At 35.7% G+C, this 134,264-nt stretch overlaps 2 protein-coding genes across 4 annotated transcripts; both read right to left on the bottom strand.

Moving 5' to 3' along the window:
• Positions 1-29,018: 29,018 nt before the first annotated feature.
• LOC123531013 (saposin-like protein 11) lies at positions 29,019-35,222 on the bottom strand. The gene is made up of 2 exons (XM_053518123.1): positions 34,814-35,222; positions 29,019-29,353 (listed from the first exon to the last, which is right to left on the bottom strand). The coding sequence occupies exons 1-2, from the start codon at positions 35,220-35,222 to the stop codon at positions 29,019-29,021; spliced, it is 744 nt and encodes a 247-aa protein (XP_053374098.1).
• A 13,462-nt stretch (positions 35,223-48,684) lies between these two features.
• LOC123531632 (kinesin heavy chain-like) lies at positions 48,685-116,908 on the bottom strand. Of its 3 annotated transcripts, XM_045312766.2 has the most exons (26): positions 116,458-116,908; positions 114,705-114,731; positions 107,005-107,025; positions 105,679-105,766; positions 101,449-101,627; positions 98,857-98,905; positions 97,063-97,118; positions 93,776-93,863; positions 90,884-91,008; positions 88,887-88,991; positions 87,834-87,982; positions 87,017-87,165; positions 86,003-86,187; positions 85,371-85,481; positions 82,564-82,728; positions 76,517-76,666; positions 63,551-63,742; positions 62,507-62,624; positions 61,556-61,718; positions 60,794-60,956; positions 60,533-60,604; positions 59,781-59,897; positions 59,304-59,440; positions 55,020-55,099; positions 54,347-54,479; positions 48,685-53,521 (listed from the first exon to the last, which is right to left on the bottom strand). In XM_045312766.2, exons 1-25 carry the CDS (start codon positions 116,590-116,592, stop codon positions 54,349-54,351), a joined length of 2,955 nt encoding a protein of 984 aa, XP_045168701.2. In that variant the 5' UTR covers positions 116,593-116,908; the 3' UTR covers positions 48,685-53,521; positions 54,347-54,348. The 3 variants fall into 3 exon arrangements, with proteins under 3 accessions (XP_045168701.2, XP_053373488.1, XP_045168703.2); XM_053517513.1 differs by lacking the exon at positions 107,005-107,025; XM_045312768.2 differs by lacking the exons at positions 107,005-107,025; positions 114,705-114,731.
• Between the last annotated feature and the right edge of the window lie 17,356 nt (positions 116,909-134,264).

Genomic DNA, 134,264 nt, shown 5'->3' with positions numbered 1-134,264 from the left:
AATATGAGCTTTTTTGTTTTGTTTTAATCAAGTCGCCACAGAACAACGAAACCCTTACACTATCCTAGCTTTAGTTTTACATAACGTTCTGGGTAATCTTGGTAACGTAGGCTTCATAATATATGTTCATTTCATGTATGTAATGCTGTATAAAAAAAGACCGAGTAGGTGCTTTGCAATGCCACTAAGCATGATTTATGCATTAGCTAGGTAAAATAATATACAAGATATGAAATTGTATAGGTGACATTTAAAACCTAGGTAACGTATGTTTGATTCTTAGATATTCTAATGTTCTTTGTTTCTTTAGGATGAAAGTCGAAAGTATTCAGTCTGCGAACGTACTGTACCAAAGCTGTAAGTTAATTATCTATATCTTAACTTTGTCTGAAGCAGAAACCACGAACAAATGCTAATCTTTACAGTGATGCTGAAAAAGACATCATTGTTTTACTTTAGTTTGTCGACGTCCTACAATTCAGTAAAGTAGCATAATTAAGTGCAACAAAACTTATTACGGTCATGCGTGCATGTTCAGTAAACATGTTGTATTCAAATACAAATGCGATCGTTGGTGTGTTTTCAATCTTGCTAGTTCTCCAAGGTGAAAACTTTGAGTTGCGACAATAACGTATGCTACATTTTATTAACTTAATTCACTAAAAATCAAAATTATACAACAAGTTAGCTTATTTTGACATTAACAATAAGAGGAAACTATTGATACCCCAAACTGTTCTGAATGGAACATTAACTGACTCGATTTATTGAGAAACAGCGTCTGATTTATATGTGTTACATTTGTACGCACGTTGTTTATAATCTAAACTGATTGCAAAATATTATATATTCTCAAGACAATACATTAAAGTATGAATCTTAACACAATTGTTTTATGATATCTAATTAAAAAGTACAGATATATTGATAATTTTATTAATTATTAAAACTTGCGAAAATGTAGCTAGGGTGGATGGGGGTATTTTAACCCCTAAAGTTTGGAAAAATAATAGTTTCAAAGAAAGAGAATTCTGCATTTCTCGTACACCAGGTTTACTAAAATAAGTATGATTTTGTTTGACATACGGTAGAAAGCCGCACCCGCGGAATGAATGTATTTATGGCTGAAGTAGATAAACCTTAACTTAATTTCTGGGTTACGAAATCGAAAAACTAACAGACCATTAAAGATCGGGGTGAAGTGAGCAGTTAGCAGTTGCAGCAGTTCAGCAGTTAACTGCTGTAACTGCTGACAGTTGTAGCAGTTAACTGCTGTAACTGCTGCATCTGCTAACTGCCAACTTCCTGCTGGTCCATTAAAGGTAAAAGTGATGAAAGTTGACAGTCGATCTAGCAGTTTTCAATGTTTCACTCTTCTGTTGTACAGTGGTGGCATCACCAGTTATGATAACTTTATCTGTCAAGTTATTCAGTCAATCTTTTTTCAGTATATCATATAAAGTTTTAAAAATACAGCTAAACAAATATCTTACATTGTTGAAACAAATTATGCTTTAAACGTAACTAAATACATTACATACTGTTCATACAGTAATGTAGCCATTAATAACACATTTAGATAGTAACATTCTTGGCCGCATAAATATCAGTGTAAAAAAAGTGAAATTTTCATTTCTCAGTATTTCGATGCAAATCGTGTATAGTTACCATCATGGAATCACAATAGGAAACGGTAACATACTGGAGTTTTTATCAGTAGTAAGTACTCCATTTGAAATTTAGCTGTTTTAAGTAACAATTTTGCTGAAAAACTACAACCAATTTTACTACATAGTAAACAATCCACAGTATACGCTCGCATCTGAGACCTCACAGGACTTCGTTATGAAATCAAAAATGGCGTCGAAAAATCAAGGACCTCCGACGACACGGCATATACCAATTCCATTTTATCGAGTTATTTGACTGCATTAACGTTTTTCAATGTATGTTTCTTAGTACAATATATTTAACGAATGTCTGTAAAATTTAGTGCAATATAAACTCTCTTTTAAAAAGTGGTTATTCATCAATCAGCTGTGTCTATCTGTGTAATGAAGGTGGCTGCTTTCAGTGTTACAATCCATCGGCTGTGTATTACAACTTGTAAATTATTCAATTAACATATAGTTGATTATAAACAATGATTTACATTGTAGACATTCAGTAAAGGCTTGGATATTATTTTTGTTGGTTTGCTTCTATCATATCATAACAAACAATGGTAGAAACCAAATCAATGTGTCCTAGCGTTAAATGTGCAATGGTAAGACTCTTTGACGGGCTGTAGATCCAGATTGGAATATCGGGCTTGATGGTTGCTGTTTCGGCGGTAATGAGACTGATGAGTTTCTGCGTAAACAGCTACCCGAGAGCATGACCTTCCCATCTGCACTTACAACTAGTGAAAAAAATCGTGTTGAACAGAATAATAGTAATAATGAAATCAAACGGAATACTTTTTTTATAGCACTGTTTTCTTACAATAAGTCTTGCATAATAAAAAGGCGATAAATTTACGTCGATATACATCATGACTTTTCGAAGGCAAACAATAACTTGAGATTCTTGTTTTGTTTTATATTCTCTGCAATGCAGCGTTATGTTTGTTATGAATCGAGAAATATGCTTTTAGGAACAAAGTAATTGTCAATGTATTTGATTTAATCCAGTTTTGTGTGCAAAAAATATCTGCTACATATATGTAGTTCATTATACGTCATTTACGACACGATAGTCATCTTACACCCCCGGAGTAAGGTGCAGTTTTCCAGCACAGATAAAACGCACTGGTAACTCCCGTTTGGTGTGCAAGAAATTGTAATTCTATATTTATATATTGTCTTCATTTTGATCGAAACCCCTTGCGCCTTCGGAAGATCGATGTTTTATTACATGCTATAATGTATGTAGAACTCATATAAACATGAATAAAGCGTTCTTATAATTAATATTCTTCCACTTCTACAACAGCAGCATTCAGAAATTTCTGTTACAGATCTGTTACAAACAACATTTGTTGCCATAGTTACTCCAATGAAGTATTCAGCTAAAGCCATGCCTTTAGCTTAAGTTGACAACTACACTATATAAATATCATCAACCCTTCGATTTCTATTTAAACCATGTACTCACTATAATTGATAAGATGGCAACAATATATATTTTGTTTCTATTGTTGATATTTCATTCGCGATTTTCGGGTGTATCAGGAAATGGTTTTTTGACAAATATCTCTTTATTGAATTTGAACAGTTCAGAATTGCTTACAGTAATGATAAGGGAGCAAATTCGGATTTGTCCGTATATAGCTCTTTGTACATCACCAAATACTTCAGTGTTTTCATCATGGTTTAGTTACTCATCACCATGTTGCCAGAAGTGTTCGTGTGATTACACTTGTGTCCAGGAAGGTTCATGTTGCCCTGATTTCAATGAAGAACATTCCACAAGAACAGCACTACCAGCGGAAAATACATCGCAACCCGTTATTTCTGATGTAAATAGCACAGCTTCATCCAGAACATTGTGCATGAAGACACAACACGGTTCTTTCCTTAGCACAGGTGGCTTTATGATGGTTGCATCGTGTCCGTTCAAGTTTAAAGACAAAGACGTGAAAAGGAAGTGTGAAATGAAATTTGATTACTCAAGTATCTTCGGCATACATGATCATACACCCGTAACTGATATCGTAACAGGTCTCACATTTAAAAACCGTTTCTGTAAGTTATGTAACAAAGGCAATAACATATCCGTTGCATTTTGGAACGTATGGCTTAGATGTAAAGGTAGTGTCAGGTTTGCTTTCCAAGACTATCCTAGAAACAGTATGTTCGAATTCGCTAGAACGGCACTGTTAGACCCAGCAAAACTGTGTAGTATCGCTTTTGACTTTGAAAATACGATGATTGTCTCAAATGCGACACCAATTCCTTGTAAAACGGACAATATCATTGATACATGCGATGAAAATAATCCAAACGACGTTTTACAAACATTATGTTCAAAATACCTATGGCCAATTAAGGTAAGACAGAATATTAACAATCGCATATACAAAAATTACGCATGCATGCTTTGCAACGGAGTCGAGTTTAAAGAATATTGTCCCGTGTTCAACTATGGAAAAGAAAAGGCATACGCAATACTATTGGCATCTTCTGTCGACAAAACACAACACATGCCAATTATTGATTCAGACGACAATAAAGACACTTCTGTGCACCACAGAGGCCAGGTTATTGAGCGATTCTTTCCAAACGACGCTGGAGAAGTTCACTGTCGAAAAGGATTCGTTTATGATAGCAAAAAGGTAATTTGTTCTTCTTATGATCCGATAATATTTTTGAAACAAAGGTCTCGATTCGGCAGAAATATTTGCAGGGGAACCTATTAGATTCATAGGTTTGGCAACAAATAGTATTGCCCTCAAACATGCATAACAATTTACATCTTTATAAAGTGATAAAATATATAATGTTTCCGTACATTTTATAATAACTTACTCTTCCCACTATTCAATGGTATCAAAATACCGGTTCCGTAGCATCTGTCAATGAGGAAAGTTCAGATTTTGAATACATTTTCAGTATTTGCTTTTATCAAGCAACCGACCAATTAAAATTGATCTAAGCAGTACCTTATTTTCAAAGTGATGACAGATTATTACGGGTACCAGTACACTTGGAGGTATATTAGTCTATATGTCCTGCAGGAGATTTTCTTGGATTAAAAAGAATGCTACTACCTATGAGGCTCATTCATAATATAATGCTTGATTATCAGTTTCAATCTTAAATTCAGTTTACTTGTAGCCATATCTAAACATCATGACTAAGTATTTAACCGAAAGTGCCATTAAAAATAAAACGTATGAGTGGACTCTCTAGCAGCACGGAGCACAGCATACACAGCCGGTGCCACATCTCGTATAGTAGGCTAGTAAAAACAGTAATGGAAAGATATATTGAAGAGACTCGCTTCTAATACCTGTTCACATCTAATTATATGCAAGACATAAAAATGGGGATGGGGTAAAAAGGGGACGGAGAAATGTTAGGTAAAAAAATGCATAAAAGTTAAGGGGTGAAGCTGACTGGAAAGTAGCATACGAGGCAATGTACATAAAAACCGAAAAAGCCGGAATAATAGAAGAAATGTTCACTGTACTCATTGTACTCGCTAAAAAGGACCAAGCAAACCATTATTAACTTTAAAACAAATAACACTTAACAAAAATTGAATAATTTATCTACATTTTTAGGGGTACCGTTTTTTCGATTTTTTTTTGTGAAAAATATCTCATTTTGCCTGTTATATTTGAAAAGGTCATTTTTTTTGTCCCGCTTTCTACAGAGTCTAAAATAAAATAGGACCAATCAGAATTTCAAAGGGAAATAAATAGAAATTTCGTGAAATAAGGAAGCAAGTTATTTGGGGAAATCGTTTTATTAAAGATAAGGGAAAATGTTTAATATTTAAAGACTGGATAGATTCCGAAATTATCTTTATCGATGATCTATTTCTGAATCAAGGGAAATCGATGTCAACCGATTATTTCAAAATCTAATTTGTAAACACAATTAGATAGTTGAATTTAACATAATTAAAAAAGCAATACCTAAAACATGGAAAGAAACATTATTCGCACGAGTCACGCAACACACGAGTTAAAACAGAATCAACTTTGTTTGTTGAAGGATACAAGTTGTTGAAAGATATTAGAAATAAAGATATATATAATATTTTTCTAAAAAGAATATTCGAACGCCCATATCTTAGTTATTGGGAACAAAGGTTTGGACATATGACTAAGTGGGATTCTTTTTATTATGTCCTGAACAAAATTATTTTTGACACTAAAATCAAACAATTTAAGTATAAATTTATCAATTGTATTATCGCCACAAACTTAAATCTTTTTACTTGGAAAGTTAATGAAAACCCTTTATGTTACCACTGTAATAATGTAGAAGATTATGAGCATGTTTTCCTTAATTGCAGCTATCTTTCAGATTTTTGGCTAAAGATATCTGAGGTTTTTAAAATATGTAATATCTCGAAATCCTTTAAAAATCTAGAATATTTAGTTATCGGATACAAAATTGAACTAAAAGAATATCAAAGTATTAACTTAATACTTAGTATAATAGCCTATTGTATATATAAAACTTATTTTTTTGAGTGATCGAAGAAGGAAATCTCTTAATATGATTAGAACATTATATGAGCCGTGCCATGAGAAAACCAACATAGTGGGTTTGCGACCAGCATGGATCCAGACCAGCCTGCGCATCCGCGCAGTCTGGTCAGGCTCCATGCTGTTCGCTTTTAAAGCCTATTGGAATTGGAGAAACTGTTAGCGAACAGCATGGATCCTGACCAGACTGCGCGGATGCGCAGGCTGGTCTGGATCCATGCTGGTCGCAAAGCCACTATGTTGGTTTTCCCATGGCACGGCTCAATTATTTTGATTTACTTGTTGCAAGCAAGTACCTTGAGAATATTAAGGGTATCAACGTCAAACAACCAATTTTTAACAAATTTATTCGTACCTTGAACAATTCATTTTGATAACAATAGACATGTAATACATGTATGAAAGAATGACTAACGTTGTATAATTATGCACTTTATATTTCTGAAAACATATTTCTTTGTTATACATGTTTTTCAATTGTTATGCACTAGTTTATAAATAAACGGATTGTCTTTTGACAATTCCAAAGAGAAAAAAAAATATTTAAAAAAAAATATTCATAATATCCGAAAAAAATTAAACTTTAATTTGTGGGGTACCGAATTTTTTATTTCCAAATAGGCCCTTTTCTATTTAAGTAATTTTATCCTTCTTTGTTTATAAAGGCAAGTTTATCGATTTTCCGATAGATCGATGTTACTAAAAGTTCGTAATGCGAAACTGACATTACGCAAGTTGAAAACAGGGGCACCGCCGTCAGTAGTCTGTGCAATAGACGCTGGGAGTTTAATTAAGCGGGTTATGGGCACACCAACCTCACACTTTTACTCTATTTTCAACAAGTTAGACAAAACAGTGTAATTACAATACATCCCGCTGAGATAAGCTTTACAAGTAATGACAAAATACCAAACTGTTTAAAATAGACATACAAATAAGGTCTATTCGACGTATAAGTAGACCAATGTATCAAGTAACTTGTCTAATGACAGAAAACCAAGAGCGTATGGTTTCAGGGTACGACTAAACAAGTTGCAAGACTAAAAAGCAACTCCATCCGTTCTTTTTCTCTAAGATTTAGGAGAAACACATTGGACACTTTAGTCATTCCGCCATAAAATATGGAAGCGTAGTGACCCTTTACAATTTGGGCATTGTATGCTCTTTTAATAATTTTTCTAATAGTTGATGCAAACATTTCATCAAAACAAGCATTATATATAATATTTCATAGTTTACAAACTACATCTCTCACAGTATGCGGGCTGTGTGAGGCCATTTTAAGCAATGGGCTTCTCAGAGTCACTTGCTTTAGTTAGGCTAAATCCGGAGACACTCGATGAAAGCCTTTAGATTTGAACCGCCACATGCGCATGAAGAAAGTAGTCCTTGGTTAACAAAAAGGAAACAGCGGTAAGCATTTGCAATATCAGCTGGAAAACAGATTTGAAGTGAAATAACTTATACAATAGAAATCACTTAAGAGAAATTGGCTGTTAAAATATTGTAATTACAGAATTTTAAAACAAATTGTCTTCCTACGCGTAAGCGACCTTCAGATCAACGAATGAAATCATGCCTATCACGTGTGAACTGTATTGGGCAATGCTAAAAAGCAGACACTATGACGCGATAGAAAGATAGCAATCGCTGATTGGCTGAGTCAGTGTATATATCGATGTAAACGTCACGCAGAGCTTCCTTTTATTTACTGGCGCCGCGGAGTCTCTAATGGAGTTGGGAATTGTTTTGCTAAAGGGAGTGACTCAGTGAGCGGTCATTTAACATATGCTAGTTGTCGAACCTATTTCGTTAGTACGTACTAATAAAAGCTCATACGAAAGGCTCTTTAAGGATAACATGGTGTAATAGGCCTCAATTTCACCAATTGGTACATACAATTTTACAATGTAAGCTTTAAAAATGTCAAACTATAGAAATAAGGTGCATATTGACAAGTTATATAGTGACAGAAGGTCTCAAAAATTTTCTTTAGATTACCTCCCCTGATAATTTTGGTTTTTCGTGAGTTATCTCCCCTGAAAACTAGAAAAAAAATGATTTTCTCCTTTTCCCTACGGAGAATTTTAGATTTCTTTTTGTCATTTGTATCAGAATCATATAATGCACCTTTCTACAGCAAAATTTTCTTGAAACTCAAGTTTAGATTCTCATAATCAAAGAAATTATATATTTCCCATAGGCATCAATGTTAACTTCAATACCGATTATCACCCCCAAAAAATGATAAAATTTGAAAAATCTCTCGGTGAAATGTTCTAAATTTTGTATGTCTTTAAAGTGACCAAATTTCATTTAAATATTACCATCCAGTTACAAGATATGAAATATGGCTATTACACCATGTAAGAAATGATCATTTACGTATTTATTATAGATGTTAAAATATAGTTCCGGTGTCGCAGTTTTGATGATGTTATGCAATATTTAGAAACAATTAACGACTCGTCCCTTAAAAAGGAATGGTCTATTTCTCAAAAGAAGGTAGTAACTTGGATGAATATTTTAACTAGACTGTCAGCATAAATATTTTCATTTCCACCATATTGAACGATTATAATGTACCATCAGATAATATTTTGTCATTACTTCGCAAAAAGTAAGTAAAACGGATAAACTGTTCGGTATTGCGTTGTAAAACAGAGTATTACCTGTTTTCGTATGTTCTTCTCTGTTTTCCTGTATTGATTACGTTGATTTGATAATATTTTGTGAATTTCTTACTGTTGTTTTTAAAAGATGAAACTTAACTTGTTTCTCCTTTAATTACATGGCGCATTGATGTTTACATCAATGCTTTTCTTGTATATCTTTTTTGTTGGCTGCTATTGTAGATCTATACATTAAGACTTAGATCTATTTCATTATGAAATTGAATTTACAAAGGAGTTTTCTGTATAAACCAAATATACATTGTTTTGCATTAATAAAGAAAGAAACCCACAGTACAGTTTCCTTACCCCAATTAGCTATACTTAATTACAATGCTATTATCAGTACTAATACCTGCGTAGATAGAGAATGGTTTGTAGGTTACATTCTACCAATTCAATTCCTTATTTATTTCATATTAATAACAAAACATTCAGACCTCATTTTCAGCACTTTAGAGCATTTCAATGATATGAAAACCATATATGGTCATTTAGTATAACATGTCTTCTTATCAAAAATAGAAAAATATTGACATGTTATGTTGTATATAAGAAAAATAATCTGTTCTGAGAAACAGCACCCTCTAAAAATGCCCCCATGAAAACAGCCGTTTAGCAATTACGCGTAGGTAGACATTTTTCGCAAAGAATAAAACTTATTCCAGGAAATTTACAATGAAAATGGTCTAGATCTATTCTCAATACAATAAGCAATAAACATAAACCAAAAATTTAACTGTCACCTCCTCATGTCACTCATTATACCAGATTTCATCCATAGCATGGAACTACATTTTGGACTACTTCACATATAACACTGAGTAGTCACTTCCGGTTTGGTGTAATCCGTCCTTAAAGATAGAGAATGGTTTGTAGTAAATTACCAGTAGATACACCGAGTTGTGTATTGTTTAAAGATTAAGACAATTTTCTATGAGCATTCAATACCAAGGTTTATATTGTGCTACATTTCTCTTAGGGAAAGCCTGGCTATTTTAGATTAGTATTCGCGCGGTTGATCACGGTATTAAGGTTAAAGGTCAGTAATTCAAATCCTTCTTTGTTTCATATAAAAAAACGACAACTTCATGTCGTCTTTACGTATCTTTAGAGAACATCACTTTTTCCTACACCAATTTTTCATGAAAGTTCTATCACAAATTAACGAAAAAATGAAAAGAAAATAGGGGGTTGAATAGTTCCTAGTGGAATGCCAGTCAGTTGTGGTCTGCTACCCTAAAAATGGCGCATATTTGCTCTCCTCCGCGCAATAAACACCTACTTCCGGTTTCGATCTGCAAAACTTGCCATGTGGGTTGTATGAACATGAAAACCGTCTCATTTCATGCAGAATGTATTCTAGTAGCGAAAAGGTGTGATTAAAGCACTCGTTCTACACGAATTTGCGCAGAAAATGGGAAAATTAGGATCTATTTATTATGGACTTCTTCTACACCACGGAATTACATTTGCGACCGAATTACTGACCTTATTCCTTAAGGTTTAGGAGTATATCTCCAAAACACAGAAATATTTTATAAACGAACAACATCGTGACCAATATTTTACCTGACCATTATATAGAGATGGTATTTTACTATTTTATTGACCTGTCAAAACATGTTTCTGGCTTTCATGTTAATTATATATAGGCGTGAACAAAATATAATGAAAGCCGGGAACAAATTTTGACAGGTCAAATAAATTGTACAATATCTACCCAAGAAAATTTAAGGGGAACAACTCTGAATTGACCAATAAACTGAAGCCAACATAATACATTGGTCAAAAGTGAAAGAAAAATTCAATAGGTCCTTTTAGCAACAACTGATCAGGCAGACAAAATATGACCTACATTTGTTTAAATCTTATTGTATTCAATATACAACATGCACACATTTTTCTCATGGCTTACAATGACAGTTATTTTATAAGTTGTAGTAAGGCCCTGATAGAAAGTTTAGTAGTGCATGAAAATAAAGTAAAATAATGCATAAATTCCATTAAAGAAATTTTACGACATTAAGAAACGTTATTAAGTTTTGATCTTAATTATAACTCTGTCGAGCTATATTTTTAAATCATCTCCCTTTATTATATTTTATCATGATTATTATGCTTGTTCGAAGCATTACAAATTCTCTAAGGGATTTTGTTGGAACTTTACACAATGAAAGGGAACATTATACAGCAATTAAAGTTTCCATGAACAATAACGCTGTCCTGTTTTTTTTTGTTTTTTTTTGTTTTTTTAAATTTATTTATCTTTTAATTATCTTCCATCATAATTTGTATAAAAGTTGTCATCTCTTGTCTGTAGTTTAACGCAGAAAGTTCGCAGGGGAAATTATTAATACTGTATACAAAGACAGGACCTTAAAGGACACCGAGGTGTGAAGGAACCTTAATCCACCTTCGTTTCAGAACTATCACCTATGGTTATATGTTATGCTTTTCTGGAACTTGAAAACTAATCAAGAGATTAAGTTGGTAATTCATGTGACAATAGAGGACCTCTCAGCTGCTGTAATTTCCAATTGCTTGTAGTGACATATGGCATAATCAACATGTTATACATGAAGTTGTGCTATCCACCAACATTATGTATACCATCTTGTTTGTTCCACTCCAATACTAGTCATTATATTGACAAATCAAGGTGCTGTCCAACTGATATGAACCTCTTGCTGCCAGCACTTTCAGTGCTTTGATTAAGTAAAGGTCCGACGCAAGAAGCTAGACGAATTCCAGAAAGTCATTAAAAAAGAGGTGAAAAAAGAGCAGATTAACACTCAAGTAGGGGAATTGAAATCCAGACTAGAGACGTCGGAACAAGCAGTGGAAAGCCTGAAGAATATAGTTTCTGATATGGAAATTTCTATGGAAAAAATGAGTGACGCTAATGTCAATATTATGAACGAGAATAAGAAAATACGTGAACAGCTTCAAGAACGTGAAACTATCCTGCGAAAACAGTCAGAGCAACTCAATGGCTTGGAGCAATATACACGCAGAAATTCAATTCGAATCTATGGTATTGAGGATACGGACATGAAGGAGACACCTCTAGAAACAACCAAGAAGGTTGTGAAGTTGGTTAAAGAGAAACTTAATATTAAGATTTCAATTGCAGATGTAGATATTTCACACAGAATGGGAAGATTTTCTAAGGATGGTAATAGACCAGTTATCTGTAAATTTCTGTCTCGGCATGCCAAACAAGATGTTGTTAAAGCACGAAAGCTTCTTAAAGGGTCTCATATCATTATTAGAGAAGATCTAACGTTGCAAAACGCTAAATTATTGGAAAAAACAAGCACGTCAGATCTTGTTCAAACTGCATGGTCTGACGAGGGAAAAATAATTGCCTTGCTGAAAGACGGTAGAAAGATCGTGGTCGATTCAACCACTGACATCAGACAATTTTCAACTCATGAACATTCAGGGTGTTAGCTGAAAGAAATGAACAGTAAAGACTGACATATATATATATATTTTTTTTTTCTTGACATGTGCTCCTCCACGTGTCTTTGTTTTTGTTTATACTTTAAATTATGCATGACATGTAAATATCCGGGTAATCCTGGTTTTTAATTGGTCCATACCATAACTACGGTATCACGTGTGGTCTTTCGTTATGTTACGAGAATCATGTAACCTCGCTTTCAATCTAAAATGGCAGCGCCCATGTATTGGTAACAATTGCACAATATCATGCAGTTTTGAGTATTTTCATTTACGGTACGTTATTTGTTCTTAATATGAATTAAGGCACTGCCTAGCATGGGGATTTATCTTTTATATATCTACTGAGGAAGAAATATTCAACACTCAAAAGAAAGTGAAACTTCGCTCTAAACAGTGAAGTTTACATTTAGTGTCATCATACCTTTTACAGCAAATATCATACTTTGCAAAATTTATGGGAAGCCGTGACGGTGACGTCATTCACCGCGTTCTCGCACTGGCTTTAGGATTTTTTGTTTGTTTTTTTGCACTCCACGCAGAAACTTGGCGGCCTTTACACTTTCTCACTGTTTGAAAGTGATTTTAAGTTGCATGTACAGTTTTCATTACGAAAAAGAATCATGTTGGCGCGGTTTACGAATTTCTGTGACTGATTCGGTGTGCTCGGATGTTCTTGCAGACAACCAGTCTGCGTTTTGTACATAAACCGGAACCGGAAAACATCGAAAAAATTGTCTCAGTATATGCAGACAACAAAGACGAATAACTATATACGGACGTTACCGTCTCGGGGATTTTCATCCCCGGCGCTTCGCCTATCCCCTATTATTCTGCAGTTGAGCTATTTAGGAACAGGTCAAACAAATGAAAAGACATTGCCTTGCACTAATATAAATCTGTATATATAAGCTATGTTTAGAAACAGCGAGGACTGTTCAATTTGTAAACATCTATTCTATGTTTAGATTTCATTAGAGATTTAAATCATTATAGTTTTCTAGAATTGGTAAATGTTACAAAATAAGTGCCATGGGCAACCTGTAACTAACAGTAACACTAGATAGAAATGAACATTTTCTTTTTTTTTGTTATGTTTTGTTAAGTTTACTGCACCCCTACCACCAGGTTATTATCTTTCATATATATATGCAAGTGATGTACAGTACTGTTAAGAATGGCATTACAAGGTTGGCCTTTTTAGCTTGTCTGGCAACTTTAGCTTCTTCAGCCAGATGTGAGGGTTTCTACATGCGACAGCTCTTAAGACTTAATACAATCATTATATTTTTCCATGTTTTATTACTACTACACTCCACTTATGTCAAATCTCTATTTATGTCAAAGAATGCGGTCCTTTGTGGTAAATTTTGCTGTTTCAGATGTAGGCCTATGTCCATGGTAGAAAGATTATGTCAAGCTCTAGAAGGAAATTTTTCATGTCTACTGCTTGTAAACTGTATGTAAAAAGACATTTTGAAGAAGTTCCAAGGTATGCTTTATAGAAGTTATAGTTCATTTCTAGTTTTTCCTTGAATTATCTTATTATGTTATATTGAATACATGATCCTCATCTCAAACTGTTAACGCCTTGTTCAGTTTAAAGAGGGGACCAATCCAACTGTAGTTTTAAAACCTATACTTGTAAACTTTGTTATTGTTTTTTTTTTCTTATTAAATTTTGACATGTATTAAAAAAAAATAACAAATAATAAAATATGAATGGGTTCATAGTACCTGTCATGTAAGTTAAGCTCCACTATCTCTTCAACAGATATTTCTTTTTGCTTTTTCTTGAATGGAAAGTCTACACATCAAATTATACCATTCTGTTGGTGGACTGGTTAGGGGTTTTTGTTTTCAACAGCAAAGTTTCTTTCATTTCAGCCATTCAGTTGCTCATAGACAAATGTTAGTAAAATGTTGCTTGAGACATGGTCTTATAAAAAATGCAAATGAATAAATCTAATATTATTTCGATTATTTCAATGAATGTACAAGGTTTGGGCGACAAAGGTAAAAGGAAAGATGTTATTAATTTGTTAAAAAGTAAAAAGTATGATATATGTATGCTCCAGGATACACATTTCACTCAAGCAGAGGAAAAGTACATAAGATCACAATGGGGATATGAGAGTTATTTTAGCTGTTATAATAGTCAATCTAGAGGTGTGGTTATCTTTGTGAATAACACTTTTGAATTTAAATTACTGGGTACAGAAAAAGATAATGATGGAAATCTGCTGATTTTAAATTGTAAAATCTGTGATAAACAAATAACCCTGATTAATATATATGGTCCAAATCGAGACTGTCCAACATTTTATGAAAGTTTATATGAGAAAATGTCTAAATATGAAGATAATAGTCTCTTCATTCTTTCGGGTGATTTTAACTTGATTTTAAATCCAGATATGGATGCATATAACTACAAAAATCTAAATAACTCCAATGCTCGAAATATAGTTCTTAAAATTATGGCAGATTTTAATTTGATTGATTGCTGGAGAGAAAATAATATAGAGAAAAAAGAGTATACATGGTTTAGAAGAAACCCTATAAAAAAGGCAAGATTAGATTTTTTTTCTTATATCCGATCGACTGTACACCGAAATTGAGAGGACAAAAGTTTTGACAGGTTATCGCACAGATCATTCTTTAATTTATATCTCGTTAGAGTTTGGCAAGTTCCAAAAGGGTGTATCATATTGGAAGTTTAATAATTCATTATTAAAAGACTCTGTGTATGTAAATGAAGTGAAAAACACTATAAGAGAAATTAAATCTCAATATGCTACAGATATACCAAATAGATATAATAATGAAATAAATGAAGTTCCCCTTCAAGACATTAAGTTTAGTATAAATGACCAGTTATTTTTTGAATGTTTACTTCTTGCTATAAGAGGTAGAACGATTTTGTATTCATCCCACAAAAAGAAGGAAGAATTGGACAAAGAGAACAGATTACTTAAAGAGATTGAATTATTGGAAAAACAGCAAATGATAGATTTTAATAATATTGATATAAAAAAACAAGAACTTGTCGAATTAAGAAAGAAAAAAATGGCAGGTGTCTTTGTTCGCTCAAAAGCAAAATGGATTCAGGAAGGAGAAAACCCCACTAGTTACTTTTGTAATCTTGAAAACAGAAACTATATCTCTAAATTTATGTGCTCACTCACTACAGAAGCTGGTAAATGCCTGATTTCTCAACAAGAAATTCTAAATGAAACTAAATTCCATTATGAAAAGTTATATAAAGTAAAAGTACCTAGATTAACCCAAAATGAAAAAGACTCAATTGAAGGGGATATTTCATATACTGAAATGCTAAATAGCCTTAAAAGGATGAAAAATAATACTAGCCCAGGTAATGACGGCTTTACTGTAGTTTTTTAAAAAAATTTGGAATGATATTGGAATGTTCCTGGTTAGATCTGTGAATCATGCCTTTTCAACAGGAGAACTCTCAGTGACCCAAAAACAAGGAGTAATAACTTGTATTCCTAAAGGAAATAAAGATAAAACTTTACTGAAAAATTGGAGACCTATATCACTCTTAAATGTTTCTTATAAATTAGCCTCATCCTCAATAGCATTTAGAATAAAAAATACTTTGAATAATATCATAAATGAAGACCAAACTGGATTCATACCAGGAAGACTTATGGCTACAAATATAAGATTACTATATGACATTTTGCTTCATACTGAAAAATATGATGTTCCGGGATTGTTATTATTGATTGATTTTGCTGCAGCTTTCGATACCGTTTCATGGAAATTTATGTTTGAAGTATTAGAATATTTTAATTTTGGTCCTACAATTAGAAGGTGGATTAAGCTTTTTTACAACAATATTGAATCATGTGTAATTGTTAATGGACATATGTCTGAGTGGTTCTTCTTGCAGAGAGGTTGTCGTCAAGGAGATGCTTTGTCGCCCTATCTTTTCATTTATGTGCAGAAATTTTAGCTATCCTTATAAGGAATAATCCAAAAATAAAAGGAATAAAAATTAATGGTTCAGAAAATTTAATTTTACAATATGCAGATGACACAAGTCTTACACTTAATGGATCTAAAGAGTCCCTTTTTAATACAATGTTAGTTTTAAAATTCTATGGAAAGATATCAGGCCTTAATATTAATACTGATAAAACAAAAGTCATATGGTTTGGTTCTCGGAGAAACAGTCAACTGGTAATGTGCCCTGAGTTCAATCTCTTTTGGGGAAGTAATGAGTTCACATTATTGGGGGTAAAATTTTCCATAAATCTTAATGAGACAGTTAACTTAAACTATAATGAAAAAATTGAAGAAATCAAAACTTTACTGTCAAGCTGGTCAAAAAGAGTTATCTCACCTATGGGTAAACTAGTAGTTATTAAGAGCCTAGCCTTAGCAAAACTTAACCATTTGATATTACGGATTCAAAACCCCTCACAAGAAAAAATTACTCTTTTACAAAATATGTTTTATAAATTTTTATGGAATAATGGCAGTGATAAAGTTAAAAGAAACATAATTTCTCAAGAATATAGATTTGGAGAACTCAAAATGATTGACCTGAAAAGTTTCATGCATAGTTTAAAAGCAACATGGCTTAGAAGACTTCTAACAATGAATAATAAATTTAGTAATTTAGTAGAATTTATTTGTCCTGCTTTAAAATATATTTATATAAATGGAACAGATTTTACCAAAAGCCTTTTACATCAAGATTTAAACCCTTTTTGGAAAGATGTGATACATAGTTATCACATTCTCTTGTGTAAGGTAATCCCTACCACTGGAAAAGCATACGCCTTAATAAATTTATGGAACAATCCAGATATAAGGGTTGGAGGCTCTAGTGTTTTTTATAAAAGATGGCAGACAGCTGGTGTTATTTTTATAGGTGATCTACTTAATGCACAAGATGAGTTTTACACATATAGAGAATTTTGCAATACTTTTAATGCTAGAACAAACTTTCTTGAGTATAATGGCCTTATCGCATCAATTAGACATTTTTTGGAAAGTAAGGGTGTTCATAATATACGAAAAACTTGCAATCCAGTCATGCCTACCTGTCTGTCAATTATTACAAAAGACAGTAAAGGATGTAAAAATATTTACAAATATTTTAGATCAAAAGAGGAGTTTCCAAAATCACTGCAAAAATGGAAAGATGACTTTTATAACAATATAGGTATTGTGCTTGATGAAATAAAATATGACAGAGTTTTCAGGATTACCAAAGACTCTAAACTTCACTGGCTGCAGTATAGAATTAATCATAGGATATTAGCTACAAACCATCTATTGAAAAAAAATGAACATTTCTCAGGATGAGACATGTAGCTTCTGTAAAAATGAGCAAGAAACTTTAATTCATCTTTTTTGGAAATGTGATGTAATCAAACAATTCTGGTCACAATTATTGACATATATAAATAGTAGTTGTAATACAAACATAGTAGAATTGAGTGCCTCAGATATATTATTTGGCAGTGATAAATATGACAGAATAATGAATATGCTCCTTCTTTCAGCCAAGCAGTTTTTATACTACAATAGAGTTAAGGGTCAAATACCATTATTAGAAGTGTTCAAAAGACAAATAGTTTTGTTTTACCAGACCGAAAAATATACGGCCTCTCAAGTACTTAACTTGACAAAATTTCAAACAGACTGGGAAAAATATTAAAATTTAGTAGAATAAACGTACTGTATTATAAGTAAAATTTATCTTACAGCAACTGTTAAACATTGATTTTGTTTAACCTCCAATTACCATGCTGAAGTTAGATTAGGTTGGTCCATCCTTGGATTTTTCTCTTGCTGACACTTAGTTGAGTTTTGTTTTGTCTTTTGTGTGTATAAGTAACCCTCAGGACAGTCCACAGGCAGTGTCTTTTCTTGGAAAATCATCAATATAATACAATATACTATATATATTATGTATAAGTATAAACAGGGTTCCGACTTCCACTTTGTCTCTTATTTTTAAACTGTTTCCTACAATCCTCGAATCTACATGCAATGACTATATAGTTGCTTGGGATACACACTTTTAAACCTTTTTTCTTTTTTGGAACCCTGTAGACACTGAATAAGGAAGTAAGACAGTTTGGTTCACACTTAGGCATTTTTGTACTTTTTTCTTTCTTTTTTCTTGGCAGAGGCCCTTTTTTCCTTTTCTTTCTCTGTTTGGGACCTCTTGTTCTCTAATGAGAGGCTTATAGACTAAGAGAAATAATAAGACTGGCTTAAAATTATATAATTGACATACATTTTGGTCTGTTTTATGAAAGATAAATAAGCTGCTTGATAATACCTCTCTCTCTATTAAAAAATCCCCTGTTTCTAAGATTGAAAATTTTTAGAACTATTTTGTAAGATTAATCCTTTTGAACAAGGCAGTAAATATATTGATTAACCTATGTGAACTAGGTATTGTAGTTAAACTGATTTATAAATCATTGTGAACTAGGTATTGAATAGTTTGATAACATTGTTACTACACTAAGTATATACTATGCTCTGAAATTTGTTTAACTTATATCTATGTTTATATTATGTCTGTAAGATGTGATGCGGGATGGGTCCCCGACCCCATCACATCATGGACGGGGATAATAAATGGGCCCCTTGTGGGCTGAAATTAAAAAAAAAAAAAAAAAAAAGTAAAGGTCCGACGATCTGTGGTAAGATTCAATGACAGCCTTCATAGTTTGTGAAAGCGGTAAACCTGTTGCAACAGTGTTTGTATTAATTAAAACGATTCCTTTATCTTTGAGCAAGCTCATGTAAAACGAATATGTTGTGGCGTATAAACTACCGTATGATGTTGTTTACCGGCAAGGTTGGGAAATTAACAACATTGTCTCTTTCATCATATATTACTGTTTCTTGATTACCATTAACAACTGCAAATATTAGTTCAAACATGATGCTTTTAAATCTGAGATGTTAGCTTAAATGTTAAATGAAACATTGAAATTAATTCTAATGAACAAAAATTTGTCAAACTTGTGCACGCTATTTGTTAATTGTTCATGTGTCTTTCATAGTTTGTGAAAGCGGTAAATCTGTTGGAACAGTGTTTGTATTAATTAAAACGATTCCTTTATCTTTGAGCAAGCTCATGTAAAACGAATATGTTGTGGTGTATAAACTACTGTATGATGTTGTTCACCGGCAAGGTTGGGAAATTAACAACATTGTCTCTTTCATCATATATTACTGTTTCTTGATTACCATTGACAACTGCAAATATTAGTTCAAACATGATGCTTTTAAATCTGAGATGTTAGCTTAAATGTTAAATGAAACATTGTAATTAATTCTAATGAACAAAAATTTGTCAAACTTGTGCACGCTATTTATTAATTGTTCATGTGTCTTCATTTATTTTTTAGGTTTCGTGTCGTCTTGTACTGTGCCCTTTGTACTTCTTTGTATCAAACGGAGAATGTGTTCCAATGTTTGGCGTCATGAGAGGGTTAGTATACCAAGTGTTACTACAGGCTGATGTGCACTTCGCCGTACAAGGAGGAAGTCAAAAGAAAGTCGAAAATGCTCTTACAGCTAGTCTTGACAAACTTTTTCTTGACCGTTTAGGTGATGGACAATATGATTTTTTTCTCTGGAAAAGCAACGCATTGCAACGAAGTGGTGTATATCAGCTGTTTATGATAACCGTGGCTATATCTGGTAACTTCGAGCAGGGAAGATATATATCTCTTTTGAAATCTATTAACAGCATTGTGTTTTTTAAGGAGCAGCTGAATATTTCTATCCAAACTGGTAAGAATGCTGTACCTTTAAACATTTCCATCCGTTTTAATACTTCAGCCTCCCTATATGCGGACTGGAAACCACGTGGTCGATATAGCAGCTTTCATCTGCTAAAATCAAACAACAAAACAGGAAACCTAAAGATAAAAGGCAATAGTACTGCATTTTATATATCACCAATGACGCTATGCTACAGGGTGTCCCTTTTAGATAATGAAGTAGAAAAGCTTGGCAGATATGATATCTCCATTTCAAGTAGAATATTATCTAACTCAAACTTTGAGCGTGTGACCCACAAAGGAAAGAAAATAAACCTTGTTTGCTTAGACCATGCATTAAACCATATTCCGGAAACTGTCAGTTACATTTTTCTCGATGATAGTGAGACAAACTATAGATTCATATCAAGGCCAAAATCCAATAACCGGATAGATCAGTTTGGCATCAGTGATATTAAAACCGAAGATGAAAAAAGAATCCTACTTGAGAGATCTTCAGTGGCAACACTTGTCTCCATAGTATTTGTCACGTTTGTCATCATGGTCAGAATCGTAATAAAACGGCTTACAGCAGGAACGAGAAATACCAGTACAGCTGAGGAAACCGGGACAGGCATGGAACTAGGAAATAGAATCTCATGGGATGAAGGATCAGATATCGATGCAGAAGTAATAAATAAAGCTATCAATGAAACAGAAGCAGCAGCTAATTGTGTCAGAATAACTGGAAATGAAGAGGAAAACATAACTGAGTTTAATGGCAGAAACAGACCAGCCTGTTAAAAGATCACATGTACCTGGATCTTAACCGATTTACTACTTGCTCAAGTTACCGTACACGCAGAGCAAATTACAAATACTAATAGTTTCCTCTGTTATGTGCTCTTTGCATTTGGTAAACATAGAAAAATGATAGCTAGGGTAGACTTTTAATACCTTCTTACCTATAAAACACATCTATTCGGTTCAACGGTTTGTAAATTTGCACGCAGATAACACAAAGAAAAAGACCTGCCCTATTGGTAAATCGCGCAGTTATTGGATATTGGCGCTTAATAGTTACCTTTATCATTGATAGACAATCCGACAACTACGAGAAATCGAAGATGAGGATTGATTATGACATCTAATCTATGACAAATTAAAATTTGCAGAAGTACTGGAATACAGTGCTTTCGGGTACATGTATATGGTTATAGTTGATATGTTGATATTTTTTGTATTCAGACTTTAATTATTGAATAAAGTTTAGGGTCCTACTTTTTTCGAATTTGTCCCTAAAAAGTCGAATTCGTCCCGGGGTGGTCGAATTTGTCCTTTGTTTATATAATGTGCTCCTGAGTTAGAGTTATCGAACTTTTGTGGCAGGGTTTTGTGTTTATATGTATGGGGAGATAATTGTGACGTAATACTGCAGTTATCTACCTTTTATCTTATACTACATTTGTATTTACAGTACAAACACCCCTTGAAAATGACCAAAAATTCCAAATTTACTCTAATTTTAGGATTTTTACCAGTTTATGATACAAGATATTCTCATCAAATTTATTGTGAATAAAAGTAAATCAATTATACTTTAGACATAAAAAAGTAAAACATACTAACCCTGAAATTCTAGTTGGAAACCCCACAGCTCAAACTTGATACCTATGTTCGTGTAGTGTAATGTCAAGGTTCTTTGTATTCTGTGTTTATATTTGGATATTTCTTTCAGAGATTTAAGATTTTAAAAATCATACAAAAACTTTATATTTCATGAATTATAAAAGTCGGACAAGATTGTCAAATCTTCAGTAGCTTAAGGGTATGAACATGTACACATAAGTGAATTCTTTTCTACGTATTCTTTTTAGTGGACAGGAAGTTAGATAATGTGTCTGCTGTGTTTTCCTGTATTGTCCAATTTAAACTCAATGTACACTGTGATTAGAGTGGAACAGTCCAGGTGACGGGCTAGGGACATGGTCCCGTTCCCAGGAGCTGAATATCAAAAATATCCAATCATTGTTAAAACCTAGGCTGAAGTACATTTATAATAAAGAAATGTTGTTAATAGAGTTGTAAACAGAACTGTTGTGCATTGCTCTCCGTAAGAAATAAAAATGTTAGAACTGTCATAATGGTGTTGTGTTTTAAAGACAAACTTCAGGTGCAGGTGAACTATGCTACACTCGGTCCTTTTCTTCAAATTAAGTAGGTCAAAGGTCAGTTATCTGTAAAGATAAGTGTGCACGTGCATATATTTCTGTGATCAGCTCGAAAAGATGAAAAAAAATGTATAACATGACCCGTTCCTAGAAAAAAAAATGACCCCCCCCAAAAAGCCCTTTGTGACATTTTTCGAAAGAAAAAATGTCTCCGATTTTGTTTATTTTCGCGGGAAATTGTATTTAATTCATTAACAGATCAATATTGGGGTATTAATGGGGGTAGGGAAGGGTATTTTTTGAAATTTAGAAAAGAAACAAAAACAAAAATATCCAATGTTTGGGGTCATATTTAGGACCATTTATGACATTAATGATGTAAGTTTTATATAACTTAAAGTTTATTTGTTTAATATTGCAGCTTTCGAATAGCTTTAAAGGCATATCTATTTCGTTATCCTTCAAGTTGATTATTAATGAAAATAGATAGTATTAGAGATACACCACATGGTCGTCTTATGATTCATGTAATCAGGTTTTCATTATTTTATCCATAAATAAACTTAACTATCACTGTCTAATAATATTTTGTTTTGATGTCCTTTCTTTTTCCGCATACCATCATGTTTGTATGAAAATATCTCAAAAACATACTAGTATATGGATATGTTGGTAGCTGTCTTACTACTTATAAGTCCGTACAACGCTATCAGACCTCAGAATATGACCAAACTTGTTAGATGCGATAGAGAGCTGGCCAAGACTAAGTTGGTCCAACCCAGGAAACGAGAATTGCTCCAATAGTGCAGTTGGACTAAATGAAGAAAGTACTTTAACCCCCAGATTGCTAAGACTGCTCAGAAAGGTTCATATTTTGAAAATATTACCGGTGTTAGACCTATGACCTTGACCCCTAGCCGGCCGGGTCCGAACCCGACTTGCCTGTTTCCTTTAGGTATTGGTTTGTTCTTTTCAATAAAGTATCATTTATTAAAATCTGACATCAGGTAATGAAGATATGATAATCAGACATCCCACCCCTGTATTTAATACATTAAAAAAAAAATTTTTTTTCACGGAATATAGTACATTTTGAGAGGTTCCCCGACAAAACCGCCGGCGATAAAATATACAGAATATATATCTGTTTAGACAATATATTTAATCAATTTTTAAAAGATACTTAAATAAAAGATATTGTGTTTGTGACATTCTACAAAAAATTGAAATTGATGCCAAACACGGACTCTTTCAGTACGGAAAAGTACGGTAATACAGGGTTTAGCCTAAATTAAATGGTTTGTTTGAGGTTACATTCTACCAATTCAATTCCTTATTTATTTCATATCAATAACAAAACATTCAGACCTCATTTTCAGCACTTTAGAGCATTTCAATGATATGAAAACCATATATGGTCATTTAGTATAACATGTCTTCTTATCAAAAATAGAAAAATATTGACATGTAATATTGTATATAAGAAAAATAATCTGATCTGAGAAACATCACCCTCTAAAAATGCCCCCATGAAAACAGCCGTTTAGCAGTTACGCGTAGGTAGACATTTTTCACAAAGAATAAAACTTATTCCAAGAAATTTACAATGAAAATGGTCTAGATCTATTCTCAATACTATAAGCAATAAACATAAGCCAAAAATTTAACTGTCACCTCCTCATGTCACTCATTATACCAGATTTCATCCATAGCATGGAACTACATTTTGGACTACTTCACATGTAACACTGAGTAGTCACTTCCGGTTTGGTGTAATCCGTCCTTAAAGGAAAATTTTTCATACTCAAAATGTGTTATTTTCACTTAAATTGTACCAGTAACCTAAATGCATGAAAAAATACCAGTTTCAGTTTGATACAATCAATTTTCAAGGTTTTATGGCTTTTTCAGTAACGTATGCTAGCGCGGCAAATTTCCTGGAAAAAAGCTGTCGCGACATCATTTTTGACCACTTTTCCTTGCTTGAGCTTATTTTTGCCATATTTTATCAAGTTTTACCATAAACTGCACTCAAATCACACACTGTTACTGTAAAATATACCCAAACTCACCCCTGACACCTAAAACTTACCAATATTTAGTCAATAAATATGCATTTTTTGAAAAAAATACACCCAAAACAGTGATTTTGAAATATTTTTAGTTTTTCTTCTTTTTCTCTGCTAAATTGCACTGAAATTGTCATTTTCTATCATAATCTGGCCAAACTAGCCTATTTACAGCCACATCTAAACAATTTTCAATTTTTATCCCTGCAAAACTTATAGGTTACATTCTACCAATTCAATTCCTTATTTATTTCATATTAATAACAAAACATTCAGACCTCATTTTCAGCACTTTAGAGCATTTCAATGATATGAAAACCATATATGGTCATTTAGTATAACATGTCTTCTTATCAAAAATAGAAAAATATTGACATGTTATGTTGTATATAAGAAAAATAATCTGATCTGAAAAACATCACCCTCTAAAAATGCCCCCATGAAAACAGCCGTTTAGCAGTTACGCGAAATATTTTTAGTTTTTTTTTCTTTTTCTCTGCTAAATTGCACTGAAATTGTCATTTTCTATCATAATCTGGCCAAACTAGCCTATTTACAGCCACATCTAAACAAGTTTCAATTTTTACCCCTGCAAAACTTATAGGTTACATTCTACCAATTCAATTCCTTATTTATTTCATATTAATAACAAAACATTCAGACCTCATTTTCAGCACTTTAGAGCATTTCAATGATATGAAAACCATATATGGTCATTTAGTATAACATGTCTTCTTATCAAAAATAGAAAAATATTGACATGTTATGTTGTATATAAGAAAAATAATCTGATCTGAGAAACATCACCCTCTAAAAATGCCCCCATGAAAACAGCCGTTTAGCAGTTACGCGTAGGTAGACATTTTTCGCAAAGAATAAAACTTATTCCAAGATATTTACAATGAAAATGGTCTAGATCTATTCTCAATACTATAAGCAATAAACATAAGCCAAAAATTTAACTGTCACCTCCTCATGTCACTCATTATACCAGATTTCATCCATAGCATGGAACTACATTTTGGACTACTTCACATGTAACACTGAGTAGTCACTTCCGGTTTGGTGTAATCCGTCCTTGATAAAGGTGCGGGGATTGTAATGGCTTTTTCTAGCCCCAAAACTTGAAAAAAATTAAAATCAGCGGGAAAAAACAAGCAAGCATTTAGCTTTAGTGGTCACTACCTAAACTAAATTAAATATATTTCGGAAAAGAAAATGAATTTTCTGTTTCTACGAGAACGGTCTAAAATTGCTAGAGATGGTATTTTAAGCTATTTTTATGTATAATTTTGGCGTATTTGGTGAAATTTACATACCTCCGCAAAACAGAACCAACGCAATTTTCAAAGTAGATCTGCGCATTTTATGATCTTTAATACATATTTTTAGCAATTTTGGTATTCTCTCTCTCTCTCTCTCTCTCTCTCTCTCTCTCTCTCTGCGTGTGTGGAAGCGTGTGTGTGTGCGTACATGCGTGCATGTTCTGGGTGTTTTCTCGCCCTGGTTGCTCAATGCTTGTATTAGTAGAGGATGAATTTTGCACCCTGACTAAGTATGTATGTATGTAAAGCACTTTCGTAGGTGTTTATCATGGTAAAATATATATAAAACATGATTGCCGGAGATAAGAATAGAAAATTCTTCAAACAATTGCTGGTCTGATCTTGAAATTATAAAAAAGATGTTCCTTGGTTGGGGTGAGATAATCTTCAGTCGGGATTGCTACCAGTTCATTTATAATTTTGTAGACAGAAAATCAAGACTGCACCATACTCGATTATGTAGCATTTCTGTGACACTTTGCGACTAAAGACAGACAGGCCAGCACGCTACCCTTTTTACCACTTTTATTTGGTATATTTAGCTTTGGGTGTATGTCGGCCATGTTTACGCCAGGCTGAGAAGTTATTTTCCAACTGGTCTGTCTAGTCTGGTTAGCCGTGGGTTTAAGATATTTTGAAATGACCTTCCTAGGAAAGAAACCAAATGTTTGATTAGCCTTTATGCGATTGCCCCACGCTAAGGTATTTTGCTAAGGTAACTGCAGGAAACATTGCCAAGGTCGCTAGAGCAAAGATCAGAACATCATTTAGAGCTTAAGGAGTTTCATGTGATCTTTTTAGCTCACCTGAGCACAGTGTTCAAGGTGAGCTATCGTAATCACTTTGTGTCTGTCGTCAATAATTTGACTGTTAACATTCTATAGATAACAGTTTTGGCACACTCACAATGAAACTCGGTCAGATTGTTACCCTAAGTAAAACCTCGCAAAAATTATCACTGGGTCATCTTGGATCAAAAACTAGGTCACTAGAACAATTAATAAGAAAATTTTTAAAACTCTAGAGGATACTTTTTCTACATAACCTTCATAAAACTTTGTCAGAATATTTGTTTTTATAAAATCTAAACCAGCTTTGAAACTGGGATCTTAAACTAGGTCAGATCATAGGAAAACCTTGTAAAAATTCTAGAGGCCACATTTTCTTGATTGTCATAAATCTTTGTTAGAATGTTTGTCTGTGTGAAATACTGGTCAAGTTCAAAATTGGGTTACCTGATATTAAAAAGCTCAAATCATAGAATATAAATAAACATTCTAGAAGCAACATTTCTACTAATAAGCTTTAATAATGTGGCAGTTGAGTCCAATAAGCCCGGGGGTGTTCAAAGATAATCCGTCACAAATCTATTGTAAAGCAATTATTGGATTTACCTGTATTGGAAAATAAACGGCGTCGATTGTGTTGAGGTCAACGGCCACATTATCAAAGTTTATTAGTACTTGATCTTCTTAAACCTTTGTCAGAATGTTTGTCTCTAGGACACTTTAAAACTGTCTTACCTGAGGTCGGAAACTAGGTCACAGTGTTAATTTATGGGAAAACCTTTCTAGAAAATTGTCATAATGTTTTTCTCAGTGAAATCTAGGTCAGTTTCAAAACTGAGTTACCTGAGGTCTTAAACTAGGTCACCAGGTCTATTGTAGTAAAACATTATTAGCAATCCGAGGTGAGAGTTTCTACTTGATCGTCATAAATCTTTGTCAGAATGTTTGTCTGTATTGTAGGTAAATTTAAAACTTGGATACCGGAGGTCTAAACTAGGTCTCTAGGTCAAATCATAGAAAAAACCTTCCTAAAGTCCCGTCTACATACTCCAAGAAGAACTTGTAGGGCTCACAAATCACTAAATAATTTATCTCTTGTTCAAGCCATTAGTGTGCTGCAATATTTCTTGAACTTTGAACACACATTAATTTTAAATGGAGGGAAGTCATGGCAGGTAAATAAAAAAGACGGCCAGCCGAAATTATACAAAGGGTTTATAAAGATCAAATATTTAGACATTCAAAAAATGAATCATCAGTGAAAACATTAATTGAGAAAAACTCTAGTTGAAGTGATACATATCCAGATGAAGAACAAAGCTACTTAAAAGATATTATTTCAGGATAATAGGAAATATGATAAAACAGTCGTATTTTGTTAATATGTGACCTTGTGAGAAACATTATTGATAACGTGAAAATACTTTTTGAGAACACCGAACTTGCTGATGTTACTTTTACACTGGAGTACTTATAATTCTATTATTGAATTACATAAACTTGGCTTTTGAGCATGTCATTCAATTAAAACATCATTTTTTTTCTGCTGTCCATACTGCCATGTTTAAGATCTCAATACAAATTTAATGAAAAAAAAATGTAAACAAATACTATACTGGGCAGGTGCTCCTCATCAAAAACCCTTTATCAGAGCATTTGACAGGACAACCATCCAAGAAAAATAGGATGAGTTCTAAACGCTACAAGATCTTGTAGCCGAAAATTATCTGGAAACTGCCACTCAAAAAGACACTAATGGGGGACACAATGTACTGTCTAAACTATACAAGTTGCTGTGATTTATATCTTGTTCAAGTTTTCTTGAATAATGTAGACGAGCCTTAACACTAGAGGTCAAATTCTTCTACCTTAAATCTTTCAAATTAACAGAATGATCGTGCTTATGAAATCTAGGTCAAGTTCAATAGTAGGATATATGAGGTCATAATCTAGGTCACTAGGTTAAATCATAGAAAAACGAAATTAACACTCAAAAGGTCACATTTCTGACCTCATTTGCATGATGCTTGATCAGAATGTTTTTCTGTTTTCAGTCTAAGATAATTTATATCTTGGTCACATGGGAGAAAAATTAGGTCACACGGTCAAATCATTGTTCATATCACTTTTACTGATGATGAAATGTTGAACTTTATTCTAGCTTTCTGCCTTTAATGTCTAAGACACACTCTGCTAAGTCATTAGATTTCTGCATAGCGCTGCCATTTACAATCATTGATATTTCATCTGTCATATCCGTAGACGTTCCAGTATCGTGAATACTTGGTAAGTGGCATGATACTTTGATCTGTGAGCACAATACTTGTTAGGAGATGAATATTGGTATATAGATCTTGAATACTTGGTATAGTGGCACTGGAATACTTGGTATAGTGAGCCTGAATACTTGGTATACTGAGCACTGGAATACTTGGTAAGTGAGCACTGAATACTGAATACTTGGTATAGTGAGCCTGGAATACTTGGTATAGTGAGCACTGGAATACTTGATATAGTGAGCATGGAATACTTGGTATAGTGAGCACTAGAATACTTGTTAGTGAGCACTGGAATACTTGGTATATGAGCTCTGAATACTTGGTATAGTGAGCACTGGAATACTTGTATAGTGAGCATGGAATACTTGGTATAGTGAGCACTGGAATACTTGGAATAAGTGAGCACTGGAATACTGGTACTGGTAAGTGAGCACTGGAATACTTGGTATAATGAGCACTGGAATACTTGGTATAGTGAGCACTGGAATACTTGGTATAGTGAGCACTGGAATACTTGGTATAATGAGCACTGGAATACTTGGTATAATGAGCACTGGAATACTTGGTATAGTGAGCACTGGAATACTTGGTATAATGAGCACAGATGTAAACGCTATAAATTAAAAATGCTTCCTTAATACAACGAAACATGCTCAATTGTAAAATGTAAAATATAAGAGTATAATTGTCATTGTTTTCAATGAGGAAGAGAAAAGTAAGACAATGGAAATTAGGTAAACCAAACGTAAATAAATCCGAATCGTATATTCATTTAGGTGTCTACTGTGACAAGTACATGACCCTTAACGGGAACACCAATGAAGCTTGTTCTAAAATACGAGAAAAAAAATCTCCGGTATGGCAAATGTAGGTGTATGTAAAAATGGAAAGAGTACACCGTCAGTGCATCAAATTTATGCAGACATTGCCGCGGTATACGGACGAATATAACGCCCTCACTCTTGAACAAGAGATTGACATACGAAAGCTGTTGTTTCTAGGCCAAATTTGTAATTTAGACGGGAATTCAAACGGGATCCAAACACTATTTGCTACCCTTCTCGTGCAATTCCTAAACAAACCTAGTAAGATCCTAGGTTATATGCCGGATATTTACCACATACTCAGCAAACTTTCAGAACAGGTCAAAGGTGTGGGGACTATAATGGCTGTTTTTAGCCCCATCTCGGAACTTCAAGAATTTGAACCGAATAACATAGACCAAGACATTTTTTGCTATAATACGAAACATTTAATTCAATACCTGAAAGATGGTTACCATGGCAACTAGTCTACATTAACACCTGAAAATTGCAATTTTGCACAAATTCCTTTGTTTTTGTAGCATATATGTAAATAATTTAGGAAAAAGTTTAATAATACCTTTATTTTAGTGTCGAAATGATTGATTCAATGTTAACTTCCTTCCGTCACTATGGCAACCGAATGTTAAAACTGTCAACAGTAGCATGATAACGATATTAATACATACCCAAATTAACTGTTGTCCATTGTAATATAACTTTAATCCCCACTATGAACTAGACATCAGATGGAACCATGCAAACCTGCTGGAAAAAACTGATCATTTTAATTTGCACGTTGTTAGTTGTTGAAAACGATGGGCATGTTGATTTAAACACTAAGCAGTTTGTCGCCTAGAGCCCTAGGTGCGTATACACCTGGATATCGTTGATTAAAAATTTAACAGCCTCCGCATGCAAGACAGGGAGAGAGATCCAAACAACATACATTTATATGAAATCCGTTATTTACATGTAGGAAAAAATAACCATGCTCATGTTTTAATTTGAGCGCTATTGGTAAAGGGTCAAAAATTTGTGTGAAATTACTTTAAAATCTGTCAAGTTTATTAAACGGTTATGGCGGTCGTGTGGTTTTGGCAAATCGATTCATTTCAACAATCTTTTAGCCTCCCAAAGAACATTTCTATCCAAATGGTTACTTCGTTTGTTGAATTTAACATCACGCTGACACGATGATAGGTTACATGGCGGCTTTATAGCTTTATGTGGTGGGAGAAGACCCCCATGTGCCCCCTCCGTGCATTATTTTATCACGGACGGACACCTGAATAGTCACCGACCTTTCGTCCTCCACTTTTGATCTATGTGGGAAAATCGGCGGTTACCTTCGGAGAACAGGTTTGCACTGGCACAGAATCCAGGTGGTTAGGTTAACTGCCCTCTGTTACAAATTTGATGTATTTGTATCCCCAACCGGATGGGTTTGTGGTGAGAAATGACAAAGAATATATCCGGCCAAAGCTTAAGGATAGTACTAAGAAGCAAATAATTCCATTAGTCAGGACCAACTTAACAGAAAACGAATGATTAAATGTACATGATAAATGTATGTTAAGTTGATCCTGACTAATGAAATCATTTTGAATGGAATATGTTTAATGTAATACGCTTAGCTTTTAGAACAACTTCACATGTTGATAAATATTCGTGGAAGGTTTGAAAACAAGAGGGTCATGATCACCCTGAATCGCTCACCTGAGTATATTGAACCACATGTTTCAAATGGCAAACTGATGCTAAAATATTAGAAAGTAGATCAGTAGGTCACATTTATGGTCACTGAAAGACAGTTTAAAGATTGGTGTGCTAAACTGTACATGTCATCCAAATTTCAAGGCTGGATCTTAAACTACAGTGGTCACAAGCAAAAGTTTACGCACGGACACACGGACGACACAGACCTACTGACCTAATTTTTGACCGCAGTTTTTCGAACTTGAGCTAGATATCATCAAGATGAATATTCAGACCAACTTTCAGACAGATCCCATGAAAAATATCGCCTCTAGAGAGGTCACAAGGTTTTTCTATTATTTGACCTACTGACCTAGTTTTTGAGGGCAGTTGACCCAGTTTCGAACTTAAACTAGGTATCATCAAAGTGAACATTCTGACCAATTTTCATGAAGATCCATTGAAAAGTATGGCCTCTAGAGAGGTCACAAGGTTTTTCTATTTTTAGACCTACTGACATAGTTTTTAACCGCAAGTGACCCAGTTTCGAACTTGACCTAGATATCATCAAGGTGAACATTCTGACCAATTTTCATGAAGATCCATTGAAAAATATGGCCTCTAGAGAGGTCACAATGTTTTTCTATTTTCACTTAAATTGTACCAGTAACCTAAATGCATGAAAAAATACCAGTTTCAGTTTGATACAATAAATTTTCAAGGTTTTGTGGCTTTTTCAGTAACGTATGCTAGTGCGCCAAATTTCCTGGAAAAAAGCTGTCGCGACATCATTTTTGACCACTTTTCCTTGCTTGAGCTTATTTTTGCCATATTTTATCAAGTTTTACCATAAACTGCACTCAAATCACACACTGTTACTGTAAAATATACCAAAACTCACCCCTGACACCTAAAACTTACCAATATTTAGTCAATAATATGCATTTTTTGAAAAAAATACACCCAAACAGTGATTTTGAAATATTTTTAGTTTTTCTTCTTTTTCTCTGCTAAATTGCACTGAAATTGTCATTTTTTATCATAATCTGGCCAAACTAGCCTATTTACAGCCACATCTAAACAAGTTTCAATTTTTACCCCTGCAAAACTTATAGGTTACATTCTACCAATTCAATTCCTTATTTATTTCATATTAATAACAAAACATTCAGACCTCATATGGTCATTTAGTATAACATGTCTTCTTATCAAAAATAGAAAAAATATTGACATGTTATGTTGTATATAAGAAAAATAATCTGATCTGAGAAACACCACCCTCTAAAAATGCCCCCATGAAAACAGCCGTTTAGCAGTTACGCGTAGGTAGACAATCCCCGCACCTTTATCAAGGACGGATTACACCAAACCGGAAGTGACTACTCAGTGTTACCAGGGCGAGAAAACACCCAGAAACTGGGATCTTAAACTAGGTCACTAGGTCAGATCATAGGAAAACCTTGTAAAAATTCTAGAGGCCACATTTTCTTGATTGTCATAAATCTTTGTTAGAATGTTTGTCTGTGTGAAATACTGGTCAAGTTCAAAATTGGGTTACCTGATATTAAAAAGCTCAAATCATAGAATATAAATAAACATTCTAGAAGCAACATTTCTACTAATAAGCTTTGATAATGTGGCAGTTGAGTCCAATAAGCCCGGGGGTGTTCAAAGATAATCCGTCACAAATCTATTGTAAAGCAATTATTGGATTTACCTGTATTGGAAAATAAACGGCGTCGATTGTGTTGAGGTCAACGGCCACATTATCAAAGTTTATTAGTACTTGATCTTCATAAACCTTTGTCAGAATGTTTGTCTCTAGGACACTTTAAAACTGTCTTACCTGAGGTCGGAAACTAGGTCACAGTGTTAATTTATGGGAAAACCTTTCTAGAAAATTGTCATAATGTTTTTCTCAGTGAAATCTAGGTCAGTTTCAAAACTGAGTTACCTGAGGTCTTAAACTAGGTCACCAGGTCTATTGTAGTAAAACATTATTAGCAATCCGAGGTGACAGTTTCTACTTGATCGTCATAAATCTTTGTCAGAATGTTTGTCTGTATTGTAGGTAAATTTAAAACTTGGATACCGGAGGTCTAAACTAGGTCTCTAGGTCAAATCATAGAAAAAACCTTCCTAAAGTCCCGTCTACATACTCCAAGAAGATCTTGTAGGGCCCACAAATCACTAAATAATTTATCTCTTGTTCAAGCCATTAGTGTGCTGCAATATTTCTTGAACTTGGAACACACATTAATTTTAAATGGAGGGAAGTCATGACAGGTAAATAAAAAAGACGGCCAGCCGAAATGATACAAAGTGTTTATAAAGATCAAATATTTAGACATTCAAAAAATGAATCATCAGTGAAAACATTAATTGAGAAAAACTCTAGTTGAAGTGATACATATCCAGATGAAGAACAAAGCTACTTAAAAGATATTATTTCAGGAAATATGATAAAACAGTCGTATTTTGTTAATATGTGACCTTGTGAGAAACATTATTGATAATGTGAAAATACTTTTTGAGAACACCGAACTTGCTGATGTTACTTTTACACTGGAGTACTTATAATTCTATTATTGAATTACATAAACTTGGCTTTTGAGCATGTCATTCAATTAAAACATCTTTTTTTCTGCTGTCCATACTGCCATGTTTAAGATCTCAATACAAATTTAATGAAAAAAAAAATGTAAACAAAATACTATACTGGGCAGGTGCTCCTCATCAAAAACCCTTTATCAGAGCATTTGACAGGACAACCATCCAAGAAAAGTAGGATGAGTTCTAAACGCTACAAGATCTTGTAGCCGAAAATTATCTGGAAACTGCCACTCAAAAAGACACTAATGGGGGACACAATGTACTGTCTAAACTATACAAGTTGCTGTGATTTATATCTTGTGCAAGTTTTCTTGAATAATGTAGACGAGCCTTAACACTAGAGGTCAAATTCTTCTACCTTAAATCTTTCAAATTATCAGAATGATCGTGCTTATGAAATCTAGGTCAAGTTCAATAGTAGGATATATGAGGTCATAATCTAGGTCACTAGGTTAAATCATAGAAAAACGAAATTAACACTCAAAAGGTCACATTTCTGACCTCATTTGCATGATGCTTGATCAGAATGTTTTTCTGTTTTCAGTCTAAGATAATTTATATCTTGGTCACATGGGAGAAAAATTAGGTCACACGGTCAAATCATTGTTCATATCACTTTTACTGATGATGAAATGTTGAACTTTATTCTAGCTTTCTGCCTTTAATGTCTAAGACACACTCAGTTGTCTAAGTCATTAAGAGCAGTAAGACATTTCTCATGCATATGCCGCTGCGTCCATTTATCATATCATGTAATAGTTCGATCTTGGTCATTTTCTAAGAAAAGTTCTCAGTATCGTGGAATACTTGGTATAGTGAGCACTAGAATACTTGGTATAGTGAGCACTGGAATACGTGGTATAATGAGCACTTGAATACTTGGTATAGTGAGCACTGGAATACTTGGTATACTGAGCACTGGAATACTTGGTATACTGAGCACTGGAATACTGGAATACTTGGTATAGTGAGCTCTGGAATACTTGGTATAGTGAGCACTGGAATACTTGATATAGTGAGCAGTGGAATACTTGGTATAGTGAGCACTAGAATACTTGGTATAGTGAGCACTGGAATACTTGGTATAATGAGCACTTGAATACTTGGTATAGTGAGCACTGGAATACTTGGTATAGTGAGCACTGGAATACTTGGTATAGTGAGCACTGGAATACTTGGAATAATGAGCACTGGAATACTGGAATACTTGGTATAGTGAGCACTGGAATACTTGGTATAATGAGCACTGGAATACTTGGTATAGTGAGCACTGGAATACTTGGTATAGTGAGCACTGGAATACTTGGTATAATGAGCACAGATGTAAACGCTATAAATTAAAAATGCTTCCTTAATACAACGAAACATGCTCAATTGTAAAATGTAAAATATAAGAGTATAATTGTCATTGTTTTCAATGAGGAAGAGAAAAGTAAGACAATGGAAATTAGGTAAACCAAACGTAAATAAATCCGAATCGTATATTCATTTAGGTGTCTACTGTGACAAGTACATGACCCTTAACGGGAACACCAATGAAGCTTGTTCTAAAATACGAGAAAAAAAATCTCCGGTATGGCAAATGTAGGTGTATGTAAAAATGGAAAGAGTACACCGTCAGTGCATCAAATTTATGCAGACATTGCCGCGGTATACGGACGGATATAACGCCCTCACTCTTGAACAAGAGATTGACATACGAAAGCTGTTGTTTCTAGGCCAAATTTGTAATTTAGACGGGAATTCAAACGGGATCCAAACACTATTTGCTACCCTTCTCGTGCAATTCCTAAACAAACCTAGTAAGATCCTAGGTTATATGCCGGATATTTACCACATACTCAGCAAACTTTCAGAACAGGTCAAAGGTGTGGGGACTATAATGGCTGTTTTAGCCCCATCTCGGAACTTCAAGAATTTGAACCGAATAACATAGACCAAGACATTTTTTGCTATTATACGAAACATTTAATTCAATACCTGAAAGATGGTTACCATGGCAACTAGTCTACATTAACACCTGAAAATTGCAATTTTGCACAAATTCATTTGTTTTTGTAGCATGTATGTAAATAATTTAGGAAAAAGTTTAATAATACCTTTATTTTAGTGTCGAAATGATTGATTCAATGTTAACTTCCTTCCGTCACTATGGCAACCGAATGTTAAAACTGTCAATAGTAGCATGATAACGATATTAATACATACCCAAATTAACTGTTGTCCATTGTAATATAACTTTAATCCCCACTATGAACTAGACATCAGATGGAACCATGCAAACCTGCTGGAAAAAACTGATTAATTTGCACGTTGTTAGTTGTTGAAAACGATGAGCATGTTGATTTAAACACTAAGCAGTTTGTCGCCTAGAGCCCTAGGTGCGTATACACCTGGATATCGTTGATTAAAAATTTAACAGCCTCCGCATGCAAGACAGGGAGAGAGATCAAAACAACATACATTTATATGAAATCCATTATTTACATGCAGGAAAAAATAGCCATGCCCATGTTTTAATTTGCGCGCTATTGGTAGAGGGTCAAAAATTTTCGTGAAGTTACTTTAAAATCTGTCAAGTTTATTAAACGGTTATGGCGGTCGTGTGGCTATGGCAAACTGATTCATTTCAACAATCTTTTAGCCTCCCAAAGAACATTTCTATCCAAATGGTTACTTCGTTTGTTGGGTTTAACATCACGCTGACACGATGATAGGTTACATGGCGACTTTATAGCTTTATGTGGTGGGAGAAGACCCCATGTGCCCCCTCCGTGCATTATTTTATCACGGACGGACACCTGAATAGTCACCGACCTTTCGTCCTCCACTTTTGATCTATGTGGGAAAATCGGCGGTTACCTTCGGAGAACAGGTTTGCACTGGCACAGAATCCACGTGGTTAGGTTAACTGCCCGCTGTTACAAATTTGATGTATTTGTATCCCCCGCCGGATGGGTTTGTGGTGAGAAATGACAAAGAAATATATCCGGCCAAAGCTTAAGGATAGTACTAAGAAGCAAATAATTCCATTAGTCAGAACCAACTTAACAGAAAACGAATGATTAAATGTACATGATAAGTTAGGTTGATCCTGACTAATGAAATCATTTTAAATGGAATATGTTTACTGTAATAGTCTTAGCTTTTAGAACAACTTCACATGTTGATAAATATTCGTGGAAGGTTTGAAAACAAGAGGGTCATGATGACCATGAATCGCCCACATGAGTATATTTAACCACATGTTTCAAATGGCAAACTGATGCTAAAATATTAGATAGTAGATCAATAGGTCATATTTATGGTCACTGAAAGACAGTTTAAAGATTGGTGTGCAAAACTGCATATGTCATCCAAATTTCAAGGCTGGATCTTAAACTAGAGTGGTCACAAGCAAAAGTTTAAGCACGGACACAGACCTACTGACCTAGTTTTTGACCTCAGTTGACCCAGATTCGAACTTGACCTAGATATCATCAAGATGAATATTCAGACCAACTTTCATACAGATCCCATTAAAAAATATCGCCTCTAGAGAGGTTACAAGGTTTTTCTATTATTTGAACTACTAACCTAGTTTTTGGGTAGTTGGCCCAGTTTCTAACTTGAACTAGGTATCATCAAAGTAAACATTCTGACCAATTTTCATGAAGATCCATTGAAATGTATGGACTCTAGAGAGGTCACAAGGTTTTTCTATTTTTTAGACCTACTGACCTAGTTTTTGACCGCACGTAACCCAGTTTCGAATTTCATCTATATATCATCAAGCTGAACGTTATGACCAATTTTCATGAAGATCCATTGAAAAGTATGGACTCTAGAGAGGTCACAAGACTATTGTTTGAACTACTGACCTAGATTTTGACCGCACGTGACCCAGTTTCGAACTTGACCTAGATACCAACAAGGTGAACATTACGACTAATTTTCATGAAGATCCATTGAAAAGTATGGACTCTAGAGAAGTCACATGTTTTTCTATTTCTAGACCTACTGACCTAGTTTTTGACCGCACATGTTTACCTTGGTATCATTAAGGTGAACATTATGACCAATTTTCATGAAGATCCATTTTAAATATGGCCTCTTGGGAGGTCACAAGGTTTTTCCATTATTTGACCTACTGACCGTTTCAAACTTGACCTAGATATCATCAGGGTGAACATTCTGACCAATTTTCATGAAGATCCATTGAAAAGTATGGCATCTAGAGAGGTCACCAGGTTTCTCTGCTTTTAGACCTACTGACCTAGTTTTTGACCGCACGTGACCCAGTTTCGAACTTGACCTAGATATCATCAAGGTGAACATTCTGACAAATTTTCATGAAGATCTATTGAAAATATGGCCTCTAGAGAGGTCACAAGGTTTTTCTATTATTTGACCTACTGACCTAGTTTTGACCGCACGTGACCCAGTTTCAAACTAGACCTAGATATCATCAAGGTGAACATTCTGACCAACTTTCATAAAGATCCCATGAAATATGTGACCTCTAGAGTGGTCACAAGCAAACGTTTACGCACGGACGAACAACAGATGCCATGTGATCACAAAAGCTCACCTTGTCACTTTGTGTTTGGTGAGCTAAAAAGGAATGAACATTTTTTTGTTGTTGGAGAGGGTGTGTGACAGGGCGAGGGTACAAAACTTCATGTTGATAATAGAAAAAAATAACCGTAAGACAGCGTGCTCCACTATTCGGTGATTTGACAGTAAAATGAATAATGTGTCTCAATAAATCTACTTGGTTTAAACAATATTTTATTCATATATGTGTCGCGCCATGAGATTTTTGGCCCAAATATTCAGCTCAGAGATGTATATATGCTGTTACGGACCTCTGATAGCAATGGAAAATAATCAGAAAGTAAAACCAGCGTCAGCCAGAACACCTGCACCCCCCTCTCCCACTCCCAGAAAAATTTTACCCCCCTTCTCCATTCCACAACTGGGTTACCTCTAATTACCCTCCTCCCCATCAACTACCTTTCTTCTCTCCCTGCCCCATTGTTATTTGAAATACACCCTTCCCCCTCCCTCGTTTCTTTTATCTGTAAATTACCCCCCTCCGATATCTTCAAAATAAGGGGAGGGGGGGGGGGGAGGGGCGCTGGGGGTTGGGGGCTGTCAGGAAGCTAACTTTTTTCCATAACAGTTTTCACTCTTATTTCTGATCAGTGTATCAGTATGAAAGACCAGTATGCAAAATGTCACAACCTTCTCCATATTTATGTAGTGACTTGCAGGAACAGTTGTATCACATCTTTTGTCAGTTTAAATAAATTATTTCTTATTCATGTCAAACTCACTTTAATTATAAAAGTACAAAGAATAGTAGTTTGTTTTTATTTTGTATAGAACAGATGCTCAGTAGTTTTTCATGTAAACTTGCATTCAGTTCACTTGACCATGATTGCTGGATTCCTCACCAGCTACATAATGTTCTTTACAAGTTACAAACAACTTCTACACATTAAATGAATATATTTTAAACTTTAAAGACGTTTTGTTAAGAAAGTCATGCTTTTGATTGAAACATATTTACACTTTTAATATAAATCTTTGTGTTCTATGCTTTACTCATCTTTATCTCACATTTTAGCTTTTTTAAAAAGTATTTTTAATTTTACAGATCAACTATTAACCCACTGCTAACCCATCAACTACTGAGGAACATCTGGCATACTGCTATGACCTTGAACAAAAAAAGTAATTCTCAAGGCATGCCTACATACCACATGTTGGAAGAGTTTGTGGGTTTGTAATTTTCTTCATTTTTGCAGTTTTTCTATTGTAAGAAAGATAGATAAATCTTAAAAATATATACAAAAAATAAATTCCTCTTAAAATAAGTACAAGTAAGTTAAATACATCTTAAAATATCATACACATAAATGACCTGATTGTATTAATAGCATTTTGAAAGAAATCATTACTAACAGATTTATTAAACAAACATATCTAGCATATTGAGAGAGTGGGGAAATATATGCATAATAATTGAATATTATCATACATGTATTTTTCCAAGAAACTTGCAGAATTTGAGTATTAACCCTTAGCCTGCTGGGGACAGATGATTCTGCCTTTGCGATCAGTGCAGACCAAGATCAGCCTGCACATCTGTGCAGTCTGATCATGGTCTGCACTGTTCGCTATTCAGTCTGTAAATTTTCAGTAAACACCCCTTCAAATGATAAATGGTACTGTCCAAATTCAAAGATGGACCTGTCCATTATAGAAATTTAGCAGGGTAAGGGTTAATTTAGTTAGACTGAATTGTCTAGTATGTCAGAAGATTAGCTAGCTTTTATATTCTTGAAAATTAAAAGATTGACGGATGGATGGATGGATACTTATTAGTCTTGCTTTTATGTAGATTACACAAAAAGACACTTTTATTTTTAAAAAATGCTTCACAGTATTCTATTCTGTAACTTTCTATTTAAAGTTACTAATACTTATGTGTTTTTGTTTTGCAGAATGGCTGAAGGATTAAAGAATTTCCAGAAAAATAAAATTCATTATGAATTTGTGAATGCAAATGAAACCCAAAGAACTAACATATTTGCTGACCATCCAGTTGAAAGTATGCCAATGGAATAAAGTGCAACTGTCACAGAAGTGCACAAAATAATGCCATGTTTTCTGCAAAAGTTCATCAAGCTGATTCAAACTACAAATAGGAGTCTGTCAAGAAAAAAGTAAAACTAACTGAACTGTCACAGTTCAACTGTGAGAAATGTTTGGTAAAAGTATGTTTTGTTGCCAGAACAGCAGTGAAGTGGTTAGAGTAAAACTGTCTTAATTGTTTAAGCAATACAGAATATATATTTTTTAAAACTTCTCCATGTATAAAATATCTTGAGTGCTTTTCTTTATTTAAATAACCATACAGTTTTAAGAAGTTTGACAATAAATGGCTAACGCTACTTTTATTTTTATAAGAAAATAATGCATTGTTGCCATGGTATTAAACATTAATCTGACTATAATTATTGTAAAACATCTTTCATGTTTATATGTTCTATTTGTCAAAAAAATTAATGTAAGGCCATATTCTTTTCTAAGTAATAACTGCATCAACAAAACATTGTTATCTTTGAATCTGCGTTAAACTAGCAGAGTTGTAACTGTGTTGTATGTATCAGAAAATTGTGTATATCCGAAGCAGTGTCAAATCAGTTTACATGTACATGAAATGAAGTTTTCTTACTTTTGAATATGAAAGTAGACAGCTTTCGATGAAGATAGTATTTTGAAAAACACTTTTAACATACTTAATTTATTTCAAGAACTTGATAAAAATGGTACTTTTGGTTAGAAAAAAACATCATTGTTGCCATGGTAATGAGTCACTGATCAGTATGACATCAGTACTACTACTTTGAGCAAAATCAGTTTATAATACTTCTAATAATTATATCTTTTTGCCTGATTTTCTGTCTTAACAGTTACAAAGAAATATGCCAATGAGTCAAGTGTTCTAACAACAAGGTTAATGTCCTAGTTTTGTCATGCTATCTTACTCGATATCCAGTAAATCTATTTTTGTACAATAGAAATCCATAAGATTTTTGAAACAAGAGGACCATGATGGTCCTGAATTGCTCACCTATCCCCACATGACCCAGTGTTGAACTGAGTATGACGTCGTTATTTCTATTATTTGACATAGTGACCTAGTTTTTGAGCACATGTGACCTAGATATCATCAAGATAAAAAATTCTGACCAATTTTCATGAAGATCCATTGAAAAATATGACCTCTAGAGAGGTCACAAGGTTTTTCTATTATTTGACCTAATGACCTAGTTTTTGAAGGCACGTGAACCACTTTTAAACTTGACCTAGATATCATCAAGGTGAACATTCTCACCAATTTTCATGAAGATCTCGTGAAAAATATGGCCTCTAGAGAGGTCACAAGGTTTTTCTATTTTTCGACCTACTGACCTAGTTTTTGACCGCACATGACCCAGTTACGAACCTGACCTAGATATCATCAAGCTGAACATTCTCACCAGTTTTCATGAAGATCCATTGAGAAATATGGCCTCTAGAGAGGTCACAAGGTTTTTCTATTTTCAGACCTACTGACCTAGTTTTTGATGGCACGTGACCCAGTTTCGAACCTGACCTAGATATCATCAAGGTGAACATTCTGACCAATATTCATGAAGATCTCATGAAAAATATGGCCTCTAGAGAGGTCACAAGGTTTTTCTATTTTTAGATCTACTGACCTAGTTCTTAACCCCACGTGACCCAGTTTCGAACTTGATCTAGATATCATCAAGGTAAACATTCTGACCAATTTTCCTGAAGATCCATTGAAAAATATGGCCTCTAGAGAGGTCACAAGGTTTTTCTATTTTTAGACCTACTGACCTAGTTTTTGACCGCACGTGACCCAGTTTCCAACTTGACCTAGATATCATCAAGCTGAACATTCTGACCAATTTTCATGAAGATCCATTGAGAAATATGGCCTCTAGAGAGGTCACAAGGTTTTTCTATTTTTAGACCTACTGACCTAGTTTTTGATCCCACATGACCCAGTATCGAACTTGACCTAGATATCATCAAGGTGAACATTCTCACCAATATTCATGAAGATCTCATGAAAAATATGGCCTCCAGAGAGGTCACAAGGTTTTTCTATTTTAAGATCTACTGACCTAGTTTTTACCCCCACGTGACCCAGTTTCAAACTTGACCTAGATATCATCAAGCTGAACATTCTGACCAATTTTCATGAAGATCCATTGAGAAATATGGCCTCTAGAGAGGTCACAAGGTTTTTCTATTTTTAGACCTAATGACCTAGTTTTTGACCCCACGTGACCCAGTTTCGAACTTGACCTAGATATCATCAAGATGAACATTCTGACCAATATTCATGAAGATCTCATGAAAAATATGGCCTCTAGAGAGGTCACAAGGTTTTTCCATTTTTAGACCTACTGACCTACTTTTTGACCCCATGTGACCCAGTTTCGAACTTGATCTAGATATCATCAAGGTGAACATTCTGACCAATTTTCATGAAGATCTTGTGAAATACATGGCCTCTAGAGAGGTCACAAGGTTTTTCTATTTTTAGACCAACTGACCTAGTTTTTGACCGCACGTGACCCAGTTTCGAACTTGACCTAGATATCATCAAGGTGAACATTCTGACCAACTTTCATAAAGATCCCATGAAAAATGTGACCTCTAGAGTGGTCACAAGCAAAAGTTTACGGACGCACGCACGCACGGACGGACGACGGACGCCGCGCGATCACAAAAGCTCACCTTGTCACTTTGTGACAGGTGAGCTAAAAAAAAACTGTTATCTTTAAAATTGTCTGTACACTAGAAAATGTTGATATTTTAACTTCACTTACTAGATTTAATTAATTTTGGCTAGATTTATCAAGGAACTATTAAAATTGGATTTAACAACTGTGTTGCCATGGCAACAGTTTTTGAGGAAAATAATTTGTGCTAATATGATAGAAAAAGACAGAAAGAAATAAATTTAATAAAGTGTATGTTATATTTGATATTTCATAATGTATCTTCTTTTCATATTATTTAAGAAGGAAATTGCTTAAGATATTCTGCCTCTATTTTGATTCAGTTAGACGAAAATATGGTGTCCGAAAAGTGGTAATTTCTCCATACAATGGCTGATTTCTATTGTCAAATTGCAGATTTTTACTTTGAACAGGACAATCTGTCAGATTAGCTGAAAAACCCATTTTCGACCAAAATCACATTTGGGCCAAAAATCTCATGTCCTGACACATGTATTTACAACATGAAATGTTACATAATTACAACATGAAGGATTGAGTAGAAAGCCAAGCTTATTTGAAACTCTCTCTTTGACATTTTAAGTTTCAAGTCTTTATCCTATATCGCATTAAAGTTATATCAAGAAAGCGAAGATTGCAAAAAAACTTTAAGTACAAAAGTACTTAATATTTTTCAAAAATACAATTAGAGCTTTCGAAAAAATTTAACATGAAAATAATTCCAAGTATAACAACTTTGTGACCTTGACCTTGGGTATATTGGGCCCAGCCCCTGCACATACTTTTTTTGTATGCTGAACAATATTTATGTGAACTTACAGTAAGATATAGGCAATAGCAACAAAGATATGACAGAAAAACAAAGGTCGCCAAAAAACTTTAACCTTAAAAATAACCTAAGTATAACACATTGGTGAACTTGACCTTGGGTATAATGGGCCCAGTCCCTGTACATACGTTGTTTGTATGCTGGACAATGTTTATGTAAAGTTACAGTAAAATATAAGCAATTATGAGTAACAAAGTTATGACAGAAAAACAAGGGTTGCCAAAAAACTTTAACCTTAAAAACAACTAAGTATAACACATTGGTGACCTTGACCTTAGGTATAATGGGCTCAGCCCCTACACATACTTTGTTTGTATGCTGGACAATGTTTATGTAAAGTTACAGTAAGATATAAGCAATAGTATCAAAGATAAGACAGAACAAGAGCTGTCAGTGGACAGCGCGCTCAACTATTTTTAGTGCTTGATAGTATAATATAAGCAATGAGTAAAACTTTAACATTACAATAAGCATATTCTAAGTTGAAAAGGGACCATAATTCAGTCAAAATGCTTGATAGAGTTGCCTCCTCCTTTTTACAGACTGGGGTCATGATGGTAAACAAGTATGCAAAATATGAAAGCAATACCTCAATGCACTTTGAAAATATTTGGGGTGGTATGCAAACTTTAACATTTATTCTAAGTAGAAAAGGGGCCATTATTCAGTCAAAATGCTTGATAGAGTTGCCTCCTTCTTTTTACAGACTGGGGTCATGATGGTAAACAAGTATGCAAAATATGAAAGCAATACCTCAATGGACTTTGAAAAAATACCCAAACTTTAACATTTATTCTAAGTTGAAAAGGGGCCATAATTCAGTCAAAATGCTTGATAGAGTTGCCTCCTCCTTTTTAGCTCAACTATTTGAAGAATAGGGGAGCTATCCTACTCGCCCCAGCGTAGGCGTGAGCGTTAGCCTGAGCATCACACAAATGTTAGAGTTGCCTCCTTCTTTTTACAGACTGGGGTCATGATGGTTAAATAGTATGCAAAATATGAAAGCAATATCTCAATGGACTTTGAAAAAACTATAACATTTATTCTAAGTTGAAACGGGGCCATAATTCGGTCAAAATGCTTGATAGAGTTGCCTCCTCCTTTTTACAGACTGGGGCCATGATGATAAACAAGCATGCAAAATATGAAAGCAATATCTCAATGGATTTTGAAAATATTTGGGGTGGTACGCAAACTTTAACATTTGTGTGACGCTCATGCTAACGCTCATGGCAGGGCGAGAAGGATAGCTCCCCTATTCTTCAAATAGTTGAGCTAAAATCAAAGGTTGCCGAAAAACTTTAACCAAGAAAGGTCATGCCGACGCCGAAAAATTGTTGTTGTTGTTGGGGGGGGGGTGAAGGTGTTCAAGATCAGGGTGGTAGGCCTGACTTGGTGGAGGAGCAAAGTCGAGGTGGGGTTGGGGGTACAACTTTTGATAAATATTCACGGAAGGTTTAAGGTTAAAACAAGAGCTGTCACTAATGGTGACAAATGCCCCACAGCAGTGCCTTGACCTTTGACCCTAACATCCATCAGTAGGGGTCGTGTACTCAATAAGTACTATCAGCATGTGAAGTTTGAAGGTCCTGGGTGCAGTGGTTCGTGAGTAAAGTGCCTTCATGCAAAAAGTTGATGAACGAACAACTAACAAAGGGATGGACAGTTGAAAACTAATATGCCTTTTTTGGGGGCAAAAAAAAGAACAAGAGCTGTCCATAAGACAGCGCGCTCGACTTTTCTCAGTGCTTGACTCTGAATTAGAGCTTAGCCAGTAAAAAAAATCCAATTTAAAAATTCTGTCAAAATTATAATCAGAGATATGGGAATTGTGTCTCCTGGTGTAGACTTTGATAGAAAATAACTATTTAGAGTTTCAAGTCAAATGCTTTAATAGTAACAGAAATATTTGACCTTTAACAAATAATTTTAAGTTTAAAAAGAGGCATAATTCTGTCAAAATTTAATCAGCGTTATGGGGACTGTGTCTCCTGGTGTAGACTGTGATGGTAAATAAGTATTTTAAGTTTAGAGTCAAAAGCTTTGATAGTAACAGAGATACAAGTATTTGACTATATCGAAATATTTAACCAAAAATACTAAGTTAACAAGAGCTGTCTCCATAGGATGACACATGCCCCCGATGGCACTTTGAATGAATAGTTATGGCCGATGTTAGAGTTTAGGACCTTTGACCTACGGAGCTGGGTCTTGCGCGCGACACGTCGTCTTACTGTGCCACACATTCATGCGTAGTTATTTTAAAATCCATGCATGAATGACAAAGATATGGACCGGACACGCCTATCAATGCACTATCATGAAATATGACCTTTAACGTCTAAGTGTGACCTTGACCTTTGAGCTACAGACCTGGGTCATGCACACGACACATCATCTTACTGTGCCACACATTTATGCGGTTACTTGAAAATCCATCCATGGATGTCAAAGATATGGACCGGACACGCCCATCAATGCACTATCACGAAAAATGACCTTTAACGTCTAAGTGTGACCTTGACCTTTGAGCTACGAACCTGGGTCTTGCACGCTACACGTCGTCTTACTGTGGTACACATTCATGCCAAGTTATTTGAAAATCCATCCATGGATGACAAAGATATGGACCGGACATGCCCATCAATGCACTATCCTTTAACGTCTAAGTGTGACCTTGACCTTTGAGCTACAGACCTGGCTCTTGCGCATGACACGTCGTCTTACTGTGGTACACATTCATGCCAGGTTATTTGAAAATCCATCCATGGATGACAAAGATATGGACCGGACACGCCCATCAATGCACTATTCTTTAACGTCTGTGACCTTGACCTTTGAGCTACGGACCTGGCTCTTGCGCGTGACATGTCGTCTTACTGTGGTACACATTCATGCCAAGTTATTTGAAAATCCATCCATGGATGACAAAGATATGGACCGGACACGCCCATCAGTGCACTATCCTTTAACGTCTAAGTGTGACCTTGACCTTTGAGCTATGGACCTGGGTCTTGCGCGCGACACGTCGTCTTACTGTGGTACGCATTCATGCCATTTAATTTGAAAATCCATCCATGGATGCCAAAGATATGGACCGGACACAAAAATTGCGGACAGACCGACAGTTCAAAAACTATATGCCTCCCTTTGGGGGCATAAAAAGGGGCATAATTCTGTCAAAATTCAAATCAGAGTTATGGGAATTGTGTCTCCTGGTGTAGACTTTGATTGTAAACAACTATTTTGAGTTTCAAATAAAAAGCTTCATTAGTAACAAGCTTTTCCTTTGATTTGACCTGGTGACATAGTTTTTGAACCCAGATGACCCAGCATCGAACTCGTCCAAGATTTTATTGAGGGTAACATTCTGACCAAATTTCATTAAGATTGGGCAAAAATTGTGACCTCTAGAGTGTTAACAAGCTTTTCCTTTGATTTGACCTGGTGATCTAGTTTTTGACCCCAGATGACCCAATATTGAACTCATCCAAGATTTTATTGAGGGTAACATTCTGACCAAGTTTCATTAAGATTGGGCCAAAATTGTAACCTCTATAGAGTGTCAACAGTCAAATTGTTGATGCCGCCGACTGACGACGGACACAGGGCGATCACAAAAGCTCACCTTGAGCACTTTGTGCTCAGGTGAGCTAAAAAGAAAGAATTGTGGGGTGGGGGAGGGGCCAGGTGTGGGTACATAACTTCACACTTCACATGTTGATAATAAATGTTCATGGAAAAAAATAAAAGAAGTTTAATAAAATTCTACCAATTGTACAAATATGTGGCTTTTTAAACAATTAAAGGGCAATAACTGAAGTTACTAAAGAGATCCTGACGAAATTGTGTGTGCACTACCACATTATGGTGATTTAAATTCAATTTAAGTTTCATAGTTCTAGGTCAAATAACATGTCAAAAATATTGAAGCAGAAATTGCCATATTTGTAGTACCCTATTAGTTAACACTAGAAACTACTAAGGGCCATAACTCTGGTGTTACTTGGACAATCTGACCGAACTTGACTGGCTGCATTTCCTTTAAGTGGTGAACATGGAACTTAAGTTTAATTTAAATATTCCAAACCACTTCCTAGATATGGCTCTGGACGGATGCAAAGATAGACAACGTAAAAACTATATCCCTCCGCTTTTGTCGAGTGATAGTAACTGTTAAAAGCGGAGTTAAACCAAAAACAAAACTTTTTGTCACTAACAGAAGAGGGGCCTCCATGGTCAAGTGGTTAATGCCACTGAATTCAAATCACTTGCTCTCACCGATACGAGTTTGAATTCTAAAATTCTCACAACAGTAATATGAGAAATAACCACACCCCTTTATGACCATGTAATTTCGTCATTACGGATCTGAATCATTTAATCTATGATAGCAAACAAACGAACGGGAATTCCAAGTTTCGTCCATACAACAATACTCAGAGAAAATATTGAGAGACAACAGGTGACCACAAAAGCTCCACTTGTGAAAGTGCTACGGTGAGCTAAAAATGTATTTTGTCTTCATCTTTGTGCTATACATTTCATATAAACCTAAAATTGTTGTGATGTTTTACAGAATCTTAAGAGGTTTATCAAACACAGAGTGGAAACAAGGCCAAGTTTTCAAAAAACAACTTTTTCCGGGATCAGGGATTTGAAGCTTATTAATGAAACAAAATAAGTGTGAAGATTTCACTTTAGCATCTTTATTCAAGTGAATGACACAGCTGTAGAAACCCAGCAAAATGCAACATAATTTATAAGCATCCTATTACATAGTTTAAAACAAGGACAGATGCACAACACACAAAATACATGCTTATTAGAAATAACAATCTTTCTTAAAAACATGATTAAAAATTGGAGTAAAGTATTTTAAACATGAGACAATATTACTCATTCAAACATTTTACAAGCTTATTTTGTCAACAATATTACCCACCCCTCGATTTGAATTCGCCTTTCAATAACGTTTTTTCTCCTCAAAACCTCACAATTTTTTCCAGAACCTCACAATAACATAAGCCTCTGATAAATTATTCACTACTATGACTATTAAGTAACTCTATGTACTAGGCGCATGTCCTTTAATTTGCATATTTTGGAGTAAAAAACACAAGCAAAATATTTTTGCCTTCTGATTAATCAAATCATTCACTGAATGCGTGTATTGTTTGTACATCTGCTTTATTAAATATTAGGTCTCTTTAGAAAATCCTTCCACCCTGAACTGATAAGACTCACCCTTCAGGATGAATTCAACCCCTACACATACACTCAGAGTATATATAAATATTATCATTACATATTTTACAGCTATGTACTACTACAAGTATATGAATTATGCCCGTAAGTATTTGTAACTGATACCATTTACATGGCATTCAAAATATAGATATTCCCATTATATATCTATCACATATATATCTTGACAAACAAACTGTGAACAATATTATTTTTTCCCATGACTAAGCCAAACATTTTAAGTAATGGAAAACACATGACAGGCCACAACACAAACATGTCAGTCAAATCACTTTGATCGAAAATGTGGCAGGTACTTCTGCATTTGCCTGAAATTTATTATTTTAAACATCTGAATAATGTAATAATGAATTTGTATGGTTTTCCACTAAGAACAAACCAAAGGAAGAAATTGTTTCAACTTTTCAGTGAAATCTTGAATGTGGTGTGACATACTGAAGTACCTATTCAACAATAGCACATTCTCTAATCAGCCCCTGTGACAATATTAAAAAGATAATGAACAAAATGAACCAAATATTCAACCATCTCAGTTAATATGCAATTTAGTGCCTTAAATATAAACAAATTTTGCAACACTGGCCAGATACATCATTTACTGTGGGATAAGAATGTGCAAATGCAATCCTTACAGTAATTAACTCTCATGTGCTATAGAATTCTACTGTCCGAAAATCTCTGAGCCATGAGAGTTTGTTACTAATAATAGGGATGACCGCATTGAGTGTGACGTAGTGATACCTGTAATCTGAAAATGTGCTATAGAGGTTGTGAGTTTACATCCTGGGCACTTAAAACAAGACGTGTTTTACGTTCAATAAAAATTCAGTTCATATAATGAATTTTCAGCTTAAATGGTAGAGAAAGACCCAAGCTGTTCTGTGTGAGTACTTATGTAGAACCACTATCATTCTCCAACGTTTTAAAAGTGGAAAAAAAAAAGTGTTAAAAATACAGCTTTTCATTTTCAAGTTAAACAGTTATTCTTTTGTGGCCCCTGTTTTTTTTTTTTTTTCAAATGTCCCCAAGTTTTTGTCCTTCATGGGGCCCTTTGACCCCACTTAAAAAAATTTTTGGAATGAACACTGTGCATGTTTATTAGGAATGAGTGAGTACCTATTTAGACCCACCAGCCTTCCCCAAGCCAGCTAGAAGATTCCCCCAGATACAAAAAAAGACTCATCAAAAGTAAATTCCCAACCCATAGAAGTCAAAGCTCCTAGAACTTTTTAAGTTTCACTCGAGAAGAACTTTACAATATTGACTGTAATGACTTTGCAAAAGTATCAAATTTTACCCAGAGGTCATAGAAAGAAACATCAGACAGTGTCATTAAAATTCATGCTCAATAAACTTTCATCTAAAGGTCACATTCCTGCTCAATCCCTAGTTAAAACAGCTTTCCCTTACAATTATCAGCAAACCATGTGTTTTCCCTGTACACAATGGAGGAAAAGCAACACTAATTTATAACCAAGATAAAAAGTGATGCTTCAACTACATTACTTCCCACTAAGTAGATGACAATACAATATGTATGTTATGATATTGGAATTTAATGCTTCCATCCTGAAAGCAATTTTGTGGGAGAGCGACAAACCTCAACGCTGAAGAAACAATATCCTTCATTTTGTAAAAATCTTACACCGAAATTCCAAACCTTCATTTCATTCATAAAACTTACCCAATACTATCAATACACTTCTTATAATACTTAAATATAATCTCAGTCAGAATGTAGATCCTACTCAACAAATGAATGCAATATGGGACTGAGGTAACAATTTTAACAATGCTTTTCACTGACAGGGGCTAACAACATACTGAGTGATGAGTTTACAAATTCATAAGAAGATATAACAAAAAAACCTTCATAAAATCAACCAATACACATTCCATCAGCTCATGTATCTTTCAAACCAATCCAACAAAAAAATTCTGACATACTTTGATACATCTGTGGCCTTTCCTTGGAAGTTACAAAACTAGGTCAGCCAAGTAGGAGTTAAACTTACAACCTCTATGTTAATGTGCCACAAACCAAAACGGGAATACTTTGATTTCTAAACAGAACTTAAGCATTTGTAGTTTTATCACTCCTTGAAAATGAGATAGCAATAGCATGGAGAAAAAAATATGTTCAGTTCTCACAGAGAATGGTATACTTGCTAAATAGCACAATGTATAAAACTTCACACAAGCACTCAGTATTATAATAAAATACTGGATAACAGACATGTAATACAGAAAAAAAGTGACATAATATTGCACATTATAATGTGGAAGTTACATAAATAAATTAATGAACTTACTGTACATTCAGTATCTTATATATTGGCTGAAAAGCTATCTAAATTCATTGCAAATCTTGTCTGTTTCATACTATAACATCTTAAAGTTGAAAATAGTTTTTACTATGCCTAGATGAACAGTAAACTGCTGAAAGTCAGGGTTCAAATCAGCCAATTTATAAAATTCAGAAATAAGTATACCATCTCCCAACTATCTAAATCCTACAAAAGTACATTTTTAACAATACATACATTAAGCTCCATTTCATATGCCAAAATCACCAGTTCCTTATAACCAAAGGCCAGTATGAAAGTATCTCCATAATGCTTATTACATAACTTTAAACAGGCAATCAATTTTTCTTTCAAGTAAATCACCAACATTAAAAATTCAGGAGTGAAAGAATCAAATGGGTCATGGACATAAAGGTAAATCTATCACTCTGGATTTTTGAAGAAGTTACAACATTCTAGGAATAAATTTATATTGGCCTAAAGATTTCAGTTTTGAACATAAACCTTTTTTCTACACAAGACTGCCTAAAAGTACAGGCAGAAAAGCATTTCTTTGTGTATCTGCCATCTACCAACTTGAAAGCAAACAAAAATCCATTTGCATGTACAAATTATTTACACCCTAATATACCCAAATTCCTGTTTCTCCCTAAGCTAAATAATCCCCATAGCAAATGTGTCTATTTCCTCATGTACAATTAGTATTTATTTATATACCATTATCCATAAACATTTCGGAACTCTGATGAAATGATTTTACTATATATCCTACAAATCGCCAATATTAATCTGTAGCTCCGATGTCTACACAAGAAATATATCGCTCCATTTTCAGTTTTATCTTTATGTGAAAAAGCTCTTCTTTACAAAAGAAAGCTCTACTTTACATACAAAAAGCTCTTCTTTACAAAAGAAAGCTCCATTTTATATGCAAAAAAGCTCTTTTTTCCAAAGGAAAGCTCTACTTTATATTTCATCCGTGACCTTAAATCCATACAGAAATAATCACAACCTTGATTTTTTTTCTTCCCCAAATATCTATATAAAGCCAATTTGATTGCTTCTATCATTTTTACTACAATTTTCATTAACAAATGCTGTACACCATGCTGTAAAATGAATGTACATGTTATATATACCATACTGAAGAGTAAACATGATTGATTGATACAATGTATATAAACCCATCAAAACATATAGATATTATATATCACTTCACACATCACATTACGCTATATTATTTCATCGTTTACATTAAAATCACCATCATATAAAACAGTATTCCATCAACCTTTTTATTTACACACTTCGGTTCCTTCTTATATACAACAAAAACAACAGTATTGATGTCTACAGATGTCAACCAGTTTACATATCAAAATGCACAACTGATACCAGCTACAATGTCACAAACTAATCGAGACATAAAACTGCTAAATATCGCGGAAGCAGAAAACGGCATTTGGAATGCAAAGAATACAATAGTAAATCACAATATTTAGAAAACAGCTTGTTCATAGGGAAATAAAACTGGAACCTACGTTTTCATGCAAGAAGCTACAATATTTATCAAAAATCACGATGTACTGTATATTCAAACAACTACTAGAAAATATTTTACATTCAAGACTGAAATTCAAATTCACACGTACTTTTTGTGCATTTCTAATTAACACTTCATGTAAAAAAGCTTAGTACATATCAATTAAGCGTATGGTTTTTCAGTTTGTGTCATTAAACGTAAATTTATGAAAGTGAAACGTCAAGATTATGAAAACCACTTGTTCCATAATTATTTCCCAAAGTACAGTCATCAAACAGTTATAATACACAGTATCTTTTCCCATTTGTGTCTTCCAGGAATAAATTTATAAATTCATGATGTGATAATCTGAACTGGTTTTGAGTGGTGATTTTCAAACAGAAAACAGTCTGGTATATATCTTGGGTCTGAAAATATATAAAAATAAGCTTAGTAACAGTAAACAGCTGTTGCCATACGATGAATACATTTCAGTAAAAAATGAGAGCCTTATGGTTATCACATAGCTGCCTAGACATACATGTTTTATAATAAAACTTTCTTTATTTTCTTTTTTTTGGTAGGGTTCAAAGTCACATTGACACAATGTAGGTCATGTGGTGACTTTTCCAACATTTGATGGTGAGGAATACCCCTGCGGTTCCTCTGGGCATTACTTTAGGCAAAGGTAGGCACATGGACAGAACACGCGCCTCACATAAGCCAGATGAATGGCTTCCTCATATGAGCCGCGCCATGAGAAAACCAACATAGTGGTTTTGCGACCAGCATGGATCCAGACCAGCCTGCGCATCTGCGCAGTCTGGTCAGGATCCATGCTGTTCGCTAACAGTTTCTCTAATTTCAATAGGCTTTGAAAGCGAACAGCATGGATCCTGACCAGACTGCCCAGATGTGCAGGCTGGTCTGGATCCATGCTGGTCGTAAAGCCACTGTTGGTTTTCACATGGCGCAGCTCATATTAAGAATTCTACATCCCAAGTGAGGTTTTGAACCCACATCTGAGAGTCAAGTGATCGAAATTAGTGACCATAACTTCTTGTCTACCAAAGCCGATATAAAAATATTTAGATTGTTTCTTTTCTTTCAAAACTATTACTACATTGTTATAATGATTATCATTTAACAACCTTTCACTTTTATCTGTACTCTTGTGACTGGTTTTTGATTTTTTGTCATAAAAACCATTATCAAAAAAAAATTTAACAAGACCACAAGCAATTTAAAGTCACCTTTAAGCTTTGGTTTCATTCCTGGTGACAGGCCCATTTACCACTGCACTACCACCTCCACCTCGAATTCCTACAGACTGAGGGCCTGCAGCTGACTGGCTGGGATGACGACCTCCTGGTCGAATTGGTTTAGCTGTTTAAAAAAAATATTTCAATTAAACTTTTTCTTTTTAACATTTATATTACATTTTTGAAAAATGCTCATCAATTAAGAACACTGATAAAAAATTCCATTAAGTATTTGAATGGGGTCTGCCTGTTTCACATTAACATTTCCTTTTGTGGTTCATGATGTCACTTGGAAACAATAGCCTGGTAAGTGGTGGAATTACCCATAGTTCTTAAATCGTGACTTTCAGTTAGGTGCAGAACAATCCTCAGATGACCTGGCTGCATCCCCGTTATAAGTATCAGTATTAGTAAGTAAAGTAGTGGGGTAGACCACAAAAAGTCACAAACAAATCTAACACTGTATTTTAATGGTTTAATGGTTTCATGATGCAGACAATAAAAGTACGAGTTTCATGTATTACACTTCAACAAAAAAAATGTTGGTTTTTATTTGTAGTGTCAATGTATCATCAAATAAAATATTGCATATGCAGGAAAATAAAAAAATTCAGACAGTATGACGTGTGAGCACATGTAAAAGTAAAACTTCTATTTGATATACCTATCTGTGCAGCATGTCCTCTCCTCTCGAGATTCTTCTGACGCACGTGCTCCTTGATTCTGTCAACCTCGTGCTGGTATCTGCAATTGTACAATTCAATCCGAATCACTGCATATTTGCCTATTTCAAATATGTCTCCCCAATTTGGTGAAATTATCATTCAAGCCCAAGGTAAAATAGATTTTATCTGCATATTAAAGCTCTCTTATATGTAACTACTTTAATCAATTTCTACTATTCTGTTGCAAATGGGATCCGAAACTCTGGTAAATTTTGGTCTAAAATGGAAAAGACATATGCAATGAAACTTCACTATATGAATAATATAATAATTCTAGAAGTAACAAGAAACTTCTGTTAAAAATGTGTATGCACCCCCATACTGCTTCACTTGAACGGAACTGGAAACTGATATGTAATATCTTGGTAAATGATTGGTAAATTTTTTTTATGACCTATACGCTATGGACAAGAACCTATACGCTATGGACAAGAACCTATACGCTATGGACAAGAACCTATACGCTATGGACAAGCCAAGGAAAAACCTTATTAACCTTTGAACCTCAGAGCGTGACCTTGATCTTTGAGCTGGAGGCTTGTTAATGTGCATGACAAGAGAAACAGTTGTGCAAAAAATATTAAAATCCCTTGATGGATGGCAGGGTTATGGACCACAAAGGAAAAAAACCTAGTGAACTTTGACCTCAATGTATGACCTTGATCTCCAAGTTAGGGAACTGGGTTTGCACATGACACATCATTTAATTATGGGAAACAACTGTGTCATAAAATCTTTTGATGGACGACAGTTACGGGCCCTATTGACATTTGACCTCTGAGTGTGACATTGATCTTTAGGCTAGGGGTATGGGTGTTATGCCTGACATCTCATTATTGGATTCATTTGTTCCATGTAATGTTAGAATCCCTTCAAGGATGACAGAAATATGGACCAGACAGGCAAAAAAATAATTGACAGTCAGGGGTTAACTGTTAGTAAGTTATGTCACCTATTTCAATTATTTTTTCAAGCATTTTATAACCTGTATTAGTTATAAAATATAATTAACTGAGGAAAGTTATTAAAAAAAAGTCTTTTTGCTATTCTCACAAAGTTACCTTTAAAGTGAAGTCAGTAGCAAACTGTGGTTAATCAAATTCTCTTTTAGTCTGATCATGACCTGATAAACGGAGTAATGGTATGTTAAAACTTTTTATTATAGCCTTTAAAAACTTATTGCGGGGTAAAACTTTAAAATCAGAATTCTTGTCCATTCAAAAAAATTCACGGGACTTGAATATTATGTAACTGAACAAGATAAATCATCAAGGGTTAGGAAAATCTGCATAACTTAACATTCTAATATGATGGAATGTGACACCTAAGGTTGGGTGCTTATGTATGATCATTTCAAGTAATAAAAACCTTGATAGAAAAGTTATGAAATGTATTAGCAACCACTTTAACATGGTCGTTCATAAACTGTCATTATTTGTAAAGTAATTAAACCCTGTATGGATGAATGTGTTGGACAGCCAAGTGTGACTTGATACTTTGCTAGGGTTCGTGAGTTTGCACATAAACCAACAATATTCCTTAATTTATTCATTTTCCAATATAAAAAATTAAATCCAATGATAATGGTGGTAAATACAGACCGACGAAAATGCCAATCATTAGCTTTGACTGCAATGTTCTGGACAAGATGGAGCTTTTGAGAACAAGGGTAGTTTTGCATAAAGGGCCACTAGTCATTTCATTTTAGTTTATTTAAAGTGCAAAAATATAGAAATACCTTGTTATATGGAGTACCCGGAGTCCACGGGACGAAAAACAGACTAAACTCATGAAAAAACGCTAATTTGTCTTATTAGTATGCGTTTAAATGTGTATTACAGAAATGCATAACAACGGCAGTATTTAAACTAACACCAATATTCTTATTCCGTACACAGTTCACAAATACATTCCCATATAAATTACCTAGGTAAAAATTCAAATGAACTATCAAGGAAAATTTAGTATTAGACATTATATGCAAAGCCGCAAAATAATTGAGTCATCAATCGGTTGGTAAAACTGTTACTATTCTTAATGAACAATTATGGTAGTTTTTCAGATTTGCGACAAGGATTAATATAATTATTCGCCGTAAATAAAAGGGCTGACCAGTGTATACTTATTTCTTTGTAGTTTTTTATTTCGACATTGGGCCAGAATAATCAATGATTGTGAGAATTTATAATACTGTGTGGTGAAGTACTGCAAAAATTATCTTCTGTGAGATCATGTATAGGCGATTTACTATATATTTACATTTACATTCTCAAATTTAAATATCATTCATTTGTACTCTAAGAGCAATGAACATAAACAATTCTAAACACTAACACTTTCTTTTCTTTAGGATTATACTAAAGCTATCATATAAGGTGATTAATACCCCCAGATGCTGCTAAGCAAAATGTTGTGATCATGACCGTTTGACTTCAAGTATGACCTTGACATTGAATCTAATGATTTGGGCCATGTACTCTTGCATTTAGTCTTGATGAGGATAACAACTCATGCTAGTTGTATTAAAATCAAAGTGGTCAAGACTTGGGAGTGTTCATAAGTTTAAGCTATCTGGTCTTTCATCTCCTAGTGTGACCCTGACCTTGGATCTTTTGGGCTGCATGTCTCTTTAAGGTAGTTCTGCATGTTTATTTTTTTTATTTTGTTGGGTTTAACGTCGCCAGGACACAATTATAGGTCATATGGCGACTTTCCAGCTTTGATGGTGAAGGAAGACCCCTGGTGCCCCTCCGTGCATTATTTCATCAGGAGCAGACACCTTGGTAGAACCACCGACCTTCCGTAAGCCAGCTGGATGGCTTCCTCAAATGAAGAATTCAACGCCCAGAGTGATGCTCTGCATGTTTGAATAACCAGAAGTACAGCATAAAGTCATTTATCTGGAACACCTAGAATAATGCCTTGTAGCTGTTATATGCGTAGGATGTTGCTGGGAATCTATTATATCCTCTGTATTAAGTGTTTATCACAGAGTACTCCTGTCTTTCGTAGGGTTAATTTTGACATGAGATAGATCAAAATTACAACACTGAATCAGCAGCAATGTAAGGGAACTGATGGTTGGCCAATTGTGAAAAATGAAGCACACAGACTTACAAATTTTACATAGATATTTGGTTGAAAAATATGTAAGTTTACAAGCATGAAAAATTTCATCAAAATCTACATTGTGGAAATCTTTCTATATGCGATAATGTCGCCAAAAAACGACTTTCCCACAAAATCCCATTGTGAAAATTGACCGTAGGACCAATATTTTCAAAAGGGTCTGACAAAAATTCAAGCTATTCGACTCTTTATCTTTTTTTGTAGGCTGAATTTCCTTCAGATAAAATTATGCTTTAAAACTAAGGTTTAATAAAATTCTACATTGCAGAACCATATTTGTTTCAAACGTGATGAACTACCTTAATAAGGTAAATATCTAATGCTAGTTTTATGAAAATCTTATGAAAAAATTAAGAAGATATAAAGTGGACCTTAAGCTATCTGAAATTTGACCTCTATCCGTTGCCTTGACCTTGGAAAAGTGACCAGGGTTGTGCGCTCTGCACATCGTCTTGATGAGGTAAATATTTTATACTAGTTTTGTGAAAATCTTCCAGCAAATCAAGCTATTTGACCTTTGACCTCGAGTGATACCTAGTGACATAGGTTGTGTGCTCTCATCACATCATCTTGATGAGGTAAATAACTGATAGAAATCTTCCCAGATATGGAGCGGACACAAATACAGAATTGCATGACTCAAATATAGCCCCAATACACTTTGTAACTGGTGGCAAAATTATTGCATTTGATATCACTGGGAAAAAATAAGCACGTATCAACAGGAAAAAAATCAAAAGTGTAAAAAGTAAACAGATAAGTGATGTTTCCACTGAACATGAATAACCCCACAAAATACGATCTCACTATGTTGTATATGGTGACAAAATGACAACAGTTTACTGTACAAAACAATGTTCATCTCAGTTTTTCATACATGACTTTCTACATGTACATCTACTTATCAATGCTGAATGGTACTTGAGCCTGTGTCCTCGAGGTTTTTAGAGAGGATGATAATTTCCTTTTAAATACCTGCAATATATTTCTAGATTTTTCTTATCAACATGTACCTTCACCATAATGCAAATGACCAGAATGAATATATAATATACTTCCTGTACCTTGAATTCAGTTTTACAGAATCTACATACCGTTTTCTGTCTCTCATGGCTCCCTCTTTAGCATCCTTTAACGCTGACTCAAGTGACTTAACTCTATCCATTGTTGCACGAAGACGTTTCTCTAACTTGGGCAATTCGCATCTCAAATCGGCATTGTCGCGGACAAGCTAAAAATAGACCAAATCTATATGCCCCCACCACTCATGGGGGTGGGCGCACAAAAATTCCTGAAGTCTTATGGTACTGATGAATTACAAAATCACTTATTTCTGACAGACATAATAAACTCTTTGAAACATGTAAACATCAAACAAAGTACTGTTTAAATGTAGGCCAACTAGTTTATAGAACTCCAACAAATCAAACATTGAACAAAAAGCCTATACATAAATTTTCCAGGGTTGAATGGAAAACTATAGTTACTTGTTCTTACAATTCAGAGAGTTACAAAAGTTTTCTGTTTAACCCTAAAATTATAATGAGGAATGAGATGAAGAGAATGCCAACCTGTTTATGGACCTTGGTAAGTTGTTCCAGGTTATTCTCAAGGAAGCTGATTTTCTGTTTTGCTGCTGCACTGCCTCCAACATCATCATCATCATCATCCTCTCCCTTCTTCATTGTCTGAGGTACAGAAAATAGAATATTGTTTGTTACGTTTAAAGTCACATCTTCACAATTTTGGGTCATATGGTGTATTTCTAGCTTTCAATGGTAATAGAAGACACCAGGTGCCTTTCCAGGCATCATTTCAGGCCTGGGTGGGTGCCTGGGTGGGTGCCTGGGTAGAACCAGTGATATTTTGTAAGCCAGCTGGGTGTGAGTGATTTCAAGCCAGCAACCTTAACCACTTGGCCATGGAGGCTCCTTAAAGAAGATATGTGCATTAAATAAAACTTAGTTGTTACTGAGTGGTAGCAAAAGATAATTGTAATGAAGTTTAAAGCCACCATAAAGGTCTGAAAAAGGTTTTAAATTTCTCCTAAGAGATGCAAGAAACATATATTGTATAGCCTCAGTAAGGGTTCTGCTGTTGTACAGGGCTGTGACTCTGCTACATAACAAATTTTAAACAAAACACAACTAATGGCCAGGCAACACACTACATAAAGTAAACTACTAAAAATAGATCAATCATGAAAGGCAGGTACTGGCCATCAAGGGTGGACACATCAATAGATACAATATTTAGACTCGAGTCCTTATTATAGAAATGATCATTATCATCTACATATTGTCTTCAGCATGAGTTTTATTACCTTTCTAACTCTGTTCTGCAGATCTTGTACAAACAACTTTCTCAAGTTATGCAGGGTCTGTAATTCCTTAGCCTGTAAAAAACAACTGTGCATTTAACCAGATTCTTTTTCATAGTAAATGACATTTCTCCATTAATCAAGCTTAATATTTCATAATAATTGTTATTTTCAAAAAATATTTCTTCTGGTTTATAAAGATTATTTACCAGCAAGAACACTTTGCTAAATACATGAATAAAAGCAACTCTGAATGTAACATACCACAGTTTCTTCAAGCCCCTTCAGATCCTGTCTTGCCTGTTCACGTCTATCAATCTGTTGAGAAAGCTCTGCTAACTTGGCACTTTTCTCTGTCTCATCTTGTTTCAGTTTGTCATAATCTCCCTGTAACTTCTCCAGGGCAAGACTCAGCTTCTGATTGGTGCTGTGATTAAAAAATTCCCCAATCAGGATTGAGATACAATCTGTTTAAAATTGCTTAACGTATTGCCAAGGCATCATTAACATGAATTACAGGACAAATGCATTTTACATAAATTGTGTCAGTACTAAGCCATTTGAAAGCAGCTGGATTCTTTCATCCATTCAGTTTCTGAAATGCATGATCATGCTATGTAGGTAACAGAATTATATTTCAACTCAATGAGACAAAGCTGCACAGGAATTTGACTAAACAGTACTTCAAGACAGTCGCATATTTCTTGAGATAAGCATTCTATACACAGAGTTTCAACCATACTCATTTTTCTTTTTTCGAGTTTTTGGGTAATACAAAAAGAAGTATTCCTGTATTTATCGAGGTGGTACTAATCATCTGAAAATCTAATTTCCACATTCTGGTACCATTTATCATATTTGGTCAATTTTAAGGATGTGGAATATAGACCACAACTGACATCAACATAACATGATTACAATACAAATTTCTCTCGAATTCTTGACATAATCTATGTATGGCAGCAATGTATATGAACTTTCCTGATATTCACCATGTAGAATCAATGAATTACTCAATGAACTTACTCTTTCAGCTGATCCATATGTGCCTGTTTTGTTGCGATCTCATCACGGAGACTGGAGATCTGTTTCTGGTGTGTTTCTCTATGGGCCTCTAGCTGGGCTTCCAGGGAACTTTGCATCTCAACTGACGACTGGAGATCTTTCTGGGCTGATTGATGGACTTGTTCTGACCAAAGAAAAGTAATATTTTACTTTATTTTCATCACAAATTTTCCATCACATATTTATTATGTCTCCCACCACAGAGTGGTGTGGGAGACATATTGATTTACTCCTGTCTGTGTGTGTGTCACAAATCTTGTCCACATTCTAAGTCAAACATTACTCATCTGATCTTCACCAAACTTGAACAAAATGTGTTTGCCAATAAGTCCTCAGCCAAGTTCGATAACTCGCCAAATCGGCCCAGGTACTTCAGAATTATGGCCCCTGAATTACTGATCCGAACCACTCATTCGAACCACTTTGAATCACTAAACCAAAACTTTTGAACTGAATGGCCCTTTGAATTACTGAATCAAAACTTAATCCTGAAGTGTACTTTTCTGAACCAAAACTTACTCCTGAAGCGTACTTTTTTTTACAATTCAGATGATTAGGCAGTTTTAGGAGACATGCGCTTTTCTCCAAAGCAGCTCTAGTTTTTGATCTACTTTACATTACATTCAATATATTCCTAATAACAACTGATTCCTACAATTGCCAAACAGTTTTAATAATCTGTTGTTTTTTTTTTAGTTTTACTACTGTGCTGATCTGACTATAGCCTTTCCTCTATAAGAATTATTCAACCCTCTTTGTTGGAAAAGTATCAGCTCTGGTTACTATTCAGTATTACTTATGGTAACATTCTATTCAAAATAATATTTCAAGAAGGTTCCTCAAAATACAGTTGTTTTCTGTGGGACAATATGGATGAATACAAATCTGATGAAGCTCTTCATAGCTATTTACCTGCAGCTGAAGCAGCGACTAGCTTCTCACTTAAGTTATCAACATTCTCTTCCAACTGTCTCTTCTTTGCCTCTACATCCTGGATCGTTTCTTGTAAAGACTTCATCTTTGCCTCATGCTGAATGCAAAAAGAAACGAAACACTTTCAAGACTCAAGGAACATCAGATTTGAATTGCCAAGAAAAAAGTTAAACATCTTGCAGAATTTTTCAAATACACAACTTGAGACTCAGTGTTGTCATTATTCTGGGACCTTTGCAATCATGGAATCCCCTCAGTATTCTTTTATGATAAAATACCGCTTAAACTGTTGCTAGGGAGCATGAGGGGTGTTACACTTATCATAACCTCTCATGAACAGACTCAATTAAACACATGTAACACATGTCAGCAATTACTTTTGTTTGGCTTTGTTCTGTGCTTCCAAAGGATCTTCCGACAGATTTATTTAATCATAAACCAGCATATACATCTCATTGTTGTCATATTCTCCAGGACCTAATCAAACTTATTCACAACAAGTAACTTCTTATTTAAAGACCTTACTAAATTTTTAAGACTGTCTTAGGTAAAACTGTCACGAAAAGCTAGGTTGTGTTAAATTTTATAAAAAAGCACTACCTATCTCCTGACTGGATTCTTTACATGTTGACTCAGGCCGTAAAAGTCATAATATACAAATAAATAAAAATATACCAGTACTATATGATCTTGAACAGATACCTGATCAGTAATTAGACCTGACTGAACATGGTATTCCTCATACAAATGTACCGTAAAACATACAAGTGATAACTTATATTTTTGCTTATATTCCTAAGTTTCATTCCTGGCAAATTCAAAGTTTAAGTGAAAAATATTACAAGTGGATCTCAATATATACCTGATATATCCAAATGCATTTTCTGTTACAATGATATTTTCAGAACGTTGTGATTTCAACATTCCACAAATCAGAGCAAATTTGCTAAATAATGATCACATGATTTTAAAGTGTTCTACAGTATCATAGCCCCTTCTTCTGCCCCAGAAACATTAGTGTACCTGAATGATGAGAAGTTTACAATCTGACAGATCTTTCTCAGCAAAATCAAGTTTTTTGTTTGCTTCAGTGCCAGTCAACTCCAACTGTGTTGCCTTGGTTACAAGTGACTTTATCTCCGTCTTCATCTTGCTGATGTATAGACGTGCAACAGTAAACTCTTCCTCAATCTTCTCAGAGTTGCCAGTCGCCATCTAAAGAATAAATGTAACTTTTAGATTAATAGTTGCTCATTATAATTCTGTAATTCTAATAAACCCTTACCCTGCTAAATTTCTATAATGAACTTGTCCATCTTTCAATTTGGACAGTACCATTAACTGTTAAAAGGGGTGCTTACCAAAAAGATACTGACTGAATGGCGAACAGTGCAGACCATGATCAGACTGCATGGATGTGCAGGCAGACCTTGGTCTGCACTGATTGTAAAGGCAGAATCACTTGCCGCCAGCAGGCTAAAGCAGTAATAAATGCTCTTTCAGCATTTATCTTCATCCACATTTTGACAATATTTTTCAATCTTTGAACCATTTGTGTTTTTTACTCCAGTTCATACATAGAAATCAAATTTATCCACTTTACAAATATGTTTAAAGATTAAAAAATGCTGGACATATCTCTGCCTATATGGCATAATCTATTAAGTATTTAAACTAACACATTATAATAGTGTTAGACATAATGTGAAAGCCCATTCAAAAGTATAGCCCTCTAATTCTCTTGCTACCAGGTAGATTCAGAGTTATTACATACTCATTTCTAAACTCCATAAAGTTACAATGGAACCTTAAAACTCAATATTTTCCAATACTGATAACCTGATTTCATACTGGGTATGTGACGTCATCTGAATGTATGTCATAACATTAAAATGCTAATAACTGTTGATACTTTTGATTTTTCTCAACTAAAGAACAAATGTTTTATTAACATACAATGAATTTGTAATAAAAAGGATATTGTTTTTTTCATAGAAAAATAGAAATTACTCATTAGCAAAGTAATAAAAAAACACAATCCTAAGTCACTCAATATCTCACCTTCTGAAAACATGGCATATTTATAGGTTATTAGATTTGTATCGAGAAACATGCACAAGTTCAGCAGCGGAAATATTGCGCGAGTTCAGGAGCGCAATATTAATTTGCGAAAGAAGAGTGCATAATTCTAGATGCAAATCTAATAATCATTTTATTATATACGCATTTTTACTTAATATTATGATTTAAATGATATAAATATGTTCTTAAGCTAGAATAAAACTGAAAATATTGTTGTTAAAGAACTTTTAAGCGCAACTACATACATGAAACTGACGTCACAAACCCGTATGAAATCTGGACATCAATATGGAACAAGAGGACCATGATGGTCCTGAATAGCTCACCTCTTCCCACATGACCCAGTTTTGAGTATGACGTCGTTTTTTCTATTATTTGACATAGTGACCTAGTTTTTGAGCTCATGTGACCCAGTTTTGAACTTGACCTAGATATTATCAAGATAAAAATTCTGACCAATTTTCATGAAGATCCATTGAAAAATATGGTCTCTAGAGAGGTCACAAGGTTTTTCTGTTATTTGACCTATTGACCTAATTTTCGAAGGTACATGACCCTCTTTTGAACTTTACCTAGATATCATCAAGGTGAACACTCTCACTAATTTTCATGAAGATCTCATGAAAAATATGGCCTCTAGAGAGGTCACAAAGTTTTTCTATTTTTATACCTACTGGCCTAGTTTTTGACCGCACGTGACCCAGTTTCGAAACTGACCTAGATATCATCAAGGTGAACATTCAGATCAATTTTCATGAAGAGCCATTGAAAAATATGGCCGGTAGAGAGGTCAAAAGATTTTAATAATTTTAGACCTACTGACCTAGTTTTTGACCGCAGTTGACCCAGTTTCAAATTTAACCTAGATATCATCAAGATGAACATTCAGACCAACTTTCATACAGATCCAATGAAAAGTATGGCCTCTAGAGAAGTCACAAGGTTTTTTTATTATTTGACCTACTGACCTAGTTTTTGAAGGCACATGACCAAGTTTCAAACTTGACCTAGATATCACCAAGGTGAACATTCTGACCAATTTTTATGGAGATCCATTCAAAAGTATGGCCTCTAGAGAGGTCACAAGGTTTTTCTATTTTTAGACCTACTGACCTAGTTTTTGACCGCACATGACCCTGTTTCGATCTTGACCTAGATATCATCAAGATGAACATTCAGACCAATTTTCATACAGATCCCATGAAAAATATGGTCTTTAGAGAGGTCACAAGGTTTTTCTATTATTTGACCTACTGACCTAGTTTTTGAAGGCACATGACCCACTTTTGAACTTGACCTAGATATCATCAAGATGAACATTCAGACCAACTTTCATACAGATCCCATGAAAAATATGGCCTCTAGAGAGGTCACAAGGTTTTTCTATTATTTGACCTACTGACCTAGTTTTTGTAGGCACGTGACCCACTTTTGAACTTGACCTAGATATCATCAAGATGAACATTCTGACCAATTTTCATGAAGATCTCATGAAATATATGGCCTCTAGTTATGTCACAGGGTTTTTCTATTTTTAGACCTACTGACCTAGTTTTTGACTGCACGTGACCCAGTTTCGAACTTGACCTAGATATCATCAAGATGAACATTCAGACCAACTTTCATACAGATCCCATGAAAAATATGGCCTTTAGAGAGGTCACAAGGTTTTTCGATTATTTGACCTACTGACCTAGTTTTTGACAACACGTGACCCAGTTTCGAACTTGACCTAGATATCATCAAGGTGAACGTTCTGACCGATTTTCATGAAGGTCTTGTGAAATATATGGCCTCTAGAGAGGTTACAAGGTTTTTCTATTTTTAGACCTACTGACCTAGTTTTTGAGGGCACGTGACCCAGTTTCGAACTTGACCTAGATATCATCAAGGTGAACATTCTGACCAATTTTCATGAAGATCTTGTGAAATATATGGCCTCTAGAGAGGTCACAAGGTTTTTCTATTTTTAGACCTACTGACCTATTTTTAAACGGCACGTGACCCAGTTTCAAACTTGACCTAGATATCATCAAGGTGAACATTCTGACCAATTTTCATGAAGATCTTGTGAAATATATGGCCTCTAGAGAGGTCACAAGGTTTTTCTATTTTTAGACCTACTGACCTAGTTTTTGATGGCATGTGACCCAGTTTCGAACTTGACCTAGATATCATCAAGATGAACATTCTGACCAACTTTCATAAAGATCCCATGAAAAATGTGACCTCTAGAGTGGTCACAAGCAAAAGTTTACGGACGCACGCACGCACGGACGACGGACACCGCGCGATCACAAAAGCTCACCTTGTCACTTTGTGACAGGTGAGCTAAAAATATTGACGTTTTAGGTTCCATTAAAACTTACAGAGTTTATAAATGTGTATGTAATAATTCTCGATACAATAAATTGTAATAAAAAAATTATGAATTTTTCATTTAAAAATATGTGCTTGAGTAATTCTAACGGACTTAAAGGAGCGCATTATTTTCCCTGCATAAGTCTCCATACAAAAGTAAAACTGCGCTCCAATGTCATGCTCCTGAGTCACCCAATATCTCACCTTCAGAACTCAAGCATATTTCTCAATACAGTAATTAAATGTAATTAAAAGATCACATCTTATGAATATTTTCATTGAAAAATACGCTCTAGTTTCTTTTTCATGGAGTAATACTGCCTGACTTTATAAAAGTAATAACCTAGTATGTTTTTGTCTGGCTCTGTGATATTCTTTATTCTTCAACACCAAATTTTGCAGAAATGTTCCAAGAAATGTATCTCTAGAATACCCTTCCTTCTCTGTACTAAGAGTGAAAACTGAAGTTCGATTATCCTGGCTTGTAAGTTTTATATGAACTACAGGTCCATATTATACAGCATAATTAGCACATTTTCCCTGTCTTAACTAACAACAATTTATTATCATACCATTTTCAAGGACAGGCCCACCCGCTTAGCTCAATAGGGAGAGTGCAGATCTACAGGTTGCGGGGTCGTGAGTTCGATCCCCGGGCAGCTCCTATGTTCTTCATGACAATTTGATAAAAGACAATAAGACATTTTGTCTGACATCATTCGTAATCCATCTCTAATTCATGTGAGAAAGTTGGCAGTTACTTGCGGATCTACACATATAAATGTAATGTAAATATTATGAATTTGTTCAATAGCCCAAATAAGATTGACAATACTGAACTAAATAAAAGAATTTATGCAATGACACACAATAAATAACGTCACGCACCTAATATGAAATTTAGGCTTTACTATATGGAAAAATATTGACATTTCTGATTCCATTGTAACTTAATGGGGAAAAGAAATAAGTATGTAACTAGAAGATGCTTTTGTAGAAAAGCGCATGTCTCCCCCAATGCATAGTCATAATAGGCAAGAAGTCAACTGGGGACAGGAGCGAAAGTCAAAGAGACACTGATGGTTGGCTGCAATAGGCATGTCCAAGCATCCTATAAGTTTCAATGGTTCTCAAGTTATTGATCCGAAACTGTTTTCCATGTTCAGGCCCCTGTAACCTTAACCTTTGATCAAGTGACCCCCCCCCCCCCCCCCCCCCCCCCCGCAAAAATCAATAGGGTTCATCTACTCTGCATGTCCAATCGTCCTAAGAAGTTTCAACATTCTGGGTCAAGTGGTTCTCAAGTTATTGATCGGAAATGGTTTTCCATGTTCAGGCCCCTGTGACCTTGACCTTTGATGGAGTAACCCAAAAAAAAAACAATAGGGGTCGTCTGCTCCATAAGCCCTGCCATCCTATGAAGTTTATAGCTTCTAGGTCAAATGGTTCTCCAGTTATTGGTCGGAAATGAAGTGTGACGGAAGGACCAACAGAAGGACAGAGGGACAGATGGACAAGGCAAAAACAAATGAGGGGAGACGTATTAATATATCATATTCCTCATTGATTTCATATCTCATGCATAAAATGGTTATTTTCTTTTCTGCCAATGTGATATTATCAGTAATTTAATATCATATGCACAATAGCACTATTTGGTTTTCTGTGCATGTCCATGCCATAAATTTCGAAAACAGTAGGAATGATCTAATGTTTCATTTAGGGATCAGGGGTGTGGAAATCCCAATATTTTTCACTTGTCCACGGACAAATGAGACTTAAAAATCTACTTGTCCGCAGTCAAAACTTACTTGCCCGGATTTTCAACATTTTAGCATGCAAATTATTCTTTATTGTGGACAATAATCTACAAGTAGTAACAAAAGCGAACATAACAAAGTGTAATACTGTAGCTGTTTCAAAAAATAAGCTTTCGACACTTAAGCTTGTGTTCGTCCGTGAGGCCGTCGAACATTCAACAGAAATACCTAAAGACTGCTCATCATGCCATGTGAACCCATGTGTGAAAGCATGACACTTTCTGACTGTTAGAAAAACAAACATGAAACTTCCTGACTCGCACTAGCGAGCTCTTTGTGCTTTGACTATTTACTTCAATTTTTGTTGGCAGACGAAGTTGTAACCGTTGAACAAAATTGTCCAAAACATTGTGATAATTGTTTACGTTTCCGGTTTCTATTCGACATGTTACCGTGTGCAAAAATCACGCGAGATCATGACAGGGAACCAATCAGAACGCAGAGAAAGAGCTGCTAAATTTAGACACAGTATGGTTTTTCCAAAACTGGAGAAACTGAAAGGCCCTTAGCGTTTTAAACATCCGTTTTGTACATCAAATTCTGTTATAAACTAGAGCTACTTTTGAGAAAAGCACGTCTCCCACAACTGCCTAATCATCTAAACACTAAGTCAGTGTTTTTATACTGTTTAGTCACAACAAATATACCTTTGAAGAGTAAAATGGCTGATTTTCAGTAATTCAAGGGCCATAATTCTGAAGTGCCTATGCCAATTTTGCTAGTTATCGAACCTGGGAGAGGAATTATGGTCATACACATTTTGTTTAAGTTTGGTGAAGATCGGATAAAAAATGTTTGACTTGGAGTGCGGACAAGATGAATGGTTTTTGGTGCATGTTTGAGAATGAAGACTTCAGCATTTTTATGAGTCTAGGTGATTCATTAGTTATTGTCAAGGGCCATAATTCTGAAGTGTCTCAACCGATTTGGCTAGTTATCGAACTTGGCCAAGGTCTTATTTGCAAACACATTTTGTTCGAGTTTGGTGAAGATCGGATACGAAATGTTTGACTTAGAGTGCAGACAAGATGAATGGTTTTTGGTGCATGTTTGAGAATGAAGACCAGCATTTTTAGGCATCTAGGTGATTCATAAATTATTGTCAAGGGCCATAACTCCGAAGTGTCTTGGCCGATTTAGCTAGTTATCGAACTTGGGTGAGGTCTTATGGTCAAACACATTTTGTTCAAGTTTGGTGAAGATCGGATGAGAAATATTCCACTTAGAGTGCGGACAAGATGAATGGTTTTTGGTGCATGTTTGAGAATGAAGACTTCAGCATTTTTATGCATCTAGGTGATTCATAAATTATTGTCAAGGGCCATAATTCCCAAGTGTCTTGGCCGATTTAGCTAGTTATCGAACTTGGCTGAGGTCTTATGGTCAAACACATTTTGTTCAAGTCTGGTGAAGATCGGATGAGAAATGTTCGACTTAGAGTGCGGACAAGCTTTGTGACAGACACACAGACAGACACACACACAGACTGGAGTAAATCAATATGTCTCCCACACCACTGTGTGGTGGGAGACATAACTCCATAAATTTGAAGTACTGTTCAGCGTTCCTAAATTATTCTTTCCTTTTTTCATTTCAAACCAGAAAACTTGTGCTCTTCCGCGGACAAATGGAATGCGAAAATTTACTTGTCCGCAGTCAAAAAGTCCCGATTCGGACAAGTCGGACATAGGAAGTTATCACTGTTTTTCGAATGTTAATGCTGTTGGTTTTGGCTTTGACACAACGCTGAAATACACGCATAAATATATGGGTCTACCAATATTGGAGGTCTCAGCTAAACCAGTCATATTGGTTATAAAAGTCTTGCAGTAAATTCACCACAATTTCAGAGTGTTCTCCTATAAAACTCCAACTGTCTAGATTTTTTGGGGTGTTAATAATCTACTTTTAGATGATTATTTCAATAAATCATTTAATTTATTATGTTGATTTTCCAGTAAACGTTTTGACCTTTATAGTTTTGTTTTCAGTATAATAATAACAAGAGCTCGTCGAACATGAAATGCACCCCTTGACGCATTCAGTAATTGCACAAGGAACAGAAATTATATGCTCACTGTTGACAAAAGTTCTACTGTTCTGGTTCAAACTGACCTTGACCTTTTAACCTATTGACCTAAAAATCAACAGGTGTCATCTGCTGGTCATGATCAACCTCCATATTAAGTTTCGTGATCCTAGGCCCAAGCGTTCTCAAGGTATCATCAGGAAAGGGTTTAACTGTTCCAGGTCACTGTGACCTTCACCTTTGGCCTACTGATCTCAAAATCTACTGGTGTCATCTACTGGTCATGACCAAACTCCCTATCAAGTTTCATGATCCTGGACACAAGTATAATTAAGTTATCATCTGAAAACCTTTTAACTGTTCAGGGTCACTGTGACCTTGACCTTTAACATATAGACCTCAAAATCAATTGGGGTCATCTGCTGGTCATGACCAACCTCCCTATCAATTTTCATGATCCTAGGCCCAAGATTAGTGTTATTAATAAGAGTTAACATCCGGAAACTGTTTAACTGTTCAGGGTCACTGTGGCCTTGAACTTTTACCTAATGATCTAAAAATCTATAGGGGTCATCTGCTGGTCATGATCAACCTCTCTATCATCTTGAATGACCCTTGGCCTAAGCATTCTCAAGTTATTGTCCAGAAACTGTTTAAATGTTCCTGGCCAATGTCCTTGACCTTTAACCAAATGACCTCAAAATCAATAGGGGTCATCTGCTGGTCATGACCAATCTCCCTATAAACTTTCCTGATACTAGGCCCAAGCGTTCTTGAGTTATCGCCCGGAAACAATTTTACTGTTTCTGGTCACTGTGACCTTGACCTTTGACATACTGACCTCAAAATCAATAGGGGTCATCTCCTGTCATGACCAACCTCCCAATAAACTTTCATGACCCTATGCCCAAGTGTTTTTGAGTTATCATCCGGTAACTGTTTAACTGTTCAGGGTCACTGTGACCTTGACCTTTGACATACAGATCTCAAAATCAATAAGGGTCATCTGCTGGTGATGGCCAACCTTTCTATCAACTATCATGATCCTAGGCCCAAGCGTTCTTGAGTTATCATCAAGAAATGGATTGGTCTACATTCCGACCGACAGACAGACCGACCGACCGACCAACATCTGCAAAACAATATACCCCTCCTTCTTCGAAGGGGGCATAAAAATATCACATTCCTGAGAGAGTGATGTGAAAAATGTTCGCCTCTCAAAATATTAATATAGACATCGGCTGACACCTCAGTTGATATTCATTTTATCTCCAGGTGGACATTATTCATAACACCATCTCAGGAATGCAGTATCTATGTAATGCTAACATGGAAAAATGTCATACATTAGAAAAACAAATTTATTACTAAGTTAGCTTCGTTCATACGCCTTAAAGGATTTAAGGACAGGCATTTATTCAATTCAACTTATATAATGACAATGCAAGGCGTTCAGCATTTCTGCAATTGTTCATATTGAATTCAATCCTTAACTAATATTTTCAGCATCTTCATCATCCGTTTAATTGCAATTATATTCTTTACAATATAGAGTTTACTTCATTTCATTACATAATGACAAGGCCAGTAAGCATGAATAGCAAATATTGTTGCTATTTAAGAGTTATCCTTACCCTGAAGCACATTCAAAATTGTGATGGCATTGTTTCAAAGGTATCAAATTCTAACAATTTTATATAAATAAAAGGATGAAATCCTGACATTGCTTTATCATAAATATTATAACCTATAGATGTTTGCAGCTATTAAATAAATCTTTAAAATCAAATTATTTTCTGTATTTCAGAATGTCACAAATTCCTGATTACACAGAAAATGTATCGCTGAGACTGTCACAAGTGCTTGATGAGACTGGAGTAAATGAGAAAATGGTGTTAAAGAAAAGAAGATTAGGACTGCTGAGAGAGTCTTTAAAAACAATAACAATGCAAATATGTGGTTGTGATTCTTCTGTATATTACCTTGGCAGTCAAACAGAAAGTACAACAACACCAGGACTTGAGTCAGACTTTGACTGTCTTTGCAGTAACAATGATTTTAATGTGATACAAGACTGGGCAGAATGGGAACCTGGTGTATGGAATTTCTTGATGATCCAGGATGAGACTGTATCCCCGGGTTACTGTTTGTTACAGTGTCTGAGAGCTGATGTTCCTCTTCCAGAAAATAATGTAACTACTAAACCTCAATACAGAGATAGAAGAGGGAGAGTACTGATGAAGAATACATTGGTCCATTATCCTGTTTTAGCTGGAACAGTTAGACATGGTCCAGCAAGCTCTTGCATTATTTCAGATTTTGACTTTGTACAAGCATTTCCCTGTAAGTCATGGCCTATACAAGCCAGCCCTTGGTTAGATCAGCAAGGTGTTGGAGGATGGCCTTCAGATGAAATGAGGAGATACTGCAGCAGCACTGGATGTTTTGTTGTAGCAGTTGGAAGTAAGGGTAGTGAAAATGAAGAGCTTGAATGGAGAATATCTACTTCACTAGCTGAGAGATGTTGCATGTTCGATTTAAATATTACACAAATAAGATGTTATATTTTAATGAAAATGATTTTGAAAACCTTCATCAGTCCACACTATCCTGATAGCATTTCAAGTTTCATGTGTAAAACAGTGCTGCTGCATTGTATAGCAAATACACAAACTAATGTTTGGAGGGAAAACAGTTTGCTTACATGCCTCAAATTTTGTTTAACAACACTTAACAACTGTGTTTTAAATGAAGTATGTCCGCATTTTATCATACCTGAAAACAACCTAATGGCAGGACGTTTTTCGCCTGTAACAAAACCCAATATACTAGGAATACTTCAGTTTATAGTAAATAGTAATGGACGAGCATTACTTCAGATTGACTGTGATGAACTTGGCTTGAGACTACATCTCAAGCACTGCGGTATGTGGTTAAGAGATCCACAAATGTATTCCACTCTTATTTCAGGAGGTTTAGTTCAACAGGTTGCTTTGTATATTAATGTATGCAACCGATATTTACTTTCCCATTTAAACAAAAGCTATCACACATCAGTACTGCCGATGTTAGCAAAATATATGTTCAAACTTATCAATAAGTATGTTTCAAGTCATGAACAAGAAAAAATAGCCTCTAGAATAATTGTACATCAGTTATGTAAAACTGTAGGTGCAGTTTTGTCATCCTTCAATATTTCTCTTCATGGCACTTTAACATTGGAGGCTCTCACATGGATGTCGTTTGGACTGAACTCTGATGTTTCAACCAGTAAACTGAAACTAGCATCAATCTTCTATTGTATAGGAGATGCTGAAAGAACTGAAATGATCCTGAAATATACTGAGGAATGCTATGATCTCAGTGTGGTTGAACCTGCATGTGGTTGTCCTCCTTTCGACCATTCTTTCCCACATCATGTGTCAGATTTCTGCCATGTGAAAAAAATGGTTGTCCCTATGAACTGCAGTATGAAATGTTTCGGTCTACACAGGAAGACTTAGCTTATACAGGTAAACGTGATGACTGGATGGACTGGGCTGTTGTAGACTCCCTTCCATATCTCTACTTCCTACAATACAAGACCTACAACAGCCTAAGAAGACAAGAGGATAAACAGAGAGCCCTTTCTAACCTTGCCAAGACCATTGGTGAGGAACCCAACCTTGGACACAGGGAAACAGCCTTGAACCTGCTTGGACAGTGCATGGAACAAGAAGAAAGACATTATGATGCTTTAAGGTGCTATGTGAGATCTCTTCAGGTACGGAGAAGAAACAATGCTGCAAATATCCACATTTGTAGACTTTTAAGCTCACTGATAAATCATTAACTGGTGGTGAAAACAATCAGTGATTGAGTACCAAATCATAAATGGAACAAGAAAACTGAAGTACTGATGCTTAAAGATGCTATCTGCTATCCCTTCAGTTACGGAACAGAAGCAATGCTGCAAAGCTGCATATACATATATGTAGACTTTTAGACACAATGATAAATCATTAACTGGCGGTGAAAGAAGACAGTGATTGAGTACCAAATCATGAACATATGCTAACAGTCATGAATACAGCACAAAAAACAAAATCACAATTCTTGTTAAATTAGGCAGATTCAAAGTCAAACCTATATTCTTGTGAATGCAAAAAATAATAAATACACGATTGTACCTTCAGTATTTAGCATGCATGATAAGGATTAAAATGCATTCACTGTATAAACAAATTTTATGGCACTTGCCATTTCAAAGTAGTTTGATGTTTCTAACACTATTTACCAGTATTATATTAGCTTTCTTTATATCTAACAAGTACAAAGTTCTTCACAAATGCCTACTGTATATATATCTAACAAGTACAAAGTACTGTATATATATTTAATTTGGCAGATACTTTATTTGGGAACTTTTGAAATTTTATTTGTTGGTGTTGAATAATTTTTGTCCTAAATCCCTCAAAATAACAATCTTTTACACATCTGAGTATCAGATATGAATAGTTCTCAAAGCAAACTGAAATGATCGAAGGCATCATTTACATTAGCCGGCATTTTGCTGACAAACTACATTGTACTACTTTTGCTTACAAACTATCTGACACTGAATATAACTACTATAAAAATTTTAATATTTAGGGAAAAATTGTGCATAACAGAAATTATAGTTTACCAGTATGCTTTGAATGTTGTGGTATGTATATTATGTAAATAAACAATGTCAGTTCACACATTTTAAAGGTTTATAGTTTGTGAAGTTTTTTGCTCATACCTACAAGGACTATGGTACAGATTTGATACTACATAGCACTGTTTCATATCTCTGTTATTTTCCTTTAAAAATAAGACGCCATTCGAGGATACCGAAAATAATTTATTTTTCTTTTAATTCATAATTTATGTAGATAATTTTGGCGACAGATTTGATTTGGGGTTCTTGAACGTAACTGCCAATATAGGCAAAAAACTGTCACTAAAATTAGTAGGTACACAGTAAAAATTTCAACACATGAAACAGTTTGTTTGTTTTGGGTTTAACGTCGTTTTTCAACAGTATTTCAGTCATGTAACTGCGGGCAGTTAACCTAACCAGTGTTCCTGAATTCTGTACCAGTGCAAACCTGTTCTCCGCAAGTAACTGCCAACTTCCCCACATGAATTGATTTCAGACACAATGTCGTTTATCAAATAGTCATGGAGAACATACACCCAGCCCGAGGATCGAGCTCATGACCCCGCGATCCGTAGACCAATGCTCTACCTACTGAGCTAAGCGGGTACACGGGTTGAAAACTTGTAACAAATATTTGTAAAAATCAATTTAGATTTTGTTGTTAATTTCTTCCATCAAGACTAAAGATGATTACTCCTTTCAAAGCATAATGACTTTGTTTGTTTGGGTTTAACACCATTTTTCAACAGTATTTCAGTCATGTAAAGGTGGGAAGTTAGCCTAACCAGTGTTCGTGGATGCTGTACCAGTACAAACCTGTTCTCCCCAAATAATTGCCAACTTCCAAACATGAATCAGAGGTGGAGGACGAATGATTTCAGACACAATGTCTTTTATCAAATCGTCATGGAGAACATATGCACCGCCCGGGGATCAAACTCACAACACCACGATCCGTATACCAATGCTCTCCGTACTGAGCTAAGCGGGCCGGTCAAAGCAAGCATAATGAAATCATCTACAGCACCAACCTTAGTTTCAATGGCATCTCCGCCAATAATTGTTCCAATATCTCCAAGGTCACGCAAAAGTGACATCATCATATCTGTGTTTCGCTTACGCTGATGGAGGGAGGAGTCTTTCACATTGTCCAACTCTGACTGTAGTGTGTTCAACAAACTCTACAAAGAGAATTGACAGTATTTGTTATATCAGTTGTTTTGGTATATGTAAATCATTCTAACACTTTTTAAAAAAATTTCTTTTACATAAACAAAGAAGGATTTTACAGTGTACTGTCTTGACAATTTAAACATGTTTCGCAAAATGACCTACTTTTGGCTATTCCAGTTTACTCCATTTACGCCTAAAAAAGGATTCCAGATTAGTATCCCTTCCTGGTGTAATTAGAACGTGCTAGAATGGAAATAGATTTTAGCTTTGCATGCTTTGTTGGCAAATAAAACGAGTTTTTCCGTTCAGATGCATCGTAATTAGATTACTAAACATCTGAACTCAAAAAGTGTTTTTTTGCCAACGAAGGACTCAAAACTAAAATCTATTTCCCAAGTTTCAAATGTCTGTAACTGATTTAAAAACAAACTTCTACAAGACATGCTAATACATTAACAGCACTTTTTCCATCTTTTTTTACATCATAAAATGTATCTAAATGAAAACTGAAATTGATTCAAAATATTTGACCATTTAAATAATACCTGCCGTCAGGAGATGGACCAGTTTGAAAATTTTGATGCTGGATAGGGAAATGGGGCTTATCTGAGAAAACAAGAGCTACCACTGGAGTCATTAATACAGTGTACCTTAGCAGAAGTAACAAAAATTTTCATGCGTGAAGTTTCTGAACTGACAAGATAAATTCAAGTGATGAAAATGAGATATAAGTGTGCCCACAATCTTTGTCCATCCTTCTAAAACAATGACACAAACATATACACATCAGGACCTTGTCATATATAATGCAGGTGATGGTATGGAACGCCTGTTTCAAGTCTGATCTATTTGGTTTTTGTTGGGTTTAATGTAACACTGACACAACTATAGATCATTTGGAACTTTCCAGCTTGTGACGGTGGAAGAAGACTTCAAGTACAGCTCTGTGAGTTATTTCATTACAGGCCCGCACCTGGGTAGAACCAAAGACCTTCTGAAAGCCAGCTGGATCGCTTCCTCACATGTAGAATTCAACGCCTCAAATAAGGCTCGTACCCACATTGGTGACAGGCAAGAGATTCAAAGTCAGCGACCTTAACCACTCAGCCATGTAGGCCGAGGACCTGTGTTTTAGGTCTGAATCAAATCCATTCGAAGTGCATCAAAACATTAACCAGAAATTCAACACGAATCAAAACATTAACATTCTAAGTATAAAAGGGGAACAATTTATGGAATATTTCTCCCATAGATATGGCACTTGTGTCAGATAATGTGGATGAAGATCATCAGAAACAATTTTTTTTAAGTTTGAATTAAATCCATTTTGTAATAAAAAAGAAAGAACCAAAGAGCATCAGAACTTTTACAAAAAGATTTAAGTATAAAATGGACATAAATCGTGGTGCCCCGAGTCAGGGCATTATTCATGGTCCCAGAGTTATGCCCGCAGTGGAACAACTCTTTTTTAAGTTTGAAGGCATGAACACACTAAATAGCTGGCTTTCCTAATTCTATATCAAACTGACGAATTTCCAATGGCTGCAGCACACATCAGGACCCATTTTAAATGTCAGTAACTTACATTTTCTTGAAGAATATTGTCAGAGCTGAATAAAAATCAAAAGGAAAGTGGAGGTCATGTTCAATGCAAGAAAACTAGTTTTCAAACACATAAATTTCAAAATCAGCTAAAAAATGAGACCCCAAATTGTAGCGGTGGTGTATGACCTAACTTTCCAAGACAAATTCTGTCATGCTTTCATTTTATTAAGAAAATGCTTCCTAAATATCAAGCATAGATCTGTCATGTGATTTCAGCAAAAAACATGCAATGAAAATAAAGACAAGAGGGCCATGATGGCCCTATATCGCTCACCTGTTATCATTGCACTTAAGGACAAGTCTTCAAGGTCAAAAGATCATAACAGAAATCAATCAAAAGAATTATGAGAAAATATAGTTGAAATTTTCTTTAAGTAACTTTAAAAACAAGATTTGAAAACTTTTTGTAGAGGTCCACTAGGCAATGCTACATGTCAAATATCTAAGCTCTTCTGGATTTTGAAGATTTTTCTATGTACAATCAAGTAACCCCATGGGGCAGGGTCAATTTGACCCCAGGGGTCATGATTTGAATAAATTTTGTAAAAGTCTAATAGGCAATGCTACGTGTCAAATATCTAAGATCTAGGCCTTCTGGTTTATTTTTAGAATTTTTTTCTAAGATTTTCCTATGTAAAATCAAGTGTCCCCTAGGGCGGAGTCAATTTTGACCCCGGGGGACAAGGTTTGAACAAATTTTGTAGAGGTCCACTAGGCAATGCCACATGTCAAATATCTAGTCTCTAGGCCTTCTAGTTTATTTTTAGAAATTTTTGAAGATTTTCCTATGTAAAATCAAGTGACCCTGGGGCGGGGTCAATTTGACCCAGGGGGTCATGATATGAACAAATTTTGTAGAGGTCCACTAGGTAATGCTACATGTGAAATATCTAAGCTCTAGGCCTTCTGGTTTATTTTAGAAAAACTTTTGAAGATTTTCCTATGTAAAGTCAAGTGACCCCTAGGGCGGGGTCAATTTTGACCCCCGGGTCATAATTTGAACAACTTTAGTAGAGGTCCACTAGGCAATGCTACATGTCAAATATCATAGCTCTAGGGCTTCTGGTTTTTGAGAAGAAGATTTTTTAAATATTTTCCTATGTAAAATCAAGTGACCCCTGGGGCGGGGTCAATTTTGACCCCGGGGGCCATAATTTGAACAACTTTAGTAGAGGTCCACTAGGCAATGCTACATGTCAAACATCTAAGCTCTAGGGCTTCTGGTTTTTGAGAAGAAGATTTTTTAAATATTTTCCTATGTAAAATCAAGTGACCCCTGGGGCGGGGTCAATTTTGACCCCGGGGGCCATGATTTGAACAAATTTTGTAGAGGTCCATTAGGCAATGCTACATGTGAAATATCTAAGCTCAAGGCCTTCTGGTTTATTTTTTGAAATTTTTTGAAGATTTTCATATGTAAAACAAGTGACCCCTGGGGCGGGGTCAATTTTGACCCCGGGGTCATGATTTGAATAATTTTAGTAGAGGTCCACTAGGCAATGCTACATGTCAAATATCTAAGCTCTAAGGCTTCTGGTTTTTGAGAAGAAGATTTTTTAAGATTTTCTTATGTAAAATCAAGTGACCCCTGGGGCGGGGTCAATTTTGACCCCGGGGTCATGATTTGAACAAAATTGGTAGAGGTCCACTAGGCAATGCTTCACACCAAATATCTAAGCTCTAGGGCTTCTGGTTTTTGAGAAGAAGATTTTTAAAGTTTTTTCTTTCGGTTGCTATGGCAACCAGTGTTCTGCATGGAATTCAATTCTTTGAACAATTTTGAAAGGGGGCCATCCAAGAAACATCCCTGTGAAGTTTCATCAAAATTGGCCTGTTGGTTTAGGAGGAGATGTTGTTTAAAGGAAAGTGTGGACGGACGTACAATGGACGGACGGACGCCGGACGGTGAGCGATCACAATACCTCACCCTGAGCACTTGGTGCTCAGGTGAGCTAAAAATAGCTCTACAGAGCAAAACAAGAGCTGTCCATAAGAAAGCCAATGCTCAACTACTCGAACAGTTCTTCTAGCAGCAGGAATATTAGTACACAAAAATGTACCTAAATGTTAAAATATCTACAGAGTTTCATTCCAGCATCTGCATTACTTTTGGAGATAGTAACTTGTATGCAAAACTTTAACCAGAAGTTTTAAGTTCAAAAGGGGACATAATTCCACAAAATACAGAGTGATGGGATTTGATGCTATGACCTAGTTTTAATAAACATAAAGAAACGTGTTGAATTTCAATTCAATATTTGCCTAAGTCTAAGATAGTAACTTACATGCAAAACTTTAACAATGATTTTCTAAGTCCAAAAGGACACATGTTTGTTTGTTTTGGGTTTAACGCCGTTTTTTAACAGTATTTCAGTCATGAAACGGCGGACAGTTAACCTAACCAGTGTTCCTTGATTCTGTACCAGTACAAACCTGTTCTCTGCAAGTATTTGTTTGTTTGTATTGGGTTTAACGCCGTTTTTCAACAGTATTTCAGTCATGTAACGGCGGGCAGTTAACCTAACCAGTGTTCCTGGATTCTGTACCAGTACAAACCTGTTCTCCGCAAGTAACTGCCAACTTCCCCACATGAATCAGAGGTGGAGGACTAATGATTTCAGACACAATGTCGTTTATCAAATAGTCACGGAGAACATACGCCCCGCCCGAGGATCGAACTCGCGACCCCGAGATCCGTAGACCAACGCTCTTACCTACTGAGCTAAGCGGGCGGGCTTTGTTCTCTGCAAGTAACTGCTAACTTCTCCACATGTATCAGAGGTGGTGGACTAATGACTGCAGACACAATGTCGTTTATCAGATAGTCACAGAGAACATATGCCCTGCTGGAGGATCGAACTCATGACCCCGCGATCTGTAGACCAACACTCTACCTAGTGATCTAAGTTGGCAGGTTAAAAGGGGACATAATTTGGCCAAAATACATGTCAGAGTAATGGAACTTGATGCTATTACCTAGTTTTATAACACTGAAGACATGTGAAGTTTCAATTCGTTTTGGAGATAGTAACTTGCATGCAAAACTTTAACCCGGATTTTCTAAGTCCAAAAGGGGGCATAATTTGGCCAAAATACATGTCAAATACATGAACTTGATCCTTTGATGTTGATAATTGACCTAGAAAAAGAAAAAATAAGTTTCAAAGCTATATGCCTTTACATGATGGCTACTTGCATGCAAAACTTTAACTAAGGTGTGACGCCAACGCTGACACCAACACCGACGCCAGGGTGAGTAGAATAGCTCTACTATTCTTTGAATAGTCAAGCCAAAAACTGAGAACTACTTGAATCCGCCATTATGCGACTACCATTGTTTTTGTGCCATTTTCCTATCATTTAGTGTCTGTATATCTGAATCATAACAATTGAGTAATTACAGAAATGAAGCAAAAGTGCATAAGTAAAAAGGGGACATAGTTCATGAACTACTGGTGCGAGAGTCCTTGATATCATAAATTATTATTATGATGTGGATGATGATTAGGAAGCAAATCAATCAAGTACTTACAGACATAAAGTGAAAGTGCATCAAAATTTTAACAAAGTCATGGACGCAGATGTGAACATCAATGCAAGTAGGATAGCTCTCCATATACTTTATATATTTGTGCTAAAAATGCGTATTATGAATATGTATTTCTTAAAGTCAGACAATATACTGAAACTAAAGCATGAAAATTTCATGTCTAATCAATCACATCACAAAATGTATTTAAATTAAATCTGACAAACATACTGCCTCGGTAGCCTAGTGGGAGAGCGCCTGCTTCGAGTGCGGGAGGTTGTGGGTTCGATCCCAGGCCACGTCATACCAAAGACTTGAAAAATGGTACATGTAGTTTCCTCGCTTGGTGGTCAGTCCAGTGTTAGTATAATGTGACTGTGTGAGATATCATGTCACATGTCTACAGCGTGATATTCAAGTGTGGCAACACTATAAAGTTGGGCACTGCGCTCACTGCTACAAGTAGATACTGTCATATGATTGGAAAATTGTTGTTAACCCAAACATACATGCATACACACACATACAGGTTATCTAAAGTATACTGTGAAATCATTAATATTCGTGGGGGATTAATTTTCGTGGATTTCGTGGTTGAGTCAATCCACGAAATTTAATCCCAACGAATAAGTGGAATTCCCATTCATTTTATGTTCAAAAGTTGTAATCCACGAATTCATATCCCCATGAATTTGCCATTCTGACCTAAACCACGAAATTTCATGCCCACGAAATTAAATGATTTTACAGTATTCAATTAGAGAAACTCACAATTTTCTGGTTAAGTTCGTCATTAAGTTGATCATATTCTTTGTTCTTGTTTTCCACCTCCAGTTCTTTCTGGTCGTAGTTCATGGCCAGTTCTTCAAGTGCATTCAATACCTGCTTTATCTCGTCTTTGGCAGCATCGTTATCTTGCGAGATACTCTGCATGTCCTGAAGTTACCAAAGGGCATACTGTGAAAAGAAGCTGTTAACAGTGTAATAGTGATCCCTTTTCAGAAAGGATTCTATATTAGAATGCTGCCCACCATAATGAAATGCAGATCCATCAATCAATAAACAAAACTTTGTTTTTTATAACCCTGCAAGCTACTTTGTGAAGTGAAAAATTTCCTATCAGCAAGTATCATCAACACACCATTAGAATTTCAGGCAAGGATGGTTGTAGGGACAATCTGACTACAGTACTCAATCTTCCTAAATGTAAAATCTGATGGCTGTCCATTCACATTCTTTCTGTGTAATCGGATTTCTCATATTGTTACTTTCGGCTTACCCTTCAAAAGGCACTGACTTCCAGTAATCAGGATAGTATTGCTTTATTTTTTAGAAGGCTCTGAAACTTAGTTACTGACAGATTATATGTCACAGAAACAAATAAGAATTAGTTGTTTTTACTAATATTCCATTCCAAGTGGAAAAGAATTTGTAACAGGGCACCATGGGTATATTGCTTTAATCATAAAGCTTTTATATTTAATGACTGTTAACTACAAATTCCTCCATGGTGTACTGGTCAAAAACGCAGGATATTTTCCATTGCTGAGGTGGTCCAGGTTCGATTCCCTAAATGTGCATGTTTTTTTTTTACTTGATTTGGCATTTTTAATATGGTTCTGAAACAAAAACTCAGGTTCTAATGCGCATAATATGACCATATTTCAACTTTAAGGAAAGATCATTTTTAACAAAAATCTGGTCAGTGTCTTTAAATTAACGAAGATAACCTGAAGGTGTTATTTCAATGTTAGAAAATGCAAAAACGCACAAAACATATTTATTGGCCACATGTTGTCTCTAAGGAATGGATTCCACCATCTCTATCTTCTTTTTGCTTTATAATGGTAAACAAGAGGATCATGATGACCCTATATCACTCACCTGTTAAACTTGGCCTTGGAATCATCAAGATAAACATTCTGACCAACTTTCAAGCAGATAGGGTCATAAATGTGGCCCCTAGAGTGTTAACAAGCTTTCCCTTTGATTTGACCAGGTGACCTACTTTTTGACCCTACATGACCCAGTTTTAAACCTGGCATAGTAATCATCAAGATAAACATTCTGACCAAGTTTCGTGAAGATAGGGCCATAAATGTCGCTTCTAGGGCATTAAGAAGCTTTTCCTTAGATTTGACTGGTGACCTAGTTTTTGATCCCACATAACCCAGTTTCGAACTTGGCCTAGAGATCATCAAGATAAACATTCTGAGCAAGTTTGTATCAAATCAATGCATAAATGAAACCTCTATATGGCTGAAAGGGCTGAAAATTTTGCCCCTTTCTGGAGCAGTAAATCTAGAACCTATGATAAAATCTAGCCAGTTTTCAAAAGGAACCAAGATCCTATTGTGACTTAAGTTGTGTAAGTCTGGTTAAAAATTAACAAATTTTGGCTCTTTCATGGGGCCGTAACTCCAGAACCTATGATTGGATCTGAAGGATTCATCACAGAATCCAAGATCTATTGTTGTTAAGGATATTTTGCAAGTTTGTATTAAATCAATACATAAATAAAGTCTATGGCTGCAAAAGCCAAAATAACAAATTTTGGCCCTTTAAGGGGCCATAACTCTGGAACCCATGGGGATCTGGCCAGTTTTCGAAAGGAACCAAGATATTAAGCCAACACAAGTTGTGTCCAAGTTTGATTAAAATTGATCGCAAAATGCGATCTCTATCATGTTCACAAGAAATTGCGACTGGACGGGCGATGGACAAACGGACGACGGATGATCACAAAAGCTCACCTTGTCACTACGTGTGACTTCACCACAATTTTTGACCAATGAAAAGTTTGTTGACGCCTACAAAAAATGCCCACTTTGCTGTCGTTGAAGAAGATAATTACTTCTTACAAAATGACATTAGCTTCTCAATTCAAACTGATAATGAAAGGTGTGATCGTACTTTTGTTACGCTCAATTGGCCAGTGATAATCGGCAATTAGTGTGTCACCTCGTGTCAATTTTGTTTTCACAGTTTGATCTCAGTTAAAGATAATACTCGATCTTTAATTAGTATCAAAATATTTGTGATCTTTTTTTATATTTCTTTCATCAAAATACTATTACATTTTTATGAAACCTAATGATCTTTTACAGAATGTAACGGCAATCTTTGATTTTAGCGTGGGCAGTAAGCATGGAGCGTAATTTCCATTTACCAAAATGGAGCAAATGACAATTTTTGTTGTTTACTATAACACATGCCCAAGCTGTCGATTGCTTAGAAGTTTTGTGAAGGTAAATGCACATCAATGTATCTGGTAGAATGATAAGATGAAACGAAAAAGAAAGGGGCCTAAAGTTATGATTGAACACTGCTCAGAAGTCTGAAATATATAAATAATGGCTGCCCCTCCGATCAGCAGTCACCTGGCTTAAGCAGCCAAATTGCCTGTTTCCCCTGGCTGGCTGCTTAAGACAGGTTAGACTGTATAGCCGATGGTATTTTTTTTTTTGTTGCGCAATTTTTGTTGATAGACACAATCACGCAATCCAGGAAAATAAGTCCACCATGTATAGTAATGATTTTGCAGTAAATTTATATAGCACTAGTTAATGTTTAAGTACCTGCTGAAGGTTATCATTGTCTTTCCGTGCCTGTGCAATCAACTCTTCCTGTTCCAGCATCTGTTGTTCCATCTTCTCTATCAGCTGAGACTGTTTGTCAATCTCCTCATCCTTAATACAACAATATTTACTACTGGTTAAATTCTTAACATAAATACATTCACCTTTCCTGTCTACGAGATGTCCATTTGCAATCAAATGATATATGAGCCGTGCCATGAGAAAACCAACATAGTGGGTTTGCGACCAGCATGGATCCAGACCAGCCTGCACATCCGCGCAGTCTGGTCAGGATCCATGCTGTTCGCTAACAGTTTCTCCAATTCCAATAGGCTTTAAAAGCGAACAGCATGGATCCTGACCAGACTGCGCAGATGCGCAGGCTGGTCTGGATCCATGCTGGTCGCAAACCCACTCTGCTGGTTTTCTCATGGCGTGGCTCATATATTTGCAGTTAAATAGTACCATTTGTGCAAAAGGTCTGCCTGTCATTACTTTAAAGATATTTTGTAATTTGACAAACTACAGCTGCCAGGATAGCTGTCAAAAATCTCCACCCTTCTGTATAACTGAGAATCTCTAACCTATCATTTAACACTATAAGATCTCTTAATAAATCCTGGAAATGTTACCTTATCATCAAGCTGCTGATATATTTTCAATTTTTCCTGTTCAAATGCCAGTTTGTCAGCTTCACTGACGTTGCTTAGACTGCCTGTAATACTGCCAATCATTGATGTAGATGGCGTGGCATTGGGTGTCTCCTCCGTGACTGAGCGCTTCATGTCTATTTGTTCATCCTCAGGCACAGACTGACCTGTGACAGAATATATAACACTTATCATGTTTGAAAAATACAGGTTCATGGCATGACAGGATACAGTTTAATAGATTTTGCATAAAATGCCTTACTCAACCGATCAACAAACACTTATGTTACCGATGATTACTTTGTATCATGAAAACAGAAAATAAAATCCCCATGCGAACATATCACATTTCCAGGCCTCCCAATTTGACTTCAGCTTTACAAGAATGACATTCGGTTTGGTTTGGTTTACAACATTTCTCAACAATATATCAGTTACCCATTCACAGCAATCAGTTAACCCTACCATTGTCCTTAAATCCTGCTCTACCCAAATTAACCGGCTATTTCCCAAACATGACTAATGGATAAAGTATGAATGACTTTAAACATGCTGTTTTCTGTCACAAAGAACATAAACATAGCCCAGTATCTGGACCCGAGGCATCTTGTTTGGAATTATTGTGCTCTACCAGTCAGCTAACCAGACAAGTTATTTTTAGCATGAAATTCAGTTTGTAATCCCTCTCCCTTTGCGTAGTAAGTTACAAAGCTTTCTATTCTTTTCCTCTCTACCTAAGCGAGCAGGATCAAAATTTTATAAGGAGTTACTACCTGGTTTAAAGCGACTAACACTACACATGCTGGGCGAAAAATTCTCTCTCTCTCAAAAAACCCCCCAAAAACAAAAGAGTACTTTGACTTTTACTTTCACCTACTCATTTTCCAGTGCTATACAAACATTCTATACCAAACTTGGTGGAAATGAACATGTTGAAAAATTTTGCCCGAACCATGGGCAAGTAGTTTTAAACTGTGGGTCATCCATGTAACTTACCACTTCTCCAAGCCTTCAGTTCAGCCTCAAGCTTCTCCAGAATGACCTTCAGTTTGCTGTTCTTCTCTCTTTCTTTCTCATACCGTCTCTTCCATTCCTCAGCAGTTAATTCTTCATTCACAGTGACAACGTTCTTGATCGTCTTCGCTCTGTATTACAATACAAAACATTGCTTCATACATGTATCTTTGTTCTGAGCTGTACAGCAATGATGCATGTATCTATGGAATTTGTGAAACCAAGTTCTTTTCTAAGCAACAGCTTACATATGTATCCCTGATGAAGGGCTAAAACAGCCCAAAATTAGTAGGATTAAATAAAATTCAATTATTATCTCTCGGTGATTGGTCGCATGTTCCACTTTCTTTCTTTTTGTATTGTTTAAGCAATATGTAGTAAACTAAAGTGTTTTACAATTTCTAATTAACCTGTACCACCAATATATTTCACACTCATAAATGATATATACATTTGTCTAGACATTACTCATGATGTCCGTTTTGATGAAACTTCAGAACATTTGAAAAGATCGCCGTAAGTTGACAATTTCGTCATTAATGAGATCTATATCTTCAAAAGTACATGTATACAACACTGGATCAATTAAAACGATGTGAAAGAAAAAGAAAACAAAACTGTAAATATGTATGATATAAAATCAAAGTTTAGTAATGTCCATTTTGGTATGAAATATACCACTTGTGTTTAATGTACATAGGCCGAAATTCAAACACTCTCAAAGATTTCATACCCAAATGCTAACTACTGAATCCTCGGCTCATTTTCAGATCTATCAATAGAATGCAGTGCAATTTACCTCTGTCCGAAGAGCAAGGTGGATTTAGTTTCCGACTCATTGTATGACGCTGGGGAACAACAAATAATCATGGTAGTTCTTGCATTGCCTCCTAAACTTTCTTGTAATATACGTGTTAATTTACTGTCTCTGTACGGGACATGGCTTTTCTGTAACAAAGAAAAAACCCCATCCACTTTAATAAACATCCGAAGTGAAAATGTATGTTAATTCAGATGAGAAGTATATATGATTATGTTCCATGTCTGTATTTAGGGCAGACAGGCAATTAAAGTTTCCTGTGAAATATTTTTTTGATTCCTGACTTGGGCAGACCTATTACTATCATAATATGTAAGTTGACGAACTGTTAATAACTCTGAACTGGTTACCAAAATATTAGAATGCATATGTAAGCTTCTGTTTGTCATGGGACGGACTTGGTCACGTAAGGGGAGAATATTTGTGAGGCAGCCGGTTAGCTTGGTCGGTACAGCACTCACCCTGTAAGCGAGGGGTCCCGGGTTCAAGCCCCGGCCTGACTGCACATTTTTCTCACCCTGTGACATTTGGTGCCCAACGTGGCATGCTTGCTTGGTCAGTCTTATGACGCTTGCAATAATATGTACCTCTGGAAGGACGAATTTCCAATTTGTGGGGGTGTATGTCACGGTACGGACTTAGTAAAGTAAGGGGAGAATATGTGTCAGGCAGCCGGTTAGCTCGTCCATAGAGCACTCGCCCTGTAAGCGAAGGGTCCTAGGTTCGAGCCCTGGACTGACTGCACATTTTTCTCACCCTGTGACATGTTTATTTCTCATTTTGGAAGACAAACAAAAAGCTTTTTAAATCATGTCTTAAGCATTATAGGGTTCAAACACAGAGACTTACATACTATCTTTAAGAACTACAGACATCTTCTGCACAGCATTATGAATCCAAATAACACTGCATTAAAAATTTGAACTGTATTTCAATATATCTGTAATGAAAGTTGTGAATCACCTAACAGTTTTAGATATTTTTTGCCTATTCCCTGCAATACCATGACTTAAACATATAGTTGCTACATACATTTCCTTCAGCAAGTGCCGAGATGACATTTCCTAGAGCTGACAGAGATTTGTTGATATTCTTTGCCTCGTCTAACACAGCGCCCTCTGCGCCTGTTTTACTGACCTGCACGGAAACAAGCAAGCATTTTACAATTTTAAATGTAACACACTCTCATGAAGTTATATTGGTGACATATAGTTGATAAACAAGCACATTTTCATTTTTTTTTTATTAGAACTGTTGAAGCAAATACAGCTTCACTTACGTATTATAAGCCATTTACATAAAACCTCTGACCAACACCTCCATTAAGCAAATATCTTACTATGGTGGTAGATAAGATAAATTTCTTAGTAAACATCTCCAGAACAATTACCCCTGTACTTGTTTTTTTTAAATTTTCAGGAGCAAACTCTGTGCAAACTCAACAGCCATTACTTTATGAAGTGAAACATTGAGAAAGGTTTGGCAACTAGTCACTGGTATCAACATTTTTTCTTCAAAGGGACTAACACCTGCATTTTAGACAAAAAATAATTTCTCACAAAAATCCATAAAATGTAAGTACTCTGAATGTGACTAGTGGTACAAACTTATGTCAATAAGTCATAATTTTAGCAAAATTTTCTTATAACTAACCAAACTAGAGTTGTCACAGGAGTAACGAATTATACCCCCACAATATGGCCTTGTCACAGAACTAAGCCAATGTCAAAGCCGAACATGCTTGACATTTGACCTAATAACCTCAAAATCAATAGAGGTCATCTGTTGGTCATGATCAACCTCCCTATGAAGTTTCATGATCCTCAGCCCAAGCGTTCTCAAGTTATTGTCCGCAAAAGGTTTAAATGTTCCGGGTCACTCTGACCTTTGGAACTCAAAATCAATATGGGTCATCTGCTGGTCATGATCAACCTACCTTTTAAGTTTCGTGATCCTAGTCCAAAGCGCTCTGAAGTTATTGTCTGAAAACCATTTAAATGTTCAGGGCCACTGTGACCTACTGATCTTAAAATCATTAGGGGCCATCTGGTCATAACCAACCTCCCTATCAATTTTAATGATCCTAGGCCCAAACGTTCTCAAATTATCACCCGGAAACTGTTTAACTGTTTCGTGTTATTGTCACCCTGACCTTTGACCTACCAACCTCAAAGTCAAACTTGACCTGTATTTTATCATGTTACACCTGTGCACAAAAATTTATGATCCTAGACCCAAGCACTCTGAAGTAACCATCCGGAAACCGTTTAACTGTTCCAGGTCACTGTGACCTTGACCTTTGACCTACTGACTTCAAAGTCGAATTTGACCTGTATTTTTTTATGTTACACCTGTGTACCAAAATTTATTATCCTAGGCCAAAGCGTTCTCAAGTTATCATCCGGAAACCGTAACTGTTCAGGGTCACTGTGACCTTGACCTTTGACCTACTGACCTCAAAGTTGAACTTGACCTGTATTTTCTGATGTTACACCTGTGTACCAAAAATATTTAAATCTGCCAAGCCCTTGATGAGTTATCATCTGGAAACCAAGAAAACCAACAGACCGGCCGACAAGCTCACTCCTATAACCGCCCCCACCCCCAAAGTTCGTTTTGTGGGGGTATAAATATTAAACAGAAGGAAGTAAACCATTGCAACACTTAAAACAATGCAGAAAATTTACATTCTTCTTGCATTTTTACCAATATCTAACTTTTATTATCACCCACTTTATCATTTTTCAGTGTCATATATACATTCTATGCCAAACTTGGTGGAAATAAACACGCTGAAAAATTTCACTCAAACTGTAGGCGAGTTAGCTTTAAGCTAATAAGCAAAAGCAAATAATTATTGACCTAGAGGTCAACCATATATGAGATACTAGCGAGAAAAATCATCAATATTAACTAAAACACTATTTGTTCTGTTCTATCAGTCATGTAATTTTCTGAGAACTTTAGACCCTATATTTGCATAAATTTATATAAGTAACTTAGAGCTTGTAATTTTCAACTCTACCTACCTTTTCACTACCAGCTAAATCGACTAGATACAGTTTACCACTCAGTTTCTTTTGTGTCTCTGTGTTTTCTTGTTTCACGTTGATTAAAAACACACTATGACTTCTACTGCTATGTTCATTCATATCTGTAATAAACACGCGTTTGACATTCATATCTGTAATAAACACGCGTTTGACTAGTACGTAAACTCATACTGAATAGGAAATTATTACACACAACAAGTAGTACAAGTATCCCTATTCACGTTAAATTTCAATGGTAGAATCAGAACACACTAAACACTCAGTTGAATATTCCCTTGAATTTATAGATCTGGACCAACATTTGTCAATGTCCCAAGTCAGAAACTGAAGCTTATACTTAGAGCACCAAAGTTTCAATTTATAATAATGTTTTTTAAAAATATATTGATACAGCTGATAGTGATATCACCAGCTTCAGGTGGTACAAATTTGCAAAGTAAGTTTCATTACAATCCATGCTTAATTAACACAGACAGAACAAAAAAAAACAAGAGCTCGTAGAACATGAAATGCCCACCTTGATGCATTCAATAACTACACAAGGAACAGAAATTTTCAGGTCATTTTGACCTTGACCTTTGACCTACTGACCTCAAAATCAATAGGGGTCATCTGCTGGTCATGATCAACCTCCCTATTAAGTTTTGTGATCCTAGGCCCAAGCATTCTCAAGTTATTGTCTGGAAACGGTTTAACTGTTTGGAGTCACTATGACCTTGACCTTTGACCTACTGATCTCAAAATCAAAAGGGGTCATCTGCTGATCATGACCAACCTCCTTTCAACTTTCATGATCCTAGGCCCAAGCATTCTTGAGTTATCATCCGGAAACCGTTTAACTGTTCCGGGTCACTGTGACTTTGACCTTTGACATACTGACCTCAAAATAAATAGGGGTCATCTGCTGGTCATGACCAATCTCCCTATCAATTTTCATGATCCTAGGCCCAAGCGTTCTTGAGTTATCATCTGGAAACCCATTGGTCTACATACCGACCGACAGACAAACCGACAAACATCTGCACAACAATATACCCCTCCTTCTCCGAAGGGGGGGCATAATACAAGAGAGTCGTTAACCCTACAGCGCTGACCTGTGTAAAAGGCTTATGAACAATTAAAGTAGAGAGTCAAACCCTTATATCAAATGCCAAATATCAAGGCTCCTGGTATTATGGCTTCAAATAAGACAAAAATTTGAACAACTATAATAGTGAGTCAAACCAAATCGTATCGTATACTAAATATCAAGGCTCTAGGTATTATAGATTTAGAGAAGAAGATATTCAAAGTTTCTTTTATAATAGCCTATATTATATACACGTCACACACACTAGCATAGCCATTTGATCCTATGGCAATAACTGGAATAAGAATGGTAGACAGTCAAACCCTAATATCAAATATCAAGGGTCTAGCTATTTTGGATTCAGAGAAGAAGTTTCTTATATATAAGCCTGAAGTAAATTCATGTCACACACAGAAGTGTGGTCATTTTTGACCCTAGGGCAATAATTTGAACAATTATGGTAGAAAGTCAAACCCTTATATCACGTGCCAAATATCAAGGCATTAGTTATTATGGATTCAGATGGCAATAATTTGTATTATTATGGTAGAGAGTCAAACCCTGATATCACAAGCCTAACACCAAGGCTCTAGCTATTATCACTTCATAGAAGAAGATTTTTAAAGTTTGATAGCTGAAAACCTATTTTTAACCACAGTGACCCATGAAATGAACCAGACCCATTTGAACAACTTTTAAGGAGGGCCAAAAAGAGATAATTTGTGTAATGTTTCATCAAAATTTATTCAGTGGTTTTGGAGGAGATATTGTTTAAAGAAATTGTTGAAGACGGACAGATGGACGCACACATGATGGACGACAAACACAGCATGATCACAACAGCTCACCATAAACACTTTGTGCTCAGGTGAGCTAAAAATTAGAACACTGATGGACCAAGAAAGCAGAAACCTATAAGTATACAACTAAGAAGGATTACAAAATGAGAAGGATAAGATAATAATATTATGCAACTAGAAATTGCTTTTTTTAAGTTACACATTTGTACTTCTTACTTATTAAGAACCTTATGAAAGCAGTATGACATCGCCAGGAATAGCGTGTATTTTTCAAGTCATTAATGCAACAAATTTTACATGTCACTTTCTAAACATCATACGTTTGATTATTTAGGAACATTTTACAATGATTTTACTGAAAAATAACTTGACCATATTTTTGGGGTTTCATCACAGGCCTTTTATCTACACACCTCTATATTTTCATGATGCAAGGGTGCTTTGGAATTTCTGTTGCCATGACAACACAAATAACATTCATTTGTAAAATATGGTAGAATTTGATTTCCCTTACATAACTGTATTACAATAGACTTGTTTCTAGTTTCTGCATGAACATCAGTGTTTTAAGTTACACATTTGTTCTTATTAATATGCAATATCTATTTCATGTCATAAATACAGGTTTTCTCATGGAACTGTCCAATTTATTTCTTCAAAACTATCTTTTTTTCTATTACTTTTAAAACTTAATTCTTTCCACAAAGCAAGTTGCTGAAAAAAAAAAAACATTTTCAAAGAGTTTCGGAAGAAATTCAGCATTTTATTTTTTAAAATTCAAGTACTTTTTCAGGGTTTAGTCATTTTCAAGGACTAGCATCACATTCAAATACTTTTCAACGTCTGTGTGAACCCAGTTATATTTTCTAAGACCTAAGGTGTAAGTGAATACCTTTCCTTTATTAAAATATTTTTCTGACTACCTGCATAAGAAAACCTTTCCTCTGGAGAACAGCATCATATCCTGAAACCAAACATTACAACTAGGAGAGTACTCACTTGTTACTGCTACATGTCTATTAGATTTGCCTTCATCTATTGTCTCCATAACTTCCTCTGGACTAGACACAAACCTTTCAGTTGCTCCCTGAAATTACATTACAAAACTTTTGATATACTGTTGAACTTCGTTAAATCAAACTCTCCGAGACCAACAAAATTTGCTCGATTTATCGGTAGTTTGTTTGTTTTGGGTTTAACGCCATTTTTCAACAGTATTTCAGTCATGTAACGGCGGGCAGTTAACCTAACTAGTGTTCCTGGATTCTGTACCAGTACAAACCTGTTCTCCGCAAGTAACTGCCAACTTCCCCACATGAATCAGTGGTGGAGGACTAATAATTTCAGACACAATGTCGTTTATCAAGTAGTCACGGAGAACATACGCCCCGCCCGAGGATCGAACTCACGACCCCGCGATACGTAGACCAATGCTCTACCTACTGAGCTAAGCGGGCGGGCTATCAGTAGTTTGAGTTATCAAACAATTTATATTACACAGGAATTTTGCCAGGACCCGATGATGAAGAAGGGTTGAGTTATCCGAGTTCGAGCAAACAAAGTTTGACTTATCATGTTTTGGATAATAACGCATCACCATTCCATTGCAATCTGAAGGTAAACAGCCTTACTAGCTGGTTTGAAAACATACAAATTGTAAGTGTTGAAGAATCAAATGAAACTGACTATAAACCACAGCTGTTAAAGGGGCATGACTGAAGATAAATGTTTTTTTTTTCTATATTTGAATAAGTAGTCACTTGATGGTAATCCATGCAGAAAGTAAAGATGAACAACAAGAAGGTTATGATGGGCCTAATTCACTCACTAAAGAACACTGACGAAAGAGTTTCACAGGGATCCATCAAAAATATTATTTCTAGAGTGCTAACCAGGTTTTTCAATTCTCTGATATAGAGACCAAGGTGATCCAGTATCAAGTTATAGGTTTTATAAAGACATTCTGAACAGGTTTCACGTAGTTCAGGTAGAAAATATTGCCTCTGAAATGTTACAAGGTTTTTCTATGATTTGACCTTGTGATCTAGTTTTTGTCACAAACTGCAGACCTAGTACAAAATGTGGCTGCTACAGTGTCAGGAAGTTTTTCTATAATCTGACCTTTAAAAATTTGGTTCAGGTGAGCTAAACAAGAGGGTCATGATGACCCTATATCGATCACCTGTTAAACTTGGCCTTGGAATCATCATGATAAACATTCTGATCAAATTTCTTGAAGATAAGAGTCATAAACATGGCCTCTAGAGTGACAACAAGCTTTTATTTTGATTTGAGCGGGTGACCTAGTTTTTGACCCCACATGACCTAGTTTCAAACTTGGCCTAAGAATCATCAAGATAAACACTCTGACCAAGTTTCATGAAGATAGGATCATAAATATGGCATCAAGAGTGTTTACAAGCTTTTCTTTTGATTAGAGTGGTGACCTAGTTTGACCCCACATGACCGAGTTTCGAACCTGGCCTAGGAATCATCAAGATAAACATTCTTACCAAGTTTCATGAAGATAGGGTCAAAAATATGGCCTCAAGAGTGTTAACAAGCTTTTCCTTTAGTTTGAGCGGGTGACCTAGTTTTTGACCCCATATGATACAGTTTCGAACTTGGCCTAGAAATCATCAAGATAAATATTCTGACCAAGTTTCATGAAGATAGGGTCATAAATGTGGCCTCAAGAGTGTTAACAAGCTTTTCCTTTGATTTGACCAGGTGACCTAGTTTTTGACCCCATATAACCCAGTTTTGAACTTGGCCTAGGAATCATCAAGATAAACATTCTGACTAAGTTTCATGAAGATAGAGTCATAAATGTGGCCTCTAGGGTGTTAACAAGCTTTTCCTTTGATTTGACCTGGTGACCTAGTTTTGACCCCATATGACCCAGTTGCGAACTTGACCTAGAGATCATCAACATAAATATTCTGTGCAAGTTTGTATCAAATCAAAGCATAAATGAAACCTCTATATGACTGAAAGGGCCAAAATAGAAAATTTTGCCCCTTTCAGGGATAGTAACTCTAGAACCCATGATGGAATCTAGCCAGTTTTCGAAAGGAACCGAGATCTTATTGTGACTTAAGTTGTGTGTAAGTGTGGTTAAAATCAAATGTAAAATGTCACTTATATCGTGTTCACAAGGTAAAAATTAATAATTTTGGCTCTTTCAGGGGTCAATTAGGGGCCGTAACTCTGGAATCTATGACTGGATCTGACGGATTCATCATGGGATCCAAGATCTATTGTTGTTAAAGATATCTTGCAAGTTTGTATCAAATACAACCATAAATGAAGTCTGTATATGGCTGCAAAAGCCAAAAGGGGCCATAACTCTGGAACCCATGATGGGATCTGGCCAGTTTTCGAAAGGAAACGAGATATTATGCCAATACAAGTCGTGTGCAAGTTTTATTAAAATCAATTGCAAAATGTGGTCTCTATCGTGTTCACAAGCCAAAGATAGCAAATTTTGGCCCTTTAAGGGGCCATAACTCTGGAACCCATGAAGGGATCTGGCCAGTTTTCGAAAGGAACCGAGATATTATGCCAATACAAGTTGTGTGCAAGTTTTATTAAAATCAATTGCAAAATGTGGTCTCTATCGTGTTCACAAGCCAAAAATAGCAAATTCTGGCCCTTTAAGGGGCCATAACTCTGGAATCCATGTAGGGATCTGGCCAGTTTTCGAAAGGAAATGAGATATTATGCCAATACAAGCTGTGTGCAAGTTTGATTAAAATCAGTTGCAAAATGTGGTCTCTATCGTGTTCACAAGAAATTGTGAACGGACGGACGATGGACGAAGGGCGATCACAAAAGCTCACCCTGTCACTATGTGACAGGTGAGCTACAAAAAAAACAACAGTACAGTGAGTTCTAAGCATTATTTACCTATACAGTATTACTGTTGTTGTTGTTGGGTTTATTGTCGCATCAACATAATTTAGGTCATATGGCGACTGGGTAGAACGTAAGCAAGCTGGATGGCTTCCTCACATGAAGAATTTAACGCTTCAAGTGAGGCTCGGACCCACATTGGTGAAGGGCAAGTGATTTGAAGTCAGGTACCTTAACCACTCGGCCACGGAGGCCCCGTTCCATGAAGTATTATGTCAAAAAGATTCAAATACACAGATTTAGATAACAGCAGTTTGTTATGCATTACACATATATATGCATTGCTATCTATTTTGAAAGTTAAAATCTTTTTTGAAAGTTCTGTTACTATGGCATACATGTGGGGACATGGCATGAAAAATACAACATACCTTTACAAATGTGACTTTGTTCTTATCTTCATGAACTGATAAATTGGTCTTGGTAACTGAAATTAGAAATATGATGTAATCTCATCTTTTACATACAAAAAGGAAGTGTTATAATTTGTGTTTCCTAAAGCTTTTATTTGATACAAATCAGACATAATACTAATAGTACTAATTCTTGTGAATTTCGTGTCTGCTTCAATCCACACAGTAATTCCAAATGAACAGGAAAAATTCCAATTTATATCTTGTATTCATAATTTGTTTCATTATGAGGGCTGCTTAGGTGAAATGTATATGAAATTTGTAAAGAACAACTTCTTAATGAAATGGAAACACAAGTGAATGTCTACTTAGTGTGCAGCTTTATTTGTCATCCAACGAAAACACCTTTTTCCTCCTTTTTCTTAGTTCTAAATTCCATAGAATGACTAAAAACTGCAACTATTTTAAAGTCAATTCACAGTACGTTCTATGAACTGATTTTCATATAGTAAAAGTTTTCTGTTGTTCATAGAAAATCCCGTGAAATTGCCTTAAATTTGTTGTTTATAGCACTGAATGTTTATAAACCTTAAGACTGAACCTTAGCTGTTTTGTGAGTAAGCCTAAAACTGAAAGCAGGTCTCAGGATTCCAATCTCGCTGGGCCTATGAATGATTACCAATGCCTGGCAACAGAATAGGCTGCTTAGCGCAGGTCACCCAAATCCAAATGTATAAAATAAAGATCATAATGTTACTGCACACGAGCGTTGAGGTCAAGAAAGGTCATGGGTAAACAAAATATATATTTCAATTTTCGCTATTATTGCAAAAACTTTATTTTGTGTCTGCTTTAAATCTACATTTATTGAGAAATGATACCAAAACCCAACATTGATCTAGGTTATTCTCGTTAATTCAATACATGAAATCAGTATTCCTAAAATATGAGTCACTCAATGTTAATTAACACACTCATGTACACATGTAGGTTGTACATGCTGAGTGACAAAAGTGCTTGCACAGTTTAAACTTAACACTGCATATTAATTAGGGACAAACAAACTCGACCACTAAGTACATTTTCATCAGAACTGGTTCTACTTCAAATAGAAAGTTCTCCCATCGTTTACACTCCTGTCGAATCTTTCTATTTCCCATAGAATAATACAGATGGACACTAGTATACAAGTGAAGTTTAATATGTATTCTAAAAACACGAATCTCGAGATAAATTTCAACCTTTTTTTTGATATTGAAAAATTTCTTTATTTCACTAACTGCTAACAGGAACTGAGCTTGATCCAGGGTTTTGGACATCATTTCATCTAAACACCACATTTCATTGTGTAGAACTTTCCTTTACCCAGGTTAGTCACAGAGTAAAATTTTGACAACAAAAACTTAGCATTTTGCTAAATTTGTTATGTACATCTAAATGATCAACTGTTGTTCAATTCATTTTTTGACTTTTATAGCTATGAAGACATTTCAACCATTAATTTTGAAAAGATTCCCTTCAACAACCTGGCTAAAGCACTGCAAGTGAATAAAATCAAACTAGCAAAGTACAATCTTAACCTTTAGCCTGCTGGTGGCAAGTTATTCTGCCTTTGCGACCAGTGCAGACCAAGATCAGCCTACTCCTAGTGCAGGCTGATCATGGTATGCAACTGTTCGCTATTTCAATCAGTAAATTTTCAGTGAACACCCCTTCAAATGAAAAATGGTACTGCCCAAACTGAATGATGGACCAGTCCATTTTAGAAATTCAGCAGGGTAAAGGCTAAATAATCTGTGAAAAAACACTTACCATCTAACAGATCTCTAATTTTGTCCATGTAGATCTCGAAGTAGGAAACCTATACAGAGAAATTATAAGTATCGAATGAAAACTGTGTAGGAGAATTTAGAACAACTATCGCTCTGAGTGACTTTCCTAATTAAGTCTACACTGAATCATATATGTTAATATCATCTGAAGAAATGAAATGCACGAATGCAGCTACTAAAGAAATTCAACACAGTCCCTTCAGGTTCCAGAAGGGTATGAAATGCATGGGCGCATTTCAAGTCAGTGGAAGCCAAAAGAATGCTACAGCTGTCTGCGCAAAATATGCCAGAATACTTTAGGTATGAAACATTTAACAAGAGCTCCACCAAGTGGGGCAATATATGCCCGAAGGGTTATATCAGAGGAAGGGGGCAAAATTTAAAGAACTTGACTGTTGAAACCCAAAGGACAGGAAAAACAAAGGGAAGAAATTCCAAAAAAATTCAAATTCCAAAAAAAATTCTCTAAGTCCTCAAAAAAAAATCCTTACCAGGTACAGATATGTAAAAATACACCTAAAAATTGGAGGTACCATCCATGTTGTACCACAGAAAAGTGGTCTAGGGTTTTCCCTAAGGCCAATAATAAAAAAGTTACAAAATAAGCTATTTATAGTAACATAAAAGGGAAGTAATTCAAATTTTTTTTATTGTAAGTGAACAAAAAAAGGGATCTGCCAAACAAAAACGAGAACCGTAATGCAGAGCAATATAAACACGAAACAAAGTCATATGACCTTTGACCGCTAAAAGTGACCTTGACCTTGATGTGCTCTGCATGTCGTCTCGATGTGGTGAACATTTGTGCCAAGTTTCTTTAAAATCCTTCAAGCCGTTCAAGAGTTACAGAGCGGACACGAAACAAAGTCATATGACCTTTGACACCTAAGTGTGACCTTGCCCTTCAAGCCAGCCATCCGAAACATGTGCTCTGCACGTCGTCTGGATGTGGTGAACATTTGAGCCAAGTTTGTTCGAAATCCTTCAAGGGGTTCAAGAGTTACAGAGAGGACACGAAATTGCTAACGGACGGATGGACAGACGGACACCGGGGGTGTAACATAATATGTCCCTTCGGGCGTATAAAAAAAAATGTTCTCAAAAGGTAACCTTGACCTTTGAGCTAGGGGTCTGGGTCTTGCGCATGACACATCAACTCATTATAGGGAACATTTGTGCCAAGTAATTTTAAAATCCCTTGATGAATGGCAGAGTTATTGAGCGGACAAGAAACAGACAATGTTAACCTTTGACTTCTTAGTGTGACCTTGACCTTGGAGCTAGGGGTCTGGGTCTTGCGCATGACAGGTCATCTCAATATAGGGAACATTTATGCCAAGTTATTTCAAAATCCCTTCATGGAAGGCCGAGTTATGGACCGGACACGAAACAGACACAGTTAACCTTTGACCTCTAAGTGTGACCTTGACCTTGGACCTAGGAGTCTGCGTCTTGCACAAGACATGTCGTCTCATTATGGTGGACATTTATGCCAAGTTATTTCAAATTCCCTTTATTGATGGCAGAGTTACAGCCCGGACAAGAATTTACACGGATGCATGCACGGATGCACACATGGACGGGCAGTGCTATTTTAATATGCCCACCTTCGGGGGCATAAAAACAAGTTTCCATTTAGGACAAAACGCCGCATCACTTTTCAAGATTTCCACAGACAACATTTGATAAAATGCACACACCATATATGACAAGCTGACCTAACAGGGATCGAACTTAACTTTTTTTCCAACTAGCAAATTTTTGCTAGTGCCATTTTTTCCACTAGCAAAATGATGGGTTCCACTAGCAATTATTTAAAAGCTGTTTACGTGCTAAATTCAAGTTGTTTTGTTGTTGTTTGGTTTCATATAAAAGTTCACAGTCCGGACAGGCTCGGACTTTCTGGTTTTGAAAGTACGATACAAACCAAAGTACTCAATGATTCTTTGGACTTTTGGCTTGACGTTGATCTTTTAAGTTTTTCTCAGGTCACAGTTGGTAGTGTTGCTAGCATTTTCGCGCTCCGCGAGCTTTTTTGCACCAAGAAACATGTTATTTCCTCTCCATTTTCACAGAACTTTGCAAATTACAGACGTCCAAAATGAAAACAAATATTGCCTAGACGCTTACTTACATATCCGATAATTACTTTTGTATAAAGCGACAAGCGTCTAGAAGCAGTCATGTGATTATCGGTAAATTAACTGCCCGAAAGGAGTTTTTAAAGAGAAAAGGACAGTTTGAGCGAATTCCCCGATTTTCGAACGTGATCGCCATGATTTTCTACTCGCATTTTTTTTATTCTTACTCGAATTTTGCGAGTTAGCGACTGTTAAATTCGATCCCTGACCTAAGTAAACAAGTGCTCCCAACTAAATTTTATAACCGTAGGAATGCTTCATCTTTATATAGTAATACTTTATTACAAATTGTAGATTGTTTAAATGAAAGACATGCACAGGAACTTAAAATCTTACTTATAACTTTTACTTTAATGGATATGCCAAGTCAGTTACCAATAGGCAATTTTTACAATCATAAATTACTAATACTTAAAAAGTTTCGCTCTTACTTTTATATGGAATTCTAAGTTTTCATCCATGCCATAGATGTAGTTGAAAATATCCTGTACAATTCGAGGTATGATACCCTGCATTTCTGCACTCCCAAGCACACCTTCCATTGTATGCGTCTTTCCCGATGATGTTTGACCGTACGCAAAAATAGTTCCATTATAGCCACTGAGTACATCTGAAAGATAATGTACAAAATACTGACAGACCATACCAGTATTGTTGGGTTTATCTTGCACTCAACCTATCAAAACTATTTGTCATAACTCATATGAAAAACATAAAACTTTTCACAATTTGACTCCTCCCAAGATAATACAAATTTCAAAGTAAAATATTTTGCAGTTGAAATGCTTTAATTCAAATGGCTGAGGGAACTTATATGCTAATGTGACCTCAATTTGATTACATGTACAGGCAACAGAATCCCTTGCAATGATTCTAGAGGTGTCCTAATTAACAATATGTTCAACACCTAAACAGTGATATATAAATTGTTTTCCGGGGAAATTTGTCAGCAGTAAAGTACTTAAATGTTCTAAAATATTATATTTCATAGCAACCCCTTTAAAAACAAGAGGGTCATGATGACCCTGAATTGCTCACCTGAGTATATTGAACCACATGTTTCAAATGGCAAACTGATGCTAAAAATATTAGAAAGTAGATCAGTAGGTCACATTTAAGGTCACTGAAAGATAGTTTAAAGATTGGTGTGCAAAACTGTACACATCATCCAAATTTCAAGGCTGGATCTTAAACTAGTGGTCACAAGCAAAAGTTTACGCACAGACACACGGACGACGTAGACCTACTGACCTAGTTTTGACCAGAGTTGACCCAGTTTCGAATATGACCTAGATATCATCAAGAGGAATATTCAGACCAACTTTCATACAGATCCCATGAAAAATATCGCCTCTAGAGAGGTCACAAGGTTTTTCTATTATTTGCCCTACTGACCTCGTTTTTGATGGCACGTGACCCAGTTTCGAACTTGAACTAGATATCATCAAAGTGAACATTCTGACCAATTTTCATAAAGATCCATTGAAAAGTATGGACTTTAGAGAGGTCATAAGATTTTTCTAATTTTAGACCTACTGACCTGGTTTTTGACCGCATGTGACCCAGTTTCGAACTTGACCTAGATACCATCAAGGTGAACATTCTGACCAATTTTCATGAAGATCCATTAAAAAATATGGCCTCTAGGGAGGTCACAAGGATTTTCTATTTTTAGACCTACTGACCTAGTTTTGGACTGCACATGACTCAGTTTCGAACTTGACCTAGATATCATCAACATGAACATTCTGACCAATTTTAATAAAGATCCCATGAAAAATGTGACCTCTAGAGTGGTCATAAAGATCCCATGAAAAATGTGACCTCTAGAGTGGTCACAAGCAAAAGTTTACGCACGGACGCTGCACGATCAAAATAGCTCACCTTGTCACTCTGTGACTGGTGAGCTAAAAAACAAAAGAATGATACAATATTCTACCTAAACAAGAGGGCCATGAAGGCCCTGTATCGCTCACCTGACCTATTGACCTAAAGATCATCAAGATTAACATTCTGACCAAGTTTCATTAAGATATGTTCATAAATGTAGCCTCTAGATTGGTAACAAGCTTTACTTTGATCTGACCTGGTGACCTACCGTATTTTGGTGTGTATAGGTCGCACTTTTTCTACTCATTCTGCTGCCTGAAAAAGTTCCTGCGACCTATACGACAGAACATTGCCAGCAGTTTTTTTTTCGGGCCAATTTTCTGACCGTAGCTCTCGCAAAATTACATGCATCTGTTACAAACGAACAAAATGGATAAAAAATATCAATATCGGCGGCTTTACAACCAATAGCGGTTACTTTCAATAAAATATATCGTAAATAACCCATACTGACTATTAAAATTACGAATGACTTTAATTCAAAGATGTTTTTGCAGTCTGAATTACGTTTGTTTCTACTTTCGTTTTACTGGACGCCATTGACATGTACTCCGGGTTGGATAAAATCTGGACAGATCCGTCCTCCATTCCAAACATTGTTTATACTAATTCTTAGCGTATTAAAAAAACTTGAAAGATAATTTTTTACTTTTGATTTTTAAATAAAAGAAAAAAATCCAAAAAGAGATATTTTGTTAATCTTTTTACTCAGAATCAAGAGAACGCGGTTAATTACATGACACGGAAAGGTGTTATAATTGCTGTGCAAACAATTCGCACTTAAACTTGCATGATAACAGAATGTAAACGCAAACAGTCTGCTGCCAATTAGTGTCAAAAAGCCGCTTTTCTTTGATATAATCTGTTACCGATACTACTGTTGGTACGAAACGGTTGGGAACGAAAATAACACTGTCCGATTTCCACCAATCAGGTTCTGATAATAATTCAGTCCGCGGCATCAATATGGCCGCCGCCATAACTTTTTTGCCGGTAAATATTAAATATTGCTGGGGAAAAAATCCGAAATTTAACTGCGACTAATACGCTAGAAGTTAAATTTTCCGACCATTTCCAGAGCAAATATTAGATGCGGACTATACATTACCGCGACCTATACACACCAAAATACGGTAGTTTTTGACCCCACCTGACCCAGATTGGAACTTAACCTTAAGATAATTAATAATTAACATTCTGACCAAGTTTCATAAAGATATGGTCATAAATGTGGTCTCTTAGAGTGTTCACTAGCTTTTCCTTTTATTTGACCTGGTGACCTAGGTTTTGACCCCACATGACCCAGATTCCAATTTGGTCTAAAGATCATCAAGATTTACATTCTGACCAAGTTTCATGAAGATATAGTAATATATTTGACCTCTAGATTGTTAACAAGCTTTACCTTTGATTAGACCTGGTGACCTAGTTTTTCACCCCACATGACCCAGATTCGAACCTGACCTAAAGATCATCAAGGTTAACATTCTGAGCAAGTTTCATGAAGATACAGTCATAAATGTGGCCTCTAGAGTGTTAACAAGCTTTTTCTTTGATTTGACCTGGTGACCTAGTTTTTGACCCCAACCGACCAAGATTTAAACTTGACCTAAAGATCATCAAGATTAACATTCTGACCAAGATTCATTAAGATACATCATAAATGTGGCTTATAGAGTGTTAACTAGCTTTTCCTTTGATTTGACCTGGTGACCTAGTTTTTGACCCCACCTGAGCCAGATTTGAACTTGACCTAAAGATCATCAAGGTTAACATTCTGACCAAGTTTCATTAAGATATGGTCATAAATGTGGCTTATAGTGTTAACTAGCTTTTCCTTTAATTTGACCTGGTGACCTAGTTTTTGACCCCACCTGACCCAGATTTGAACTTTACCTAAAGATCATCAAGGTTAACATTCTGACCAAGTTTCATTAAGATACGGTCATAAATATGGCTTATAGAGTGTTAACTAGCTTTTCCTTTAATTTGACCTGGTGACCTAATTTTTGACCCATCTGACCCAGATTTGAATTTGACCTTAAGATCATCAAGGTTAACATTCTGACCAAGTTTCATTAAGATACGGTCATAAATGTGGCCTCTAGAGTGTTAACAAGCTTTAACTTTGATTTGACCTGGTGACCTAGTTTTTGACTCCACTTGACCTAGATTTGAACTTGACCTAAAGATCATCAAGCTTAACATTCTGACCAAGTTTCATAGAGATGTTATCATAAATGTGGCCTCTAAAGTGTTCACCAGCTTTATATTTGATTTGACCTGGTGACCTAGTTTATGATCCCACTTGACCCAGATTTGAACTTGACCTAAAGATCATCAAGATTAACATTCTGGCCAAGATTCATGAAGATACAGTCATAAATGTGGCCTCTAGAGTGTTAACAAGCTTTTCCTTTGATTTGACCAGATGACCCAATATCGAACTCATCCAAGATTTTATTGAGGGTAACATTCTGACCAAGTTTCATTAAGATTGGGCCAAAATTGTGACCTCTAGATTGTTAACAAGCTTTTCCTTTGATTTGACCAGATGACCCAATATCAAACTCGTCCAAGATTTTATTGAGGGTAACATTCTGACCAAGTTTCATTAAGATTGGGCCAAAATTGTGACCTCTAGAGAGTTAACAGTAAAATTGTTGACGACGGATGGACGACGGACACAGGGCGATCACAAAAGCTCACCTTGAGCACTTTGTGCTCAGGTGAGCTAAAAATACTACAGTTTTATAGCCAAATTTTTTTACCAGCAACAATTGGCTTTGCAGCCACTGTGTAGACATACTCTTGGGTGACATTTGGCTTCAACACTCGATCAAACGCAAACACTTTTTGCTGAAATGAAAATTTCAATAACTTCATTCAATATACAAACTAAACTTCATTTTCCAACAATAAAAATACTTGTAGGTGAACCGTTCTGAGGGTTCACAATGTTATAAACAGTATTACAGTTAGATATGACTGTCAGGTACACAATCAATGAGTGTTCTTGCATTCATTACCTATTCTCCACAAGTAACTGACAGTTTACTAACATGAATCTGTGATGGTGGATGAACAACCTTAGATATAATGCCTCCAGATAATCGGAGCATATGCCATACAAGAGATTCAAATCTATGACCACGTCACTTGCATCCCTGAGCTTTACATGTGTACCTATATAAAACTAACTGGGCTAGATCAGGAACAAAATGAAACCCTCAGAATGTAGACCTGCTGCTTAAACATAAAATGACTGTTGCAAACAAAGATTTGTCGATGATAATGCACATTCAATTAAAAAGAAAAGGAGAAAAGAAGCTAATAAAATATAGTTTTCTGATGGTATTTTGAAAATGAATGAAATTTATGAATTGATTAGTACTTAAATCAGTGATAAGGATGATACATAATTTCTCAGCATCAAAACATATCAAAATCATAAAAACTGAGTTTTTACTGAAATATAATCAAACAAAACGATAATACTGAAAAAATATATATCCAACAAAACAAGACAACTGTAATTTAGAAAAGAATAAAATGAACATGCAAGTGAAAAGATTTCTTTTTTCAGTAAAATCTTAACTTTTTAACAACTGCAGACTGGACACCATTTGCATTTTCTTTTTTTTTCTTCTTTGCAACTTGAAAGCTTTTGGGTAATTATCTTTTCTGCATTTTTCAATATTTCGTTTGTTTGTTTTGGGTCTGACACCATTTTTCAACAGTATTTCAGTTATGTAACGACGGGCAGTTAACCGTACTGGTGTTCCTGGATTCTGTACCAGTACAAACCTGTTCTCCGCAAGTAACTGCCAACTTCCCCACATGTATGAATCAGAGGTGGAGGACAAATGATTTCAGACCCAATGTCTTTTATCAAACTGTCACAGAGAACATGCCCATGGATCGAACTCACAACACCGCGTTCCGTAAATCTGCCCTCTCTCTGTTGAGCTAAGCAGGTGGACCTTTTCAATACTAACATGATCATGTTACAAAATTTATGATCAGTGCAAATATTGTCCATTCTACTGTATTAAGTTAACAAACAAACTAAACTGTCATCAACCCCAGAAACTTACAGTCTTTATTGAAGAGCGCAGCTGCAATTAGTAGTATAATAACTGTTTATATAGAATCATGCTACATGTAGTTACATTACTTGGTTAATTTCATGCAGTTCAATGCTACATGAATCTGTCTTTGTTAGTACAACCAATGCGATTTTCTGCCATTTAAAGTTACTAGTACTTTCATGGTAAGTGAAATCATGACAACCCTTTGAGCCATAACTCTGCAACAGCACCAGTAAGATGGTTCCCACTTATGCTAATAATTACCTCCCTTGACAAAATAGGAAGAAAAGTTTCTGTTCATGTAAGGAAATCTGCAAATTATATTATCATTCTAACATATTTGTGAAAATTACATGGTTAGCAACAATACAAGCTAATGGAGAGTTTTATAAATAAAACAAGAGATTCACACAGCCATCTGGCTCTACTCAACTGACTTTCATCCACTCAAAACTTCTGCCTGGGGAAGGGGGACATAATATGTCAAAGGCTTCTCCTTTTCAAGGCTTATTGCACCCGACTTGTACTTTGAAACACTGATACCCACTGAAACTGTCTCTAAAAGCCTAAATTGCATTCTTCGGTTGAACAAAAAATGAAACAGAAAAAATGTTAAAATGTTTATACCTTTAACTGCAAAAAATGGTGAGAATAAAGTGGGGCAAAGGAAAGAGTAACTGGCCTATGTGATTGTCGAAATAATCAAATTTCAGCATGTAGCTCACCCTAGAGCTAGATTACTGTTTTTACACTGCAGAATTAACACAATGAAATAATAAATACAGCTTTTTCCTGCCATGTCATTCTGCTTAGAAACGATAAAGTATAGCCTTAAAACAGTTTTTATCAATTCCTAAATGAAATGAAAAATGTTGTCTGTTCACATGAATTTAGTCCTACAGACTTTGGCAAAACTACCCCTTTCATTCATTCATAATTCACACACAGCCTTATCACTGTTGTTTTTAAATCACTGGTTGGGTACTGGCCACTGAATTTGTACCAAGGAATCCCAAAATAGGCCCCATCCCACAAGGACCCCTGTACCCTTTACTTGTCCAAGCCCTAACAGAAGCATAATTACCCAAACATGAGCCTAACATTCTAACACTATGCAAGAATGAACTAATTTTAGCTAGCTGTTACCTCATATATCGCAAATAGCTAAAAGCAGACTATTTATGCCTTATGTAAGACGTAAATGTTTTTCATTGATTGGGGTTCAATACTACAGCAGAGGAGAAGTGCTAGCCAATATTCTCACAGCAGACAGTCTGACTAATGCTCAGTGATCAATACAGCCTATAAACATTGCTGCATGCAGATATTATACTGCTTTCATCTAACTTAATGTCCGCTCCCTAATTATCATCAGAAAACAGACAAACTGATGATGTAGCTTACAGTTAATCCTGTCTATATTTTGTAACGCCAGTGTATACCTATCCCCATATGAGTTATGACACACAACAGAACCAAAAGTCTAACTCATGTCTTTCATTCCTCAGTCATACCGGTAATCTTACGAACGGCACTTTAAATTTGAAACTGCTGTCCAAAATGGGTTTTTGCATCAGCATGTACCAATAGCAGTAACTCCTACACATACAAGTAACAAGAGCTGTCCGTAACTTAAGACAGCGCGCTCCACTATTCAGCGATTTGACAGTAAAATGAATACATGTCTCAATAAGAGACCTCTACTTTAAAAGGAAGATACACCAAGATGATGATGGTAACGATATATTTTGAGTTTCAAGTCATTATCTTACGTTGTATCAAAGTTATGTCCAGAAAACGAAGTTTGTCAAAAAAAAAAGAAAGTATGAAAGGGGCATAATTATTTGGTCAAAAATACATATCAGAGTTATGGGGATTGTTACTACACATGCAGATGATGATGATGATAAAGATATATTTTAAGTTTCAATTCATTATCTTATAATGTACTGAAGTTATATCCAGAAAGCGAAGATTGCCAAAAAACTTTGAAGTATGAAAAGGGCATTATTCTGTCAAAATACAATTAGAGTTATGGGGATTGTAACCACAATGCAGATGATGATTATAAAGAAATAGTTTTAATTTCAAGTCATTATCTTTTAAAGTACCAAAGATATATCTATAAACGAAGCAGTGCTCCAGCTAGCTATTTACAGCAGGGCGCATCGCCCGTTCCGAAATTCGTTCCGCCCTGTTGCCCCGCCAGGCACCCTGCCCGTTTTACAACCATTCATTTCTTTTTTAGCCAAACTTCCCTTTTTTGCCTCAGTGATTATAATACACTGCTTTATTGCCCCCATTTTATCGAGTGATACACGCCGGGGGGCATTGACATAATTAGCAAACAAACAATTACCTGCTGTAATCGTGCCCGAGGCAGATCATGATATTTTAGACTGCTCCACTAGCATTAAAATCACTGAACCTTAGTGTTAAAACAGTGTGCAAACCAGTCTGAAATCATTATCATTTCGCGCCACCTGTCAAAGTGTACTTTCGTTTTCGGTAATACAGTCGTAAAATACCCCTTTATACACAACTGAAACTTAAGTCCAGACAACAGACATTTAAATCTAATTAATAAAAATCGATCACAATCAAATTTAAATAGGAAAATATTTTTGATTTTATCGTTTTACAAGTTTTTGAAATCGAAAGTAGGTTGTCGTCTGCTTTGTGAAATTGCCGACTTTCCATGAAGATTTCTTTGAAATTAGTTTACTAAGATGTAATGACAGGGTACACTTTAATGTCAGATACTGTAAAATGCTGTTAAACTGTCTTTGCATCATAATAATTTTTAAAAAATATTGTTTAAACTGGACATTCGACGACTTTTAGAAAAAAGTGTAACCATATCCAGATATAAAATTTTGGATACCCGGAATATGTCTATTACAAGTGCTAAACCTGCTTTTAGACTGTTGTAAGTTAAAAACTTTGCCTGATTTCATTTATTTAAGTGGAAGTTTAAACTTTATTTTCTGTATATAATATATATATATAAATATCAAGTAGCCTACATGGAGAAGATGTGTACTGAAATTGTAACAAGTAAAATAGGCCTAAACACATAGATATTGTTATTCAGTATTCAATTACAAAGAAATGTTACAAGTTGAAAATGAATGCCAAGTAAAATACAAACAGCAGAATTTTTAGTTAATAAATTGGTGCATTAGAGATGACAGACATAGCCTATTAAAAGACCATACCTAAAGTGTGCCAAAAAACATGCCTAAATTATGTCAAATTCCATGCCTAAAGTATGTTAAAATGCACTGTATGCATGGACCAGTTATATTTTTTTCCCGGGGGAGCACGGTCCCGGACCGACCACCACCCCAGAAGTGCCCTTTTCAGTGCCAGCACCCTGCCCTTTTTCAATCCTAGCTGGAGCACTGCGAAGCTTTCGAAAAAATTTGACATGAAAGTAATTCCAAGTATAACAACTTGGTGACCTTGACCTTGGGTATAAATTAATGGGCCCAGCCCCTGCATATACTTTGTTTGTATGCTCGACAATGTTTATGTGAAGTTAAGTAAGATATAAGCAAAAGTAACAAAGAAAAACAAAGGTTGCCGGAAAACTTTAACCAAGAAAGCTGACGCCCACACCGACACCGGGGCAAGTAGAATAGCACCCCTATTCTCGGAATAGTGGAGCAAAAAACTGGTACTGACCAGCGCCAGCAGAATCTAAGAAAATTTTACAATCAGTTCTCTGTGAAAATCTCTAAAATAGACTTGCATTGAAATTTTGTCACAAATTCTTTATAATCAGTCTAATGGCATGTTTAAATTCTCATCTGCTGAGTCAACAGAATTTTGTTGATAATTGAAAATGGTAATATACACTAAGGAAGGACCTCAGGAGTTCTTCTGACGGAGACATTGTTTTGCTTTCTTGAACAGGTAATCTCAGAATAGGCTGGTATTGGAAAACTTAATTACCAGTGCCCCTCCCTCCTGCCTGGGGGATAGGTCTATACTGAAAGTAAAGTCAGAAAGGCTGGGCAGATTCACCCATGTATAACTGACATACTATAAAAACAACAATCAACATATACAAAGGCAAATTGTTTATGTAATATAATGGCTAACACAAAACAGGCAAATGGTTCAGAGAGACCCAGGTGTCCTTCACAACAATAATTCAGGCAAGGGCAGGCACACTGAAAGATCCACCACCTTTTGACAAGCCAGCTAGATGACTCCCTCACATGGCAACCCTAGCAGGTCTTGAACCAATAAATCTGTGTGAGGGGCAAGTTATTTGATGTCAGTGACCTTAACCTCTTGGGCAATTCCTGGTTACATGTACAAGCTGATTATCTGGCAGTCAAAAAAACCAATACAAGACCAACCAGATGTCAGGAATTTGTAAACAATAATATCTCCTAGTGACATTATATATGCATTCTTTGCAACTGCCTTGCTGTAACAGTCTGTAACAGATAAATCAATTATTGCCACTCTGTCCCAAAGCCTGAAGTATTGCGCAATTACATATCAAATGCTACGTTAATATCAAAGTGTACAGACTGAGCAATCAATATCTATGACCAGAATCATCAAATTGCTCCTTAAGATGAAATATAACCAATGTATATAGATATCAGATTCAGGACTGGATGTAGACCAAGGAGCTGTGTGTTCAAAATGCAAAATCATGCGTGTGAGTGTTTGGATCATGCGGGCTGAAGGGCCATAAAATGTTATTTTTCTAGGTTTTAAGTTTGAAGGTGAAGGCTGTATGAGGTTCAAGGTCATCTTAGACTATATCATAAAGTCAGTTTGTAGGGCTTGTCACAAGGATTCTTGAGAGTGAGTACGAACAAAATTGGGTCATTAATGTGGGCTGAAGGCAAAACGGTAAATTCTGGTTTGTACGGATGGACAGTTCAATGATCGCTACATGCCCATAGGCATAAAAAAGAGAAATGACAATACAGAGAAACAAGGCATCTTATTTCTAATACAACACCTGAAGACCTATAAAATGATACGCAAAATGAATCTGATTCTTGCAACACATAAAATCCTGTAACAGAACTGGACCAACAGCTGAATCAAGCTGCTGCATGGAAATGGAAAATATCGTAAAATACTTATAACATTTGATTTGTGGCTAAAGACACAAATTTTTAACTCTGTACAGATATAATTATGGCTGAAACATGTGGTACTTTTACCTAGTTTTCAAGCTAGGTCTTACACTACTGTCTGACTAAAATGTGCATACCCAAACCAAAGGTCAAATATCTTTCTCTAAGAAAAGTTTATCTAGCTAGATAAGTAAGCCAACACATGCAAATATTTTTCAACATTTCAAACATGCAACAAGTGAAACTAATAATATGTAATTAATATGTTGACACAATCCTGAAAAGTTTTAGCAGTTCAGCCATGATACATCCCATTTGAGTCAATATATATAACTCTAATGTGTTACTTTTCATTACTAATCATATTAAATTTTTTGATAATTTCCCCCAAATGAAATCAAGAGGACACTGTAACAGAATGCATGCTTCTGACAGGACTTTTCCATTTTTTAAAGAATACTGAAATCCAGAAAGTACTTTTCTATCATCTACATAACAGATTCATGAAGTAAATGGCTAACATATAAATGGCTGCATATTCTCAAAAGCCTGGATACGGTAAACCGTTGTTCCAATCTGTTCTGGGTTTAGTACAGTTTTTTAAACAGTACATGATTGTGTATTTTATTTATCATGTCATGACCAGCAGTTAACTTAACAAGTGTTCCAGGATTTGTACCGATTTAACCCATTTCTCTGCAAGTAACTTACAACTTCTCTACATGAACCAGAGGTGGGGAAAGAATGATTTCATATACAATGTTTTCTATCAAACTGTCATAGTGAACATACGCTTTGCCTAAGAACTGAACTAACAACCCCATGATCAGTAGATCTGCACTGTCTCTATTGAGGTAAGCAGTTCAAATTTCAGCCTACAGTTGGTGACATTCTCAAGGAATCAAAATTAAAACTGTGCCCCAAGGAAGACAGACAGGCTTATTTCAAAATAAATACTTGAATTGCTTTTTTTCAAAATGATTTTTTTAATTCTTTCAATTTGAAGGAGATAAATGTCAATGATGTAAACACAACCTTGTAATCATTTTATATTGTTATAATTCATTCCGTGGCAGTACCAATTCAAATGTGTGACACACCAACTGCCCTGTTTAAAAGAAAAATTTGGCTAGCTGAAGCCCTGTTTGAAGTTGTGCAGCCAAAGTTTTACTCTGGACTAAACTGTTCATCCTCTGAAGGGTTTTACTGATCGTCAAATGATGTGGAAAAAAATCCTTCTTTATTTCAGTTATCATAAGCTATATGCTGTAATAAATGATTAAAAAAAGATAATTATACTAAAAGCACTAAAATATGGGGATCTATCACAGCTGAAAAGTGCTTCTAAAAATAAATAAATAATAAACCCAATATAAAAGCTATAATAAATGTACATAACAGAAATGAGTACAATGTATTATTTAATGCTTAAGAAATAATTTATAGCAAAAGAGTGCTTTAACTCTATTTATGCACAATGGGTGGTTATACGTTGGGCGTAATAATTTCACGAGGGCGCAGCCCGAGTGAAATTATTTGAACGACGTATTAACCACCCGAGTGTATAAATAGTGTTAAAGCAAGCTTGTGCTATAAATTATTTCGATTCTAATATGCCCTTAATCTCAAACACTAGAAAAAATATAAACGCGCTCTTTCTTGGTCGCAACAAAACTTTGACATCATCGCACGTAAACGTGACGTCATTCTAGCGTAAGACTAAGAGTGTTTTAACAGAGACAAGCATATTAGAATAAACTATAAAGACTACCACCACAATTCATACAATGCAAAGCCGCTAGATGCTTTCTATAACAACTTGTTCTTACCAGATCACTGAATTATATCTAACATTAATTCTATTTTTTGGTGTTTGGTTGAGAGTAGCAATGACACAATTAAGGTCATATAGTGCCTTTAAAATTAAAAATCAAACATTCATTTTTTAACACTGACCACAATAAATAAACTCATTATCATGTCTGCCCTGCCTATGATTTTTCATGTGTCCCAACTATTTTCCTAAAACAAAAAGTATTTTAGAACCTGTTTTACAGATAAAATTTCATATTTCAATAATTATTTTTGTTGTTTTATTATCAATTTTATTATCTAAAAAAACTCTGTGGTATACTTTAAAAAAAAACTTTTAACAGCTCATTTTTTGTACTTTTCATACCAGTGCATTTTGGCCAATCTGCTATACAGTACAACCTCTCCAGAACGGCCCTCTCTTAAGCAAAAACCTCTATAACAACATCATCAAAATTTCCCTAAGCTGAAATATACTATAAAATTGACCTCTCAAGAGCAACACTACATAACGGTCAGTATTTGTATCTTCCAAAGGGTGTTGCTCTACAGAGGTTGCACTGTATATCAAAATGCCTCTCCAAGAATCTTAATATCTTACATGTAAATTGAACATCCTCTATAAATATGCATGTATATAAACCCATTTCTGTTTTAAAGAATACTAGAAGTGCTGATATAAATGTAGAAATAAACCCTATAATTAAAGTTCACTGAAAAGAACAACAAAAAGCAGCAAGCTTGCATTGTTTTCCCCCTATGTGTTATAATATCATAACTCACTGGGCCACGTCCATCTGATCCTAGACCCTGAAAACACGAAACAAAATAAAGCAAGTCTACTTTACTGGATTAAATGCGAGAGAATTAAGCATAATGTTAGTGCGCAATTTAAACATAACCACACACACTTCAGACAATAAATAAAAGATGCAAATATAATATACATCTGTACTCTGAAAGACTGAGCCTGTTTATTAACATGTATATACAGTTGTAACTCAGTATCTCGAATTCTAAGAAATCAAGCGTTTTACTTCGAGATAACAGAAATTCAACTTAAAATTTTAATGCTACTTTGTGTGTATGTTTCAGGATGCCATCATGGGACTTGCACTTTTCTTTGAGATAGCCGATATATTGAGATAAGCGAGTCCGAGAGATCAAGTTTCAACTGTATATGACTGTTTCCAGTCCCGAGTACTTTTACAGTAAAATCGCACTTGAGCATTTCATTACAAGGGAAATGAAGGGAAGACAGGGTGAGCTGCGCCATGAGAAAACTAACATAATGGCTTTGCGACCAGCATGGATCCAGACCAGCCTGCGCATCTGCGCAGTCTGGTCACGATCCATGCTGTTCGCTTTCAAAGCCTATTGCAATTAGAGAAACCATTAGCGAACAGCATGGATTCTGACCAGACTGTGCGGATGCGCAGGCTGGTCTGGATCCATGCTGGTAGCAAAGCCATTATGTTGGTTTTCTCATGGCGTGGCTCACCCTGTAGAATAAACAATTTCCAAATAGAGCTGGACCAATTTCTAACTTGAGAAAATTAAGCCCATGCTATCTGTAAAACTATCTTGTCTGGAGTCTGGGACTGATGGGACCTGCCATTTCAGACTACTAACTGATATGTCAAACTTACAACTGGACCAAGTTTTAAATGGAAAACAAATTACAGTGTGTACAAAAAATACACAGCCACATCTGTTAAGTTTAACAAAATGAAAAATGATTGTAAACAAAGCAAATATGTAAGATGCAACAATATTGAACAGATTATTGTAATTTGAGCAAAAAGTGTCCATACAAAAACTGTAATTGCATTTTATTATAACACAGACACCAATTCCTGGAAAACACCATAAATTATTTTGTGTAATCTTGATGATCATAAAGTTGGCATAGCATTCTTAAGTCCATTTCACTAAACTGTAAGGAAGTGTCTAGCCGTCCAGTAACTGGACGCCTAGCCTGCGTTTTACTGTTCTAGCCGTCCGGTAACCAGATGGCTAGCAAATCCTCGGGATTTTCTAGCCGTCCCGTAATCAATTTCTTAATGAATAAGTAATGATATAATATAATTTTACCTATTATTTACTTATGATAGCAATACTTATCTGCAAACAAAATTCTGTGTGAATATATACAAAGTATATTTTTAATTGTCTCGAATAGATTACTGCATTTTCAGCCGATAAAACAAAAGTTTGCCCAAATCAATAATGGCGAAACGAATAGGAGATGATCATGTCAATGTAATGTATTTGTTCCTGTAAAATTACACTTTTGTATGGATTCATACACATGTATTTCGTCATTAAGAAATCAATTACTGGACGGCTTGAAAATCCCGAGGATTTGCTAGGCGTCTGGTTACGCAAGCTTGGCGTCCTGTAACCGGATGACTAGACACTTCCAAACTGTAAATATAGACCAGCTGAACATTACAAACAGGAATTATGACTTTTCTTGTGAGCTTGCATTACATGTACCAATGCAAAAAGCTTGATCTAACTGTAGAATACTTACACCACATGAAATTGTTTCATCTGATGGAAATTTCAACACAAACTTGCTTCCTGCCTTTTCCTCAGAGCTGTTGAGAGGACGAACTCGGCAAACGACCTTTATCGTTTCATCTGCTGGACCAGCCGGCTCTGCCATTCCTATATTTCGTGATTACGTTATTAAATAGACAAGATTTTCGATAAATAAATAATAAAAATGTTTATCCTAGACTGTTCTTTCGTCAACTTTCCATCTTTGATTTATAAATTTTCCTCTGTACTTTCGCAGTTTCTTTGAAGAAAAAATATGTATTTTCCTTTAAAACAGGTAGGAACCTGTTGATTAAAATGCCTGTGTTTTCGTTCAGTTTTGATGATGCTCTAAAACTTTTTACAGCTGTCAAAATCAGAAAATATCGGAGAACATCATCAAATATTCTGCCTCCTGTCCTCCATTAGCAAAAAAGCACTGTGGGAAATGACGTCATACTTCATTATGAATTTCCGCCGTCCTTGTTCATTTTACGGACATTTATTACAAAATACGGAAAAGTACGGAAATGGTTTGAAACATCAAAAGGAGCTTTTTTAACAAACCCCCCGCCCCCCCCCCCCCCCCCAAAAACACACACACACACACACACGGATGGTAAAACGCACAATCTAATGAAATTGCACGAAATCAACAAAATTGCCAATTTCTGACCTCATATGCCTAATTTGAGAACGTAGAATTTAATACAGTAGTAGGCCTACATTATTAGCGAATGCTGCAAAACTCATAAAAAAATCTAAATGCGCTCAATCGATTATCATTACAGAAAATCAAAAATTACTACAATTGATATGGGAAAATAATAATTACTAGAATCCTGTACTGTATCCAAGTATACACTTAATGTAAATATAATACAATGTAAATTGTAAAACTTATAAAATAAAGTTTTATTTTAATCGAATCAGTCCGTTCACTTAGAACAGCTGTAGAAGAATGCCCAAGAGATGGTATTGCATGTATCTAAAAGAATATTATGTTTGATCTACCATTAAAAACAAAATTTTACCATAATATAACCAGGGCTACATTGGAGAAAGTATTAACAAAAAATCACCGGGAATGGGGTTGCCATCCTGGCAACGAGGTTGCTCGTATACATGGTCCCTTTTCAATTCAAATAGCTTTTACAATGTCATTTTGCAAGAAAATTCTACGTTTGTAGCAGGTGTCGGCTTTAGCACTTTACGGCCAATGCCGTAGCCTAAAAGTGTGCACATAAAAACATCGAAAAACAAACGGTCCATGTGTCGTGTTAGCAGCAGAATACAATAAACAGACACAAGTTTGATTTTCATATTGAGGTTGAAAATACGGATGTGACATTTGCCTCAAGTGACTTCAAAGGCCTTAATCGATACAAGAGCAGGAAACAACGTTTGCCATTCTAGGGTTTACCGCCCGACGGTTTTCAACTGTACTTCAGTTATGCTAGGGTGGGCTATTAACCTAACCCGAGATTAAGTATCAGTATTAATCTGTCCTCGACAAGTAAGTGCCAGCTTCTCCACATGAATCAGATGTGAAGGACAAAGGATTAAAGTAGGGTGCCTTTTATCACATCGTCGCGGAAAACATACGCCTCGCCCGAGGTTCGAACTCAAGGTCCCGTGATACGCAGACCTGCGCTCTCCCTAATGTTGCTGTTAAGTATACGTGCGACCTGTGTGGAAGCATTTCAGTAGGGCCTAGAGAGAGACATATTAAATCTTGCAACAGCAATACTTTGACAGAATGTGTCAAAGAAATGCGGAGAAAGAACTTCACAAGCAGCACCCCGTAACCATTACCGGTATGTTCACAAGCAGCACCCCGTAACCATTACCGGTATGTTAACAAGCAGCACTCCGTAACCATTACCGGTATGTTCACAAGCAGCACCCCGTAACCATTACCGGTATGTTCACAAGCAGCACCCCGTAACCATTACCGGTATGTTCACAAGCAGCACCCCGTAACCATTACCGGTATGTTCACAAGCAGCAGCACTCCGTAACCATTACCGGTATGTTCACAAGCAGCACCCCGTAACCATTACCGGTATGTTCACAAGCAGCACTCCGTAACCATTACCGGTATGTTCATTGTCGAGATCAGATGTGGAAATGTATGTGTGAAACTTGCGGAGAGCAAATCAAGGCCTACGTAAGCATGCACAACAGTGACATCATATGCACGAACGGAAGTCAAAAAATATAATATATATTCTGGGCTTCTTTTTTATCAGTGGTGTTGAATATTTTCCTTTAGTTTGATATAAATACAAGTGTACGGGATAAACAATCAGTACAGAAAGATTAACCACGTGTCTTCACAATTTGATTCGAAATTTACTGAACTTTATATATACGTCTTTCTGGAATAAACGCCATATAAATAGAAAATTACCAGTTATGAACCTCTTATATCTTATTCACTTTGCAAGTGTGCATTTAAACTATGTTAATTGCTCAGCTGTGACATATGGGGTGCCATTTTACTAATTTTCAGACATGTTTTGGTATCCAAATTCATTTTTTGATATCAAGAATTCACTTTCTTGACATCATCAATTAATTTCTGGTATTTTTTGCCATCAAGAAATGTATTTTCTGCAGTAAAAACACTTTCTGATGTTAAGTAATACATTTTTAGATATCAAAATACAATTCTTGATACTAAAGAAATCATGGAGTCATTTTTTAAAAAAAGGCTAACATTGAACGTATCACGGCAGCAAGTCCTATCCAACTTCAGTATTCCTCCAAGAACACATCATTGTCAATGATACGTGGAGTGACATCAAATCGGTCTCCGACAAAGCCAAGCACATACGCAGAACCACAGCTAGATTCTGTCACCCGCGGATAGAAACTATTATCTTCTTAAACTTTCCAAGAAGAATATCAAAGCCTTCAAGAGAGCGGAACGATCGTCACCCAGCAGATACGACCTGATATCCTAAAATTGAGACAGATGGAAGTGCGATCAATCCATAGCAATTACATGACTGACATTATCTCAACAGATCACAAACAGAGGCCCAAACAGTTCTGATCGTACATTAAAGACATTGTCGGACCGCATTACTTCATCAGACACGCGCCTTACCGTCGACGACAGCCTCGTCTTCCGCTTCACATAGACTCGACAGGCAGCCATTGGGAGGGCTGATAAAGTTCCATATTGTGAAGTTCTCAGCTTACGCATTTCCAACAATAAAAACATCGTACATCATCCTCGACCGTACACTTCAGACTGCAGGTTGTTGTAAATACCTTTGGGTCATTGTAAGCGTGATCTGAAAAAGATAACTTTCAAAAACTGCCAAAGGCAACAGAGCATTCAGCTTCATGCAGCGCAAACGGGCAAGTGCACGCAGCGAGTGAAGAGTGCGACCTATACAACCATTGTGACTATAGCTGGTATACCTCTCCGTCAGTGCAATACACACACTACAACAAGTCCAGAGGAAGGCAATCAGATGCGTGCACAAGTGATATATTTACCACACCCAAATATGCGTCATCCAGATGGTACAGGACCTCGGCTGATAGTCTCTACAACACCCCCGTTATCTGCCAGCTTGATACTCCACACGGCATCATCCATGTGCAGTGCTGCCTCATCGAAGTAATCGACAACGGCATCAATGGGCTCTACAGACCGGAGCAACTAACAATATATAAATACTCTCCTTCTTTCAACAGACCAGCGGGTCAAATTCACTCACCACCAGACTCATAGACAAACAATTGGAGAGTTGATCCTCTCATCCAGTCACTAAATCCAGTTACCGTATACATAATTTTAGCCGTAAATACAATTGTGCAACAGAGTTTTAACACAAGGTATTAAGACATTATGCGGAAGAAGTACTTATTCAAACTGATTTAAATAGAGTGTATTCTTACAGCAATAAACTGATTTTAAAAAAAAAGAAAGAAAGTGAATATTTCCGTTTTGATAACGCGAACTCTATCTCCTAGTTTGAAACATTTTTATTCAAATCTGTTTGAATCAGTACTTCTTGGCAGTTAATCATGTCGGAATGTTTTTATACCCTGTTTTGGCGTTGTCCGTCCGTCCGTTCGGAGTCGTATATAGGAAGTGGTTTGGAATATTTAAATAAAACTTCATACATGTTCATCACTATAGGGAAATGCGGCACGTCAAATTTCAGTCAAGTAACACAAGAGGTATGGCCCTTAGTAGTTCCTAGTGTTAACTATATAGTGTACCATAAATATGTCAATTTCTGCTTCATAACTTGTGACATATATGACCTAGAACTATGAAACTAAAACTGAATTTAGATCACAATAATTTGGAAGTGCACACACAATTTCGCCAGGATGTCTGTAGTAATTATAGAGTTATTGCCCTTTAATTGTTTAAAAATCCACATATTTGTTCATAAAAAACTAACCGATTGGTAGAATTTCATTAAACGTCTTTCATTTTTTCCACGAACATTTACTATCAACATGTGAAGTTGTGTACCCAGACCAAGTCACCCAAACCGCATTGCAATGCTCCTCACTGAGCCTGTTCATAACGAAATGTTCAATGCTCCCCATTAAGCTGTTTATAATGAAATGTGCAATGCTCCTCACTGAGCCTGTTCATAATGAAATGTTCAATGCTCCCCATTAAGCTGTTTATAATGAAATGTGCAATGCTCCTCACTGAGCCTGTTCATAATGAAATGTTCAATGCTCCCCATTAAGCTGTTTATAATGAAATGTGCAATGCTCCTCACTGAGCCTGTTCATAATGAAATGTTCAATGCTCCCCATTAAGCTGTTTATAATGAAATGTGCAATGCTCCTCACTGAGCTGTTTATAATGAAATGTGCAATGCTCCTCACTGAGCTGTTTATAATGAAATATGCAATGCTCCTCACTGAGCTGTTTATAATGAAATGTGCAATGCTCCTCACTGAGCCTGTTTATAATGAAATATGCAATGCTCCTCACTGAGCTGTTTATAATGAAATATGCAATGCTCCTCACTATGCTGTTTATAATGAAATGCTCCTCACTGAGCCTGTTTATAATGAAATATGAAATGCTCCTCACTGAGCTGTTTATAATGAAATATGCAATGCTCCTCACTATGCTGTTTATAATGAAATGCTCCTCACTGAGCCTGTTTATAATGAAATATGAAATGCTCCTCACTGAGCTGTTTAAAATGAAATATGCAATGCTCATCACTATGCTGTTTATAATGAAATGCTCCTCACTGAGCCTGTTTATAATGAAATATGAAATGCTCCTCACTGAGCTGTTTATAATGAAATATGTAATGCTCCGCACTATGCAGTTTATAATGAAATATGCAATGCTCCTCACTGAGCTGTTTATAATGAAATATGCAATGCTCCTCACTATGCTTTTTATAAAGAAATATGCAAAGCTCCTCACTGAGCTGTTTATAATGAAATATGCAATGCTCCTCACTATGCTGTTTATAATGAAATGCTCCTCACTGAGCCTGTTTATAATGAAATATGAAATGCTCCTCACTGAGCTGTTTATAATGAAATGTGCAATGCTCCTCACTATGCTGTTTATAATGAAATGCTCCTCACTGAGCCTGTTTATAATGAAATATGAAATGCTCCTCACTGAGCTGTTTATAATGAAATATGCAATGCTCCTCACTATGCTGTTTATAATGAAATGCTCCTCACTGAGCCTGTTTATAATGAAATATGAAATGCTCCTCACTGAGCTGTTTATAATGAAATATGCAATTTTCCTCACTGAGCTGTTTATAATGAAATGTGCAACGATCCTCACAGAGCCTGTTTATAATGAAATGTGCAATGCTCCTCACTGAGCCTGTTTACAATGAAATGTGCAATGCTCATCACTGAGCCTGTTCACAAAGAAATGTGCAATGCTCCTCACTGAGCTGTTTATAATGAAATATGTAATGCTCCTCAATGAGCCTGTTTACAATGAAATGTGCAATGCTCTCCACTAAGCCTGTTAACAATGAAATGTGCAATGCTCCTAACTGAGTCTGTTTATAATGAAATGTGCAATGATCCTCACTGAGCCTGTTTATATTAAAATGTTCAATGCTCCTCACTGAGCTGTTTATAATGAAATATGCAATGCTCCTCACTGAGCTGTTTATAATGAAATGTGCAATCTCCTCACTGAGCTGTTTATAATGAAATGTGCAATGCTCCTCACTGAGTCTGTTTACAATGAAATGTGCAATGCTCCTCACTAAGCCTGTTCACAAAGAAATGTGCAATGCTCTTCACTGAGCCTGTTCACAAAGAAATGTGCAATGCTCCTCACTGAGCCTGTTCACAATGAAACATGCAATGCTCCTCACTGAGCCTGTTTACAATGACATATACAATGCTCCTCACTGAGCTTTTTATAATGAAATATGCAATGCTCCTCACTGAGCTGTTTATAATGAAATGTGCAATGCTCCTCACTGAGCCTATTCACAATGAAATATGCAATGCTCCTCAATGAGCCTGTTTACAATGAAATATGCAATACTCCTCACTGAGCTGTTTATAATGAAATATGCAATGCCCCTCACTGAGCTGTTTGTAATGAAATGTGCAATGCTCCTCATTGAGTCTGTTCACAATGAAATATGCAATGCTCCTCACTGAGCCTGTTCACAATGAAATATACAATGCTCCTCAATGAGCCTGTTTACAATGAAATGCGCAATGCTCCTCACTGAGCTGTTTATAATGAAATGTGCAATGCTCATCACTGAGCTGTTTATAATGAAATATGCAATGCTCCTCACTGAGCTGTTTACAATGAAATGTGCAATGCTCCTCACTGAGCCTGTTCACAATGAAATGTGCAATGCTCCTCACTGAGCCTGTTTACAATGAAATGTGCAATGCTCCACACTGAGCTGTTTATAATGAAATGTGCAATGCTCCTCATTGAGTCTGTTCACAATGAAATATGCAATGCTCCTCACTGAGCCAGTTCAAAATGAAATATGCAATGCTCCTCAATGAGCCTGTTTACAATGAAATATGCAATGCTCCTCAATGAGCCTGTTTATAATGAAATGTGAAATGCTCCTCACTGAGCCTGTTCACAAAGAAATATGCAATGCTCCACACTGAGCCTGTTTACAATGAAATATGTAATGCTCCTCACTGAGCCTGTTTACAGTGAAATATGCAATGCTGCTCAATGAGCCTGCTAACAATGAAATGTGCAATGCTCCTCACTGAGCCTGTTCACAATGAAATATGCAATGCTCCTCAATGAGCCTGTTTACAATGAAATGTGCAATGCTCCAGACTGAGCTGTTTACAATGAAATGTGCAATGCTCCTCAATGAGCCTGTTCACAATGAAATATGTAATGCTCCTCACTGAGCTGTTTACAATGAAATATGCAATGCTCCTCAATGAGCCTGTTTACAATGAAATATGCAATACTCCTCAATGAGCCTGTTTATAATGAAATGTGCAATGCTCCTCACTGAGCTGTTTATAATGAAATATGCAATGCTCCTCACTGAGCCTGTTTACAATGAAATATGCAATGCTCCTCACTGAGCCTGTTCACAATGAAATATGCAATGCTCCTCAATGAGCCTGTTTATAATGAAATGTGCAATGCTCCTCACTGAGCCTTTTTACAATGAAATATGCAATGCTCCTCACTGAGCCTGTTCACAATGAAATATGCAATGCTCCTCAATGAGCCTGTTTACAATGAAATGTGCAATGCTCCTCACAGCCTGTTCACAATGAAATATGCAATGCCCCTCAATGAGCCTGTTTACAATGAAATATGCAATGCTCCTCACTGAGCCTGTTCACAATGAAATATGCAATGCTCCTCACTGAGCCTGTTTACAATGAAATGTGCAATGCTCTCCATTGAGCCTGTTTATAATAAAATGTGCAATGCTCCTCATTGAGTCTGTTTATAATGAAATGTGCAATGCTCCACACTGAGCCTGTTTACAATGAAATATGCAATTCTCCTCACTGAGCCTGTTTACAATGAAATATGTAATGCTCCTCACTGAGCCTGTTTACAATGAAATATGTAATGCTCCTCACTGAGCCTGTTTACAATGAAATGTGCAATGCTCCTCACTGAGCCTGTTTACAATGAAATGTGCAATGCTCCTCACTGAGCCTGTTTACAATGAAATGTGCAATGCTCCTCACTGAGCCTGTTTACAATGAAATGTGCAATACTCCTCACTGAGCCTGTTCACAAAGAAATGTGCAATTCTTCTCATTGAGCCTGCTTATAATGGAATATGCAATGCTCCTCAATGAGCCTGTTAACAAAGAAACGTGCAATGTTCCTCACTGAGCCTGTTTACAATGAAATGTGCAATGCTCCTCACTGAGCCTGTTTACTATAAAATGTGCAATGCTCCTCACTGAGCCTGTTTACAATGAAATGCGCAATGCTTCTCACTGAGCCTGTTTACAATGAACTGTGCAATGCTCCTCAATGAGCCTGTTTACAAAGAAACGTGCAATGCTCCTCACTGAGCCTGTTTACAAAGAAACGTGCAATGCTCCTCACTGAGCCTGTTTACAATGAAATGTGCAATGCTCCTCACTGAGCCTGTTTACAATGAAATATGCAATGCTCCTCAATGAGCCTCTTTACAATGAAATGTGCAATGCTCCTCACTGAGCCCGTCACAAAGAAATGTGCAATGCTCCTCACCGAGCGTGTTTATAATGAAATATGCAATGCTCCTCACTGAGCCTGTTTATAATGAAATGTGCAATGCTCATCACTGAGCCTGTTCACAAATGAAATGTGCAATGCTCCTCACTGAACCTGTTCACAAATGAAATATGCAATGCTCCTCATTGAGCCTGCTTATAATGAAATATGCAATGCTCCACACTGAGCCTGTTTATATTAAAATGGGTAATGCTCCTAATTGAGTCTGTTTATAATGAAATATGCAATGCTCTTCACTGAGCCAGTTCACAATAAAATGGGCAATGCTTCTCATTGAGCCTGTTTACAACAAAATGTGTAATGCTCCTCAAATGGCTTGTTCACAACGAAATGTGCAATGCTCCGCACTCCATCAAGCTTTTAGCGGAACAAGACAACCTTGCAAAAACTTTGTATGTGCCGCACAGTGGAAAAGAAATCATTATCTACCCTGGCAAATATGACAAGTACTACCACTTCCAGTATGGCGTAGAAATATATGCTGAACTGTTTTTACAAATGAGATCTTAATTAGGTTCTCGTGGGAAAAACTCTCTCAGTCGATCAGTTGCTGACATACAAATGAAAGCATATTCGCCTTTTCGCTACATATCGTGTTCCGCTCTGTGTACTTCTTATCAAAACTCTAAAATCTGAGTTAATAAACAGAAACCACATTTTCGTCACAAACTATATATATGTCTTGGTCTTGCCCTAATGTTGTATTACTATCACCGCTAAATATACTTATCTAACAAACTGAGTAAATATGCTTGGTTTTGGACACTGTATGAGGATACTTAACCGTCTTTTCGCCACACACCGCTCTAACAATATAAGTAAATATGCTAACTACTGGGCACAGTACGTGCAGATTTAATCGCATTTCCGGCACAGATCGTGTCCTAGCTGGTCTTATTTATACTAATTTATTTATTCTCGATAGTCAAACAAGTTCTTACAACTTATATTAAAGGTGTTTTTCACAATTATTTCTAGCGGACAGAATTTTTTGTAACTTTGCATATTTATAGATTGATGTATGACAAGTTAAAATAAAAAATAAAACTAATAGGTACCCGTGCTTCTTTTTTCAATATTCAAAGTTTATTAAGAACACCAAATCGGTATTTTTGTCTGAAGAAACAGTACATACATGTTATAATAAAACTACTGCAAACAATTATTTATTCGAAGTTTCATTCTGATGTTACTTTTTATGCATCCGAATTAATAACACCACTATAACTATGCATAAAATGTCAACATATAGATATATTAACTCAGAAAAATTACTCTTGACAGATGTCGAAAGTATCTGAAACTGAGAAAAACACGAAGTATTTCTTAATGATATGAAAAATCTAGCGGACAGATTTTTTCCAAATTTTATATTATGTAAGCTAGAACTAAGACAAAAAAATCAAAACCAAAAAAATAATATCAACCCGTGCTTGTTTTCAAGAAAAATTAAAAATATTCACTCCACCCACAAAAGTATTTTTTCATTACCCCACCCACCTAAAAATTATGAACATTTTTTTTCTTACAAAACAAATTGCACAATGTTATTACCAGTTCCTTAACCAATATTCTTACTCACATGCGGAATAATGCTCCTTTAAGGTTGCAAGCCTCTAGATCAAATACTTTTTGAGATACGTGCTACACAAGCTTTCACATCCATTTACGTATATATTTGACCACGTCAAGGGACATAAATCTGTTTTTATTGAGTGAAACCTCAAATAAAAGCACTGGTGCACAATTTCGCATTCTGAATTTAATTCTTGTGTGGTTTCATGACTCTTGGCGCATATAATTTTGAGGTAAATGCGACACAAATGTTTAGACCCTTTATGTACAATTTGACTATCAGGGGCCATAACTCTGGTCTTACTACGTGAAATTCGGGATGGGGCACAAAAAGTATGACAACATTTTTAGGAAGTCACATTTGAACTTGAAGGAGATATATCTACTTTAAGATTTTCTGGAATTTTATTTGACTTGGAGTCGGCTGCATCATTACTGGACGAAATAGTTTACTTTCAAATTGGCTGTCCACAATGTATTCGATTCGAGCACTTCCTACAACTACTCCTCCAATAAAACACCATCACTTTTAAAGGTAAAATATGGATGCACGACCTATATTGTCAGTACATACGATATAGTTTGCGCGAGTGCCCTCATATCCGACAATTATGCACTTTCGGCGGCGAATTCTGAACTTTACAGTGGATATCGCTTGCTGCGCGATTGAGCTGCGCACAAAATATTGTGATGAACTCCTTTAATGGCTCTCGAGACTCATTCCAGATGGAACCACCTCTACCAGCAGAGAGAGAGGCAATGTGGAATTAAAATGTCTTGCCTAAGGACACTACCACCAAGGCAGTGGCCGGGATCGAACCCGGGACCCTTCGATCTCAAGGCGTACACGCTACCACTGCGCTACTGCGGCTCCACAAGACCACTAGCTGGTCTTGATCTACTATAATAGTACTGTCACGCTCTAGCCATCTGTGGCTTGTATTTTACTTCTTTACTGTAGTAGTACTATCACCGCTCTAACAATGCGAGTAAATATGCTTACTACTGAACACAGTACGCGTACATTAAAACACTACTTTACTATGGCAGTACTATTACTGCTCTTACAATCTGAGTTAGTATACTTATTATTGGGCACTTTATATGCAGATTTAGATTTATCATCACCATTATTATCATTATTATTATTATTATTGTTGTTGTTGTTGTTGTTGTTGTAGTAGTAGTAGTAGGAGTAGGAGCAGCAGCAGCAGCAGCAGCAGCAGAAGTAGTAGTAGTATAAAACCCATGGTCATGCTTTATATAAACGCCTTGGTGCAATTATTTTATTAGAGGCTCTCATGTGGTGGTCACTCAGTCTGACTAAAGTACTAAAACGTAGCGTTAATTGAGATGTACTCGGGTCAGATTGGTGGTCACTCGGTTTCTATTAACTTGACGATAACTCAAAACAGTAATAACATTTAACTTTTCACACTTACCTCCCTTTAATAGTACCATGTCAAGAAATGACATTTTGAAACAAATGTCATATGACGAGACGAGTGTGTCGTCAGCCCGTGGCGACAACCCGAGACCCCACGCTTACAGGGAGAAAGCTGTGCTGTACCGACTGAGCTTAACGGCTGCCTTACACATTTGTCCCTAGGAAGAGTTATTCTAGGTGGCGTTTTTGTTTTTGTCTATGTTTTGTAAATGTAATTTGTCATTGTCTGCATGTGTTATGATTCACGTTTGTTCTGCTCTTCAGTTATAATGGAAAGAATATATATATATAGGAAGAAAGCTAATGTGCGGCCAGTCTGTGTTTAGTACACAAAATAACTGCTACATAAAAAATGATGCTTGGTATTAAACTTAAAAGTTATGTAATAACCAGTTAATTCATATTTCGTAATAATTGTTGTTCGCTAACATAGAAATCAGGCTGGCCGACTCACGTGAATTTTCGGTATCGTACACACTGGAAAAATAACTCGATTCAAGTAACACTATTGCTTATATCTCTTTTTATTACTTGACGATTTTTAATATGATAAAAAGTGCTTTCCTCGGCAACAAACGTTTGGCAGAGGTTTGTATCGAGGAAAGCAGTCGTTGTTCCTCTCTTCGATGTTTTTATGTTATCAAAATCAGTCAAGTAATAAGGAACTAATACGCAAAAAAAGTTACCTATATCAAGCGATTTTCCAGCGTGTACGGTGTGTGGGCCATCCTGAAAATGGCATATTTGAAAATCAATTCTCTTCTATTGAACAGTATGGTGACAAGAAAACATGAAACACACTCTATGTACCCAGGCGCTCTGTGCAAAAACAAATAATATATATGTACTTAACAAAGGTTGTAACTAAACCCCTAAAGTTTTCATGACTATTTTTGCAGATATGTATAAAATAGATTTAAAAAAAAAAGTATATATTTTCATGACTATTTTTGCAGATATGTATAAAATAGATTTCAAAAACAACAAAAAATATATGTACTAAACAAAAGTTGTAACTGGACCCCTAAAGTTTTCATGGCTATTTTTGCAGATATGTATAAAATAGATTTCAACAAGAGTGCCAGAATGTCATAATATACGCCTGTCACAGCAAATTTCTTTACACTAGCACCTGTATTTACAAATGGAATTTTAATTTTGTGGTAGTAATTATTGTAATTCTTTTGTTTTTCTAAATCCAAACAAAAACTCCTTACCAGGTAGAGATACCTTAAAATACACCTAAAATTGGAAAGTAACTTCTATGCTGTACCACAGAAAAGTGGTCTTGGCTTTTCCCTATGGTCAGATATAAAAAAGTTACAATATTAAGTTATTTATAGCAACAACTAACTATAAGGGAAGTTACTGTGAAATCATTTAAATTCGCTGGCATGAAATTTCGCGCAAACGTGAAAAAGGACTGTTTCGCGCGGGCTTTAATTCGCGCATTTTCAATTTATAAATGAAACAAGAGTGCAAGAATGTCACAATATACGCCCGTCACAGCAAATTTCTTTACTCTAGCACCTGTATTTGCAAATGGAATTTTAATTTTGTGGTTGTTTAGTAATAACTAAGTGTTTTGTTTTTCTAAGTCCACAAAAAAACTCCTTACCAGGTAGAGATACCTTAAAATACACCTAAAATTGGAAAGTAACATCTATGTTGTACCACAGAAAAGTGGTCTTGGTTTTTCCCTACGGTCAATTATAAAAAAGTTACAATATAAGTTATTTATAGTAACAACTAAGGGAAGTTAATCTTTAAAAAAAAAAAAAAAAAAAAAAAAAAAAAAAAAAAAAAAAATTGTAAGTCCTCACAAAAATCTTTACCAGGTAGAGACTGGTCAAAATACACCTCAGAATTGGATGTAGCATGCATGTTGTACTACAGAAAAGTGGTCTCGATTTTTCCCTACGACTAGTAATGAAAAAGTTACAAAATAAGCTATTTATAGTAACAACAAAGGGAAGTAATTCTAAAGAAGGGAACTGCGCATGACACTTCGTCTCATGATGGTGTATAATTGTGTCAAGTTACATCAAAATCCCTCCATGCATGAAGAAGAAATGCTTCGGACAAAGTCATTCTTGTATCTGACCTTTGGCCTCTAAGTGTGACCTTGACCTTAGACCTAGGGACCTGGTTCTTGCGCATGACACTACGTCTCATGGTGGTGAACATTTGTGCCAAGTTATATCAAAATCCCTCTATGCATGAAGAAGAAATGCTCCGGACAAGGTTTTCATTCTTGTATCCTTTGACCTCTAAGTGTGACCTTGACCTTAGACCTAGAGACCTGGTTCTTGCGCACGACACTCCGCCTCATGGTGGTGAACATTTGTGCCAAGTTATATCAAAATCTCTCTATGCATGAAGAAGAAATGCTCCGGACAAGGTTTTCATTCTTGTATCCTTTGACCTCTAAGTGTGACCTTGACCTTAGACATAGGGACCTGGTTCTTGCGCATGACACTCCGTCTCATGATGGTGAACAACTCTGTCAAGTTTCATCAAAATCCCTTCATGCATGTAGAAGATATGCTCCGGACAAGGTCTATGGACGCCGCCCGCCCGCCCGCCAGCGGCGTTCCCATAATACGTCCCGTTTTTCAAACGGGCGTATAAAAACAAAAAAGAAATATATGTACTAAACAAAAGTTGTAACTGGCCCCCCTAGTTTCCATGACTGTTTTTGCAGATATGTATAAAATAGATTTAAAAATAAAATATATGTACTAAACAAAAGTTATAACTGGACCCTTTAATTTTTCATGACTATTTTTGTATAAAATAGATTTCAAAAACAAAAAATATATGTACTAAACAAAAGTTGTAACTAGACCCCTAAAGTTTTCATGACTATTTTTGCAGATATGTATAAAATAGATTTCAAAAACAAACAAAAAACATATGTACTAAACAAAAGTTGTAACTAGACCCCTAAAGTTTTCATGACTATTTTTGCAGATATGTATCAAATAGATTTCAAAAACAAAAAGTGAATTATACAAAAAAGATTAGGCCTAAAATCTTTGTTTCCGGTAACATGCTAAATAAATTTGGGTAGGTAGGTCGGAATTTTTTTTGTGGGGGGGGGGGGGGGGTATGCCTTTAAAGCATCAGTAAGTTGATTTCATGTTTAAAGCATAAAAAGTGCCGTTTTGCAACTTTTTGTTAAAAACTTGAAAAAAATATTCTCTCCAAGGTCATAAAAACATTTAGGTTCGGGCCAAAAATTTAGGGTAAGTCGGGATACCGGAAACAAACATATTTATTTTTTTACGCCTTATATAAATACGGGAAGTCAAATTTCACACAAAATTACAGATCACATTTCACATTTTCTAATAATTTGTTCCAATCATGTTCATTGATTCTACTGTTGTTTTTTTATATAGTAACAGGTGTTTGTACTGGCAACTTATCAAGGAACTAGCAACATGATAAATGTGTAGAAACGACACTAGGGTAAACGGCGCATTTTGTGTGTAAAAATATCCTGTCACATGTAACTTACATAACTTGCAACAAGTTGACATAAACCCCAATAAAACGCACAAACATAATATATAAGCCGTGCCATGAGAAAACCAACATAGTGGGTTTGCGACCAGCATGGATCCAGACCAGCCTGCGCATCCGCGCAGTCTGGTCAGGATCTATGCTGTTCGCTAACAGTTTCTCTAATTGCAATAGGCTTTGAAAGCGAACAGCATGGATCCTGACCAGACTGCGCGGATGCGTTGGTTTTCTGATGGCACGGCTCATATTATTTATGAGAATTCTGACCAATATAGAAATCTACACTTCCGCTGTTTGTTTAAAGCGTGAGGACAATAACATGACACGAGTCCTTGACTAATCACCGAAAATGCTTCAGAATTTTAAACATCTGTTTTAATGTTGTTGTTTTCAAATTGCATTAGGTGTATTATGCAATGAAATAAGTATGGCTGAAATGTGAAAATGCACTAAAAAAATTTACACTCGTTCTGTAGAGCGTGAGAGAAAGGTTTCATAATAATCAAAGTATTCCATTTTTGAACTGGTTGGCTTAGAATCACGTCGGCACAATTTAAGTACAAAGCTACTTTAGCTTTCGACACTGGCGGAAGACCCTGGCGCTCCTCTAGGCATTATTTCATGCGAGGGCGGGCACATTGGGTAGAACCACCGACCTTCTCTAAGCCAGTTGGGCAGCATACTCATATTAAGAAATTTAAACCGCCGGCGAGGTTTCGAGCCCACATGGACAAAGGGCAATTAATTCAACGTCATCGACTTTAACCACTCGGTCCTGGAGGCCTCTGAACTCCAGCGGTAGTAGTGTCTGGAAAAAAGACATATAATACAGGTATTTATTTCAGGAACGAGAAACGTAAAAAATACCTTTTGAAACAGTTTTAAAGATGGTTCGATGAATAGAAATGTCAAACTGAATCATGTTACATACTACAGTAACATGGCCAAATCTGTAGCACTATCTACTGGACAACCACTAACTCTTATAGCAATAAATGAAGTTGTAGGACGGAAGGTTTGATCCTTTATTATTTGAGGAGGTCTCAGTTTGACACAATATGTTTTCTTTTTAAAAATGTCATTCAAAACATTTAGACTTGAAAATGGAGGACTGTAAGCATAATTATATCAACTGTTGAACCTATTTTACCGCAATGCGTGCTTTGAGGATTAATAGAAATGTTTCAATGTCCTCTCTATACTGCATAATAATATATGGAAAGAGCTTTCATTTTCTTGTAGAATTCATGAAAGCATTTAATAATTTTAATACATTGTTTGATAAGTAATAATTCCATTGTCAAATATTCAGCTAAAACTGCTTTCAAACATTATTCCATAAGAAATATAATGAGAACTCCTGAATGTTAGAAAAGTTGCGGTTCATTTTTGTTTGTATCATTCTTAATAGTTTTATTATCATTATTTTTATACCTTTTAAAACATGATACCATAAATAGGATTTTAAAATTGTCTTCACTTACCTTCATGAGTATAGAAATGGCATAACTTTTAGAGTAATAGCGAAGATAATGGTAAAGTAGGCCAATCTCGTGCACACGGAAAAATCGCTGGATTCAGATAATATTTTTCCTTATAATTTCTTTATTACTTGATACATTTTAATGAAATCATAAAGCAACGAAGATGAAGGCAATCGCTTTATCACCCTTTCGCTGCTTCCTCGGCACAAAGAGCCTGCCAGTCATTTTCAATACTGTTTTCAAATACATCTCGATATGCACGCTACGTACACATTTGGTTTGTAAAAAAAAATATACCGAGACCATTAACAAGAGGTAATATAATGTGCAACATCTTTGACACACCTGCCCCTACCCTCACTTCTTTATCACCCTTTCGCTGCTTCCTCGGCACAAAGAGCCTGCCAGTCATTTTCAATACTGTTTTCAAATACATCTCGATATGCACGCTACGTACACATTTGGTTTGTAAAAAAAAAAAATACCGAGACCATTAAGAAGAGGTAATATAATGTGTAACATCTTTGACACACCTGCCCCTACCCTCACTTCTTGTATTGGCTCAAAAAGAATTTTGCACCAAACAAATGCCGGTGTGACTTTGAACCAAAAAGCTGGCGGAAAGCGGAAACGCATGTTTTATTAACTTTTAACACCGTCGGTTTTACCATTGTTCAGCAAAATATGAAGTGCGTCTCAATTAGATAAGCAATTCAAATCAGCTAAGTTAATGTCAAAACTTTAGAAAGAAACTTGATATTACTATCTGATGTCATTTTAGACAACACATATTGAATGGCTTGCCGGTCGGTAGTCAAAACTATTAGCCCTCATTCATCATGACGGAGTGTATATTTTTCAATTCTCATTTACTGACATATGACAAAAATACCCACAATTTTACGTTTCTTTCAGGTAAGCGCTATTCCGTAACTGCGATAATTTTGTTCCAAGTTTCTTTCAAGAAAAGAAGTACTTTTTCAATATAATTTCTGTTTTAAGGAACACTTTCAAACACAAATTGT

This window comes from Mercenaria mercenaria, chromosome 11 (genome assembly GCF_021730395.1).
Source record: "Mercenaria mercenaria strain notata chromosome 11, MADL_Memer_1, whole genome shotgun sequence".
In the NCBI taxonomy this organism is placed as follows: Eukaryota; Metazoa; Mollusca; class Bivalvia; order Venerida; family Veneridae; genus Mercenaria; species Mercenaria mercenaria.
This window is presented reverse-complemented; position numbering and strand designations above follow the sequence as displayed.

Coding starts and splice junctions, on each gene's coding strand:
- LOC123531013 (XM_053518123.1), bottom strand. CDS start 35,222: ATGTTTCGTTGTATTAAGGAAGCATTTTTAATTTATAGCGTTTACATC. Junction 29,354..34,813: donor TCCAGAGCTCACTATACCAA/GTATTCCAGTAT, acceptor TTTAATTTATAG/CGTTTACATCTGTGCTCATT.
- LOC123531632 (XM_045312766.2), bottom strand. CDS start 116,592: ATGGCAGAGCCGGCTGGTCCAGCAGATGAAACGATAAAGGTCGTTTGC. Junction 88,992..90,883: donor ATTTAGCTGGTAGTGAAAAG/GTAGGTAGAGTT, acceptor GTTTCCGTGCAG/GTCAGTAAAACAGGCGCAGA. Junction 60,957..61,555: donor CATATGGATCAGCTGAAAGA/GTAAGTTCATTG, acceptor TTTTAATCACAG/CACCAATCAGAAGCTGAGTC.